The sequence below is a fragment of the Equus quagga genome, chromosome 5, assembly GCF_021613505.1.
Source record: "Equus quagga isolate Etosha38 chromosome 5, UCLA_HA_Equagga_1.0, whole genome shotgun sequence".
NCBI classification, from domain to species: domain Eukaryota; kingdom Metazoa; phylum Chordata; class Mammalia; order Perissodactyla; family Equidae; genus Equus; species Equus quagga.
Window position 1 is genome coordinate 125,220,760 of NC_060271.1, and position 144,179 is coordinate 125,364,938.

At 41.0% G+C, this 144,179-nt stretch overlaps 2 protein-coding genes across 2 annotated transcripts; one reads left to right on the forward strand and one right to left on the reverse strand.

Moving 5' to 3' along the window:
• Positions 1-245: 245 nt before the first annotated feature.
• VSNL1 (visinin like 1) lies at positions 246-108,586 on the reverse strand. Its single transcript, XM_046663452.1, has 4 exons — positions 108,364-108,586; positions 58,422-58,588; positions 2,965-3,180; positions 246-1,242 (listed from the first exon to the last, which is right to left on the reverse strand). Exons 2-4 carry the CDS (start codon positions 58,581-58,583, stop codon positions 1,045-1,047), a joined length of 576 nt encoding a protein of 191 aa, XP_046519408.1. The 5' UTR covers positions 58,584-58,588; positions 108,364-108,586; the 3' UTR covers positions 246-1,044.
• Positions 108,587-134,928: 26,342 nt separating this feature from the next.
• RAD51AP2 (RAD51 associated protein 2) lies at positions 134,929-142,770 on the forward strand. Its single transcript, XM_046660736.1, has 3 exons — positions 134,929-138,187; positions 138,772-138,855; positions 142,652-142,770. Exons 1-3 carry the CDS (start codon positions 134,929-134,931, stop codon positions 142,768-142,770), a joined length of 3,462 nt encoding a protein of 1,153 aa, XP_046516692.1.
• The last annotated feature ends 1,409 nt before the right edge of the window (positions 142,771-144,179 follow it).

Genomic DNA, 144,179 nt, shown 5'->3' on the forward strand with positions numbered 1-144,179 from the left:
AATGAGCGTTTTTTTTAGAATGAACAAGTTTTACGTTTTATTTAAACTTTACAGACCATATTAATTGTCCCTCTTTTGAGGGTCAGGATGAAGAGTTGGGAAGTTGCTTTTCCCCTTTTGTTTGTCATTAATTCTTCAAATTCCACAGTTCCATGTTTAAGGGTAGATTTGGTGAGCTGTTACTAGCTGACCCTTGATTATTATGAAGATCTGTTTCAAATTTAAAATTATGAAATAAGAATTGAGGGAAAAAGTCAAATGTTAGAAATTTATTTGGGACATCTGTTGCCAACTCTTTGGAAGCCTTTGAAAATTCAAGCAGAAATCAATACACTTCCATCTTTTTTTTTAATTTCAATAAATAATATCTTTGTGTATATGTATATATATAGATAGATATACTTAATGAGTCATTTAGCAAGATTTTTAAGTTTTATACTGCATTAATTCCAACACAGCTCTTTCCAGATTGATAGGATGCAAATGAGGTAAGAATTAAGGCAAACCTAAAAGGCATGCAAATGTAGCACATTTATGTTCACTGATGATACAAGCTCTTGTGTGTGGACCACACAGAGGAGCCAAGGGCCCCTTGGTGTGTCTGTCCAGTACTATTTTACGGGAGAATGGTGACACAGCTTATAATTGTTACATTACCGTGGGATCTCAGTGCTACTAACATTATGGAATCAAGGAGACACGAGCATCAGCAAAACATGAACAAGAAATCATAGAACTCTTTGCAGCACATTTCTGCCCAGGCTTTGGAGGAGGGGGGATTTTATGAAATGATATTACACATATCACATTGTGGCAGGTTGTTTGTTTTATAATAGATGCTTTTAAAATTCATTAGCAAATGACATTCTCATGCACACAAGTGTTTCAAACACAAGAAGCAAGTCCATTTATAGGTAGTCCAAGCAATATTTGTGTGTGTGTGTGTGTATGTGTTGTGTGTGTGTGTGTGTGTGAGAGAGAGAGAGAATAGCTGCAGACTGAATGGAACATTGAGACTTGTGCAGTCCATAGCGTTGACCTCACTCATTTCTGAATGTCGCACTGCAGAAGTAATACAATGGAAGGGTCGCTCTTTGCAGCTTCTTTGAATTCATCCAGTGTGATCTGGTCATCTTTGTTCTTATCCATCTTGCTGAAAATCTTGTCTACCCGCTGCTCGGGCGTGAGGCCATCCTCATTCATTTTCATCATGATCACAGTGCCCACCATTTTGTAGATAGCCTTGGGGAAACAAGAAACAGACCGTAAAGTTCTCCTGTGATATGACAAAGAATTTAAATTTACTTCAAAGGACTGCTTAAATGGCTTTAAATAAGAGAGTGAAATAATCAAATATGTGTGAGTCTCATGACCAATTGGATACAGAAGGATTTCGTATGACTCCCAGGTTTCTGGCTGGAGGAAGTGGGTAGAAAGAGTTGCTCAGCAGTGAGATCAAAAATAGTGGACTAGGAACAGGTTCAGGGAGGAAAGTGATGAGTTCGGTTTTAAACATTCTGAGTTGGAGGCACTGATGATAGTCAACAAGCACTAGCCTTTGGAGATTTAGGGCAGATGAAATGTCATCCTAACCGATAAGGAACTTACAACCTGTTAAGACAATCAAGCAAGGTGGGCCAGTAAAATCTAGCCCTGAAAGAAGTTAGTTTAGGTGGAGCTGTGGATCAGAGACTACGTTTATAAGTTAAAGAATAAAGTAGGAAGAGTCCAATTATCCAGTTCAATTAATTGTACACATTTAATTCTCAATATAGGAATTTCCTAAGTAGAAACAATTTTCTTTCTTAGGAAAGTGCCTTAAAAAATAAATACCCAGGGCCGACACAGTAGCATAGTGGTTAAGTTTGTGTGTTCCACTTTGGCAGCCCAGGGTTTGCAGGTTTGATCTTGAACGCAGACCTAGCACTGCTTGTCAAGCCACACTGTGGTGGCATCCCACATAAAATAGAGGAAGATTGTCACAGATGTTAGCTCAGTGACGATCTTCCTCACAAAAATAAATAAATAAATAAATGCCCATTTGCACAAAGACTTGCAGGTGAATATTCCTAGTAGCATTATTAATAATAGCCAAAAAGTGGAAACAACACAAATGCTGATCAGCTGACAAACAGATAAAATATGACATAGTTATACAAATGAATACTATTTTAGCAACAAAACAAATGAAATACTGATAAATCCTACTACACAGACTAAAAAAAAGAAGCCAGACACAAAGGCTATATATTCATATTGTGTGATTCCTTTTATATGAAATGTCCAGAAAGGCCAACCCACAGAAACAAAATAGAGTGGTGATTTCCCGAGTCTGGGGATGGGAATGGGCAGGTGGGCATGACGGATCTTATTGGGGGAATGAAAATGTTCTAAAATTGGATTATGGTGATGGTTGCATACTTTGGTAAGTTTACTAAAAGTCATTTAATTGTACAATTAAAATGGATGAGTTTATGGTCTGTAAATTATAACTCAATGAAAATTTTTTAAATGCCAGTTAGAAGACCCACGGGCAGCATCTTCTGCCCACCATGGGAAAGCTGATTTGAGGAAGAGGGCAACGTCCAGCCACGCAGAGCTAAGCCAAGGGCTGGAGAAACTGAGTCCTGATAATGTCCTTTGGGTCCAGTAGGCTTATATTTGTGGAAGATCTCACAGGGCGTGAGTGGCTGGTTAAAATGCTGACTGTCAGCTGGCAGTCAGGGCCCAGCAGCTTGGATCTGTGACATATCCCAGTGCTGCCCTGGAGCAGGGGGCCAGGGTGGGGAGAATTCAAGGCTTGGCAGGCAACTAGCAGGGCTCCTGGCAGGGAAGAAAAGAAGCTGCCATAAACCTATGCCCGAGGAAGCTTCTTGCTGGGGATCTGCCTTCTGTGTCCCGCAACCCAGATCCTGCTCCTACCCTGAGTGAACCCACCGCTCCCGAGAGGGCCGGCCACCTCACCTCAATGATCTCCAGCATCTCCACTCGGGTGATCTTGCCGTCGCCGTCCAGGTCGTACATGTTGAAGGCCCAGTTCAGCTTCTGCTCAAAGCTGCCCCTGGAGGTGATGGACAGGGCGCAGATGAACTCTCGGAAGTCGATGGTGCCGTCCCCATTCTTGTCAAAGGTTCGGAATGCGTGCTGGGCAAACTTGGAAGCGTCTCCATAAGGGAAGAACTACAAAGCAGAGCACACAAGTTCAGCTGTTGGGAGGGAAATGTCCCAGGCCCCGGTCTAGGCTGAGGTCTTAGCCAGGAAAGCCTGAAAGGCCACTGCACCGTGCCTGCTGTCAGCACCCAGGATGCTCTCCAAGGCTGCCGTATGAGGGCCTGGGACAGGCTCTCCCGCCTGGACAGGGGTTTGGCCCAGTGCTCAAGGCCAAGGGCAGGCACAGAGAGGCCATCTCTGGATGCGTCCTCATTAACAGGCACCTCACTGTTTCCTGTGGGTGAGGCTGGTGACATGTGGCTTTCATGTTGGCGGAGCTCAGAGGGGGCAGCTAGCATCCCTCATTTGTGGCTTCTCTGGTCACTCTCCCATAAGGACAAGGACTGAGGCAGGTAGCAGACTTCTCTCCACACACAGGGTGGTGCTCCATGAACTTCCAAATTCCTCTGGGTGTGAAAATCTAGGTTTACCACCCTGTGGGACCAGAACGAGCTTGCCCGGACCTGTGTTCTCCTGCCACCGGCTCCCCGTCCCCAGCCCACACTCATCTCCCTGGTGAGGTTCCAGTGTCCGACTTGTTTTCACAGGGACTTTTCTTCTGTAGAACAGACATTTAAAACCCATTAAAAATAGAACATGACTGGACTTATTTTTGTGAGATAAAAAGAGGTTTCTTCTCAGGGCCAACAGTTGGCAAGGGTGCCGAGGGAGACAGAGAATGGACCCACGAGGAAATGGAAGCGCAGACCCATGAGGAGGTAAGGCTGCGCGGAGAGTGAGGCCGTGGCCTCAGTCCCCTGGACACGAGCCTAGGCCAGTCACAAACACAGGTAGTTCTAATACTTGACCTCGTCTGCCTCAGCAAAGCCAAAGAACATTCTCCAAGTGGAACGTAGAAAACAAGCCAACCTCACAGCCCAAAACAAAAGCAAAATAAACCCTCTGCTGTTTTAAGGCAGAGAAGTATGTATGTGTTTCTGGATGAATAAATCCAGCGAATACAAAGTCCAAAGCAGATTTCTGAGGATGTCACTGGGATCCCTGTTCCTTTGTGACTTTGTTAGTGGGACCGGCTGGCCAGCCTCAGTACAGATGGTCTGCTCATGCGCACATGGGGCTGTCTCCCTTCATGAGCCCTCAGCTCATCGTTCTCACTGTGCATCCTGCCCTGGGACCTGCTGAGCCCTACAGCAAGAGAAGGCTAGCTGCCCACAACTCCTACACCTAGAAGCACATTGGAAGTGGAAGATTTCCCTCCAGAAACAAAATATGCATTTCCCTGTAAGAATCCAGGACATAAGGCCAGGAGAAGAGACCAGAGTTCCAGGGGGAGGAGGAGCTGCTTAGGCCTGTATTTCAGGAGCACCCACTTCCGATGCCAGGATCTGTTCCAGTTACTATGGCTAACAAATCACCCCAAAACTGAGTGGCTTAAAGCAACAATTGTTTTATTAATCTCAGAAAATAAAAATCTGAGAACCATTTCTTTTTTAATCAAACTAATCTTTCTGTGGCTGTGAAGGACAACTTTCTCCATTGTTCCCTCATTTCCTAAACCCATCGTTATTTCTGATATCCTTTGTTTTTTATTATTCATCAAAATCCACGGAGGCCTTTCTCTTGCCAGGCCCCATCTTAGGTGCTGGGAATACAGAGATCGACATCTCATGGTGCCCGAGCTCTCTGAAACCTTGCAACAAGAAATGTATGATGGTCATGTTGTCTGTGAAGAGCCAGAACAGAAGCGTGAGCCAAGAATTCCTAAGGCTCAGGACTGAGCGGCGGGTTCAAGAAGGGGAGTTATGGGGGTGAAAGGCTTCCTTCCTCTTTCCCCTACTCAGCGTGTTTCCCCTCCATCCCCAATGCCACCTAAGGGTTTGGGCACCTGAGGACAGACCGCTAGGTGCTGAGCTTTGAACTAGTAATTTTGAACTTGAAATTTTCTAAAGAGGTAAGTTTGATCCTTATGTGCTCTGAACTGTCTTTTCTCAGAATGCCTCTGACCCCAAATATGTGGGGTTTTTCTCCCCCTTACAACAACCCATTCTTTGACTCTCTGGACACCAACTGGGTGTCCTACGATTCAATTCAGTTCTGACACTAACTGCCTGGAGTTAGCGCAGACCCCATAGGTTAAGGGCTCAGTAGCACGAGACTGCCCCCTCTTCCGACGCCAGTTGCAAGTCTCAGGTTACCACCTGTACTTCTGTTAAACCTAATGTAAAGCAGGGGGTTCCCACCGCCCCCTCATTTGAAAATTTTCTAGAACAACTCATAGAATTCAGGAAGGCACTTTGTTTACTATTACCAGTTTATCATAAAAGATGCAACTGAGGAACAGCCCAGTGGACGCAATGTACTGGGCAAGGTATAGGGGCCAGGGTGCGGGGGGCTCCCAGGCCCTCCCTGTGCACGCCACCCTTCCAGCACCTCAATGTATTCGCCAACCTGGAAGCTCCCACGTAGTTTAAGGGTTTTTACGGAGGTTTCATTACGTAGGCATGATTGATTAAATCACTGGCCATTGGCCATTGAATTCAATGTCCAGTCTGTCTCCCCTCCCCAGAGGTCAGGCGGGTGGGGCTGAAAGTTCTGACCTTCTGATCAGGCCGTGGTCTTTCTGGTGACCAGTGCCCAATCCTGAAGCTATGGAGGGGCGCCCAGCCACCAGTCATCTCATTAGCATACAAAAGGCACTGTTATCACTCCTGAGATTCCACAGGTTATAAGCTCTCGTGTCAGGAACCAGGGACTAAGACCAAATAGATATTTCTTATTATATCACAGCATCACATGTGCCTTGTACATGACTGTCCTTTATCCCTTTCCGCTGTTTGCTGATGTGTTCATCTGCCTTGTGGTCAGGGGTCTTGGGCAGAGCTGGTACCTGTGACATGGCCTAGCAGCAGAGCAGAGGGAGCCCCTTGACAGATTCCTAAGTGTCCTTAGTGCAGTGTCTCCGCCAGCCTTCTAGATGCGGTGACCTGGGACTGCTGTGTATTTCCCGCCACCCGTATGGGTTTCTGGCAGTATAATGCTTTCACTGTCCTGTTTCTCACAGCATACTTTTAAGTTGAGGGATATCTGATAGTTTTATCTAAAAATAGCAGGGCACCTTAGGTCAGTATATTAAAAATTAATTTAGATCTGAAAACTCTTGAGGAAAAAAATCGATTGTAAATTTTGAGCAATAAAAGCTACATAGGCCTTGCAGAAGTTCTATTTACTGACTTTAATAGCCAACATGTTTACTTCAGAAGAGCTGAGTGTGTGCTCAAGAGCCCTCAAAGATCTGGAGGGGTTTTTCCCTTAGAAAATCCATCCTATCGTGTTCTGAGTGCTTCGGGTTTTTCTAATCAGGGGAATGCTCTTTCTTTTGATGAAATAATTCGACTCTGGCTGGATCATCACAGAAAAGAGAATCCACACTGCCTTCAATCTCTTCAGGAAGAAATCAGGGTCTTGAAATCATACTCAGTTCTCTTGGAGAACAATAGTGCCTGAAAAGTACAAGCATCTTTTGCACATTGTTGCTTGAAATGTGTATTGTTTTATTTTATTTATTTAGTTTTTTGAGGAAGATTAACCCTGAGCTAACATCTGCTGCCAATCCCCCTCCTGGCCCCTGTGCAAACGCACAGCCCTTTTGCTCCAGCATCTGAGGGCTCAAAGTTTAGTATCAGGAGGTTGGCAGAAGGTGAAAGGAGGGACGACCCTCCATTCCTGGTTACTTCTGGCCCCACTGATGAGACTCTGACCTGAGGGCCACATGGTGATCTGTCCCTGCACCCCAGTTATGCTCTGAGGAAATGGGCTCTGGAGGTTGCCGGCCTGGGGTGGGACCAGGACCCAACCACCAAGTGTAGCGTGACGTCCATAGAAAAATGTCATCCTCGTCCTGAAAGCCAATTGACAGCCGAATGGTAAGGGCCGGCCCTGTTTCTGACTCAGGCAGGATCGCCTGTTGGTGGAAGTCTGCTGGAGATACCCATGGATCCACAGTGCCCTGTGCTTTCCCGCCTCTGTCTTTGCTCACCCGGCTTCCTTTGTCTGTCAGACCCTCCCCTATGGCTCATTCTACCTCCTCCCCATCAGCTGAAGCTCTGCTCTGGTCACCCTCCTCCAGGGCCCCTTATCTGCAAACACAACCTGATGTCAACCACTCTCTCTTTGTATCTGAATTATCTTTGTACATGCGGCTCTCCACTGCAGGACCATGAATTCCTTGCTTCCCTCAGCTCTGAGTTCCCTGTACAGTCTTTGCTAACCAAGTGGGGGAGACTTTGCTTCAGGGAATGGGCGAGCCTGCGGTGGGAGAGTCCCCTGAGGATGAGAACCTCAGAAGTGAGGAGAAAAGGCAACCCCATGAGGCCTCTTGCTTCTGCCATGCTGAGGCCCGTACTTGCGCCAGGATAGTAGAGAACAAGGAACGCACAGGCCCCCTACCCCTTCTCAAGAGAGGAAAAGGGGCCAGGCTTTCTAGGCAGGCCCAAGAAACAGGGATTCCTGGCAGAATTTCCAGGGGAGGTACATGTGGTGAGAGCTGGTGCGGTTGCCTACTCTCTTCCTGCTCACTGACAAGCAGGAGAAGGCACATTTGTCCCATTGCATTCCCAGGACTGATTTCTAGAAGTTTCTGAGATAAGTTTTCTGGGTCACACATCTTTCCTTCCTGTTGACTCCCCTTCCCCAGGATGTCTAGAAATGAGGGCTATCAGTTGTACTGGCCATCAGACCATGGGGAGCTGCTGCAAAGCAGGGCTGCACCCACTGCCTCCTCTTCCTGGGTGGAGGGGGAGGCCTTCCTGGACCTTCGACTCAGACTCTCAGCAGAGCCCAGTCAGGTGGGCACAGCCTGAGGGCATGGCCATCTGTCCTCAGAGCTGGGTCACAGGAAAGCTCACGGAGCCCACCCTGCCACTGCAGAGGAGAGTGGGCTCAGATTTCCCAGAGAACTTCTCCATCTCCTCATTCAGTGACTCCCCTTTGGCAGAGGCCTAGTGGGTCAAGACTTGCCCAGACCCCACCACCACGTATCAGATTCTGGCCATAGTCTCCTAATTTGTCCCTGCCTCTGGTCTCCTCCAAGTCCGACCCCCAGAGCCACACTGATCTTCCTGCAATAGGGCTCAGATTGAGTGGTTTCTCTTCACAGAAGCCCTCGGTGGAATCAAATCCAAACTCCTTTGCTTGTCATTCAAATGCTTCCACATCCGACCCAACGTGTGCCTTAAATATTGTGTGTCCTGCTTCTCTCTGCTCTCTGCTCAGCCCTCCGGAGGCCCCCATTTGCACAGGTTGAATTCTGAACATCTAACCTGCTGTTTGTGGCCCTTCGTGATTGTCCCAACCTGCGTGCATGTCTCTCGTTCCTCTGCTTTATGCACCTGTGCCCTGACTGTGTCCCTACATGGCTTTCCCTTTCTCTTTCGTATGCCTTCCCTTTCTCACCCCATCTCATCCTGGCCGATCAGGAAATCCCATCTTTCTTTGTGTCCAGCTCATTGTTCTACTTCCATGAAACCTTCATGACTGAACTGATCTCTCTCTTTGCTCGGTTTGTACTTCACTTATTTCTAGATGAGTCTTTCCGAACTCCCTGCCTTAGATGACAGTAAGCTCTATTCTTGTCTCTGTCCCTCCTGGCCTGAGTTCTGTGAGGGCAACAGCAGATTGCTCATCTCCGTACCCCCCTAACTTTTGTCTCAGGGCCTCCCAAGGAGAAGCTCCATAAATTCCTGCTGAGCCAAGGGTCTATGTCTTGCTCAGCTTTGTATCTGTCATTGTGTCACTTCTTTTGGCAGCTTGCTTTCATCTGTCCAATGGGAACGCTGCATGAAGTGCATCCACGCTCCCAGGAGGGAAGAGAAAGGTTTTCACTACAGCTGAATGGCAATGAGAAGTATTAAAATATTACCCATTAAAATGTCAACTCTCCCATTCCCAGAATCCCCTAACCCCCTTCAATGCCCATCATACAATATATTTTAATATATATTCACTTTCTTTCTTCTTCCACGAGAAATGTAAACCCCATGAGGGAAGGGAGCCTTGGCTGCTCTGCTGTTTTGTTCCCCGCCTGATCGCCACACAGTGGGTGCTCAGTCATTATTTAGTGAATGAATGAGTGAACCAATTTCTGTTTGACGCTCTCCTTCGTAGTGACTGTACCGTATAGTTGCAATTGATTGCACATTCAGTGTCTCCTAGAATCCTCAGGACAACTCAAGGGGGTGGCTTGATTCTTTTTAACTTTCGCTTGATAACAGAGAAGCAGGTCTGAGGACAGAGGGTTAGCACCATCTGCCAATCATATTTATTTCGGAGGTCATTTACTATCTATCACTGAGCTGTAAACTCCCAGAGTGCAAAGCCTATTTGTTCCTCCTTGTATCTGTAACAGAGAGGACAGTTCCCTCAGAGGGTGGGTGCTGAACAAGATCCTGCTGAAGGACGAATGAAAGGAGCGTGCAGTGCCAACTGGAGGGGAACTGGGGACCAAATGCTGCTACTGGGACAGCTGCCACTTATTGAACGATCATTGTATCTGGCCAGCTCTGTCCATAGAACTTCTTGTAATGATGGAAATATTCTATAAACAGCACTGTACAAAATGATAGCCACTAGTTGTATGTGTCAACCTCTGTGTTAGGTGGTAGAAATAAAATAGCAAAAACACACAGAGCACTGAAGACAGTGGGGGAAGTAACCCTTGAAATGTTCTGGGGGATGACTGAAAAACTGAATGTTTTAATATTACTTAACTCACACATCAATTTAGATAACCACATGTGAGCTAGTGGCTTCTGTATTACTAGCATGATCTATGCTACGTCATTAGCTCTCACGATATTCCTGTCAAGCGGTTTTCCTCAGCTCCATTTCATAGACAAAGAAATGTGAACTCAGAAAGGTCCAGCAAACTCTTCAGTTAATTCTTCTCCCACTGTGTCAGTCTGCTGCAGGGAGCGCTAAGTACCATTGGTCCTTCGTGGGGAAGAAGATACACAAAAAAGAAGACTGCGGAAAGTTAGGGAGAGAGATTTTCATCTGCCTCATCATTTGTTGGAAGGCCTTCATGATTATCACATAGCATTGGAGTGGGCTCTGTTCTAATACTCCTAATGTATGTTATTTCATTTACTCCTTATAACAAAACCTGCCACTGTACACTCCCTATCGTAGACAACAAGCCGGAAAGGTCAAGGCATTTGCCAGAGGGTCCAGGCTGGCTGTGGCAGAGGCAGGATCTGAATGCGGATCTGTCCGATCATTTCTTCTACAGCTCGCTGTTTCTCTTCACCAGTTATTAGCCGAGCAAATAAACCTACATCCACATTTGATGAAGCAAAGGAATTTGTTGCGTTATGTAATTCTTAGCTTCCATCGCCTCTAACGCTGGAAGTGCTTGGCTGTGTGCATTTATCGCCACCTTCTGGTAGCCTGTGTATACTGCATGGAAATTACTAAAATGCTGCTGAGGGATATTTTTATGATACGTTCATTCTTTAATTCAACAAACATGTATTGAGCAGCTACCATGTGCCAAGCACTGTGTTAGGTGCTGGGAATAAAACAGAAAAAATACATACAGCGTTAATAATAGTTGGGGGCGAGGGGGGGTAAGGGGGGGAGCCTGCCCAGTGGCACAGCAGTTAAGTGCGCATGTTACGCTTCGGTGGCCCAGGGGTTTGCCGGTTCGGATCCCCTGTGCGGACATGGCACCACTTGGCATGCCATGCTGTGGTAGGCGTCCCACATATAAAGTAGAGGAAGACGGGCACTGACGTTAGCTCAGAGCCAGTCTTCCTCAGCGAAAAGAGGAGAATTGGCAGCAGTTAGCTCAGGGCTAATCTTCCTCAAAAAAGAAAATAAAAAAGAATAGTAGGGGGTGTAGATATTAACCAAAGAACTACATAAATAAGTGTAAAATTACACCATGATACACAAGCATATAGAACCGCGAACAAGAGTAATGGAGATGATCTTATGAGTATGAAACTTAAATGAAAATTTTGTGTGTGATTTCCTCTCCCCACTCTAAGATGCAGGCTGCTGACAATTCACTATTCTTCATCATAGCTGAGGAATGGTCTCAGAGTTTGACTCTTTCTGGGATGACACAAGCCTAGACTTTTCCTGACAGTACTGCATGCCTTTACTCTGAACCGACCAATGTGCAGGACAGGAAAACCCCAGGAAATATGTGAGATCTTTGTCTCTCCCCAGGCAAACAACAAGAGGCTTTGCACAAATTAACCAGCTCCCTCCAAAGCCACGGTAGAGGACTTTAACTGCAAAAGTGGGCCAAAACCCCTTTCTATCTTTTTCAATGATATCCAGGTGTGAATATTAAAAGGTTTGTTTTCTTTAAGAAGTGGTGAATGAGCCCCAGACACCTCATGCTAATAGATGTCGTGTCATTGGCTTCTGCACCCCCATGGGGCACAGAAGGCTGTTTGGTGGCTGCTTTAAGAAATGGTCTCAAAACACTGGCTTCCATCCGCTCGCGCAATCTTTCCTCCGCATCCTCTACTCCAGCCCTCTACACCATCTTGCTGCCTGGATATCTCATCCTTCCAGATGTTGCACTGAGTTCAGGGAAAACACTGCAACATTTCTCCTGACAATCTCCCCTCTCCCCGTGTCACTGGTGCCTGCCTCAATTTGATGGAGGATGCAGGTTCCCTTGAAGTTCCCTGGTCCAACCTTTGGCTGGGGTGAGGTTTACATAAGCAGTCTTAGCCCACTGTGACCTCTGCTGTGCTGTGTCAGGAGGGGGTGGCAGCAAGGCCACTGAGGAGGACAGTCTCTCTCCAGGGCTTTACCCAAGGCCCAGCTCCCGGCTGATGCTAGGCAGCCCTCAGACCTCAGAATAGATTTTTGCCCATTAGTCTGCCTAAAATAGAGCTCATGAGGGGATCAAAGAACAGAAGAGTATTCTTGGGCCGCTCTGCTGCTCAGTCTCAGAGAGGTCTACCATCCTATCCCTCATAGGACACAGTCCCTTTTAAAACGTCCTCACTCTGGTCGATTCTGTTTTCCTTTGTTCTCAAATGGCAGAAGCCTAAATTTTCTGGCTTATGAACCCACGACATGATTCCCTCCCCCATGGTGGAGTCGTCTTTATCGTGTCCCTGAAATATGGCTACTCTACCTCTGAGGTTATCTGCCGTCCCCTCTGCTGGAATTAGCCAGAGGCCATCTATGGATGAGCTGGCTGTGTCCCCACTTCTTCAGGCCCTGCCACTAATATGGTAGTTACTGTTTCATGAGTGACTCTCAGGGAGCAAGGCCCTAAGCAGGTCCTTTTCATATTCTACCTCAGCTGGTTCTTCAACAAGTTTGGGACTTTCGGGACATTATTCTGAGCTAAGTGACTGGCATAAGGTCACGCCACTAAGGGGGTTGGGGCGGGCTAGGATCAAACCCAGCTCCATCTGCGGAATGCTGCCTCCCTCCAGCACCTTCCCAGCCTGCCCCACCCTCCGTGCTGAGCTGTGATCCATTTCCTCTGCAAGGATCGGGGAGGGCTGCCTCTCTGCCCGTCCCTCTGCTTCTTCCTCCCCACACAGCGCTCCTCCTGCCGTGTACCGTGGTCACGTCCTGTCTTCGTCCTCATCAGCAGGGCCAGGCCAGGCCGCAGCAGCCCCAGGGGGAATGGGGCACCCACTAGGGACTAAAGGGGCAAGCATACTGCCCCTCACACAAGTCCACACTCACTCTCCCCTCCCCAGGCAGCAGGAAGCTCCTGGCAGAGTTTCTGAGGCCCAGACGGAGCTGTGCGCAGGGCAGGGGCGTGGGGGTCGTGGGTCCTAGCTCTGTGGTGGATGCTGCTGTGGAGGGAGGGGGAATGTGCCAAGACCAAGCCCGAGGATTCCAATCAGCCTCCTGGACCTTAGCTCTGGCCCAGCACGGTACTGACATTTCATCCTTTTCCTCCTGCGTTGCAGGAGTGTGGTGTCCTTAAAAGCAAGCAGGACCTACCCAAGGCTAATGAGAGGCAGAGGCGGAGTGTGAACCCACTTCTGCCTGACTCCGTGACGTTGGTTAAGTCAGTTAACCCATTGGAGCCTTCGTTCCCTCGTCCACAAAATGGGGCAATAATGATAGATATTACACAGAATTGTTGTGAGATTTACTGGAGATGACAGATGTGGAAGACCTCTGAGGCTGCAAGGCCTAGGGTGTTTGTTGGCCTCCCTCCCCTCCCCGTGTCCCCTCAAGGCTGCCATGCTGTGTGTCATACTCTGATGCTGACAAACAGTGCCTGGGTCAGCTGGTGGTCAGTGGTGGGGTCTCAGTGCACTCGCCCTGTGCTGCTGGCCAAGCTGGTGCCCTTGAGGATTAACTTGGTGTTTGGTTTTGGCTTTAGGCTCTTCATGCCCATGAGGCCTCACCCAGGAAGAGGAGCCCCATTTCCTGGGCTGTCTCACTGGCCCCACTCATGCTGCACATTCTTTGCCTCCTAACGGCTCCCCTACCCCACTGCCAGGCCTCTCCAATCTGTTCTCTGCACGACTCCACAGCGACCTTTTCATGCCAGTTCAGCCATGTCCACTTCCCATGCCTGCCGATAGCATCTAATTGTTCTCAGAAGAAGGAACGAAATTATCCCCAGGCCTCCAAGCCCTTCCAGGTTTGGTCCTTGCCTCCGAGTCCAGTTTCGTGTCCCTCCTCTCTCCCTGGCTTCTTTCTCTACTCGGGATCTTGCTGTGCTCTCCAGCCACGGTCATGGACCTTTGCCGTGCTGTTGCTTTTGTCTGGAGTGCTCCTTTTCTGCCCCCGCCCAGTTAACTCCTGTTCGTTCTTTATACCTTGATTCGGTGTTTGTTGTCTCAGGAAAGCCTTCTCTGAGCTTAGGTCAGAACCCCCTTAGGGTCATTACTTACGTGTACATCATCGAGCCCCATCTTTGGTAATACATCGTAATTGTGAAGAAACGTTCAGAAGGTGCTCAGTAAGTATGTGTTGAATGAACAAGTAACTCAGCACAGCAGATCTTTTTCAAGTCTGAGCAGACAGCGGCAAATCCCCCCAGTGACCAGTCGAAGGGCTGAAATATGTTCTGAAGGTTGTCTGAAGTCAGCTGTGCTAAAGAAGGCTCACCTTTTGGCCTTCAAACTTGTCATCCCCATTACTACTTTAGCTGATGATTCATGAGGGTATGAATCATCCCCGGGGCGGTACATGTACGTGGTCACGTGACGGGAAGAGGAGAGAGACATTTCCCCTTCATTAGAAACGGTGAGTCCAAAAACTGTTTCCTGCCGATGTGTTCATTCAACAGATACTCACAGAAGCCTGGCTGGTGCCAGGCTCTATGCTGAGCTCTGTGTGGGCAGGAGGGTGGGTGAGGAGAGCAACAAGGAAGAAGAGTCAAATATAAGACCTGGTTCCTGCCCTCAAGCAGAGGCAACAAATCACAGGAAGATGCAGCCCAAAACGTGAGCTGCCTTCCACGTGCTAGGTTAGAAAGATTGTTTTTTATCAATTTAAAAAGGAATTCATTTTTGACACTAGAGAAGGGGTGAGGATCGTTGAAGGCGCTTGGTGGAAGGCTGGTTGCTGTGGGGAAAACGGGAACAAACTCCTCACCCCGTATTCTCTTCAATTAGTCCAACTGACGTCGTAGAAAAGCGGATTTTGCAACTGGCTCTGAAACCGTTTCATCTTCCCAACTCCTCCTAGAATAAAGTGGTCTGTTCACGATCAATTCCCATTTCTCCCTACACTCAACTCATTTCACAATATCATGGTGACCGTGATGAGAATGCTCAGCCCGGCTGCCTCTCAATTAGAACACTGCTAGAATGCCACAGGCCACCAGGTCTGAAACCTTGGAAAGAGAGCGCTGTACAACACAGCTGGTGACAGTGACAGCAATGAAAGCCGGAGCTAGGGAAGTTCTGTCTGCAGAAGTTGAATATGTTTGTAAGAAATGAACATATTCAGGGCCACAGCCTAAGATGTGCCCTCTGTTTCCTGGAGAGAAAGAATTTCCTACCAACTCTAAGGTGCTCCCCCAAATTCATTACTGTCCACCATTACTGACATACCTAGAAATTCTACCCAAATTATTCCAGTCCCACGTAGTACCATCTCTGCCACCAGAGGTATAGAGAAAGGTCTGGCTACAGACCAAGAAGCAAAGGAAATACACCACGAAGAGAAGGAAGGGTGATGTGCATGGCGTGCTCAGCGGGTCTGGAATTGAATATCAGTTCTGCAATTTACTAGATGTCGAACCCTGGGCAAACAGTTTTTAATGTTTCTCAAAGCCTTAGTTTATTCATATGAAAAATAGGCTAGGGGTTGGGGTAGAATTGGCTGCTGGGCTGGGCTCTGTGGGATTCCATGGGGAGGACATTGGAGTCAGGTCAGGATGCCTGGAACTGGGTCCCAGTTCTTCCACTAGAGAGGAACTGTGTGACTAGGAGCAGTGGGCTTTCCTTCTCTGGATGGACCTGGTAATGATGCTGTGAGGATTAAGGTGATGTGTGCAATGACTCCCACACAGTGCTTGACTCATGGTAGGGGCTTGGTAAATGAAAGATACTATATTAGTATCATTATAATTTTGTGTTTCAGCAAGGCTGTATTCTATATGTGTCAAGAATATGAAAACTGAGGAATACTAAAAAATAGATATAAAGAAAACGATTTTCTTTCATTGTTTTATGTAAAAAATATATTGAGCAATCAGTCAATAATCACCTCCTCTGTGTACCCACTATGTGCCAGGTGCTGAGAGGGATGCAGAAAAGCAGAAACCGTGGCCCAGGATCTCAGCCTGGGGCGAGGAAGGCAGACACAGAGTCACACCCAAAGTTAACTAGCAATGCCAGGTGGCCAAGGAGCACACTGCCAGCCAGGGATGGGGGTGTTGGTCCCACCCTGTGGGATGTGTAGGATGCATCTTGGCGTATCTATAGCTTCCTTTTATTACTTTCAAGCCTGTGCAGAACCTGGGTCAACCAGAGTTCAAATTTGCACAAAACCAGTAATTCAGTTGAGGCAAGAAATTTTGCAACACGGGAATTCTGAGGGGCTAGGGCCTTCCCTTCCCCTCCAGGGCAGCAGTGGCCACCAGCTCCTGAGCGCAAGAACGGAAAGACCATACCAGACCTCATAGCAGATCCCTGCAGAAAACTCCCAGCTCTCTCTTTTCAGATCTTGCTGGGCTCCAGAGGCCTGATTCTGGGAGGGCATCCTGTTTACCACTCCTGGAGTCTAGGACCTGCTGAGGACAAAGGTTTATTTGGGAAGGACCAACAGGTGCACCAAGAGTGAGATCTCATGGGCACAAAGATTAGGAACATAAAACCCACACAAAAGGGCAGCCAAACCTGGACACCAGACCCCCCACCATTTCTTATCCTCTCCGCAAAGCCACAGAGAGAGAGGCAGGTGAGCCTTCGACAGTTCCCTGCGGAGGAGCCCCCTTCTGCTGTCTCTCCCCCCAAACTCAGACTCTTTCAGCTTTCCTCTTTCTGGGAAGTAACCCCAGCAAACATGACCTGATTGCATTGACCCAGTGGTCTAGAAGGACCAAGTTAGAGATTAAGTCTCAGGCCAGAGGGAAAACCTCTGGGCCACAGCTGGAATCCTCCCACCCCAAGGAGGACAAAGGACAAGAGCCTTAGTGGGGTGGATGACTTGGGCTCCGGTGCCACACCTGGAGCTGCTCTACTTTCTCACGCTGTCCTGCATGGCATGGTAATAGGAGCATCTCCGGCAGACAGGGTCTGAGACCCAGTTTGGGCCGTGACACTTATTGGAAGGCTGATGTCAGCAGAGGGACTTAGCAACCAGGCCTGTTTTCCTCTTGTGGAGAATGAGGGAGCTGGTTCTCTACGAGCCCTGGGGGTTCTATTAATTCCTATGATTCTAAATCTACACAACTGTCAACATGACACTTGATGAAAGATGCTGATTTAATTAAACTTTTACAGCACTGACTTTGTGCCAGGTGTGGTTTAAGCACATTGTCAATATTTCACCACATAACCCTCTAACAACCTTCTGAGGTAGGTCCCATTGCTAGCCACATCACACAGATTTGTAAACAGAGGCACAGGGATATTGTGATAATTTGTCCAGGATCACATAGCTAGTTAGTGGCAGAATCTGAACTGTTTGGCTCTAGAGGCTATACTCTTAGCTACCAAGCTGCACGTCTCTGATCTAGCTCATAGAGGGACACAGACACCAGGGAAGGCAAGATCTCAATTCTACCTCTACCTCCACAACAAGCAGTTGCCCGTCTGCATCCATCCTAGTCAGACAGAGGCAGCAAAGAGTTGCTCAGAGATTGCTCAGGGGCGTGGGCTGTGGCCAGCGCCAAGGGTGCTTGGCTTAACCGCTCAGCACTGTCCAGGGCAGTGGGGTGGAATGTGAAGGTGCCGCATTGACAGTAAGGACCCAACTTCTGTGTTAGTGTCCATCGCTAGCTCAGCACTGTGCCAGCACTGTAGCGGGTACAGCATTAACCTGACACACTGTCCTGCTCTCACTGGTGTCAGCCAAAGCTTGGCTTCTGTGCAAGTGAACCTCTTGGGGGTCTTGTGAAAATGCAGATTCTGATTCAGCAGCTTTGGGATGGGGCCGCTGCAGCTTTCGAATCTCTAACACACTCCCTCAGGAGGCAGAAGCTGCGGGTTCACAGACCACACTTCGAGAAGCCAGGCTGTAGACTCCAGGCTTTGGGGTTTGAAGCAGGAAGCCCAGACGGGCCTGGAGGGGTCAGGGGAGGCACGCTGAAGGAAGGGGGCTTGAGCGGGTGTGAAGGGAGCAGGAGGTAAGTTGGCAGGCATGCGTTTGCGGCTGTTGGGGTGCAGCCTAGGGAGGAGGTGTGGGAAATAGAAACCAAGGGCCAGCGTGGGGAGAGGCCCAGTGGGTCTACTGAGCCTGCCTTGGGTGACCTGCCAATGGCGAGTGGGGACAGGAAGCTGGAAGTTGGAGGTTGGGGCTGGGCTGGCGCTGAGGAGACAGCTGGTTTCAGCCCCAGGAGCCTCGTCCTCCGTCCGAGTTGTTTATGCCTTAGATGAGGCTGCAGGCAGGCCTGACTCCTGACAAGGAAGCTCTCCTCACATTTCCATATTTTTCTCTCAGCAGAGAAAGCACAGAGCAGCCTTCAGAGGGCTCCCCATTGCCAGGCTTATGAATAAAGATGATGAGCCTCCCCTAGGAGAGTCCTCCAGGCCTTCCCCAGGGCTGGAGGGGAGGTCACGCAGGTGGAGGTGCTGAAAAGAACAGGCGGGCCAGCAATAGGCTGGGGCGAGGCAACGGGAGCCGGGTCTACAGATGCTACCCGGAGCCCCAGCATCATTTCTCCTTTTAGGACCTCAGTTTCTCTGGCTGTAGATCCGAAGATTGAACAAAATGGCCTAATGCTCCTCATTTCAGGTCTGACTTTCTGTGATTCTACTATAAAGAAAGGCAGAGGGGTTGGCCTGGTGGTGCAGTGGTTAAGTTCTCACGTTCGGCTTCGGTGGCCTGGGGTTGGCCAGTTTGGATCCCGGGTGTGGACATGGCACTGCATGGCAAGCCATGCTGTGGTAGGCATCCCACATATGAAGTAGAGGAAGATGGGCCCCCATGTTAACTCAGGGCCAGTCTTCCTCAGCAAAAAGAGGAGGATTGACAGCAGTTAGCTCAGGGCTAATCTTCCTCAAAAAAAGAAAGGCAGATACTCTATGACTGCTGAAGCACTCTCCAAATGCCAGGCCTATTATGAATGTTTTCAAGAGGAGCCCTGGCCACTAAAAAGATACTGTGAGCCACAAACACGAGCCACGCACATCATTTGAAATTTCCTAATAATCGTACTAAAAAAGGTAAGGGAAAAACAACTGAAATTAATTCTAAATAACATATTTAACTAACCCATTATATTCAAAACACATCAAATTATATCATTTTAACATGTAATCAATATTAAAGTTATTAATGAAATATTTTACATTTTTTTTGACTGTCTTTGAAACTGGTCTGTCATACTTATGGCACATCCCAATTCCCAGATTTCAAGTGCTTGTGGCTCATGGCCACCATCTATAAACTTGCAGCTCTGGGCAGTGCGTACAATGCAAAAGAATGTGTTTTAATTAGCCCAATTCTAGAAATAGAGTCTATTGCCATTCAGTGAACTTCAGGAGTATGTACATGTCACAGCACAAGTGTCCACTGGTCAGGGAGGCAGGGGTTTGTGGATTAACCAGGAAAACTGTGGCCTCTGAGTAACGGCTGTGACCTCTCAGTCTGGACATGGATTTCTCTTCTTGTCCTTGGACACACCAGGCTTCTAGGCCAGCGAGTGGACAGACAGTCTGGGCCTCCTGCTTATGTGTGGACCTTAGAACGCCTACATCCATGAATTGCATAATTGCATGAATCTATGGCTCCATTCCAAATCCAGGTGTCTAAGGCCTTCAGACCTTGGTAACATCTTCCTGGTAACATCTTCCATTTCCCCAAAACCCTGGCTAATATTCCTCTGCTCCAGCTACCACACACCAGGGAGTGACACGGCTGTCATGATGGCTTTAAAGAATATTTCTGAAATGTTCCTCTGGGTGCAGAGCTCTCTCCAGCAAATCCTGATGCCACCCCCGCCTCCCCACCCCGCCCCTGGCCATCCCCTTCCCCCTGGTGAGAAATCTGTATTTTTTGTTTTCCTTCTCTGAAAAGCTATAGGGGAGATAGCTTGGCTTAGAGGAATGAGTAAGGGCTCTGCGTCAAACCCTGGCTCCACTTCTGAAGCAGCCATGTGACCCTGAGCAGGGCGCTTTGTTTCTGTGCCTCAGTAGCCTTGGGTATGAAAAGACTAGTCCCACGGGTGGTTAATAATAGCTTAGGCAAGCATTTCGTACAGTGCCAGGTACACAGAAGACACTAAAAAAAAAGGTAGCTTACATCTCTTGCTCCTGCCCTCAGGATTGTGGATGGCTATGTTTTGGAGTCCACATCCCAATTTGTGCCATCTCTGACAACAAAGTACCTTTATCCCAGAGACGTATAATTGATCACACATTGATTCACAAGCATGCACTAGACATTGTTTTAAGTCCTTTTACCTGTTTTAACTTAATTCTCACAACAGTCATATAAGGGAGGCCTCATAGGTGAAGAAACTGAGGCACAGAGAGGTTGAGAAACTTTCTCAAGGTCACATAATAGAGCTGAGAGGTGAACCTAGGAAGTGTACCTGCAGAGCCCTGGTGCTGGTCCATTTTGCCTCGCTGCTAGACCAGAGGCAGGACTCCTAGGGGAGGGCACTTTTGACCTTAAGCTCCAAAGGCAAGAACTGCAAATGAGGGCAGCAGCTTTTAGGGCGGCTATACTGATGACCTGAACCCAGGTCCTGCCAAGGCAAATCCCAGCAGCAGATACCTACGGATTTTTATATTTTGCCTGCCACCTGTTATCAGCCATCCTGGCAGCTTGCCCGCTGCCCACGCTTTCTGTTGGGGTTCTATTTTCTGAAGCATCATTCCCAGCAGGCCTCCGAGATTCCTGGCACAGCACCAGAGCCCCGACTGTACGTCTCCGGAGTGTCCTTCTGGCGGCCTCACAGCCCTGCCCTTTGGCTGGAGTCCCTCCTGTGGACCCTTGCCCTCCCACGGGGCACTTGCGGCTGCAGCATCCAGAGAGACATTTAATTCCCAGCTCTGCCCAACAGCATGTTGCTAAGCAGCTGGTGCATGCTGAGATGTGTGGAAGGAAACCCTCATGGTGACAAAAACAAACCCTCATGTGCCCAGAGCTGCGTGCACGTGTGTGTGTATGTGTAAGGGAGACGGGGGCTGAGCTTCCAGCCCACTCAGGCCAGCTGCCAGCCAGTGCTCCCTTCGGGGCAGAATAAGCTGAAGCAGTAACTCTTCCAGCAGGACCCCAGGAGGATGTGGGAGCAGACTGAAGCCCAGAAGGGGTGGGATGGAGCTAAACGATTGAAAGCAGAGAGGTAACCATTTTCTCCTCTTTGGTAGTTGTGCTCCCAGCAAAACATAAACAAATATACAAAAACACTTGTCTTCCTTCTCTCCCAGCTCCGACCTGAGAACCTCATTCTTGCTCGGCTGATCTCAGTTTCCATGCAGAGGTGAAATGAGTGTGTTGGGGGGGGGGGGGGGGGGGGGCCCCAGGAAGTGTTTGCCTTGGACGCATTGCAGGGCATCTTCCCTGGCCTGGGCAATGCCCTACATTGCCATTTTATTTGTTGCTCCTTCACTGGACAACGTATTGAGAAGAGCCGTAAATACAAAGGTTGGAAGAGAGAAGACCGAAGCCCAGGCTGCCCTCCCTCCTGGTCAATTGCAATACAAAGCTGGCCTCGAGTCTTGCCAGGACCCCTTACGTGACTTGCAGGGCCTGGTGCAAAATGAAACTGTGGGTCCCTTGTTAAAAATGACTAAGAATTTCAAGACAGCAACAGCAGAGCATTAAACCAAGGGTAGGGCCCTTCTGAGCGTGGGGCTCTGAGCAGCTGCACAGGTTGCAGGCCCGTGAAGCAGGCACTGAGTCTTGCCTCCACGCTGCTGTTAGAAGGAGCTGGTACCTATGCAAGTCTAGTCCTTTCACTTCTCTACTGAAAGCTCTTTGATGCCCTCCCCACCACACGCTCCCACAACTCTGGGATTAAAGCCATCCTCCTCAGCCCAGTCACTCCAGGCCCTGCTGGACCTGAGCCCCGCAAAGCTCTCTAGCTTCACTTCCCAACCCAGCCCTCGGGCACTCCGTGCCTGTACGGATCCGCTGGAAATCCTTCCAAGGTGCTCTTTCATGCCTTGCCCAAACTCTTCTCTCTGCCAGGAATATCTCTTTTCTCTTTCACTTCTTGCTGGCTCCCATTAGCCTTTTGTCACTCAGCTCAAGGGTCAGTCACCTCCTCTGAGCTGTCTTCTCAGACTGCTCTTTCCTTTCCACCCCAGAGCCCACACTCTCCCACACCTAAGCTTCCCCTCTGTACGATGACAGAGCCCTGCCAGCACTGATGTGTTCAGGACACTTACTATTTGTCATTTGCTAGTGATCTGTTTATACACCTGCCCCGAACTCTGCCAGGAGGTCCTTGAGAGAAGGATCGTGACTGACTCATTTATGTGTCCCTCTTGCCTGGAACACAGTGGGTAGTCAATCAATGGTTCTTGACTAACTTAACGGGTGAAGGTAGCCCCCATCAGATCTGTTATATACAGGTCTTTTCTCACTTTAATATTACATTAACAAGAGATATATTTACATGCTGATTTCCACATTTCTTTCATAATTCTTCTCCAAATGGTGATCTGTTAACTGGAGGAAATTCCTGGTTGATAGTTTTTTTTAAAATCACTTTTATTTTCATTGAATGAAAATATCAGGTTTTTTTTACTATAAAGGTAAAACACATTTATAAAGAAAAAATTTAAAAGATAGCAATTAAGGAATTATTATCCAAAAACCTACCACTCAGAGAGCCCTTATTAATAGTGAACATCGCCCAAGACATTCATTCATTGATTCAACAAGTATTTGTGGACAGTGACTATGTTTCATGCATTGGGGCTACAGCAGAGAACATACCCACAAAAGCCGTTCCTTCACGGGAGTCATTGTTTGTGTGTCCTATGTATGGTTCTGCACGCACATGCACGCACACACACACTCAAGCATGTACATGTGCGATTTCTGACTAGAGTTATTCATTTAGTGATATGCCACAAACATCTTTTCATGCCTTTAGCTTTAAATGTATGACCCTCTTTCTTAGGGCCCAGAGGTTTTGTAGTTTATTTAACCAAATCTCAACTCTTAGACAATTGCTGGAAACTTCACTGTGATCAATACCTTAGTGAAATTTTTTTATTCATAAAATTGTTCTGGTTACCTCCTAAAATTTTGATGCATATTACCAAATGACACTCCAGTTGTTAATCAGAGTGCTACTTTGTCCTGAATCCTTGACAATGTGAGGTGTGAGCGCTCCCTTTAATTTTCCCTCTTCTGATAGAAAAAAAACGATACTGTGTTATTATCTAAGAATTTCTGTGTGTCTGATTCCTAGTGAGGTTAAACGCCTTTTGTATTTCCTTTGCGGAAATCATAAGTAAGCTTGATTATAACTGGTTTTTTTTTTTCTGTACAGAAGTTTAAATTTTTAGGTAAAATCCATCAGTATTTTTCTAAATGGCTTCTCGTTTTGGTGTCATGCTTTGAAAAGCCTTTCCCATACTGAAATTCAAAATATCCCCCTATATTTTTTCTCTCTCTCATTTTCCTTTGCATATCCACATTTATTTTTTGAATATAATAGCTAGACAACTGTTATATGATTTAATGAAGAATCCATTTTTCTTTGCTGGTTTGAAATACCTCATTTCCACTGTCTCCTGGGGCCTATGTTTGAACTTGTCATTCCCTTTCTTAGTGTGTTGGTCATCTGTTCCTCTGTCAACAGCATAGTGCCCTAATTACTGCAAGCTTATATTTTAATACGTGGCAAGCATTCCCTTAATTCTTCTTTTGATTATTATTGAAAATATGTTCTCCCAAAGGAACTTCAAAATTAGGTCAAGTTGCAAAACAACCAAACAAAGCAAACCCCAATAAATTTTGATCGAGATTGCTTCGAGCTGCTACACCATTTAGGGGGAGCTGGCTTCTCTGCAATGCTGAATCTTCCCATCCAAGAACTCGGAGCGTCCGTTTGCTTATTTATGTCTGCCTGACTGAGCAGGCTTCTGGAGTGTGAACAGCCATTAGCCGTTCTCACAGAGCTGCAAGCCTTGAAGCTTTGGGGTGGAGGCACCGAGCTCTCAGAGTGACCCAAGAGGGACTGTGGGTTGGGATTGCCAGTGGTAGAGTAACTCACTGCCAGGTCACTCAAGTCTGCCGGACTCAGAGAGGCAGACACAGAGAAAGGATGTCAGAAAATCCTGCCCCAGGAATAAATATATCTTTCTCTGGAGAAATTGCCACGGCCTAGGTCTCAGTAGGGGCAGCCTGACAGTCTTTCTGTGAGTGAAGTGAAAGGTTGCTAATTTGGGCGCACTTCCTAGGGTAGGTGCTTCACGTAAGCTTCTTGTGGCATCTCCCACCAACCCCGGAGGTGGGTGGGGTTGCCCCATGTAACGGGGAACGAGCCGAGGGTTTGCTGACCTGCCCAAAGCCTGGGAGCAATGCTCTGGGATGGAATCCTAGATCTCTCTGTCTCTGGGCCTTTCACTAAACCACCCTGAGCATGAAGGGAACTCATCACAGCCTGAAGACCCAGCCTGGGGTGAGTGGAGACGGAGGGGAGGACACAGCTCTGGTGCCTGGGAGAGGGGCCAGGTGGGGCGGATACCCAAGGGGAATGCAGAGACAGGACAAGGGCTGGGGGGACAAAGCTTTGCCTGGCTCTGAGCCCTGTGTTGAAGGCAGAAATTCTCTTTGTCCCGCAGAAGCCAGGAGTTTTGAAGTACAGAAAAGAGCGAGCCAAGGCTCTGTGACTATGGGGCAGGCAGGGATCAAAGCAGATGGCGCAGGGGAGAGAATGAGGAAGCCAGGGAAGGCGTGTGTCCTCGAGCACCTGAAAGCAGCCTGCTCCTGAGCCCTGGCTCCTCAAAGATAAGGATGGGGCTGCAGACCAGGCTGGAGGCCGAGCTCCCGGCTCAGCTCGGGGACCAGCCTGCCAGGGAAGATCCGTAAGATCTGTTGTAAAATGTCCAAGTGCTGTACAGTATTAAACAAAAGCATCTTCACCCTTCCGAGCAGCTGGGACATTTCCTTAGACATCTGTTTGCCTGCCTAAGAGTCTACTGCCTTGGTGGGCCTTGGTCTTAGGCAATTTTGGTCATCGAGTTTTCATGAATTTCACTGCTCTGTGAACTGCATCCGCCAATAGGACTCCCTTCCAGGCAGACAGCTGTCATAAAAGCTACTTAAAAAAAAAAATATATATATATATATATATATATACACACACACATATTGTATATATGTTTTATTTACACTCCTCTCCATGTTCCCCGGTTGACTCTTCTAAACTCAAGGACCTTGGATGTAGGGGGTAAGGCCCCCCTCAAACCCCAGAAGTGGGCAGCTGGCATGAGGTGCTATGGGATTTTGACTTTCTCTTTTAACACCACTTAAAAGGAAGTGTCCCAGCAAACTGGAAGCCACATCTGAGCTCTCAGATTACTACAGTCCTCACAACTCTCTTCTCTCCCTGGAACAAAACTACTGCCCCCCTCTCCTGCCTTTAATCACCAGCCAGGGTGCTGATAGTGATTTTTCTAAACACAAATTTTACTTCAATTTTCTTTTCTTTTTCTTTTTTTTTTGGTGAGGAAAATTGGCCCTGAGCTAACATCTGTACATCTGCTCCCAATCTTCCTCTTTTAGCTTGAGGAAGATTGTCCCTGAGCTAACGTCTGTGCCAATCTTCCTCTATTTTGCATGTGGGATGCCACCACAACATGGCTTGATGAGCGGTGTGTAGGTCAGCGCCCAGGATCTGAACCTGCAAACCCTGGGCCGCTGAAGGCAAGTGCACGAACTTAACCACTACATCACCAGGCCAGCCCCAATTTTCTCTTTAACATCTTTCCTGCCCTTCTTGCCCCAAGGAAACAGTGTAGACTTTTGAGCATGGCATTCAAGGGCCTTCATAATGAGGTACCGATCTCTGATCATACCTCCCACCCACCTCCGCTAGACAGATGTACTGAGTTATTTGTTTTTATTCAAATTCTTCATATGCCCCCAATGCTAGGTTAGTTTAACAAATGTTAGATATCCAATATGTGTCAGACACAGTGCTAGACACAGATGAATTGAGAGAGATAGGATGCGGCTGCTGCCTTCAAGAGCTCACACTCTGTTACCTTTGGTTACTCAAGCTGGAACCTCTCTCCTGGATTTGTGCTTTCTTAACCTTTATTTGTACTTCTCTTAGAGTGCTGATGCTATTGTGTCTTATTTTACAGCTATGGGTCTGTGTCTGCCCTGCTAGATTGGGGTATGCTACCAAGGGGCAAAGGCTATCTCTTATCTGTCTTTGCGGCCCTCAAAGCTCAGAGCAGGGCACAAGAGAGGTGCCTCACTGAGAGAAGGAATAACTGGATAGTCCTAGAAGCCATCACAGGTCTGTCTGCCTGTCCATATGTCTAAGTGGTTAAGGCGCACTTGTGTGCAATCCTGGCACAGACACACAGCGGTTGCGTGGTGGAAGGGAGCCGAGTTTGGAGTCACACAAACCTGGGTTTGCATTCTGGCCATGAAGCTGTTTGGATGCAGTGTTGTTGAAATGAGGATAGATCTGCTGGGATGGGCCAGGAGCAGTAGGCCTTGGACAAAATAGTCCTTTATTTCTTTCACTCTTGCTGAAAACCCTTCTTGGGGCTTATCCCATCCTGAGCCTGTGGCAGACTTGTTGGACCCAGCAGGCCCTGGCAATGGTCAGACCCAGTTGGAAGTGGGGCTGGCTTAGGAGCGCTATAATTCTTCATTGTGTGAACAAATTAATGAATCCTCCCAGCACCTCTTCTGAGAATCCTAGTGAAGCTTCTAGCCAGAGTCAGATTTTTCCTGGTGTTCTGGAACTGTGACCAATGCCAAAAATTGAGACTCAAAGGTGCTAAGCACCCCTCATTCTAACTTCAGAGAGCTGCTGGCAGTGGGGGTCAGCCAAATGCTGACGAGGTTTATAAAAGTTGCTAATTCAAGAACCAGTCCTGCATCCAACCGTGGTCTCCCAGGTCAGCTGAGAAATTTCCCTCTCCTTCCAAACGGGAAGAGGGTCGGGGGAAGAGGGTGGGGTGCGTGGCGGCAGGTGAGGGCTTCCCCTCCTTGCAACCAAAGCAGGTCGTTCAAAGGGAATTACTATAAAAGAATGGTGGCTCCTGTATAAGGGCAAGACTGGCATTCTGTTCCCTGGATGGAGGTTGCGTAGGCAGTTGCTTAGTGGCCTCTGTGCTTCTGACTGTGGAAAAGAGAAATGGAGGATGTCCAGGCTGTACGCTCCCCATTCCAGTCACCCTTTCCACTTCCTAGCTCCTAAGAGGGTTGGAGATTGGGTCCTGCATGTGCCCACTGGCCTGAGGGTTGGCCTGTGGGGAAGCTGAGGGGAGCACAACCTGAGTCCTCACAGGAATGCAGCGTGAAATCCACACCTCCAAAGAGACAGCCAACGCTTGGGGGCGCTGCAGAGCCAGAAGCCTCACTCTCGGTGGAGCATATTGGAGTTGTGGCCAGGCCTCAAGGAGCCCTGAGACAATGAGCTAGATTAGATGATCGGCCAGGGACAGGACTGTAACCTGTCTAGTTCGGTAAGGGATGGCCCCCTTTTCTCTGCTTTCTTCCTGCCCCAATACACTGGAGGAGGGGAGGAGCTGGTTGGTAGCAGAGGAAGGAGGAGTGGTGTGCCAAAAGTGGTCACTGAAACTTCCTAGCGCTACGCCTGCCTCCGTCTCCAGAAGCTGCAGCCACAGACAAGTCAGCCTATGCCGGGTGAGGGAAGAGAGCTCTGACCTGAGTCGGAGGTGGAATTTTTTTAAATGAACGTGACTGAGTCTTAAATACCTGAAATGAGTCTGCTTTAATAACTGAAAGTGACTTCAAACTTAGGGTATCTTGCTAAGATGCTGTCAAAGCCACTGCTACACAGGACAGAGTAGTTCACTGTTGCACGGTTGCTGTGTGGAGTTATGAGCAAAAAAGTCACTTCACGTTTATAAGTCAAAGATTCAAGCCCCTTCAGGAAAGCTGGTTACCAGTATGGTCCCACTGCAGCTGCTACTATTGCGGTAACCAGGGTGCTTTTAATTGAGCACCTGCGTACCAACCACTACAGTAGGCGTTTCATGTAGGTGCTTTTATTTAATAATCTTAATTATACGCTTGAGTATTAGTCATAGTATTAATTTCCTACTGCTGCTGTGCTGAATTACCTCAAACTTATTGGCTTAAAGTAATACAAACTATCTTCCATTCCCAAGGTCAGAAGTCTGACACGGGTCTCCCTGGGTGAACATCAAGGTGTTGGCAGGGCTGTGTTCCCTTCTGGGGGCTCTAGGGGAGCATCTACTCCCTTGCCCTTTTTTTGTCTAGGGGCCGCTCACTGTCCTCAGCTTGTGGCCCCTTCCTCCATCTTCAAAGCCAGCCATGGCTGGTGGGATTCTTTTCACATCACATCTCTATGACTGCCTCTTTGGGCCCCCTCTTCCACTTCTGAGGACCCTGGTGATTACACTGGGCCCACCTGGATGATCCTGGCTCATCAGCTGATTAGTAACCTTAGTTTTATCTACTACCTTAACTCTCCTTTGCCACGTAACACAGCATACTCACAGGCTCTAGGTATTAGGATGTGGATATCTGGGGGGGGGCCTTATTTTGCCTACCACATTGTTATTTCCCACAGGAGGCAAAAGGCACAGAGAGGTGGTGACTAATCCAAGTTCGCCCAGTTGGTAGGCTGCAGACTGGTAGATAACCACACACTGGATGCATCTGTCCACATACAGCCTGTGCTCCGTCAAAGCACTGGGTCTGAAATTTAATAGCCAAAGTCAACCCTGGTCTCAACCCCGAAACAAATCTGGAAGACTTGAGCTCTTCCTTTCCCAGGAGTTGCCTTGCAGAAATCAGTGTTTCTCATCAGCAGCTTTAGTCCTTTGGGTAATTCACCACAAGGTGTATATACAGCAGAATTCCAGATGGTTCTGGGCCTTTAATTTGGCCTGTGACGTTTTTGGACCTACACTATCTTTAATTTGTATAGAGTCAAACTATGGATCTAATAGCTATTTCCCATTACTTTCACTCTTAGAAATCACCCACACGCAGATAATTAGTTAACAACACTTCTCTTCCCTTAGAGTTTCCTTATTATTTAACTTAAATAACCAACGTTTTAATTTATCAGAAATTTATTTATTATCTGGTGGAGGGAGAGGATCAGAATTTCTGTGCCAGCAGTCATTAGTCTGACGGCATCTGATCATAAACTACATTCCTATATATGCTGTGGGCTGTTTCTGACCTAATGGTTCATGCCATTTTTCTGTTGTGGCACCAGTACCATACTGTTTTAATTATTGAAGTTATAAAACATGTTTGCATATCTGACAGAACAAGTATCCCATTTACTTAAAAGTCAGCCGGTCTCAGCTATTTATACTTCCAAGTGCACCTCAGAATAATCTAAAATTGACATTTAATCACACCCAAAATTAGTTACAGAATAATTGCTATCTTTATAATATGTAATTTTATCCCAGAACATTGTATTTCTCTCCATTTCCTAAGGCTTCTTTTATGTCCCTCAATAAAGTTTTCTTCATACATGTCCCACACTTTTTTCTAAAGGTTGCTTCTAAGTATTTTATTTTATTGCTGTTAGAAGTGTTATCCTTTTTATGTTTCCTTATTAATTATTGATAGTAGAGGAAAGGCAATGACTATTAGATTTTTAACTTACATATAGCCGTTTAAAGTTAATCATTATTAATCTAATTTTTTCTGTTAGTTCTCATGGATTTTGGGGGATACACGGTCCCTCAATAATGATAAATATGTCCCTTAATTTCTGATTTTAGTGCTGATTTCCTATCTTACTGGATAGAGAAGAATTTCCATAACAAAATTAAACAACAGTGGTCAAAGATGAAGGGTGTCCCTTCTTCAGTCTTGATTTTAGTAGATGTTTATTGTTAAGAATGGTGATGCCAATGTAGGTTTAAGATAGCAAAACCTTCCTCAAATTAAAGAATTTCCCTCCATGATTAGATACCAAAGATTTTTTTTTTCTCTTTTAGAGGATGCTGTTTTTTTCAAATGCATCTATCCAAATGACTATATGTTTTGTTTTTTTTTTTAAGATTTTATTTTTTCCTTTTTCTCCCCAAAGCCCCCCAGTACCTAGTTGTATATTCTTCGTTGTGGGTCCTTCTAGTTGTGGCATGTGGGACGCTGCCTCAGCGTGGTCTGACGAGCAGTGCCATGTCCACGCCCAGGATTCAAACCAACGAAACACCGGGTCGCTTGCAGCGGAGCACGCGAACTTAACCACTCGGCCACGGGGCCAGCCCCCCCCAAATGACTATATGTTTTTAAAACAAATATTGGTATAATTATATTATAAAGTATTCATAGCTTTTCTAATGCTAAACTATCAAATTCCTGGGGGGAAAAAACCTTACTTGATTGTGGTGAATGACTGTTTTAACATGCTTTAAATATGAGTTACTAGGATTCATTGAAGCTTTTTCTGTCTATGTTTAAAGGTAAGGTTGGTGTTAGATTAAGAGATGAGCTGGAAGAGGGTTGACCGCTTTGGGATGCATCTGGGTTTGACTTCTGTGATGGTTAGGAGGATGGGAAGGCAAGAAAGGGACCTGGAAGAATTGAGGAGAATGAATGAGAACATGAGGCCAACTTCACCTAGTCAGATGGACCTCGCGTATTAGGATTCTTCACAGTCTTCCCAGCTATCCAGAATCCAAATAAAACCAGTAGCCTCCCCAGACATTGCTGATTTTTATAGGGCTGCCTGTTAAGTGGGATTCCCTGTTAAGTGAGATGCTGGGTATTGTTCTAAGACAGCTTTCCTTCATCAGCTTCATTCTTGTATATAAAAATGACCAGACTGCTCATGACTCACCATTACGTAACACAAGTCTATTATAATTTTCACATTAACTTGCCTTAGTCTACTCATTAGCATTTGATTACACAAATATTCTCTTATGGTTTTATTATGCTTAGATGTGAGAGGATTATAATCGTATTCTTTAGAAACAATGTAAAATTCAAATGAGCCTTCCCCAGACTCTAAATTAAGAGTTTTCACTCTACTTTTTTTCTGAATTTATCAGGGGTTACTCCCTGTGCTTTTTTTACACAAGCAAGTGAAGATTGTGTGAAGTTTGCTATTTTTTACTATACACCCTCTTTGATTTCTGAGGCTTGGAATCTGTAATGTCACTAGATAAAAGACAATGGTGGGTGTGAAATTCGTTTTCTCAAAAGATAATATCATGACTAGCATATTGCTCACCTACCCACCCACTTTCCCAGGTAAGCAGAGATGACTGCATTCTTCGGTGGCCCCTTGGTTTTAATTAGAGGCTTGATGTGTAGGCTGAAGCCACCGTGACAGTCCACCATCCTGAAAACCTTCCATGCAGGAAGATCCTCTGGGAGCTCAGCTGATCTCCCCAGAGGGAGGAAGCAGGGCCACTCCCACTCCCCACCTGGATCACCTGGCAGGTGCCTGATGCCCTTACTGCCTTTAGCCTGTCCCTCTCATATTGCCAATCCATTTTCCACACTGCTGCCAGAAACGAACTGCTTAAAAGGGGCCCTGTCCACCGCTCCAGGGTTTATCCCACTCATACAGTGGTACTCTCCTGCTCTAGCAAGATGAAGTTTTGTACGTCCCAGTGAACCTTCCAATGTATGACAGGCAGTTTCTTGTCCCCATGCCTTTCCCATTACATAGAACGCTTCCACTTGATCACTTCCCTTCCCACTGGCATTTTCCTACACATCCTCTAGGACTCAGCTCATATAAGAAGCTTGAACTCAAAGCTAGGTTGAGCGCCCTTCCTCCATGCCTCTTAACGCCCTGAACAGGACTCCAACATGGCACTAACTCATGCTATTGTCAACACTTAGAACAGCCCCTAACATTCCTGAGTCCCTGAAAGCAGGGTCTGCATCTAATTTTCAATTTTTATTTCAAGACTAATACTAACTTATCTTTGAATCCCAGATGTCTAGTACAGTTCCTGATTATAGTAGGTGCCCAAGAAACCTAATTCAGTGAATGAATGAGTTTTTTTCATTTTTCAGCTGGGGAAATGCACAATCAGGGAGGCAGCTGATGCGGTCAGAGGAGCAGTGTCTGGGAGTCAGGGCAGGGCGTTCTAGTTAGAGGAGCAGTGGTTGGGAGTCAGGGCAGGGCATTGTAATATTGCTTGTGACCTGGTTACTCCACTTCCCAGCTTAGAAGAGGCCTTTTCAAAAAGGGCAAATAGGAGAAAATCTACCTGACTGAGCACATAGAGGTTCAATGCCCAAATTTTTCCACCAATATTCTCAACCCTAAGAGTTGAGAATACCTGGGCTTCAGCAGGCTCGGGGGCTGCTGAGTTTGAAGTTTCACATTTTATTTAACACGTATGTGAAATTTGCATTATACTCTCTAAAATGTTCTCTTACAAAAATTGGAACATGCAGCACAAATGTCCATTGACACACGAATGGGTAAAGAAAATGTAGTATACACATGCAATGGAATATTATTCAGCCTTAAAAAAGATGGAAATTCTACCATTTGTGACATGTGAATGGACCTGAAAGACATTATGCTATGTGAAATAAATTGGTCACAAAAAGACAAATACTATATTATCCTACTTGTATGAAGTATTGAAAATAGTCAAACTTACAGAAGCAGAAAATAAAATGGTGGTTGCCAGGGAATGGGGGAGGGGGCAATGGGGAGTTGTTGTTCAATGAATGTAAATTTACAGTTATACAAGATAAGTTCTAGAGATGTGCTTACAACATAGTGCCTATAAATAACAACGTGGTACTGTGCACTTAAGCATTTGTTAAGGTAGGTAGATGTCATGTTAAGTATTCTTACCACACACGCACACAAAATAGCAAAGGGACACGGAAAATTTTGGAGGTGATGGATATGTTTATTTCCTTGATTGTTGTGATGGTATTAGGGGTATATGTATATGTCCAAACTCATCAAATTGCATACATTATATACGTTTAATAGATGAAGGGTTTTGTATATAAATTATGCCTTAACAAAGTTGAAAAAAGAGACATCTTTACAATACCTATGGTTAGTTAACTTACACAACCACTCTTCAATCTCCAAGTAAAATGAGCATTCCAAGAAGATGGATTGTGGTCCCCTCTGCCTATGCCCGGCTCACTACCATGTGGGTCACTATTAGACACAATGAAAGAAGAGCAAAGAACACTGGATCCAATTACAATTCTGTGACTTATTTGCTGTGTTACTTCAAGCAAGTTGCTTACTCACTTTGGGCATCAGGGGTCAACTCAGTAAACTGGGGTATGTCAGTGCCCGGGCCTTGGGAGGATTCAGTGGAACTAGCTGGGAGAGCAGCTGGCACAGTGTGGTCACACAGTGGGTGTTCAGTGTCAGTTCCCTTCCTTCACCACTGACCGTCAGGTCCTCTTCACAAACCTCTCCCGTCCACTGGTTTAGTCGTGTGAGAATGATTACCAGCTGTAGTTGGTCTAAAGTGCTGGGAGAATTTTGCAGTGACATAATGGAAAGCATTCACAGACATCTGGGGCCATTCCTTCCTCTGCCTCCCTAGCCTAAACTCACTGGGCCAATTCATGGAACTTCTCATGTCCGCTTTCTTCATGTGTAAATTAGGATCATTATACTATCCCTGTAGAGCTTTAGTGAGGACTAAATGAGCTAATACGTGTAAAAATTTAGCAGATGCTTATCACATATTAGGTGAATATGTGGGAACTATTATCACTCTTACAATAACAGGTTATTGAGGACCCACAGTCACAGAACCCCGATGTAGTAGGCAGAAAGATGCTCCCCCTCCAAGGGTGTCTACACTCTAGTTCTTGACATCTGTGATTGTGTTACTTTACATGGCAAAAGGGACTTTGCAGATGTGATTAACTTAGGGAAATTATTTCTGGATTATCCAGATGGACCCAATGTAACTACAAGTGTCCTTAACAGAGTCAGAGGAGGAGATGTGACAACATAAACAAAAGCAAAGATTTGGAGATGCTACACTGCCAGATTTGAAGATGAAGGAGAGGCCACAAGCCAAGGAAAGCAAGCAGCTCCTGGAAGGTGGAAAAGGCAAGGGAATGGATCTCCCCTAGATCCTCTAGAAAGAACGCAGCTCTGATTTTAGCCCAATGAAACACATTTTAGACTCCTGACCTCCAGAACTCTAAGATTATAAATTTGTGTTGTTTTAAGCCACTCAGTAAGTAGTAATTTGTTACAGCAACAGTAGCAAACTGATACACCAGGTGACTATATCCTTGAATACAGACAGCACCAAAATAACCACCAAACTTCTCTGATCTCTAGGTACCATAACAATAGCTGGTCCCTCTCACATTTCCCTCATCCTCCGCTCCTCACATGCCTTCCGCAGGTTACTGATGCTGTCTGGGGCTGGGAAGGTACTGCCATGCCTGAAATGTGCCACTGGGAGCCACACCTCTTCTTCCCTGGGCAAAGGTAGAGGGAAAAGGTGCAAGGGTGTATGTGCACCTGCGTGTGTGTGTGTGTGTGTGTAGTGTGTGTAGACAAAGACCACAAAACTGAAAAAATACTACACGATGTCAGCTCCAGAGCACCCAACCTGGCAAGCTGACGATGAACGGCAGTTGCCATGGAAACAACATTCCTTGGCTTCTGCTAGCTGCCTCCTTAGCACAGCTTTGCCACTGTGTGATCCAGTCACCACCCAGCGCTACTTGGCAGAGCCGCATCCTGACAGGGTCTGCATACCATGAGGCCAGAGAACTTCTGCTATTTTCCCTCTTTCTAAATTAACTGCAGGGACTCCAGAAGCCAGGAAGTCGGTTTGAGCACAGGGATGGGAGGCTGCAAGCTACAGTGGGCAGAGTACTGAATTCAAGATCTCCTGGTTAAAGTCCTCTCCCACCTCCGAGCCCATTTCCTCTTTGGTGCGGTGAAGAGGGGCTTGGACAGATGGCCCCTGAGAGCCCCTTTAACAATTGAGATTAAGTTCATGGGAGATGATGAACTTAGACTGAGGAACAGGGTAGAGCTGAAGAATGGTCAGGTTAATGGCTATTTCTCCGTGTTCCTGAAAAGCAGCCTTCCCCACTGGAGGGAGAAGCCCCAAGGGGCAGCTGGGTGTCAAAGGATGCTGCTGTCTGTGTTATTCACAGTGCCCATCTTTCTCGGAGGAGCATACTATTCCACAGTGAATGAGGTAGGAGAATGGGTGATGAATCCACCCCTTGTGGCCCGTCCATCAGAGGATCCTCTGCTCCTGAGGAGGCTTACTTCCTTTTCTCTTCCTCAGCGACCATATCATAGATCCTAAGCCCTGCCACTGGCCAGGATGGACTCTGGGGCCCAGATAACACAGAGCAGGAGGGACTCCTCAAACCAATCTCCTTAACCAGTTAACTTTTCTAAGGATGCTCAACTAACTCCTGACTTCAAGGAGCTATAGTCAAGCAGGGAAGCTGAGACACACACACAAGTAACTGCAATCCAGGTTCTACACGGAGCTTGCCTTGGCCAAGCTGGCTTGTTTAGGAAGCAAATTCACTTCACTCCGTCAGCTCATGCTACCTGTCCCTGCACCACCAGTCAGCAACAGAGTGTTTGGAGAAGTCCACTCTGTCCTTCCCCATCTATGTGGGACTTGCCACAATGCTGCAGAGAGGGTCCAGGGAGCCAGCAATGTTGATGGGGCAAGGCCCTGCTACGCCATTTCATAACACTTCATGATAAATAATTTGGAGTTCATCAATTAAATACAACAGCTGGCTGCAGTGCCATCCAGAGTCAGGACGCAGTGTGTGGCTCGCCAGGCTTCACCCTGTGATGATGTTCACAGTATGTGACCGCCTTGTTTCCTTCATCACGACCTCCCAAGGGACCATGTCACGAGCCAAGAAAACAGCTTGAGCCCAGGGCTGGAGGTGCAACTGCGAAGAATGTTCAGTGACTGTCAGCTGCCTGTGTTAGCTGGCGCACGGACTAGTATAGTGAGAAAGGACAGTTATGGGACCCTTTGGCAGATAGTCTAAGTCAACTACCTACTATCCCATCCCCAATTTTTCTTTACTGAAATCACTTGCTTCTGTTTAAGGCACCGTATTCCCAGCCCTAGGCAATAGAGGATGATTGCACTAAAACTATTCTTGACAGTCCCATTTCTTGCTTTTACAATTCTTTTTTTTTTGGTCATGTGATATAATTTAGGCCAAAGAGCTAGAAGAGGAAGTCTGCTAATGGTGGATGGGTAGGAGGCACTTCTTGTAAATCTTTTGAATTCCGGATAAAAAGGGACTGACACAGCTGGAGCCCTTTCCCTTCCTCTGGCAGAGTTGAATGGTGATGTGATGCCCGGAACTGCAGCAATCAGCTCATAACTGTGAAGATAAGGCCAAGACAATCCCAGAGATGTTTAGAAATTATGATTCAATACTAAACAAATGTCCATTTCCAAACTTTTTTCTCTGTGAGAAGGATAAGCTCCTGTCTGTTTAAGCCACTTTTTGTTGGATTTTCAGTTATTTGTAGCCAAGTAACCAACAGGTCCAGTGCAAGGAAATGGAATTTATACTTTTTCCAGCAGGCAAAGGGGCTGACAGGGCTTTTATTGCTGTTGTTTGATGTTAGTTTAAAATGAAAGCAATACATGTATGTCATGAAAACTTTCACTTTTCACTGAAAAGTAAGGAGAGAAGGGCCCTTCTCACCAAAACTTCTAGAAGACAAACACTATGAAGAAGGGGGCTGCGGGGAGAGATGTGTGTATATTTTGCAAAAATAGGATCATGCTATACACGTCTCTATAAAATGTTTTGCAATTGGCTTTTTTTGTTTAATGATGTAGCATGGATCCTGGAGGTTTTGGAGGAGAGGGAGGTCACCGTGGGAGCTGTATCAAGGAAGATGAAGTTGCTGTGTGTTCAGTAATCTATAAAGAAGGCATAATAAAATTAGACAAAACCTCCCCTCCCTCTGAGAAGAAAAGGAAATGGAGATGTATTGTAACTTCCTAAACTCAGGTGCTATGCTCGGCAGTTCCATTTAATCCCAAGTCCTCTGAGCTTATTCTCGTTTTACAGATGAGGAAATGGAGGCTCACTCAGAATTGGAACCCAGTTCTATGCGACCCCAAAGCCCCTGTTCCTCTGTTTCACCAACAGGCAGGTCTGCATTTTTCCACTGGTGGCCTGCCGTGACTGCCTCCATGTTCCATGCTGCCAAATGCAAACATCTGAATTGCCTTCATGGGGAGGCACAGTGCAAGGTGAACGCCCAGAGAACCTCTTTCTGGTGAGTCCTGCTCAGAAGGCAAAATGCGCTGGACCAGATCCTGAGGGATAAATGCCACCTTTGGTGCTGGCCAAAGCTGAGTAAGTGACGCAGGGACAAACTGGCATGGATTTGGAGGAAAAGGGGAACAGGATGAGAAAGCCAGAGGAGGTGTTGTGTGGAGCCCATCAGGCTGGCTTCCCTGCCAACTGTTAAGCAAAATTCCTGGGAAAATGACAACTGGCAAAACTCATAGTGAGGGGTAATTATGCTGTCAGGGCTCAGGGCTGGAAGATCTGCCAACGGGATTCATTGTGAATGTGTAATTTGCTGAACATTGTTAAGCCAATATTTCCCCCAACTGGGAAGTCTGACAACAGGAAGCTCAGTTTCAATGTCCCCTTCTCCGCTGCCACAAAAGCAAAGGTGGTGACAGGGGCCACCAAGACTTCTCATGCCGTCAGCTGTACCCCAGGGAGCTTTGCCCAGATAGAAGGACCGCCTGGTGTAGTGCCCTCCCCACCACAGCCCTGGGCTGACTTCCCTTTTGAAGGGAACTGAGCACATTTTACCTTATAGAATTAACTGTTTATCTCTCGCCCCCTGCACTGGAAGATCTTTTGGGGCAGGATGTGGTCTGATTGATTTCTAGTTCTTGATCACCTTACAAAGAGCCATTTAAATGCCAGAAGCTACTTATGTTTCTGTGGAATGAATGAATGAATGACTAGTTGGGGAGAGATGTATCCTTTGCTTCTGGGCAACAGGATGGAAAGTGAGAAGGTGAGCAAATGAGTTCTGGACCAGTAGCTGTGTCCAGCTCAGGGGAAAACTGAGCATCCTCCTGCAGAGGGCCCTGCCTGGGCATTACGATGAGTGAAGAGTGTTCACACGAAGGAAACATTGGAGTGACTGTCCCAAGAAGAGTCCTTAGAGGTTATTTAGTCCTGATGCCTTTCACGATGAGGGAACAGGCCGAGACAAAAAGTGTCTGGTCTGAGGTCTCATGGGTCTCAGGGTGGGGCTGGAACTAGAACCCTCAACTGCTAATGTCCAGCCCAGAGCTCAATCAGCTGCCCAGGATGCTTCTATTTACCATCCTGTGGCCATCACCTGAATTCGGACAAATGATCTCAGGAATATAGACACATATATAATTCATCAAATGTTTTCCAAGGATTTCACTATACTTTTCAACAGGTTTCTTTGTTTTCTACAATTCCTATTTTCTACCTCATTTAATATTTTCTGTACAATCAGTAAATAACCCCCTCTTGAATATCTGAGAGGTCACTCCTGTGGCTGGTACCTTCACACAGCCATGTTCTTTCTTGTTTCACTTAAATTGGCCTTCCTCGCCACTGGTGGGCCATGATGGATCATGGGAAAAGGATGCTGCAGTGCGTAGCCTGAGCTCCCAAAAACAAGAGAAGAGAGGGAAAGATGGAAACAGCAAGGGTGGTGGGCTTGGTGGTGAAGACTAAGAAGGAGGGGGTGGCCCAGAGAGGAAAGGTAAGGAAGGTGGGGGGAGGCAGGATACAAAGAAGTAGGGATAGGACATGGTATGACTGGACTGTGGTCACTTGAGGAAGAGTTGGGTGTCTTACTCATCTTTGTGCCCCCAGCACTAGACTGAGCCCTCAGGTTTCGAGAGGGGCTTTGGGAACCCTTTGTTGAGTGAATGAATGAACTATAGAATGGGCAAATCTATCTTCTGGAAAATGAAACAACTGCTGTCACCCAGAGTCTTCTATCTCGATTTAGCATCATATTAAAGCCCAGTGGTAACTTGGGATGCATTTCTGAGTCATCTTGGAGTGTTTTCAAAGTATAGATGTTGATCTTACCCCCTTCACACTGAATCAGAAGAGGGAGGGGTGGGCCCCATCAGGCATGTGGAAATCAAGAATGCATACCCCTGAGTTAGGAACCACTCTTAGATTCTTCCAACTTCCCTGGCCTCTTCTAGAGATGGCCTTGCAATCTCTGTAGATTCATCTCTTTAACATGTCTGGATGGTCCATTCAGTAAGGTTTGGTGGGGCTGAATGTCTATTTGGATTTTCCCAACCACAGGAACTCTTACTCAGTGTCCCACATTCACCCTCACCCCCCAGTGACCTCTGATGAAGGAGGCCTTGATACTGGGGAGCACTTTGAAAAGGGAGCTCCTTGCTTTTCAGTCCCCCATACAAACCCCAGGGATCACACAGATGTCAAAGACCCTCTGGGACCACCCTCCGCTTCCCTCCTCAGGGTTGAGAGCTTCAGCTCCAGTAGAGGACCAAGTGAAAAGAGATTCTTTTGCTGAAGGAGCCAAAGTCAAGAAAGGCAGAAACTTTCAAACATACATATCCCTCCCTCACCCCCAATATGCATTCACACATACTTCCCTGGAGCGAAGGACGTGTCTTGTCAAATCCCCCCCCCTCATGATTGAAAGTCTTGCCTTGCATTGCCCATCCTTATGATACGATGTGAATTTTAGCACATAAAGGAGGTCCCCTCCATAGGCCCTGAAATCTCACCATTATGACTTTGGCTTTCCTGATAAACTGTAAATCCCTTAGCAGGATGTTACACATTAAGTGTAATCAGTCGTCATATGTTAGTATAAATAAATTGATTAGAAACATTTGGGGGAGCAGGTTTAGTGAGGGGAGGGCAAGAGTGGAGTAGGTAGGCAGGAGTAGGAGAACTATGGAGCAGAGAACAAGGCACACAAAAATGGAAGTGGGGATGCTGGAGACAGAGTTGGCTCATTTCACACTTGGAACCACCATTGTTCTCTTCAGAATAATGTTCCAAAACTATTTCTAGCCTGGAAAAAGTCTACCTTTTGGCCCAGTTCAAGCTCTACTTCCTAGGTGAAGTCTGTCCCAAATCAGCTGTACATAAGCCTACCACTGCATATTTAGTTATATGGCATGATCACCCTTTATTTTATCTCTGTGCAAGCTTGGTCTCTGCATAATTGAAATCCTCACAACAGAGCTGTGTGTGAGGCATTGCCATCTCCATCACTGAGATGAAGAAACTGAGGCTCAGAGAGTTTATGTAATTTGTCCAAGGTCACACAGTAGAGGTCAGAGCTGGGAGGATCAAAGTTAAAGCCTATACACAGCTCAGTCATTCATTGGTTGTGTGATCTTAGACATGCTACTTTTTTCTCTTTGTGCTCAGTTGCCTCACCTGTAAAATGGAGACAGTACGGGTATCTAATGTAAAAGGCTGCTGTATGAATGAAAAGAATTAATACACAGAACATACCTAGAATAGTGTCTGGCATATAGTAAATGCTTCATAAGGGTTCGCTATTATTCTTATTCTTGTTATTGTTACTATTCAATGTTGCTTCTAAGGGATCCTATCTCCTCTGTTTCTCTCATAGCATCTGTGGGACACATAGGAGGCACTCAGTAAATAGTAGCTCCCTTCCCTCTCTCTTTCCTTTGTCTTTCTGAAAACTGCCAGTGGGACCAGAAAAACGTCACCACTGCTTGTTTTATGGAACAAAAATTTTCGTGTTCCCCAGGAAAAGGAGCCAACACTGGCCCCACTGGATCAAAGTGAGCAGAGTTCAGGGCCTCGAGATGCGGCCCTCTCCTGGCTGGAGTTCAGAGGAAGATTCCTTGGAAACACATAGTGGAGACGAGAGCCAAGGCCCTGTCATCCGGATGCTTCCAGTCCCATATCACTGACACGTTGTGATCCAGCGTCATGTTCTCGGTCCTCGACAGGGCAGTGCTGATAAAGGCCTGACTAATGGGCAGGAAGGGGAACATTTTGCCAACGTGCTTGTTTCCATTAGATTATAGATGTATTTTTAGTGTGGCTGAGAAATATCTAGGATCTTGCCTGGCAAAATGATTTTGTGGACTAGGACTAGGAAGAAATAAATCTCAGCAAAAAATAATAATAATAATAATAAAGATTGCAAATGCTTGCTGCTGTCAGCAGCTCCTTCTTTTCATTGCCACCTGGTTCACTATGTTAACATGTGGCTCAAGTGTTATTTCTTCTGGGAAGCCCCGCTACAGCCTCTTCCCAGCATGACCCATTTTTCATGGCATTTAGTACAACGTTTACCTCATTGTATCATCATGTTTACTTGATGGTCTCCTCCACTGACTGAGCTACTTGAGGGCAGAGGCCATGGCTGTGGGTTGATTTCAGTATCCCCAGCTCTTAATTTGGGGCTTTTGTAGAATAGATACTCAACAATGTTTAATTAATAAATGGACGGATAAATGGATGGATAGATGGATGGATGGATGAATGGATGCATGGATGGAATACAAAGACCAAACAGTCATTCTGCATCTGTAAATCTTACTATGAGTGTGATTACAGGTCTTGTGTCCCAGCATCTCTCACCTGTTGTGAGATGTTTGTCCCTCAGGTGATGTTGCATTTCCATAACACCACCACAGGCCTGTTCTTCATGTGATATTCAAGTCACGTGGGCAAATAAATGATTCTGCTGCCAAACTGACACAAGGAGAGAAATACAGGCACCAATCATGGTCCGTCAGTCTGGTTGTGCACCCTGCAGAGGCACCTCAGTGGGGATAAAGATTCAGGGAGCAGGCACAGGAAGAGGGTAGAGGCGACAGCGACAGGTGGTTCTTATGTTACTAAATTATGGACAACATTTTCTTGTGTTTAAAAAATTAACCCCACTTCCTGCAGTGTATGAAGTGGCCAACCATTGGGACCCTTATGGCTACAGTTTAACTCTCTATTTGGAGGGCACTTCAATCAGGCCCTCGTGTGTCGGACAGAGCGAAGCCCTAGGGTGGTTGCAGAGCGAAGCCCTAGGGTGGTTGTCAGGCCCAGCCCAGGCAGCAGAACGAGGTATCTGGGCACCACCCACTCTTGGTAAAGCAGAAGCGCACACAGAGGGAGTCCATTTCTGCTTACTGTGGCCTCAAGTCTCATTCACAGAGAAGCACAAATAGCTTCACATCTTGCACCTGACCTTTAGAAGAGAGGCTGATGACAGAAAGCAGCCTCTGAAAACGCACTCTCTGAGTGGGGACTGCTAGCTATCCCCCATTACCTAGTCTTCTCTTCTTCTATGGTAATTGACTTTTGACCTAGGCATACGGCCACCCAAAATTAAGGCTATTTTCCCAGGGTCCCTTGCAGCTAAGTTTCGCTAGGAGACTAAGTTCTGGATTTGGGCTAAGGTGATACATACACTTTCTGGGTCTTGTCCTTGAATGGAAGAGCACATTCTCCCATCCCTTCTGTCTTCTCCTTCCCACTAGCTAGAAAGTGATGCTACGAGGAATCACTTGGGGTCACGTGAATCAGAGTAACACCCCAGGAAGGGGCACCAGGAGAGAAGGGGGTGAGTCCCTGAAGTCTTGCAGAGCAGAGCTGCCAGGCCAGCTTGGACTTTCCATGAGAGAAAAATAATCTTTAGTCATGTTGAAACCATGTGCATCTCTGTCACACTCAGTTGAAGTTTTATACACACACACACACCTTGGAGGATCTTCATGTCTCCTCCATTGACAGTTATGAATTCAGTAGAGTTTTGGTCCCTCAAGGAAGTCATTCATCCATTTGTATAATAAACACATACTAACAGATGTCCCTAACACAAAAAAACAGGGCATCTCGGTGGTGTAGTGGTTAAGTCCGTGCACTCCGCTTCAGTGGCCTGGGGTTCGTGGGTTCTGATCCTAGGTACAGACCTACACACGGCTCATCAAGCGATGCTGTGGTGGCATCCCACATACAAAACAGAGGAAGACTGGCACAGACGTTAGCTCAGCCACAATTTTTCTCAAGCAAAAAGAGGAAGATTGGCAACAGATGTTAAGTCAGGGCCAATATTCCTCATCAAAAATAAATAAATAAATAAAATAACAGGGCATCTTCAATATATTTGAAATCTTAAAAGGAGATGGTGAAACTGATTCTTAGGAAAATGGTCATCCTTTCTTGATATATATTATATTAATTCTTTAGCAACTGGAATTCTTATTTATCTAGAGCTTTCTTCACCAGTCTAGCCACTAAGATTTTTCTATTAAGGTCACTGATCCAGGTGTTTAATGCTACCCATTTCCAAATGTTCCTGAAAGTTGAAAGGGCAATGGCCCCAACTCCTTTCATCCCTTGACTCCAGGACTCCTTTGACTCTTCTCAGTTGGTCTTGTCTTATGTAATCTCTTGCAAAGCCAGCTAGATCCTCATCCAGTGAGTTACCCTGGCAACCCAGCTGTGGCATCTTGAAAGATGTCTACAGGCACCAGCTTCTGAGTCTGCAAGAGATTTGACTGGGGCTGAGCTGTAAAGCCACAACATATTAGCTCTAACACAATGTCATCATTTATCGTGCTCCTGGTAGACATGTCACATTCTTTAAAAGAACACGGATAAAAATAAGTCCTACCCTGACTATGCAGTGAGATTTACTTAGAAAGCAGACACAGCTATCCATTTTCAGAGACCATCTACGCCTCTTATGGTCTCTCTCATATTTCTTCTAAAAGAAAATCCTTTTGCTTTTCACATTTCTCTCTGACAATCTCATTACAAACTCAAATATAAGTGGCCTAGTTTTCAAGTTATCCGATAGCTTTTTCGTATTCAACATCTCAAGTTTTACGTTTTAGGCTTTCATTTCCTCTTTGAGAAAATGGTATTTAAGGAAGCTCACTGACTACTCTCTTTGCTGGCAAGTACCTCACATATTTATAAGAAAATTAGCTAGCCACTTGACTCGGAGAATGGGGATGCTATGCTATCCTGTTATGTTATGTTGCATCTGCTTATTTAAACATTCTATATCAAAATGTTTCATTATGAACCTCTGTATGTTTATTATTCTCGATAACACACTATAGCATGTTTCATTCATTGCATTTATTCTTCAAATTGAATTTCAGTTAAGCTATAAGACAGAGCCTTTCATTTATTTATTAATTTGTTTTATCAACCAACTAATTCTTATTTGTTGCCATGTACAGAGATGAATAAAACACAGCTCTCACCCCTGTGGGTAGTTGGACAGGAAAACTGCCATGATGTCAAGTGACTTGCAGTACAGGGACATACATGTCTAGCGGAGGTCTAGTGACAGCTCCACTTGGTTTCTAGAATCTTGGCATTGGAAGAGAACTTAAGAAGTCATATGGTTCTCTGCCTCATTTTGCAGAGGACGAAACTAAGGCCATGCCGACCTCTCCTGCTGCTAACATTCTACCTCTTGTCCCGTTACCTCCTCTGCTCAGCCACACTGAAGTCTTCCTGTCCATGGAACACAGAATTCACTCTTATCTCTGCCTTTGTACTGTATTTTATTCATTTCTATATCTCCAGAACAAAGAAGGAGGTGGAGTTCAAAAAATGTTTTATGTGGTCTCACAAATGTTCTGAGCGGGAAGTAGGACAGGAATTACTAGCCTCTTCAATACATTGAGACCCTATGGCTCAGAGAGGTTGGTAACTGGCCCAAAATCACACAACTAGTTAGCAACAGAGTCCTGACCAGGACCAGGTCTCCTGACTGTCAGCCCTATTATCCTTTTATTAAGTAGGATGCTTTCTCCTGCGAGGAACAGAAGACAAAGTAAAGGTGGTCTAAACCACAAAGGGTTAATTACCCCACACAACATATGATGCAGATACTGTTTCAGGACTAGTTCAGCAGATCTGGGATATCACCAAGGGCCCAGGTTCTTTTCGTCTTTCCACTTTTCCATGTTCACCTTGGAAGCAATAGCTCCCCTCACCATTGAAAGTCAGCTACCTTTAGTTCCTGGAATTACATGCAGACATCACAAACACCAGCATGCTAGGCTTTCTATGAATGAAGAAAACCTTTTCCAGAACCCTCCTCAGACTCAAGGAGATCTTTTCTCGGATCCCTTTTGATGTGGGTTAATATGCCCACATCCTAAATGCAAGATAGATGAGGAAAGAGTGTCCCTGGATTCTTAGCCTCTATAGTGGGAGGTAGGCCATGGCCAGAGATGAAGGGGTGAGGAGAAGGAGATGGCCATTGGGTAGGTATCCAAGTGTCTGACAACTCATTTAATCAAACCACCCCTCTGTGTCTCCTCGGGCCAGTACCAGGCATTAGGTGGCATGACCTCATAATCTGTGCTCATTCAGTCTGCGTGAGAAGGAAGCTGCACTTCCTTGTGATGGGTGGGCTTCTCCAAACTCATATACATAGTCAACCCATCCTGGTTTCCCACTGATCCAACTCCAGCACTGCCAACAAGGAGCTCTCAGATGTAGACTCTGTCTCATTGGCCCTCATGAGTACTGTGGGAGGCAGGGAAGGCAGATCTTTGTATTTTCTGACGAGGAAATTCAGACTCGGAGAGCGAGGACTTGCCCACAGCAGAGCAGTAGCAGAGCCAGGACTGGGACTCTGCTCTGTCTGACTCCAGGCCCCTCGCTCCTTCTACCTCTCTACATTGATTGCATCTAGAAGTCATCAGGACCCACATGAGTCATTTATTTGAATGTTTTTAATTAAAGACTATAGGAAGGTAAACCACACAAATCATCCTTATTATTAGGGGTCAGGATCCCCTGAGATTCCCATCAAGGACCTATCTACATAGTAAAGAGACTGGCAATGGAGCCCAACTAGCTGGGTTTGAATGTTGTGTGACCTTGGGAAAGTTATTAACCACTTTGTGCCTCCGTTTCCTCATTTCTAGAATGGAGGAAATAATAAGACCTGCCTCATATACCCTTGTGAGGATCAATTGAATTAGTATATGCAGAGTACTCTGCTTGGAACAGAACCTGACACTCGATAAGCATTCAGTTAATGCTGCTGTTATCATCTATCCATTATTCATCTATGCATCTAGTCATCCTTTGATTTATTCTAGAAAGGACCGAAGATACCTGGTTTCTATAGAGTTTTATGTTGTAAAGACAATAAGCTTCCTCCCCCACCCCCAGGGTATGACAGTCCCTTGGAGCAGACAGGAAACTTGATGATTTCACAGGGATAATAGACACCCTCTCTGCCACCCACCTCAATGTCTAGTCTTAGGATGCTTTGTCTCAGATGGGGTCTTGTCCCACCGGGTAGCCCTCAGTGCGGGCGGTACAAATGACCCAAATACTCCTCTGGGTGACTTGTCGAGGGGAAGTTGTGTTCTCCCAAAGCCTCTCTCTGGAGTCAGTGTAACACCTTTGAGACTGTGACCATCTACTGCAGAGGAGCGCAGGGAGGGGAAGACTTCCTCTCTGCTGGCTCACCTCCCCAACCTCTGGGACAGGCTCTTCTCTTCCTCCTTTCCCCCTGCTTCCACACAGGAGCAGTGGTGGTGGGGCTGGCGAGGAAGAGGTACAAGGGGAGCCTGGTACACATGACTGAAAGCCAAGACAGCCCTCTCTCTGGGGAGGGACAGTTACCCCGGGAAACAAATGGTAACTTGAGGCTGCACACAGACCTACAGACCCAGAAGGATCTCTGCTGCAGGAGCACTGGGTAAGGCCAGCTTCCTCAGCCCTGTGCTCCTGTCACCAGTCCCCAACGCCTCAGTAACCATGAGAGTGACCTTGAGCATTGATTGAGCACCTGTAGTCGCAAGCAAGTATAAGGTAGCTAAGAAGAATCATTTAACAGCTGTGCAAGCTAAGGCAAGGGAAGTGGAGGACCCTGCCCAAGAACTTACAGCTCTCCAGGGGCAGATCCTGGGTTCAGGTGAGGTGTCTGGCTCTGGGCTGCTCTTTCCACAAAAGCAGCTGCCTTTCCAGCTATTACTCAACACAAATTCTAAGCTGCTCCCTACGTCCCTGATAGAAGGATCCAAGCCCAACATGATAATATTCACAACAACCTTACCTCACATCTTTGTGCCGTTCAGCAATAAAAAATATATATACAAAAACACAGGACAACAACCATTTTGCATTTGTTCCCTGAAAACGCTGTGAACTGCAACAAAACAACCCATTTGTCTTTGATTTCAAGCCAAAACACGTTGAGTTTGCTTCTTTACTTCCGAGAGAAGAGAATTCACCTCCAGAAGAGATGCGTATGGAGGTCTGCCTGCATCAATGCTGCCTGGGGCAGCCAGGCCCAGCTGGTCTTCCTGGACAGCTGGTGCCACTGTTTTAATGCTGAGAGGTTGAATGAATCCACCTCTTTCTCAGCAAGTCACCACCAGCTCCTCTCCATAGAAAGTGGCAGAAACAAAGGTCCAGGAAAGGCCTGCTTCCTGAGCAAGTGGAGGGCTCCGAGCAGGCAGCTCTGCTGGGAACAAGACCAGGAGAATAGGACTGGACTAGCCTTGGGGGCTGGGATCAGTCTTTGCCACTAAAGGGAGGAAGTGGAGAGGCTACCTGGGCAGATAGACTACATGAAGGAAAATTCCAAAATGCCCTGAGCAGGGTCCCAACCATTCCAAGGTCAGTGCTTTGCCACCTCCTGTTCACCATCAGCTCTGTGGAGCAAGTGTCTTCACCCTCTCTGTCTGTCTAAGTCCCTCCTGGGACATCAGCCTTCATTTCCTTTACCATCCCCTCCCCCTGTGCCCAGGAAATCTTGCTGGTTCTTCCCCCCACCCCCCAACATTGCCCTACCCCAAGCTTTTCACTCCCTTCCCCTCCCCTGAGCTCCCAGAGCTGCAACTGACCCATGACCTCATTTAGCTCTTGGGTTGTCCCTGCACTTATCTGCTTGGAGAGCTTTATCCTCCTGGAAGGTCTGGGACTTCCATGGGTGTCCTACCTGCTGATGCCCTCAGCGTTTAGTCTAATGCAGCACACTCAAGGTACAGAAGATAAGTACTTGATGAATAACTCAGTCGACTTTGGCTCTAAGTAACTTGCTCGAGGGCCACTGCCAGCTCCTGCAGCATCACTCACTGAATCACTGGGTACTTTTACGGGGACATGAAAATGTACTGGTACCATCACTTATGTTGTTTTAAGAAGAATACAACACCAGGCCACCAGAATTGCCATGGTCATCTAACACATCCTGGCAGGAAACCATCTGTTTGCCTTGTCCACAACATTCAGAACTTCAGGGCATTTCTGGCATTCAATGCCCTCTGTGATTGGTTCCCATGCACATCTCCAATCTCCCTTTTCCCCTGATACCTCCTTGGTCATCTAGACATTGCAGCCAATGCAGCCACTTTCTATTCCCCACACCACCCCCTGTCTCCCTGAACTTGTGCTCTTGTGTAGGCTGTCCCTCCTCTTAGGAATGCCATCCTTGTAGCTGCAAATCCTACCTACATTTCAAGGTATCTTGAAATCTTCAGTGAAGATATTTATGTAGAAATTCTCTGGCTAGAATATCCGCACCAGTCTTGGTACAGATACCACTTTTTCTATTATCTTTAGCTATCTACATAGATTGTTCTACTAGGCTGCAAGCCTTTTAAAAGAGTGAGGGAATCTGACTCAAACCCTGCATCCCCCATAGCTCTTGGCTATAGACTAGGTATAGATACCACTCGGTGGTGTTTGTTGAAAGTGGATGACTGCTAACAACTTCTCTGGATTGCTATATACAAATGGATTCCCCTAAGATACAACTAATGAGGCCCTTGGACATTTTGTAGAAGGATTTAGGCCTGTTTTGGATGGCTGACTTCCCCCATTTCTCCCCGTTACAGCAGGCCTGCATTTCATCCGTGAGGGAAGAAGCTGACTTAAGAGCTGAGCACAGAACACGATTCACAACATCAGGGGAGTCACAAGGATGGCACCCCAAGCTTTATAACAACCCTCAGAGAGAAACAGTCAACCGTCTGAGAACCATTCCAAGTGGAGACACAGAATGAATAATCAACAAGACAGGGAGCTTGCTTCTGGCGGGCACTCGGTGGCCACGAGAGGGGAGGGAGGAAATGATTCTCACCAAGGTAGTCCAATGGTACAAGATCCAAGTCCATATCACCCTTTCACAGGGTCGGAAAAATCTAATAATGTAAAATAGCTTTACATTGAGAGATCCAGACGTGGTTTTGTATCTTTAAGTCCAATCCTGTAATAGAAATGGGCTGTTTCTTCCTCTTTGGCTCTGTTTCCAATTAGAAATGGATTGTCCTTTAATAGCTGCAGGAAATAGGTAAGAGGAGAGTTGGTCCTCTGGCTTAAAACCTCCATAATCAGGCTGGAGTTGAGACACGTCCTTTTGGATGTTAACTGGAGCAACTTAAAAAGAGCTCAATCTTGGACCGCCCCTCCCTCTCCCAAGGGCTTTAGTTCCCTCCTTTGTAAAACGGGAGCAGGGGCGGACTGAGACTTCTAAAGGGCTCTTTCCAACCTTATCCCTAGGACAGAGAAGTTGAGGTATCGTCTAAGAGCATTCCTTTAGATATCATGGCTAAAAGGACCATCGATATCTCTTTAACTGACACCTGCCCTATCACAGGAAAGCAAAATCCCAAGGTGTGGAAGCCATCCAAAATAATTTCACAGCCTTTGAGACAGGAGGAGGTTATCACTTCCACCCCTCTGGATAAATGCTCTCTCTAATGCAAGACATGCTGGTAGCTAGCTGTTCCCTGAGACAGTCTCATGGTAATAAAATGCCTTTGGAGTCTCCCATGGGACCTTGTTTTCCCAGAACTATAACCTTATTGTCATCTCTTCCTCGAGATTTCAGACTGCAGCTCCTGTTTTCCACATTAATTCAAGTTGAAGTGTAGCCTCAATCATGTTGGCAAACATTCCAAATGGAAATGAATTCTCAGGTTCTCACCAAAAATTGCAACATCCTCGCCAGTCCAAGCTGGATGACATTTTGTGTCTTATGTAATGTCTGTTTCCCAAAGGAATTAAAATGCTTCTGTGTATAGCTCTGCCCAACAAATTTATAATAAGGTCTACTCCTAATTACCTCTTGTGAACAAGCAGAATCTGAATCCCTGAAAACCAATCCAAAAATCTTTTTTGCGCCAAGAGTTTTATTTTCAAAATTGACTTGAATCAGATGTTGAGAAGCCCTAATAGTCATCTCTGTCACATTTTCTTTTGATAAAATATTTGATAGAGGAGCCAACTCTTGATGCCACAGCCCAAGAGACTGGGTTGTTTGGCATCTGAAAGCCCTCCCATGCCCACGTGCCTAAGATCAAGCCACTTCTTGGCCTCACCTGGCCAATATGATTTACAAAGCATTTTGGCTGGCTTTCACATAAAGTAAGCAGGGCTCAGAGTATTCTCCCCATTTGACAGATGAGGAAACTGAGGACCAGAGTGGTTTGTTGATTTAGTTAACAACCTTTTAAGCATAAGACTTTCCCAAATTCACATGGCTAGTGTATGGTAGAGCCAGTACACATTCTGCCTTCTTTTTTTTTTTTTTTTTTGAGGAAGATTAGCCCTGAGCTAACTGCTGCCAATCCTCCTCTTTTTGCTGAGGAAGACTGGCCCTGAGCTAACATCCAAGGCCTTCTTCCTCTGCTTTATATGTGGGATGTCAATCACAGCATGGCTTGCCAAGCAGTGCCACGTCCACACCTGGGATCTGAACTGGTGAACCCCAGGCCGCAGAATCGGAATGTGTGAACTTAACCACTATGTCACTGGCCCGGCCCCTACATTCTGCCTTCTGATTAAATCACACCACATTTACATGTATTCAGGCAAAATGCCAGTGACAGCTCCAGGGAATGGGGAAGGGGTCTAACTAGTGAGAAGGTGAGAAGAGCCTGCAGAATTGTGTTGTAAAAACATAATGTCCCTGTGAAAGAAGGTGAGAGGACCAAAGTCATAGGAACACAGAGGAGGAAGAGATGCTTCTAGCTTCAAGAATGGGGAGATCAAGGAAGGCTCTCCCAAGGAGCTTTTGAGCTGGTCCTGCAACAGTGGCTAGGATGGAGCAATGAGAGACCATGTGATGCATTCTGCTTTACAACAAAATAGACCAGAGAAACTCCCAGATGCTTGCTTCTGAACGTGGCCCAGAGGACACAGGAAGCACAGAAAGGTGGAGAGAATGCTGCTTACAAGGTGGCCCAGGTGTTCGTCTCTGCTGGCCCCTCTGCAGCCTTGGTCAAACCTCCTGACTTTCCAAGGAGCAGAGGCAAATGCTGCCTCCAAAGTCTAGTTCACAGGCCATGGTGGGAATCAAGTGAGCTAATGGCCAGATTGAAGCACTTTAAAATAACAAAGGAAGGGAACAAAGACAAGGAGAGGGAAGAGAGCAATAGAGGAAGGGAGAAATAAGAGAGTGGTAGGAGACCCCATATGTACAAGCTTTTTCTTCAGCAGGTGGTTTTCCAGATTCTCTCAGCAGGACTGCCAAGAGGTTTTTGTTTGTTTGTTTGTTTGTTTCATTTTATTTTGTTGTATTTTTGCTTCAACCTAATATACTCAATCTGGTGGGCCTCCCGCCAACACCATGCAAAGGGACTCTCAAACAAAATAGCTGTTTTTTATTCCAGCTTTTTTGATTCTGGTCAGTGAGATTTTTGAGTTTCCAGACAGATCGACAGCTCTCCATGTCCAAATCACCCTTCCTTGAAGGATCAGCTTCAATGGTGCCATTGCCGCCAGCCCTGGGCCCCCATGTCCTTCCTTGACTTCCGTGGTTTTGATCACAATTATCCCTGTATCACAGATGTATACATACATATATATATATAAACCCTACACTTGACTACAGGCTTCTAGATGGCACCAGACCATAGCTGTGTGAGGCGGGGAACTGTGACGTTCTCCTCGGGAGACTCAGGGCCTATGCAGCATCTGGCGCACAGGTGTGTTTAGGAGAATGACTGGCAAGCAGGGATTGCATCTTTCCCCACTGGGGCCTTCCCATTGTCATTTTCATGGGGCTGTCAACAAAATATAGCTTAATTAATGGGCCCTGAATGGATCAGGAAAACATCTCCTACAAACCAAAAACAAATTTAACAAAGAGCAGATTAGAAATTTTATTTGTATTTTCTGTCAATGAAGTTTATTTGAAAGTGTGGTTTAGAAGGAGATTTTTCTCCATTTGTCTTAGTGTCAGTTAAGACCCAACAGCCCTGCTGTCATGGAAATTAGAATGTTAGGTCTGCCAATGATTAAAAGTATCTTCAATGATTCTTAACCTTTCTTTGGCTTACAGAACCCTTTATAAATCTGATGAAAGCTATCCCAAAAGAGCACAGACACAAATTTTACATACAATTTCAGTGTGTACAGAACTCCAGAAGCCTATCCAAGCCTACTCTCAGATTAAGCTCTGGCCCAGTGCTTTTCAAAATGTCATTCATGGATTTTCTCCATTGAGCTATCTGTGAGGTCTTACTAAGAACTCGATATTGGGGCTCTGTCTTAGGCCCAGTAAAACAGCAGCCCTAAGGAGGGGGCCCAGCAATCTGCCAACTGAGCTGTCAGCCCGAGTGATTCTGATCCACACTCAAGTCTGAGGGCCATTGATGTACACCGATTTTTTCATTTGCACAGATGATGAAGCTGAGAGTCAGAGAGACAAACTCACTCGTCCAAAGTCACACAGTAAATAGGGCAAAACTAGATGCACATGTTTTATCTCATATTCCACAAAACAAAGATTAAATGTTTAAAATTCTATATTATATTATATGTTTGTATAACTTTCAGGAAACATACTTTTTACTCCTGATAGTAGGTTTTAAGCGTAAGGACACAATTTGAAAGTAGAATTCTAAAACTATTCAGAGGATTGTAGAATATTTTCATAATACTTTATTAACTAGGAAATCTTCTTATTCTACTAAAATGTCTTTCTCATCAAATGTTTAGGTGCTCCTGATTCTATGATATCAATTGTTTTTATTTTGTTTTAATGCATGTCTCTGGGTAGTTGTGTCAATAGAATTTTTGTGAGTAGACTTATATTTCCAATGCTTTAGGCCTAGAAAATGTCTTACTAAATGGAACCTCACCAATATATTTTGTTGTAAAGTAAACATGGTTTTGTGAGGTGAAAAGCATTATACAAAAATAAGATGATATTCCAGCTCTTCCAGGCTCTGAGCTTACTGAAGGCAATGCCCAGAATACTGTCTGTCCTACGGAAAGCACAAAGGAAATGAGTCTGGGATTGATGAACGATTGAATAGACCTACTCTTCAATGGATAAGCAGGAAGTGCATTTCCTAATGACCAAATTACAGAAGCTCTTTAGGAAACGATCACTTGGATGGATGTGGGATGACTTGGCAGGAACTCTTTGTTATATGCAAATAAATCTTACCCAAATTCAAACTGTTGAATCAGGGGCAATCAAATTGGACTCTCGGGCCCTCCCAACTGTCTCAGGTACACCTCCCAGTTGCCTAACCAACACCTAACACTCTTGAGAAGAAAATTTGGTGCAATGGTTTTTGCTTGATGGAAGAGCAAAGGCTCAGGGGAATGGGACTAAAGGCCAAAAGGGCAACCTTTGGCTCTTTAGTCACCTCTGTGAATTTATGTCTTTCTTCATCTGCAAAATGATAAGCAGTGGAGATTGAGCAGGTGGAGGTATGGGAGGGACAGGACACCAAGTGACTGGTGGGACTGAATAAAGGTCTTGAATGGCACACTTCATCCTGGATGGCAGCAGGGAGCTGGAGAAGGACACAGAGCTCAGCATCTAAGCCTCTATGATGGGAATGGGCCCAGCAGAGCCTCGTGGTGGGTCCCGCCATGGTTGCTGCCGCACCCTGGAAGGCATGGTAGACATCACTATTTGATTAAGGCTCATTTTCCTATTGAACCTCAAGAGAGCCTCACTTCCTCTTCTGTAGACCATGTTATGCTGCCATTGGCTTTAGCATGTGAAATAAAACTTATTTTGCATTTTGGCTCTCTGAGACTAAATGAGTAGATCATCAATTATGATGGCAAGAAGATCTTGTTATAGGTTGCAAATCATTTTCACTTCCCTTCTTTCCTTTGGGACTCCACCACGGAGGTGACAGGACAGGGCCTATTATTTCCAACTTATAGATAAGGAAACAAAGATTCAGACAGGCAGAGATCTGGCAAACGTAGCACAGCTGGGATTGAGTGTCAAGTCTGTCAGATTCCAAATCTCATGATCTTTTTAAACTAACTCCCTGACTGCCTTTTCAACTCAACCCAAACCCACCCAAACGGTCCTGAAAGTCAAACTCTAAACAAATATCAAAACCCATTTACATGTTCACAGGACTCTGGCAGGTTTGTTACTTGGTTTCTTTGGCCTTGATGTCATGGTGACTAAACAAAATAGGAATGGCGTCAGCCTTCCGAGGAAGAGGACCTGGGATAGGGACACTGTCTCCCTCACGCAGTTACTTACTCTTTCCTAGTGTCAGTTTTCTCTTGAATCTGTGGCTGCTTCTGGGCAAATACAGTTAAAATTGCACACACTCAATCTTAATTTGTGATCTTGATTTGGCAATTACCGTGATTGTTGGAAACAGGAAATTCTCAGGGGGTAAAAAATCAGGTATTTGGTTCTTGGTGACAAAATGCAAAAACTCCCTTCCCAGCCTCTCACAGCAGTGCTGTGACGGGGAGGATGAAACATCTGCTCCAACATCTGTGACCAGAGACCCAGACATCACTATGTGTGCCGAGTGCCAGAGCATTCCTGACGGAACGCATCCTTCTATCACATATGGAAGGCTCTGGGTTTGCACATGACAAAGAATGAATGGAGGCTGTCTTAGCTTGCTAGGGCTGCCATAACAAAGTACCACAGACCAGGTGGCTTAAGCAAGAAAAATGTATTTCCTCACAGTTCTGGAGGGCAGAAATCTGAGATCAAGATGTTAGCAGGGTTGGTCTCTTCTGAGACCTCTCTCCTTAATTGTAGATGGCCGTCTTGCCCCATGTCTGCACCTGGGCTTCCCTTTGTGCCTGTCTATGTCCTAATCACCTCTTCTCCTAAGGACCCAGTCATAATGGATGAGAGCTCACTCTAAAGACCTCATTTTAACTTAATTATCTCTTTAAAGACCCTATCTTCAAATAAAATCACATTCTGAGATACTGGAGGGTAAGATTTTAAATATGAATTTTTGGGGGACGCAGTTCCACATATCATAGGTACCAAACTGGAAAAAGGGAAAAACTATCTACTTAGAGACATTTTATTTTCTACAAGGCCAAGAGAAAAGTCCTCCTTCCATCACTGCATTAGTTAACTTCTTATTTTAATACCCCATTTTGAAATTAACGTCTCTTCATTTCACTCTTGCCCCAGTGCCAAGCATGTATGTCATTCTGCCTTGTATTGTGGTTAACTGCATCTTTCTGATTAGCCAGTGAGATCCTGGAGGGCAGACAGGACTATCCTGTAGTTACTTCTCTATGCTTCCACCACAAGACTTCCTGCGAAGTGGATACATAACCAGCATTTAATAGAATTCACTCAAGAAACACCTGCTGAAGCTTGTTCTGTGGCAGGCTCTGCGCTAGCCACTGGGTGTTATGTTGATCGAAATGAGGTGACTGTGGCCTACATGATTGAAGAATGAAACCTGTATCAAACTAGGAAGAACCATGCCCAGATCTGTTTTTCCAAGCTCACTCTAGCAGCTGTATGGCAGAGGGGCAGGGGTGGAAGGGTGCGTTGAGGGGCTGCCATGGAATCCAGTCGAGAGGCAGGGCTGTGTGCTGCAGTGCAAGTCAGCATACCCAACTTTCATTTTGCCTTCACTCATTTTGTGACACTGGGCAAATTGCCTCAATTTTTCTGAACCTCAGTTTCAAATATTTTCTAATGTAAACCTAGTTGAGTTTCTCTATATTTTGAATACAAAGGCTTCTAAAGTTGAGGGTTGTGGCTGCTAGCCCTGCAGAGGGGCCTCTCTCATTACCCTGCCCCTCCCTACACCTTCATCAGAATTGGTTCTACAGCAGCATTAAAGGAAGTTTTTTCTTCTCAGCCCTTCTCCTGAGCCTTATTACATAATCCACATCTTTTTCCGTGCTTTTCCCTTCTAGACTATCAGAACCGTCTTTCTTTTTTCCGTGTATGTGGCACATTTCCTCTGTGATTATGCTCTGTATTATGTCCTTGGACAACTCTGGGAGAGGAGGAAGACTTCGCCTGCTTTCTGATTATTTGATACAAGAGTACAGGCTGAGTTTGACTGTGGCTATTAAGAGGCTGCCAAGAATCTAAACTCCATCCAGAAAGTCATATATTCTCTTCCTAGAACAAAAAAATCCACTCTGGGGTGGAGTAGGGGAGGAGGAAGTGGAGGATGATGTTGGGACATATACATCAGTTGTACCACAAATGCTAAGCTGTGTTTAATGTTTATGTGGCCCCCCCGCATCTGGAAGCTGGTACATTTTCGGTGTTGAGCCCTTCTAGTATATAAATGACATACCTCATTTCCTGCCTTTCAACTATTTCTCCAAAGGCTAAACTTCTCTCATTTTAAAAAAATAGTGAGGAACATGGCAGACAGAGCTCTCTTAAACACAGAGTGACAGCTTATATGACCTTTAGTGATATGGAAGTGGCTTTGACAAATCTCATTTGTCTGTACTTTCCTTGGGGCTGAGAGTGAAGACAGTTCTGAGGCTCAGGCTAACTCCTCGGTGATAAAATGGGAGAAGATGTGACTTTGAAAATTATGGAGAGTGGTATAATAGTCTAGAAAAATGCGTACCATCCCACTTCTCTGCAAAAGCAATTTATGTTAATTGAATAATAAACGCACTTCTCAGCACTTCCATATAAAAGATCTCTACATGCTAAAAAAGAATTACTCAGATCTCCTTAGAAATGTCACAGTGATCTTATAACATGCATATATGCTACTATATGTGTAGCTTTCTACACACATCTGAGGAGATCGTTTCGTAGATACGTGGGGCCCACAGGTGCTCGGCTTTGGATTACTGATAATCCTGGGTCCCTGACACTCATCAGTGGTCCACACAGGGTCAGTGAGCTTTTAATAATGCAAGGAGCACCTGCAATTCACCACCCAAAACCATAGCTATGAGTTGACACAATCTATGTCTAACCACATGACCGTACCCCCATCCCATCCCCTGCATCTTCCCCACTGGATCTAACCATCAGTCTGAATCCTGTGTTCATCACTCTCTTGCTTTCCTTTTTATATGATTTTATTGCATTTATTTGTAGTCCTATAAAATATATTTTTATTTTATTTGTGTTTAATTTAGAATATTTTGAGAATACTTTTTGCACTAAATGTTTTAGTGTCACTATGGTTCAACTGTTTTGACTGCTGTGTGAATATACCACAGGTTATTTTCCAGTCTCCCTTTGATGGGCATTTGGGTTGTTTCCCAGTTTTGCTATTGTGAACAGTGTGGCCATGAGCATTCTTATACAAGTCCCTTCTTGTACATGTGCAAGAATGGAATTGCTGGAGCACAGGTTATGTGAAATGTTTAACTTCAGGAGATAATGACAATGTTTAACAGTTTATACCATCATCCTACACGCACATGTATGTATGTGGATGGTTCATATTGCTCAAATTGACACTTGCTACACTTAAATGATAAAAGCAATATTTTCCACTTGATATTTTACTCAGAAAAAGTTAAAAGAAAAAATGCATTTCTTCCACAAGCCTAATGTTATATGAGTATACACAAAATGGAATGTCTTAGATCATGCCAAAGCTTGAACCAATACAACTGATAAACTCATACAAACCAAAACAATACCACTGAAATAGAAATTACACCTTCCAAGGAACGGTTCTATCTAATGTCCAGAGAAACATCAGCTTGTAAACAGTACAAAATGCTGAGTTCAGAGTCTGGGTTGTAGATATTGATGCCTGGATGTAAATGAGACCTCCCCACCCCCTTCTAAATGCCCTGTTGTAGAAATCTGGGCTCTTTTCTTATCTGAAAATATGAGGACCTTTCTTGGTGAAAAAGCCTCCATGTGCTTTCTCTTTAACTGAGAGAGGTGCAGATACCTTTAACAAGCCAGACAATGTTGTAATTAGCAGCTTGTCAATAATCATCAGCAAACACTATTATCTGAGATTTTTACCGTTCTTTCACCAGCTGCTGTCATCCTCTGAACTCTATTCAGTGTTTTGATTGAACAATTACTCTTCTTGTTCAGAAATTGCTTGACTTATCTCTGGGACAAAACACATCCCTTTGCATTTTCAAAATTGTCCATTTTTCTTTCTGAGTGAAACAAACGAGCTACTTTGAGTTATAATTCCATGTGACAGTCCATTTCACGAAGACAATATTTTCTGGCCTGAAGAAAAAAAGGAGGTTGAAAAACAACTCACCTTCACGTAGAGCTGCTGAAATTCCTCCAGATTCAGCCTCCCGCTCGGACAGTCCTTGAGAAACCCTTTGTACCACTGCTTCAGCTCATGCTCATTAAACTCTGTGCTCTTCACCAAGTCCTCCATCACTTCGGGGGCCAGTTTGCTATTCTGTTTCCCCATTTTGCCTGAAGACAAGCAAATTAACGCAATTAGCGCCATGACTGATTATTTCAAACTTGATTAGAAGCCTAGCTAGAATTCTGATCAGTCCCTTGGTGGGACCTCGCTCCACTGTGTCTGATATCAAAGTCCGCCCAAATCTGCTTCCTTCTATTTGATATTCTAGAAGAGATGAACACAAAAGACTCTTTTCACGGTTCAAAAGGCTATAGAGCTCATCCTCTTCCATGATGTGTCATCTTTCACATACACTGACTCCCAGTTAGGAAGGCAACTGTCCTTTTAATGTTATTCATAAAAAGGACATGGAAACTGTTTATATTCCCTATGAGTTACAATTCATTAGCACTTGCTGCTCAGGGGCCTAGTTCCAGAACAACAAGAAGGCTTTATTGCCCAATGATCAAAAAGTGACTTGGAAAATCCTGAGCAGCAGTAGCAGAGAATCTCAGTTGTTTTAGTTCTAAAGTTGCAACTTTTTTTTACATGTGGAAACAGCTCACTTTTATTAGTCACACCAATTCTCTATTTCTCTTCTCATCTTCAGAGACTTCCTACGACATTGCCTTCAGAGTTGACAAACTCTTGGTGGCTTTCTCAAAAGAGAATTTCAAGAATTTCTCTTGAAATTGGTGAATTTCATTTAACATAATTCCATGCTGTTATTCTTGCTGCTAGTAAGTAAAAATAATAGCGTAGAAAATAATACCTATATCAATTATGTGTCAGGTTGTGTGGCCAACATCACAGTAGAGTGTAGGCAGACAGGGCATAGGTTTATAGTCATTGCTGATTTTTACTCCTGATTCAGACATTTACTATGTGTTTTATTTAGGGCAGTATTAATTAACTGCTTTATCTTTAATTTCTTCCTTAATAAAGTGTACATAGAAACAAAACTCTTTCAGATTTTCCATGATGGCTAATCAAGAAATAAGTAGATAAACAAAGATAAAAAAATACTCCAAAATTAAAATAGTTTTTGTACTAATACAGGAAAATTAAGGATGATTTTTTAAAAAATTTCCCTTTAATGTTGCTGTTTCATTATAAAAAAAAGAATCAAAACAAAACAAATTAACACAGAGTGATTAAAAAAGTCAAGTTAGACTTGAAAATCTGAGGGACCACCAGAATAAAGAAAGTGTCAGAAGATCTTTAAAATCCTGTTAGAGGAGACTGAGTTAGGTTTTGAAGAATTTGACCTGGTGGACCTGGTCCTTCAATGTGCTTGAGACACATTCTCTCCCAGGCACTAGGCAGGTCTACACTTGCAAGCCTAGAAGGGTAATCTCGTCACATACTTTGTTGTTCTTATTTCTTCACCTTCTTCTAAGGCAGATTCCACACCCATTGTCAGTAACCTGCCCTAACACTGAACAATTCTTTCACTGTAATGAAACCAAACCACTCCTGCTACTTCCAGGGAATGTTTCCTTCTTGACATCATCCCAACAGCACACAGCACGGTGAGAAGATACCATGAAGACGGCCACTTGTCTTCCAAGCTCTTCTGTTTGAGAAAAGGAGCTGAGGATCAGCAACTACACCCTTTATTACAGAATTTCTCTACTTATTTTTGCTCTTAATTTCAAGTTCCAAGTCTCTTATTAGCAACTGTCTCTTAATTATAAGTTACTGTGGGATTCCACAGCTGGATATAGAAATCAAGTGGGCACTCAGGTGTCAGGTTTAATTAATCTGGGTAAGAAAACTGTAATTCATGATTATCCTGAGAATCAAAAGATGTATTACCAAACCTTTCAGAATTTCACTTTTTCTTTTCAGCAGAGAATTATAAATTTTCCTTATTGAACTGGAATCTCACCTAACAATAACAGCTACTGAATATTGAGTGTTGGCTGTGGGGTAGGTACTACACTGAACACTTCACAAACTTTACCTCTAACCCTATGACAACTCAGCAAAAAGGACGAGGGCAGCTCTTGTACAAGATCATACAACAAGTGCTTGGCAGAGCTAGAATTTGAACCTGGATCTGTAAGACTCCAATGCACAATCACAGACAGACAGGTGGATGGAAGGCATTTCAGGAGAAGGAAGAGGAGGAGCAAAGCCGGTAAGGTTTGAGAGGGTGAATCAGTGCCTCTCAGCACTGAAAGAAGGGATGAGAGAAGCATCAGTCACTTTGCCAAGGCCTTGTTTGGAAAAGACTGTTAGATCTACCAAAACCATAAGATCAGAAATGAGTTTGTAGTGATGATGGGAAAACGGATTAAGGTGTATTAAAAATTGCCTCCCCCAAATGCCTTTAGAAGGTCAACAATGTGTCAGTGTCTCTCTTAGGCAAGGAAGCTTGGATTCTCCATAGATCATCTATGATCACTTAAACTGTTCCAGAGAATGGGGAGAGGGTGGTCTCTTATCCACATGGGGAACATTGTCAGGACCATGAATCACAGTTTGGGAGATTCAAATGCATAAATTCATGCTTCTGGGTTACGGGTCATGGTCAGCATCATCATTCAGGTGTGCCTAACAATGGATGAATCATTTAAAATCAAGTTCTGGCCTGCCTCAGAGTGGCGTAGCCACTGCCCTCATCAGGTCTTGCCTGGGTTAATGATCAGCCTCTTCACTGAGCTCTCTGACTCCAACCACCCTTCTGCATGGCTGACTGAATGAATTTCTGAAATACAAACCTCATCATCCGATCTTGTCCCTATAACCCTCAACAGTTCTCCGTTGTCTACAGGATCTAACCCAATCTCCCTAGCATGGCACAGGACCTGCCTACTCATATCCTCATTTTCTGCCAGTTTGTCTTTTCACTTCATATACTGGCAATAATCAACGATTACATATGTTTCCACATGTCCATGCTTTGCACACGCTGTTCTCTTTTTCTAGAATGACAGCTCCCTTTGTCTTCTCAGAAGACTTCTCCTTCTTTAAGTGGCCTCAGCTTACATGCCACCTTCTCTGGGAATCTTCAAGGACTTTCCAAGGTTGACTAGCATCTTTTCTCCTAGGCATCTCCCTTTCCTTGTAAAAGCTTCCATGATCATTATTTATTTCTCTACTGGATTATTAGTTTCTTGAGAGAGAGGACTGTCTTTTATTTATCTTTGCATCACTGGTACCTTATTCTCGATGCTCAACAAATATTTTTTGAGGGAATGAATGAATGAATGAGGGGGACTGAGCCACTATGGAGTAGGTACTCAAGGACCTTGTTACTGGTCTTCATCAAGTTATGGTATTTGGTATGTTTCTTTCTGGGAAAATCAATCTCATAAAAATCTATCTGCGAGGAGAGTCAATGCAATCATAAGTATAAATACAAAGTACGGGCAGCAGATGGGAGGAATGTTTCATTTAAGTCTATGGAAAATAGCCTGCCCTCCTGGATTGTTTCCCTTTCTGTCTTCATCATTAAAGTTTGAACACCTTGAAGGCGAGACCCATGTCTTTTATCTTAGTATTCTCAGTACTTGGCATAGGTAGTACTCAGTCATGTTTGATAATAAAAGCATTGATGGGTTAACCCTCCCCACCTATCCTCCTTTTGTTCTGAGGCTACAGTGGTATGAGTCAAGTAGTATCTTTCATTATGGGACCAGAAAAACAGAAAGGGTAAAAATGACAGCAAAGCTTATCACATTCTCAATAAAAAGATTCCACGTCACAATGTGTGTGGGATTTATCCCAGCTCTGTTTCTAGTTGATTCTGTGATCTTGGGCAAGATCTTTTCCTTACTCAGTTTCTCCATTTGAAAAATAAATGAGTTGGACCAGATGATTTTTAAGGGTCTTCCAACCCCATCATTCACTGCTTTGCAACGTGCGCTTTTTAAATAAGAGAATATGAGTCAGAGACTTCAAACTGGCTTGCCTCAGAAGAGTCAGCACATGTTGGTTCTGTGGATTCTTTACCTGAGAACTCGTCAGTACTTGAGTGTTTGTTACCTAAGAAGGGAGGGGATAGACACTGGAGTGTATTATTTTTAAGCAAGGGTTCCAGGTTATAAGATAAAAATGAGCCCAGCCCCAAACCAAATAATGTCTCATTGTTTGAGCTGCAATTGAGAGAGACTGAGTGCTAAGCACAAAATGGGAGAGGTGGAGCGGTTCTGATGGGCAAGAGAACACCACCAGTGATGGCCCATGGACGAGGAAAGCCCAACACCACTTAATTGCAAATGATACCCAGAAAAGACCATATTTTTCTACATTGCAATTTACAAAAGGCTTTTGTACAATAACATTTACCTGAATAACAATGCTTTAAGAGATAATTATCATCCCCTTTTTACTGATCAGGAGTTTGAAGCTCAGAGAGATAAAGTAATTTACCCTAGCTTGACCAGGTAGTAAAAAGCTTAGTGCAGAATGAACGAGTTCTCTGGAGCCCATTGGTTTCCTCCTACAGGCCATCATCGCCTCTTGCCTGGATTCTGTAACTACCTTCTACCTGGTCTTCTGGCCTTGAGTTTTGCCCACCTCTCATCCATTTCCTACCCTGTCTTGATAGCAGGATTCCGGAGCAGAAGAGGCAGAGTATGTAAGAGTGCCCTTAGGAGAGAACTGGGAGACTTCCTGGAGGAAGGAAAGGCCCACCAGTGGAGCTGAGAAGCACCCATGAGCATCTTTCCTCCGCAAACCCTTTCGGCACCAAGGGTTTGGTGCCGGGCTGAAAGGAGTCTTGAATGGAGTTGCGCTGGTTCTAGGGTCGAGTTACCTGGACCAGCCTTGAATACATCAGGTCTTCTCTCTGGGCCCTGGGCTCCTCAACTGTACACGGAAATAACTGAAAGAGACTGGCCTTGCTCATGCTTAGATTCCTGCCTAGATTGCTCTTTCTTTTCCTTACCACCTGTCTAAATCTTACTCCTTCTGCAGGGCTCGGTTTCAATGCTGTCTTCTCCATGACATTTCTCTACAAGCTCTCACAACTCTCCTCTCCTTGTCTTTGCTAGCAGGGTTTTGTATCAATAATGACCCATGGCTGGTTGACTGAAGCAGGAAGAAAACTCTCTGGCCAACTCAGTTTGGCAAACATTTATAAGATCAGATATGAGATCTACTGGGCATGGTAGGAAATAAAGAGAAGACATGGTTTCAATCTTTAAAGGCTCAGAACTGAATGAGGAGACAGTCACACCTCTAGAAATACAGGGCATGGTGAGATGAAAGCTCGTAGTGGAGAGCTATGGAGCACAGGGGACAGAGAGACAAATTCCCACCAGATCAGGCAACTTCGCCTATGACTGGTCCTCAGGTGAAAACTCTTAAGCAGTGTTTCCCAAATTGGCCTGAATACAAGAATCACCCCGTTGGTTATCTTGTTAAAAATACAGCTTCATGAGCCCCTCCCTTAGAGGGAAATCTGTACTTTTAATAAGCAACTCAGGTGAATATAATCCTCAGTCAATTTGGGAAGCATTGATGAAAAAACATGAATAAAAATCAAAGTAGATGGTCTACGGAGAAAACACTCAGAGCACAGACATAACCTAACTTGCCTCTGATTCTTCACTTCCTCCATCTGGCATCCCTGATATGTTTTAAGAACCTTGTACTGGGGGCTAGTGTAAAGAATTCAAAAATCTCACAATTACGGAAGACAAAAATTTGAAAAGGTTTGCATCTGGGCTCTTCTGTTTTAGGTTGGAGAGTTTGAGGCTCCCCAAGACCACATGGGTAGCCTATGGCAAAGCCGTGATGAGAACTCCAGTCTCCTGACCTGGCTGGGTGTTCCCACCCTCCCAACCCCGCAGCATGCTGTCCCCATGCCAAACACTTAAAGCCTATAAGCCAGGAGGCATGTTTATCTCTGTGCCAGGATGTTGAAACAATCCTCATCACCACCCATCTATCCTATAAACAAATGACATTTGGTTGCTAGTTTCCAGAGACTGTTAAAACAATCCTGAAAACCAAGCCTCAAAGTTGCCCAGCACATTGTGTCAGGTTTTCTTTGCTAATAAAGGCAAATATCTGACACTCTGGCTCTTTCTGCTCTTCTATTCTTCATCCTCCTGAAGCCAAGTACTCATGAGCCCCCAGCAGCATTTCCAAGGGGCAGGGAGAGTGCTAATCACAGGCTGGCCTTTCGTGCTGTCTCTGGGGCCCAGAGCAGCTTCAGAAAAGGGGAGAAATCCTTTCTCATGGAGTTCCCTGATGACATTCCTTCAAACCCTGAACCTCGTGGGATTAGCTGAGGTCCTGGCCCACACACATGAAACAGGAAGGGAGCACAGATTGCATCCTTGGTGACTAAAGGTAAGGCAAGAGTAATTATTTGATCTGCGCTAAATGAGGGAAAACCATTCTGATGGCAGTGGCAGTGGCTCTGTTAAGGCAAGTGACAAGAGTTCCATCCCAGAAAGTACAATAAACACACAAAGGTAAAAGTAAAAGTGGGCCTCAGGAATCAACCATCTGGTCCAAGCTTTTTGTTTTCTAGAGGAGGCCCAGGGGGTAAGGGGCCTTATGCCAGGGAACATAGAAAGTCAGCACAGGGACAAGCAGTGTCCCGGCTGCTGAGCCTCAGCAAGGAGACTCAGAGGCTGCTGCCTTGCCCAGGCCTGTGACCCTTGGGCACTGAGATGGGCCGAAGGTCCTAGGCTTTGTGGGACTGGGCAGAGCCAATCCATGTCCCTGTGACTAGGCTGTGAAGAATGGCCTCCCTCCCTAGGCCTGTTTCCAGCCAAGTTCCCACCTGAGCTGTCCTGCTACAGCTCAGGCACTGGAAGCCTGAAGGGGCCCTGGTGTCATGTCTGTTTGGGACAGTCCTGACACCGGGACAGGAGCTGCCAATGAACATTAGCCCTTGAATATAACGAGGTGATTCCAAACTAAAATTCACCTGGTAATTTGGTGGCCTTGTGTTCAGGGACTCTGATCTGCAAGGGATCAAGTGGCCAGATCAGCCCTTGGGGGTCAGACTCAACTGCCGTCTTCTTCTTCCTCTCCCAGGCACAAGGAACATATCGGGAGCACCTGGGAAGGGCAACTGAGACCAAACCACGCTTGGTGCCCAGGTGCTAGGCTATGACTTTGGAAAAGTTTCTATTCAAACTCAATTTCCCTTTCACTGCATCTTGTGGGCTCCCTTCTCTCTCTATCTGGACACAATGTCTCTTTTACTTTTTACTTGGGCTTAGCTTAGCGGGAGAAAAAAAGTGTGCTGGAGTCAGATCTGGGATCAAATGATGCTCCTGCTGCATATAAGGTATATGACTTGTGATAAATTAATTAGTCCATCGGACCCTCAGTTTCCTCATTTGTCAAATAGAAATGATCACATTGGCTCACTGGGTTGCACACTGAATTCCTTCCAACAGGGCCTTTCACATAACAGGTGTTCAACAAACAGTACTATTATTATTCTCATCACGGGACCCAGCAAACTGGGCTGCTCCAGAAGATGGAGAGGAGGACATGCCAAGATTTAAGCCCAGACATCTAGAAGTCATTCTACCCTCCACAGAAATTGTGAGACATGGGGAATTTGGCTATGGCCCTGTTTACTGTCCTCCTCTTAAGTAAAAGTTCTTCGTATTTGACCTGACAGAGGAAAGTCATCTGAGGACCCCGCAGCCCTGACTAAGCATCAGCTGTTGAGTGAAGTTTCCATGCAATTCCTCGCTCCCCCACTGAACAGAAGTGTGAGCTGATTAATAGCTGGTAACCTTTCATCTGGAAGTGTTTCAAGGAGCCACCCACTTTTCTGCATCTTATTTTTACTTCTCTGTGTGTCTTGTCTGCGACCACTCTATGTGTTTCTGAGAATCAATTTCTATGAAAGGAAATGAGCCGTCTCTGGCAGTGTCAGAACCTCACTTAGTTCTGTGAGGTAACAGAGGAAATGCTTTCATTAATAATCACAGCCTTCTGTCCAACAGATTGTGTTCTCCGTTGTGCTGCCAAGTCCCAGTGGGGAAGGACTGTGGTCCTTATCTCAAAGCAGCAGGGAGCTGTGAAAGAGAAGAGCAGACCGGGGGCACCAACGTCACCTGCACATCCCCAGTCACAGGGCTGGGAGGAGACTAGAGCATCAGTAGTACCAGCCCTCACCTTGCTCTCAGAGTGAGGGCTTGGATATCCCAAGGGGTGAGTGACATGTCCAAGGGTCTACTGATAGTGGCAAAGTCACTCAAGTCTTCCAACTCTTAGGCCAGTGGTCTTCCCCCTCTGAGAGCCATTTGCATTCACCATGTTCTAAATCATTATCTCTACGATAATTAAAAAAAAATGCTTTAACTCAGATGGGGTCTCAACAGGGAGAACTTTGAAATTCTCATATAAAGGTGGCTTTATAGAAGTAAAACATTCTATTTGAAGGAAGCATGATACTAAAAATTAATTAATTCACTTATGCAACAAACTTTTACTCAGTATTATCATCTAATTACAAAGATAAATATGCCTGCAAAATTTATCTCCAGGGCAAGTCCTTCTTGAATACCAGATCATATATCCTTCTGTCTGCTAGACATTTCCACCTTTGAATCCTACAGTCATATCAAACCCAAGTATCTTCTTGTGCTGCTCTCGGGGTAAATGGCCCCACCATCTGCCCAGGGTCCCACTCGGAGCCCAGGGGTCATCCTGGACTCTTCTACCTCTTTCACTTTCCTGTATCTAATCAATCATCAAGTTAAGTAGTTAGTAGATTCTACTTCCTAACTCTCTCAAATTCCATCTACTTCTTTCGGTTGCCACTACCTTATTTCAGGCCATCATCATCTCTCACTTTGATTATGACAGTAGCCTCCTAACTCGCTTCCCCATCTGTGGTTTTGCACTCCTGAAATCCATCTTTCACACTACAACAGAATGACCTTTCTAAAGCACCAAATCCAATCACATCGCTGCTCTGCTTAACCCCTTCAGTAGCCTCCCATTACCCTCACTCTGAATCCAGTCCTCAGCATGGCTTTTCAAGACTCACGTGGGCCTTACTGCCCCAGGACCTCTTTAGTCTTATCTGCACATGCTCCCATCCTATGCTCCAACCTGTTATATTGTCTCAGACCTCTCTGGTTGTGTGCTTGCTGCTCCTTTTGCTTTGAGGGCAGTTCCTATTAGCTCCACTTTGGTCTTCTAGTGAACTCCAACCCATATTCCAGACATAGATGAGGAACCTCATCTTCAGTGACTTCATTGTCTGGCTTCCTCTGTCTCGCACCCTGACTCTTATTATACACAATGCTGTCTTGTAAACACTGCTCTCACCACACCACCAGCTCTGGCTGTCACCATAAAGCACATCTGCCGTCTCACCAGACCCAGGCTTCCTCAAGGGCAGAGTGATTGTCAGGTTCGCCTCAGCACTGGTTCAGAGTCTACTACTGAACAGACGCCCAGGAAATGTTGTTGTATCAATTAATTATGATGTGATCCCTGTCAACAATGAACTAGAGTTTATCAGCTGAGTGATAAGAGAGAATCTATGAATAGAGATTAAAGATGACTGCTAAATGCCATTAGGGAGAGATCCGCAGAGTCAAGAGAGACAGAGAGAAAGAGAGAAAGAGGAGAGTGGAGGGAACTTCAGGGAATCTGTAACAAAACTACTTTCGGAGCTGAAAAATTGGGTGATGAAGTTTTTACAAAGTGTTCCTTCAAAATTATCTCAAGCAAATAATCACACAAATCTGCAAAGACACATATACAAAGATGTTTCCTCCAGCATTGTTTAAAACAGTAAAAAAAAACTTTTTTGAAAACAACCTAAGGAGCGGGCCCCAGGCCCAAGTGGTTAAGTTTGTGCACTCCACTTTGGCGGCACAGCTTTGGCGGCCCAGAGTTTGATCAGTTCCGATCCTGGGCACAGACGTACATACTGCTCATCAAGCCATGCTGAGGCAGCATCCCACATAGCAGAACCAGAAGGACCTACAGCTAGAGTATACAACTACATACTGGGAAGGCTTTGGGGAGAAGAAGGAAAAATAAAATAAAAAAAAGATTGGCAATAGATGTTAGCTCTGGTGCCAATCCTTAACAAAACCCAAAAAACCCAACCTACATGTCCAACATAGGAAACTGGTTAAACAGATTTTGTTGGAACTACACAATGTAAATTATGAAGCCGTTAAAAGTGGTAATGTAGATCTGCGTTGATTGACATGGATTGGTATTGACTCAATGCCAATTATTTTAACATATAAATTATAAAACAACCATATATTTTCAAGGATAAATACTTACCTGAGGACATGTATTAAATGCAATAGAAAGGAAGAGGAGAATGGAAGTGAGTACAGAAGAGAGAAAATACGTAATAAAACACAAGAGGGGCTTTATATAGACAACAGTGATAGTGTGCCATGAATGGAGGAGTATGATTAACCTAAGTGTGCACTTGAGATCCAAAAAGAGAAAGAAAAGGGGGGTGGGGGAAATGGGTGAAGGAGGTCAAAAGGCACAAACTTCCAGTTATAAAATTAGTGTACCCTGGGGATGCAATGTACAGCATGGCAACTACAGTCAATGATACAGTAGTTCATACTTGTGAGTTGCTAACAGTATATCTTAAAAGTCCTTATCACAAGAAAAAAAACTTTTGCAACTACATATGGCGACAGATGTGAACTAGACTTATCGTGGCGATCATTTCACAATACGCACAAATATTGAATCACTATGTTGCATATCTCAAACTAATATAACATTACATGTCAATTATACCTCAATAAAAAAAAGAAAGAAAAAAGGAGAAAAGACATTGCAATAAACTGCTAAGTAAAAAAAGCAACTCACAAAACACTATGTGTACGATCATCTTGTTTTTACCTTATATATACACACACCGAAGCTTGTGCACACAGAAATTCAGGCAGTACAGAATTTACATCAAAATCTTAAGAGTGGGTATAACTGCTGGTGGTGTGACAGTGATATCTTTCTGAACTTTTTAAAATTAGCACATATAACATTTATAATCACAAAAAATGTACATAAATAATTTCAACAAACAAGTAAACGAAACGTCTTCTGTTCACAAAACAGCCTCAAGAATCCTGGAAAAATCCTGCCCTTTTCAAACAATTAATTCACAGCAATATTTCGGGGTTCACTTGTAGGCCAAAGACCTTTAGTTCCGAGGTCCATCCTTGTTAGCTTTGGGTGAAGTAATGAATATGGGAGAGAACTTCAAGAGAACGCCAAGTCTGTCGCCTCCTTGCCTGTCCCAGCACCCTGGAGAAATAGTGATGGGGGGATGCAGTGTTGCGGGAGATCCCTGGGTCAGAGTCCTTGAACCCTCAGGGAAACCTTTCTGAGGCTCAGTTCTGCCATCTGTGAGACTGCTGATAACAATGCCAATCTTGGTGTATTAAATGTAACATAGAGAAGAGCTTGTGAATGCTAAAGCACTATCCAATGTTCATTATGATGACTGAAATTCAAATTCTAAGATAGAAAATTCAAAGATAGAAAAAGATGATTATTTCATAGATTATCACTTCTGGGTACCTAAGGCCAGATCTAGGATTGTCCAACGAAGTCCAGAGAGGGATCTACTAGGAAGTCAAAGGGAAGATCCAAGACAGCTTTCGAAGCAGTAGCATCTCTGGCTGTGTGTGTGGATGGATCAACCTTCCCTGTCCACTTTCCAGAAATAAGGAAGTTGTGTTTTACCTGAAGGTAAAGCCCACCATTCTGAGACCTCACTGTGAAAAGTTTTCTAGGGCCCTCCTAAATGGCCTGTGTGAGTTTTCTGTGCCTTCACAGGCTCATGGGACGACGCCTCTCCCTAAAGCACCAGAGCTGGTTTCAGTCCCAACTCTGCCAATGTTTCCCGTGTGACTTTAGCAAAAGTCAGCTTCCTCTTTGAGCTTCAGTTTTCTCATCTCCAGAAGTTCTGTGAAAGTTTCTGCCTCACCCCATTCACTGAGTCATTGTAAGGAACAAACCAAACAGGCAGCTCTAGCTCTTAATTTTGTGCACTTTCCAGGACATCTCAGGAAAGAAAACAAGGCTCAGCTATAGGAAAAAAAGTGGGCTTTGTTGGGCAGGGATGAAGCAAGGGAGTAAATTGCAAATCCTGGGCATGAAAGAGCAAAGACACCTGTTGATGACCAGCCAACAGAAGGTTCACAAAGAAGAAGTTGGAGGAAGAGGAGGTAACCATGTGCTCCTTCTGGGAGCTTTGGGAGGTGGATGGAAAGGGCCTGTTTACCAAAGGTTGCCAAAGGAGTGCTGACCCTTTCCAGTGAGGTTCCTGTCTTTGATGAATTTCCAGCTCTGAATTACGGTCACCCCAACCTTGCTGGGCCTTTGTGAAGTATCCAGCAAGGCTGGAACAAAGCACTTTATTGTGGTGCATGAAAAATATCTTGGCTAAAAGGGACAATGCCAAGGTTGAGAGGGCTAAAATTAGACCTTCCATACTGTTTGACTTGGCAGTGGTACGCACAAGCACAGGCTGCTAACGTGGCAGCCTCCACTCATCCACCTCCCGGCCGTGAGCCTCCTGAGAGCACAGGTTACATGTGCTGAAGGAGCGGAAATGCTGCTTCCTCTGGCACCCTGTGGGGATGACAAATGCTTCGGGGCCTGTGTCACTGCCACTTGAAGCAGCATGCTGAGTAATACTTAGTTTTAAGGGATATGTTCCCACATCTGCTAATTTGCAGATTCAGATAAAATCATCTCTCTCCTTCCCATTAATCTAATGCCCTTCTATTTTGAAACCAAAAGGAAATCTCAAGACAATCACATATTTGAACCTTATATTTACCTTTACCTGGGAATTTACAGCTTCACCCGTGTAACCATTACATAACCCAAAGAACCAGTGATAAGTTCCTTACATCGGTGCAGTAGCGTCATCTACAGGAAAGAGCACAGGCCTTGAAGTTAGACAGATGAGATGAGATAGCCAGCTCTAGCACTGCCATCAGCTTGTGCCTTCCAGAAAGTTATGGAAACTTTCTTATCTTGTTCATTCAACTTTAAATTGTGTATGTTAATAACTACTTCAAAATGTTAATGCAGTAATAGATCCATATGACTGATATTTTAGCAGTAATAATCATAACTTATATTATTAAGTACTCACTACATGTTCATGGATTATGCACTTCATCTCTGCAATAATGTTACGAAATAGATACCACTGTCTTTATTTTACAGTCAAGGAAAATAGGCTTAGAGAATTTAAGAAACTTGCCCAAGGTCACACAGCAGGAAAATGGTACAGTTGGGATTTGAACCCTGAAAAGCTCTGGCCCACTATTAGCTATTCTGCCTTATTAAAGGAGATGAGAAACAAGAAATTACTTTCCAGGACAAAAACTGTTATTTCAATATAAAGATTCTTTCTCCTTCCTTGTCTGGGTGCTGCCTTGATCTGTGCAGTTCTTCCCCCAAGTGAGGCAACTTACAGGTGCTCTGAGGCTCAGTCCGTTATCTCACAATTGCCTTCTTCTGGCCCCCTGAGGCTTGGGGAGGGCTTGGATGCTAAACACAAGGGCAGCAATGGAAAGCATGGGGAATGTTTAGCCTGGAGAAGCAAAGACTCAAGAGAGGAAATTTGAACTCTCCTCAAATACGTGAAGGCTTTACTGGCACAGAAATAGACTTAAAGATCAGCATAACAGAATGGAGAGTCTAGAAATAGATCTGGCTATACATAATTACTTAATGTATGATGAAGGAAGCTTTTCAGAACAAGGGGGAAGAGAAATACAATTTCGTAAGTGATGCCATCAACGTCACTTGATAGCAACTTGGTGAAAAACACAAGTCAGAACCACACCATACACCATCTTTTAAAAAATCATTAACATTTGGAATAAACAATTTAATATAAAAATTAACCCAAAGAAAACTATTAGAAACAAAATATGCTAGACAAAATGTTAACAGCTATGTGGATGTATACACATAGCTTTATATATAAAGCAAATTCCAATTATTAAGGAAACCATTAGAATCAGAAGAAATCAATGATCTGAGTATGACTAGACCATTCACACCAGAGTAAACACAAATAGTAAACAAACCCAGAGAAACATGTTTAACCTATTTATTAAGGTTCAGTTAGACTTTCTAAACATAAAAGCAGCCACAACTAGAAGGACCCACAACAAAGAATATACAACTATGTACCAGGGGGCTTTGGGGAGAAAAAGGAAAAAAATAAAATCTTTAAACATAAAAGCAATGGCAAAAGCTATAAAAGATAAGATTGATAGATATAACTACATAAAAATTCAAAGTTTAGGGAGTCTAGAAATACGAGACAAAAAGGCAAATCAAAATGGGAAAAAATATCAAAAATTAAAAAATTCTTTTAATTAAATGGGAAGAGGGCATGATAGAAAGCTGGGCAATGAACATGGACAGAATATGAACCAAAGATGGAATATCAATGGTCAAGTTCAATCCAACTGATGAATAAAAGACAAGCAATAGGATATACTGGAGTATATGAGGAAGACATTTGGTTTAAAACTAATTCAGCCTAACCTTGTTTTTCCAAAAAGGCCTGATGTGGCCTGTTGAGCATGCATTATACATCTGCTTTAAACATTTACAATGTCCCGAAGATAAGAACGATGCCCTTAAGGATAGGGATGTATCTTCCCCCCTATATAGGCATTTCTTTAAGGATAAGCATCTCTTCCTAGAAACTAAGGATTAATTGCTGACCTGCTGTGCTCACCTTGTAAACCACTGAACCTGCTGTGCCAGCAAGTGTCCCATGACTGTTGTAAAAGGGGCTTTCCTGTCATTCGTGATGTATGCTCTTTGTTCCAAGATGGTATATAACCACTTTATACACTGCACTTCTTTGGTGTGCTTCCGTCCTTGGGGAAGGAAGCCCCTGGGCTATAGTCAGACCTGGCTCATATAATAAACTCACCCCAATTTTGATTTATAAATTCATTATGGATTATTTGCATCAAAACTACAAATAACCAAACACAGTAAAATTGTCTGTTGGTACAACCCGCTAGAAAATACTAGAAATCAAGAAGTGTTAAATAAGAACACTCTGATTCCAGGAGAAGCTATCTTAAAGAAATAATTCAAGAGACGAAAGTTATACACTGGGATATATTTATTGCAGCTTTATTTAATAATGGCAAAAACTCTAGAACTATAACCAGTCCCCATTAGGGAAATGGATAGTAAATTATGGCATGTTAACTCAATAGAATATAAAATGTGAGTACAACATTGAAACATGGCAAATTACTTATGATATGCTAAGTGGAAAAAGCAGACATACAATATTAAATACACGTTATAATTACAACTGTTTACTGCAAGAAATGAAGTAAGTTGGGGCTGGCCCTGTGGTGTAGTGGTTAAGTTTGCACACTCCACTTCGGCAGCCTGGGTTTCCCAGGTTCGGATCCTGGGCACAGACCTAGCACCACTCATCAGGCCACACTATGGCAGCATCTCACATAAAATAGAGAAAGACTGGCACAGATGTTAGCTCAATGACAATTTTCCTCAAGCAAAAAGAGGAAGACTGACAACAGATGTTAGCTCAGGGCCAATCTTCCTTACCAAAAGAAAAAAACGTCAGTTGTTTTCCTTACAAATCAATAAAAAGTGCAGACTATGTGCAGAAACCATGCTATGTATCAGGATATAGAGATGAGTAAGGAACTGCTTATTTCCTGTAGAAAACAATGACCCAGTGGGAGAGACAAACATGATGTAGAAATTTTAATTACATTGTATAATATGGAGTGATAAGCACATTCCTATAATGTACAAGATTCTATGACAACACATTAATGTTAAATGGTGAGAGATCTCTCATAGGTTACCATGTTTACCTATATTAAAATATGAGAACTTGAAAAGATCTTTGTAAAATCTAATTAATCTTCCCTGTTATGAAGTTGAGAAGACTGAGGGCTAAAGAGAGTAAGTAAATAGATCCTAGTTTAGATCAATGCTTTTCTTTCTCCAGATGAGAAACTGAGGCCTATCGAAGACACAAGCTCTTTCTAAGAGTGTAGAGAACATCTATGGAAGGTCTAGCTCGAGAGCCTCAGCTCCTGATTACAAGTCCTATGTTCTCTTCAAATGCAGCTCTCACCCAGAGTCCGTCAACAAAAATACCAGTAGGTGACAGAAGAAATGGCCTTACTTATCTTAAGTGTAAGGCAATGAAGGATATGGTGGGCAGGACGTCATCCCTGTCTCAATAATTCAGAGAAGAGTCATGCGTTTGCAAGCCCAAGTCAGAAATTTAGGAGTCAGCATATGCTTCTCCATTCCTTGTTCCCTGGTTCCAGTCAGTCAGAAATTCTGTCATGACTAACCATGGATTCGTCTTCTGTGCTCCATCCCATTGACTTTACCTTACTTTAGACACTCTTTTTTTTTTTTTTGCAACAGCTAATTAATTTTCCTGTCTGCAGTCTCTACCCTTCACATTTATTCTTGACTTTATTGCCATATTGATTTTACTAGAATAAATATCTGACCACTTGAGGCCTTCAATACCTCCTTGTTGCCTGAAGAGAAAGCCGAAGTTCCTTCATAAGACCCACAGGGGCCACCATGATCTTGCCCATGCCTTTCTCTTTAGTTTTATCTCTTACTACTCTTACATCATACTCCCAGACTCAGGCTCACACTGAATTTGCATTTGCAAAAATGTCTCAATGTTTTATCAGGCCTCTGTTAGCACAGTAGGCACTTGTTGAATGGACAAATGAATGAGATAATATTTCTTTATTATGTCTTTATGAAATATCCAGTGTTTCACATTGATATCTTGGCTAATTAATACTTGCTAGCCACAAGCTCTACGAGGCTGGGTATTATGTCTGTCCTGATTACTGCTGTATGTCCAATATTTAACAGTTGGATAAATGAATGAATAGATGGGATGAATGAATAAAATTTTGTAAGAAATATTTGTTTGGCTGTTATGGAAGAGCACACATTTGTGGGAATTAAGGAAAGCTTCACATGAGAAGCAGTCTTCGCGATGGGTGAATAGGGATTGTCAGGTAGAAATGACAATTTCTACACTTACAATACAGAGTGAGGTGCAAAAGAGCAAGGCATGTTCAAGCATCAAGGAATAATAGATCACAGCTGGAAGGCTTGAGGTGGGCAGGATAACCGAATGGAAAGGGTTAGATAGAGTTAGATTCAAATCCCAGAGTTAATTCTCACTATCTGTATGACCTCGGTCAAGCTATTAAACCTTTCTGAGCTTTCATTTCCTGATCTTAAAATAAATCGTGAAGATTAAAGATGAGATAATATAAAACGATAATGAATATTGCATGGCACAGAATAGGAGCTCTCCCCTCCTCCTCTTGCTTCTTTTTCCTCCTCTTCTTCTTAGTGTTAATTCTTTGGTTTGGCACAAGTACCTTGGGCTGCTCCAGTCGCTATGTAAAACTAGAAACCTCTTTCACATCTAAATCTAAAAACCTCTCCACAGGATGTTCTCCAAAGGCAGCCAGCTCTTATCTACATATCTCACTTACGGGACTGCCTGCATCAGACTAATGCAAAATAAAAATATTTCAGCTCCAACTTAGATTAAAATAGGAAGGGCCAATGGAACAAGAAGGAATTCATTTGCGAGCTAGTTTTATAAAGTTTTATTCATTTGCTATCTATATCCAAATAATCTGGCCCGTACTTAACTCTCAATAGGGAGATTATATAATCTATCATCCAGAAAGCACACACAGAGAGAGTGAAAGAAGGTGCTGGTATTTCCTCCAGGACAACAAGCATTATTCAGGACTATCCTAAGCAAATTGGGGTGTATGGTCACCCTGCTTCTCCAACTTCATCTCCTATCACTCTCCCTTCTTTAGTATGCTGTTGCCATACACACTTTGTGGTTTTCTCTCTAACACACCAAGTTTATTCTCACATTAAGACCTTTCCATTAGTTTTTCTCTCTCCTTAGAATTCTCTTCTCCCAAGATCTTTTATGACTGACTTCTCACCATTCAAGTCATTGCTCAAATGTCACCTTTTGCGTCTTTCTGTTTAAATGATTAAAACTAGCCTCTTGGGGATACACACTTCCAGTGACTATCTCATTACCTTGTTTTATATTGTTTGTTGCCCTCAAGACTATCTGAACCTAGCTGATGTATTTATTAATTATAGGATTATTTGATTGTCTTTGTTCACCTGAATGTCAGCTCCAAGAGGGCAGGAATCTGGCCTGTTTTGTTACTACTGTTCGTATTTAAAACTGCCCCTGGTACTGAGCACGTATTCAATAAATATTTATAAAATGAACATCTTAATTTTCTATAATTTTTAAACACAAGCTCCTCTTCCTGAAAGTGACAGCTGTTGATAGTTACTATATGAATGTGCTCATTTCACATATCAATGCAAAGTGGTTGCCTCTGCCAAATCATTTAAAAGAAAAATCAACTTTAAGTTCCCCCATCTATGTGTTCATCAGCTCAAAAGGGGTATGCAACAGTCAGTAGAGTTCTGAATTATTGCCAGCTGCAGGGAAGAACTGAAATCAACGGTCTTAAGTCAGATTAGAGGCTACAGTATCATTTAAAAATCATTATTAATTGTGTTAGGTTTGAGCCACACAGCATCCTAGGACCTAGAAGAAAGTGTGGTTTGGGTTACAAAACAGGGATGTTACCCGACCTAAACTGTAGCCGAAACATAGGCTCTTGATATTCTGGATATTTTTAGATTACAAACTAATTTCTTTCTCTGCTAGCCTAGAGTGACTTTGTAGGCTTTTATCAAGCAAGGTTGAACAATAGAAAGATCACTGGTTTATTTTGGGTAAATTAGTTTAGCTATTTTGGGTAATTAACTAACCTTTCTAAGACTCAGCTTCCTCATCTGCAAGATTGTGATAATATCACGTGAATCAAAAAGGCTTTCGTAAAACTAGAGGTAACATACGTAAAAAATCTAATGCAGTGCCTTATATAGTACATGCTTAATAAAGAGTATCTACTTAGATGGCCAGTCTTAACAGACTGTATTAATCTGTACATTCCATTTGCACTTGGAAAAAAGTTTTATAATAATACCAATTTGTAGATACTTACACTCATTAAAAAAATCCTGATGCCAGATACAGTAAACCCTTGGTGTTAAGAGATTTAACATTGGAAATTTGGACTCTTCCATGGTGGGCCCATTAAGTGAAGCAATTTATAAGTTTCCTGGGACACGAATGTGAGACACGCTTGGTGTAAGGCTGGTGTGTAGGAGTAAGGCTCTCAGCTAAGGAGTGATTCTCCCAAGGATCTACATCTCAGTGCAGTTTTGTTGATATTCACTCTTCCTCATGCATGGTGGGTCTCTCATAAGTGATTGGAAAACAAAGCAAAAACTAAAAAGCTGTGTTCCTTTATGCAGAGTGTCTTCTTAAGAAACACACCTACTCCTGCTGGTGATGGGGATGAGAGAAAGTGAGGAGGCCAGTGGCTTCACTGTATTTTGTGAGGGAAATCATATGTCAAAGAGACACTCACTTTAGAGATTTGCCAAGATTTTAAGATGCATCCCTTGCATTATGCCAGGTATCGGAAACTGAGCAGAAAAGATCTCACATCAAACATTTCCAAAAGAAAGGCTATTTATGAGAATTCTCAAAAATCCACCTCAATGTCATCATACTGATATAACCTTATCTTTGATTATAAGTAAGGAGGCAAAAAGAAACAAAAGTTTCAAGGTAGTTTAATTTTATACCCAATATTTCAAGTTCTGGAATATTAGTTATTAATGACTTGCAAAAGAAAAATAGTATCTTTGGTAATAGATATCAAGAGCTTTTAAATGTTAATATCTTTCAACCTAGGAATTTAACTTAAGGAAATTATCAGTTATGTGATCAAAAATTTGGGCACAAGGATGTTCATGTTATGTTCTTTATGATAGCGAAAAATTATGAAGAAAGTATGGGATAATTAATAGAAAATGTAATTGTAGTATCTCCATAAACTGGAAAACTACATACTTATTCAAAATAATGTATTCAAAGAATATTAATTGACATGGGCAAATCTATAATGTGAAATGAAAAAGAAAATTTTTAAAGGTAAATACTGCAACAACAATAAAGAAAACCCATTACGTCAGATTCTACTAACTTGGAATTTGTGATAATTCCAATCACTGGGCTGAAGTTTACCTTTGTTTTTCAAGCAAATAAAAGTGAAACACTTCCAAGGGTCAACACGATACATGTGGATGAAAAGAGAATATATTTATATATTTTAAAAATCTTTTCAAAGCATTTTGAAGAATACTATACAAATAAGAAATATAATGTTAATTACAAACCATTATTATAGCCATTAAAGTACATCCACAAGCAACTCTACTTTCCTAAGATAATTCAAACAACTCTTCTACAGACGTCTGGTTAATACAGCAGACTGAGCAGATGCTGCAAGCTTCCCACTGACCCCATGTTCTTTCTTTCTCCATTCCAACTCCAAACATGTAGAAATGAGGTTTAAAATAGAACTATAATAAGACAAATTTTAATATATAACTAGTTAGCAAGTAAGAAAGGAAAAGGAAATATTTAGGTATCAGAAATAAATACAAAATTGAAAAACTAGTTTCAGCTATTAAAGCCCACAGGACATTAGACCCTGAAACACACTTTGAAAGGAGAAAGTTTCAACACATCTGTTTGGAGAATGAATACTCATGCCCTTTGTGAACAAGGAGCTGAAAATGAGCTTCTTTTGCAATGCTGGGTGTCTGGAAATGTTGGTCCATCTGATTGATAACAGGGACTAAAATAATTTGGCCCAGTTCCCTGAGAAAACTGCACAGAAGCAGGTCCACAGCCTTGGATAGTACATGGAAAAAGGAGTCAAAAAACAATAAATCAAAATCCTAAATTAGAACACCTACCTGGGTACAGTCTGAATTCACACTACCCACTCAATGTAAGAATCCTAAGCCAAGAAATATCGCCAAACTATTACGGAGCTCTGGCAGATAGAAATACTAAAACAGTCTTAAAGAGATGTTTTGAAACCTATGTCTGTAATTTCTTGTTAACGAGATTAAGAAGAAATAGAAACCTGAAGACCAGAACAGACAATTAAGGGGGAAATTCTAGAAATATAAAATCAATAAATTTTTAAAGATAGACAGTTTAAATAATAGTTGAGACACAGGTAAAGAGAGAAATAGCAAATTGGAAGATAGTTCTAATAAAATTATCTAGAATGGAGCATAGTAAAACGAGAGATGGAAAATCTGGAAGAGAAATTTAGAGACAATGAGGCTAGAATGAGAAGCTCCAATATATATCTATTAAGAGATCCAAAAGGAGAGGAAAGAGAGAATAGGAGAGAAATTAAATCATAGACATCTTTCAGATTTTAAAAATTTAGAATAAAAAGTTTCATAAATTCCAGAGTTGAAGAAATCAAAAGAACTTAAACCCACACCTGGAGACATGGTGATAAAATTGAAGAACATCAAAGTTTAAGAAAATTATCTTAAAACCTACCAGAAAGAAAATTCTGGTTATCTCAAAAGATATATTAAAATTCAGGTTATCTCTAAATTAGTAAGACCAACTCAGAAATTAGTCTAAAGGCAGCCTTCTCATCAGTTACAATGGATGCTAAAAAACAAGGGAAAATAACTATCAACTTAGAATTTTATAGCCAAAGTTTTTTAAAATGAGAGTGAGATAAAGACATTTTCAGACACACAAGACTTAGAGAAAATACTAGTCATAGACTCTACCTGAAAGAAATATTAAAGGATGTACATCAGGAAGAAGGAAATTGGAACCAGAATGAAGACGTGAACGTAAGAAGCAACGAGTGAGAAAACTGACAAAACAACTTGGCAAATCTAAATATACATTCACTGTAAAACAACAACAACAACAGATGTTTTGGGGTTAAAAAAACAAGGTGCAACAAACTTACTATAAAACATACTAGACGATATGGAGGATAGGAGGTGACATTTTGGAATTAAAGCATGCAAGCTTCTTCACTTGTTTACCAGACAACTAAAGATATTGATTAACCTTAGAATTTGTTAAACATGCCTATTAAAAAGATAACAAAATCACTACAAGAGTAGATATAAAATTTATAACTTCCAGATAAGTAGAGGAAAAGAAAGGGAATAAATAAACTTTAATCCAATAGAAAACAGAAAAGGAGGGAAAAAATAAAAAACCTCTAGTAAAGATAAAATAAGAAGATAGATACAACTCTAAATATATGAGTTATTACAATACAATCCAGGCATATACCATTTATAAGGAATTATCCAAAGAAAAGTAAAGGCTAATTTAACTTTTGAAAAGAGAGGCAAAACGTTCCAAAATTTATCAAATACAATTCAGCAATGTATTAAAATATCACACTATCAAGTAGGAGTTATCCCTGGAATTCAAAGATGATACATATTAGAAAATTTATTACTGGTATTGATCTCATTAATAAATAAAAGAAAAAAGTACGCTCATTAGTAAAGCATTCAATAAAATCAACACACATTAATGATTTAAAAAAAAACCTCACACTAAATTGACTCAAAGGAATGTTCTTAACCTAATAAAGGATTTATAACAAAAAACCCCTAGCAAACTGACATTAAAAAGTAAGACCCTGTTTATATTAGGAACAAAACATGAAAGATACTTAGGAATAAACCTCATAAAAGTGTGCCAAGACTTTATGGAGAAAATTATAGAACTTCATTGAAAGAGCAATAAAATCTGAATTGGAAATCAAATCATCTGGCTGCTTCACTTGCCTCCTTAGTGATGTAAACACTCAGTTCAATTCTAATACAAATCCCAAGTGCATTTTTCATAAAGCTTGATACAACTATTTTAAAATTCAAATGGAGGCCTGTCCCACTGGAGGAGTGGTTGAGTTCATGTCCTCTGCTTCAGCGACCCAGGGTTCGCGCAGATTTGGATCCCTGGCGTGGACCTAGCACCGCTCCTAAAGCCATGCTGTGGTGGCAGCCCAGATAAAACAGAGGACGATGGGCACAAATGTTAGTTCAGTGACAGTCTTCCTCAAGCAAAAAGAGGAAGAATGGCAACAGATGTTAGCGCAGGGCCAATCTTCCTCACACACACAAAAATTCAAATGGAAAGGCAAAAGGTCAGGAATATTTAAGACAAGTTTGAAGAAGAGCAAGGAGAATGTTCTGCTCCACCATATATCTAAGCTTGTTACAAAGCCATACTATTTAAGACAGTGTGGTACGGTGCAAGAAGAGAAAAATAAAACAACGCAATAGCGCAGAGCGCTAATAATATTGGGATTTTATATGTGAGAGTGGGTGCACAATAAAATGCCAGGAAAAGGAAATGCATTCAATAAAATTGTATTATGATAACATTGTCTATAGGGCAAAAATGAAGTTAGATCCCAACCTCACACCAATCACAAAAATATTTTAAATGGATTCAAACGCAAACTAAATACACTATGCACGAATCATGGTAAAAGATTGATAAATATGACTACCTCAAAATTAAAAACTGTTTTTAAGACAAAAGCAATCATGAATAAAATTAAACACGAGACAGGCAAGGAGAAGATACCTGCAATGTATATAACAGAGGATTTGTATTTAGAATATATAAAGAATTCCAAATAATGAATGATAAAAAGATCATCTTGTTGAAAAATAGATTAAGCATATGTACAGATAATTTACAGAGAAGAAAATGTAAACGGCCAATAAAGAGTAAGGAAATGGAAAATTACAAAGGATTATTTTTTACAACGTTTGGTAAAAATGTTTTTTAAAAATATGCTGATACCAAGTGTTTGCAAAGATGTAAAGAAATATGAACTCTTTCTAATATATTGCTGGTGGGAATATGAACTAGTACACCTTCTTTGGAGAATAATTTGGCACTATCTAATACAGCAGAAGATGCATGTAGAACATGCTGCAGCAATTCTATTTCAACACATATACCCTAGAGAAACACACAGATACGCAAGGGGACATGTGAAAAAGTGTACACTGCAAGCATGTGATAGCAAACATAAAAAAAAAGTGACAACAACCTAACTGATCATCAAATAGGGAGTGAAAAATTAATTTGAGGTGTAGTCACATGATGAAGTACTATATATAGTTAAAATGAATGGATATTATGTGAATAGAAATAGTGATCTAAAAACTTTTTTTTTTTTTTTGAGGAAGATTGGCCCTGAGCTAACATCTGTTTCCAATCTTCCTCTTTTTGCTTGAGGAAGATTGCTGCTGTGCTATCATCTGTGCCAATCTTCCTCCATTTTATGTGGGATGCTGCCACAGCGTGGCTGGTGGAGCAGTCCTAGGTCTGCGCCTGTGATCTGAGCCGGTGAACCCTGGGCTGCTGAAGTGGAGTGCACAAACTTAGCCATTATGCCGCTCGGCCAGGTCCTCTAAAAATATTTTGGAGAGGAGCAAGTAGGCGAATGACATATAAAGTATGATGTCATCTACTTTAATATCAAAGAGCGAAAATGATACTATAGAGATACACATCTTTAGTAAAAATAAACGTATTCATGAAGAAAATTCATACCAAATTTAACAGAATGATTGTTTCTGAGTAAGAAGGGAGGTGAGCGGGACCGAGAAGAAAAATGAAGATAATTTCAAAATATGAGAAGGCATTAATATTTGTGAATTCTAGGTAGATCAATGGATTTTCATTATATTATTCTCCGAACTTTTCCATATGTTTGAAATTTTTCAAAATAAAAAGGTTAATATTTTAACCTTTAAAATTTCATTTTAAAGCATTTTGTAACTCAGATTTCTCTCTAATTCTAATTGACTTTTTCTTAGGTACTTTATTTTATTTTATTTTAAAGATTTTTTTTTTCCTTTTTCTCCCCAAAGCTCCCTGGTACATAGTTGTATGTCCTTCGTTGTGGGTCCTTCTAGTTGTGGCATGTGGGATGCTGCCTCAGCGTGGCTTGATGAGCAGTGCCATGTCTGCACCCAGGATTCGAACCAGTGAAACACTGGGCCGCCTGCAGCGGAACGTGCGAACTTAACCACTCGGCCACGCGGCCAGCCCCTCTTAGGTACTTTATTTAAGATTGACTAATCAAATGGCTTGGGTGCCATCTATGATTTTGGATAATGATGTTTTCCTCCAGCTCTTATCATAGAGAATAATCACGTTCGTTTCAAAGGAAATATGTGCATAATACTGAAGAGAAAATTGTGCCATAACTAAGAATTTTACTGACTAATTTAAAGCATGTCCTTTTAAGTTGAGGAAAAAAATTCATTTTTCTGATCCTCCACTGGTAATTCTCAACCGATTTCATTTTTGTGATACGCAAATTTTGTATCACAAAGCAAAATGGAAATTCAAGTTAGTTTTCTTAGTCTTATGACTGCTTTGCTGGTGCTACAATGGCATCTGGAGTTAATACTTTCAAGGTAGTTTCTGTGCATTGCATTTACGTATTCACTTGCCTGACTCCACTAGACTCTTGGAACACTTTGAAGATGGGGACCCTGTCTTGCTCATCAAAGCCTATACCACATGGGCATTCAGTAAGTGTTTTTAAAGATGATTTTATTAAATTTCAGTTTTCACCGGTGAATGGGGATATTAGACACAATAATTTAACAAAACATTTGCAACACATCTTGAAAGATTCTGATCTCCTGAGGTTCTGAGAGAGTCAATACAGTTGGAACAAGAGTAAAGCTTTAAGTCATCTGGTTTCCTGCCATGGTTCTAAACATAGAAAATGAGGCTGTAATTGCTTGTAGTTGCTGTTGTTGGTTTTCCAGAATCCTAAGCATGAGTACCGGAATAATTTCTTAAAGGCCACTCTAGAACAGTCGTATGAGATGGTGTAATGAAGTCCACTTGATGAATATGTTTCATTGCCAAAATGGAACACAATCTTTGCCAACTATCTACTCTTAATTTCTTTCAGCTTATAGGCTCTGAAAGCATATTTGGTGTCAGAAGGACTCAAGGAAGGTACAGAGGAGGTTGCCAGGCCACATAGGAAAACTATTTAAGAACTAGAAGTGTGGGATAAAACAAATCAAAAAAAAGTCCTTGATTTCCTTTCTTGAAATCTCCCTTTTCTAATTCATTTTCTTCTGTTTTATTTTACTGCACTTGATACATTTTCTAAACTGAAATCCTTTCTGAAGCAAGGAAGAAGACTAGATTTAAAAAAAACAAAACAGAGAAGAGTATGACTCTGGAAAAACACTTGATATAATTAAAGGAAATGGTTTGTTTGTTTGCTTGGTGTTTGGTGAGGCGGATTTGCCCTGAGCTAACATCCTCTGCCAATCTTCCTCGTTTTTTTTCTTTCCTTGAGGAAGACTAGCCCTGAGCTAACATCTGTCCCAATCTTCCTCGATCTTTTCTTTTTGGTATGTGATGCCTCCACAGCATGGCTGGTGAGTGGAGTATGTCCGTGCCTGGGATCCGAACCCAGGAACCCAGGCCACTGAAGCAGAGTGTGGAATTTTAACCACTTGGCCCCGGGGCCAGCCCCAGGAATTGGTTTTTAAAAGGAATATTTAGAAGTAAAAGGGTAAATTTTATCTGTATCACAACTGTGCAAAAAAAGCAGGCATATAAAAAAAAGACCAGAAAGAAATACGCCACAAAATAAAAATAATTAACTTTGAATATTAGAATGATGACTTTTATTTCTTTCTACTTTAATATTTTCCAGATTCTTTATCATTGCCAAATATTACCTTTATAACAAAACTGTACTTTATTTTTAAAGGACTTACAAATTTAGATAGCACACAGAGAATTCTCAAATGTTTAGCAGCTACCTATTTACTTAACATCTTAAGAGCTGTCTTGACTGACCTCAACTTAACCAAGTTGGGTAATTAACCAACGTTCTTCATTCTCACTATCAAGCATACAGTACTAACTGAGGACAGGCACAGATAAACACTCTTGGCTAGAATGAGCTGGCAAACAGCTCAAGCTCTGGAGTCAAACAGGCCTGGATCTGCTGGGTGATCAAGCACATTGCTCACTCCCTCCAAGCCCCGCTATCCCCTTCTGTTAATGGAGATAATATTATAAATCTGCCAGTTTTGCTCTGAAGATAATGTATTGTGTAATACATGTATATGAGGTGCCTGAATTATTTTTGGCATAAAATAGTTAGTTCCCTTCTCCCTTCATTGCATCTTCTTGGTTGTTTTTTGCCCAACATGCTGGACACACCAGTTATCGATATATCCCATTATTCTTTTAGCTGAAATGGCCTTATCTATACTTCATATTCAAGGAAGTATTGTTAAGCTTCAGAGGTGGGCAGAGATGGCCTAAAAATGCAATCAAAGTTGGCATGGTACAGACTAGCTGATGAGGCTGGATGGTGGGAAGGGCTCTGCAAATAGAGATAAAAATAATCAGACTTGCTCCTTCGGGAATCTGGAATGGAAGACAGATGGTACTAGATCCTTCATCAATAGTGAATGCAAAGCTAAACTGCAGAGAGAGAAGCTGCGATGCTATGTATAGAGAGAGGAACATCTTGGATCCCACAAGACCAAGAAAAGGAGATGGCAGCAAATCTCTAGAGTTCTGCTGGTTCCCAATGGCTCTGTAGGTCGAGTTCTGATGTTTACCCTTAAAATAAGTCCTCTTTGTATAATAAGGTGCAGAAGCAGGTAAAATTGCTTAAATGTAACATATGCCCTCACTGGAGACAGAGTCTAGGTTTCTAAACCTAGGGCCCAACTTACACCAGAGCAGCAAGAATACATGCTTATATAATCCCATTGTCCCATCTAAATGCCATGGTTAGGGAGCAAAAGTTTATTCTTTGATTTCTAAAGAATGCGTAATTCTTAAAGAGATCATGTTAACATTAGCTTTGTTTCTTTTTTCCAACAAAAGAGTTTATGACCTTCTGAAAGATAAAATATGGGCTGTGGATTGGTGGGGTGAAGTCTGGAGGTGGGAGAATCGACTAAATTGTTCAAAGGATCTGTGAATACATATGAACAATAAGCTTTGGAAACTGAATAGTATATCTTTCACATATCATTGTATTATTTTTAGAATATATGTCAATGCTATTACTATTAATAAAATATGAATTTTAAACTGCTGAATTTATGGTAGCTATTTGTCACTATGTATTCTTTCAATCAACTAATGGTAAAATTACAACTACTAACCTTGCGAGTTTGCAAAGCTTGTTGGCATTACAAAGAAGTCCTAAAAGTATAAAATAGTGCTGGAAAAGATTGGAAACACCTAACACAAACTATAGACCTGAGGAAACCTCAATAGGTTTGAATTGAACCTCAATAGAATCGAATAGTAAATCTGTAGGCTGGGAGTGTTACAGACCCTGCTGGCTGGGTGACAGTGTTTGGTGCAAGCTGAATTTTTTATTTTGATAAGTGCACTTATTTAGAACAATGTAAAGGGAGAGTCATTTTCTTGATTAACTTCTGAGCTTTATTGTTAAGAGTCACAAAAAAGAATAGATACTTGGCATAGGTTCTCTATCTAAAGAATTGTACCACCATCAACCCAGCTGCCTATGAGCACACTCTCTCTCTCCCTCTTCACAAGTATAGTCACATTCCTGTATGATCTACCTTTTAAATATCTCTCAAATTTGTACAAGTCTCTGAATCCGTGCTGCACCACTAACATCAAGACAAGCCAATATCACCTCTCACCTGGACCTGTATCCAAACTGGTCTGTTTCCAACTATCGCCTCCGGAATTCATTCTCCAGAAAGATCTTTTGAAAACCCAAGTCTGATCAGCACACTTCCTCTTTAAAACCTTCAATAGCTTCTCATTGCTCTTAGGATGCAGTAAAATATCTTTAACACTCCTTAGAAGATTCATCACAATCCGAAATCTGGCTGCTTGCGACCTAACTCTTCAGCCTCATCTAACGCCACTCTCCCGAGTCCCTTTTTAAGCTTCTGTTTCTCACCAGGCTCGCTATCAAATCCAGCTTTTTGCACATGCAAATACCTATGTTGGGAGCACTCTTTGTGTGCTTCTCTTCACATGGCTAACTCCCACTCCTATTGAGGATCTTAGCGTAAATCTCAGTTTGTCTCTGTCCTGAATTCCTTACACTAAATCTCTATGTTATGCATGCCCACAGGGGCATAATCTCCCCCTTTTTTTTCAGGCTGATCAATTTTTAATTACCTGTTTGTAATACCTTCCCACATAAGATCCATGAGACAGTCTATCTGTTTTTCTTCTAAATTTTCCAGTAGGGGCCTGCACATAATAAGCACTCAATTAGTATGTTAAACTGGATTAATACATTAATGCCTGTGGAGCTGGATTAACTGTCATACTCTCACAGAAGAAACTTCTGAGGCCCAAAGAGGCAACTTAAGAAATCTATTGAAAAAAGATTTGTTCTTTTACATCCAAACTTTCTTGGTACATAGCTCTATCCTTGTAGTGGCTCATAAGCTGTTCTACCTCGTATGTTGGAATCTGAATCTCAATTATGAACCAGACGTTATGGTCCAGAGGACACAGAAGCTTGTCTTCTAAAGTTTACTAAAATATACTGAAGGTCTCTAAGTTAATGACATCTTTTAAACTAATGAGAGTCTACAATTTTTATGTAATCAAATATGCCTATTCTTTTATGGTTTCTGGATTGCTTATTTCCCACTACATCTAGGTTATAAATATATCTTCTAGATTTTCTTGTAAGCCTTTAAAAAATTGAAATCTTTAATACATTTATTTAGTGTGAGGTACAGATCTAAATTTGTTTATTTCTAAATGGATAATCAGCTGTGGTAGTGCCCTTTATTAAATGAACTGCGCTCTTCTCACTAAATTAAAATGCTACCTTTGCTGATAATGCATAAGATCTACTCATAAAAAGTAGGCTATCTTTATGGATTCTCTATTTTGTTGCACTGGTCTATTTGTCTATCACTATGCCAAAGGCATATTAACTTGATGTCAATGCTAGTATATTCTAACATCTGGTAATGCAAGCCTACTCTTGTTAGTCTTTTTAATACCTTTCTTGGTTACTTACTCTGAGAATCCAGTCTTCCAGTTAACTTTAATACCAGATTAAACAACTTAATACCTAAAATAAAAAATCCTTTGACATTATGATTGTTATAATAATATTTATAATATAAACAATGTAATATAAAATATATAAACATGAATCTTTTATATTGTCTTTTCATTTGTTGTTATTATATTTCGTGTTCTTCAATAAGATTTTATAGTTATCATCCACCAGGCATTTTGCCTTTCTTACAGTTCTTAATCTTAAATATTTTATCATCTTGGTTGCTATTGTGCATAGATTTTTCCCATTTTTTTCCAATTTTCATTTCTCAATGCTTTTCTGATAGACTAAAAGAAAAGGCTATTTGTTTTTATAATTTATCTTGTATCCAGCCTCCTTATCAAATATTAATTTTTGCATTTACTTGAATTTTTGGATTTTCTCTAAAAATACTCAGCAAAAAATGATAGTTCAATGTCTTTTCCAATGTTTATTCTGCTTATTTGATTTTCTAGTCATATTGCTTTTGTACAAATAAAGAACAATAGAAGTCTTTAATCCTTTCTGAGACAAGGTGAGGTATAAAGACACAGAGACAAATCTGTGTCTATTGCTGAGAAAACTGGCTCATTGCTAGATTTTTGCCCTATAACACTTGTATTACTTTAAAATTCTAGTATGAAAATGCATGAGATTTACCTATAACATTCAGTAATTCCTAGTCTTGGCATCCCCGAAATTATCCCACCTTCAGCCCTCATCTTAAGGAAGTTTGGGTTTTGTATGTCCAGAATTGCTCCCACAGCACTCGACCTAGTAGGTGGAGTTGGGAAGATATTGGAGTCATCCTACTTTAACTCTACTTATTTTGCATATGATGAAACAAAGGTCCAGCAAGAGAAAGTGATTTAACCAAGATGAAAAGCTAGAAGCAAAGCCCAGGCAAGAATACCAAGATTTTATGACCTCTGGGATAATGTTCTTTGTAAAAGACATAGTCGGTTAGAACCTTAGACATGAATTTCAAACACCATTGTTTTTTGTCATTTAAAAAGCAATTTGACAAACTAAATTAAAACACTTACTCAAACTTTAAAATTTTATTATTACTAGTACGGTAGAAGCTTTTAGTTTCCTCCAAGATCCATTTCCTTCTTCTTCCTTAGCAATAAAACCTCTAATTTGTAGCAGGAGTTTTGCTAAATTTGACTAAATTTTGGCCAATGGCTTATACGCCAATTTTCAGGTCTGACTTAATGAAGTGTATTTAAAAGGGTAGGGGTGCACCCTTCATCTCCCCTTCCTCCTTCTTACTGGTAGGAAGCAGATGTGATGGCTGCAACCATGTTGGATCATGAGGTGGAAGCCACATGCTAAGGATGGCAGAGGCAAAAGGCAGAAGGAGTCTGGGTCCCTGAAAACTCCGTGAAGCCCACCTACCAGCCCAGGACTGCCTACCTCTAGATCTATTTATATGAGCGAGAAATAAACTCTCTTATTTAAGCCATTGTTATTAGGGTTTTCTATCATCTTAAGCTGAATCTAATTCTAACTAGTCTGCCAAGTATATTGTAAGGTGTAACAATGAAAGTTTAAATACACTATTTTAAAGATAATCTGTAAGCTCTTGCTCCCCCCAAAAGAAAGCATAATAAATGTTTAATATAAGAATTCTGGTTATGGTCTCAAGAGCTTTCAATTGAAAAAATCATCATCATAATGATAATAATAGTAGCTGTGTATTGACCACTGCAGGGAAGCAGTGGAGAGCAGTTAAGAAAAAGTCAGACTATCTGTTGTTGCCACTTATTGGCTATGTGACTGTGGGTATTTCACTTACTGGTTCTGAGTCTCCATTTCCCCATCTTTATAATGGGGACAATAAAAATTCTCGGCATGAGTTGTTGCAAGCATTAGATAGATAAATGCTTGCAATGAAGTCAAAATAAATTAACTACATGTAGAATTATTGATCTTATCTTAAGACCACCATTACTACTACCTCAAAGTCCAGCCATCAAATGATACCTAAGTGGCAATATTTATAATTCAATTGCCATGATAATAGTGTTACATGGATATCATTATGTAAATTTCATAGATAAAATGATTCATACAACTCAGAATATTTTGTGACAGAGCCTGAGTACAAAAATCCACACTTCTTTTCATGATACCATGCTATCATATTTGATCAAGATTTCATAAATCCTTCAAACCATTATGTCAGACACATGCATTTGGAAGTATTTTCCAGCCATTATCACATATTTTGGTTCCTGCTCCCTCTGTCAATACTAGTACCCTTGCTCCCATTTGCCCACTGTCTACCTAATTCCTAGTCTTGGCATCCCCGAAATTATCCCACCTCCACCCCTCATCTTAGGTGCTCCCACAGCACTCTACTTCTCTCAGGACTGTTCTTATCAGATTATCAATTAACTATCTGTCTCCACCACTAGAATGTGAGCTCTGCTAGGGCAGGTGCAATGTCTTATATCCTCAGAGCACACAGTTTGGGCACGTCTATACCACATGAAAGCAACCAGGGGTTTTGGAAGAGCACTGGACACACAGGTGCTTGCAGATTGCTTTATCTGGAAACTGTGAACTATGCATCAGAGTGTAGTTCTCTTGGAGACATACTGACATCAAAGCTCTGCTGTTGTCCTTATTATTGGCGGCCTTGTGAGTGATGGATAAAGTGGGAGATGCTAAAACCTGGGATCAAGGCCCACTCTCCTCTTCTGAAAGAGAATTGCAGCAACCATCTCCTTCCCAAGGCCCAGCAACTGTAAACACATCTTAGTAGCAATCCCAGGAGGGGAGTTGGAAAACTAGACCTCAGTGGATTTCTCCAGAATCTATTACTGCAAACAACTCAAAATAGGTCTCACTCTTATATTTTCTTACAGTATTTTGTATTTTTCTTCCATGGTCCTTAATCTTACCTGTAATATTATGCTATTATGTGATTGTTTGTTTAATATCTGTTTTTCCAACTCGACTCTGATCTTCATAAGAGCAGGAATTATGACTGTTTTAGTTCACTTTGTTTACCTAATGCTAGGCAAATAGATGTTCAATAAATATTTGTTGAAAGAATGAATGAATTGATGAAACAGAGAGATAGTACCTCATATGAAAGCAACGTAATGAATATAAAAGCAACAAGGTGAAGTGAGTAGAAAGAGCACAGATCTGTTTTGGATCTTAGAGCTATCACTTACAAACTCTGGGGCTTTAGGCAATTTAATTTATCCCTGTAAGTATCAATTTCTTCATCTAAAGTAGAGATAATATTATCTCATTGAATTGTCATGAAGATGAGTGAGGTATTATGTGTGTAAAGCAGAGCACCTGGCAGAGGCCTTAGCACAGAAAGAGGGTATGAGCCATGAGTATTTACACACGTTGCACACCTCAAAAAGCATCTCTTTCTCTTTTCCTCTTCTTTGCTGAATTAACTATGGGGAGTTTTGGAATAACTGAAAGTCATAAGATGTAAGAATCTTGGAAAAGTGAAAGAACTCAGGTGAGTAAATCCAGGCAGATGTGAGGTTGTTTTGCCCCTGAAATATCTTCCCCACCTGGCCAAAAATTCCCACTTTCTTATTCCATCTCTTCAGTAAGCATTTGGGACCTTTTGGTGTCCCCTGGTTCATTCAATGCAAATTTATTGAGCATCTATGATATGCTATGCACTGGACTTGGCTCTGAGAATACACTGGTGAATTAGATAGATGTTCAATCTAAGAGCTTTGTTTCTATGTAAATAAGTCCTGGAAGGACATGGGGGCGGGGGAGCTTTAGTTATTCACATATCACTGTAAACAATAATGATGATAACTTTCCGGCATTGCACATTCACACTATTCCCAGCTCTGTCTCAGGTATGTCTCACGCATAATCTTATTTAATCTTTATAAGGTCTATGCAAGATAGACTTAAAAGTTTCCATTTTTAGGCAAAGAAATAGCAGCCATGCAATTAGTGAGTGGAAATGCTGGGGTCTGAATTCAGGTCTGTGTGACACTACGGCTATGATTGTCCTTCTACCACAATGTCTGCCAGTCAATCACTTTTAATGGACTAATTTATTTAAGAGGTGATGAACTGGCACTAGAGTTTGCTTCCTTTTATTAGGCTGTACTCGGATATGACCGTTCAATTTAATAAATATGGTTCTTATAATAACTGATGTAAATACGGGTTCATGAATGCTGGGTTTTCACTGGCACATGGACACTGTCTCCATTTGGTACAGAAATCTTTTAAAAACTAACTTTAAAATGGAAGCAAAAGTCAGGATCCAAGAGTTTTTCTTTTACACCAGGATTGTCAAATTCATGGGCTTTTAACCACATAAAGACCATAGATGTTTTTGTGTTGGCCAGTTTTGTATTTTAAACAGATGCTGTGTTTTAAAGGCAAAGATACTAGGCAGGTATTCTGCTTGGTCAAAATTCCACCATTTTAACACTCATTTAACAACTGACCCACCTCATTTAGCTCCTGATTTAGACCATGAGCTTCTTAAAGGCAGAGATTTGTCTTATGAATCTTCATATCCCTGGGGCCAGACTGAATTCCTGGCATATGGTAGAAGCACAAGAGATGTTTGCTGTATGAGAGAGAGAAAATTCTATCTGCTCAGAGCCTCCTGGGAGTATCAAAGCGGGGCTCAGGGCTGGCATGGGACAGAACAAATTCTGAACGCATGAAATTTGTTGTTCACTACCTCCCGGGAGCCCAATTGTCTCTATTTAGTTTCTTCTAACAAAACTTACTTTCAAGAAAAAAAATCAGAAATTTATTTAAGCTAAAACATAAATGAGTGAATTCTGTTTTAAAGCATCTAACAATGTTCCCTGAGGACCCCTTAGGTGTACAAGCCTATGAAAGATTCAAAAATTAATGAGGCCTTGGGTCTGCTTTCTAGAATTCACAGCCTGATTAGGAAGAATACTACCAGAAATGATGATGAAGTGGATGATGATGGTAATGGTAGTAGTAATAATAATGATAATAAAGGCAAAGCATGTCAAAAAAAAAAACTGTATAAACGAGTGTTCAGGGATCTTAGCCTGGATTTGGCTGTCTTTTCTACTTCCTGCACTAAAACAAAGTGACAGAAGTGATGGAATTTCAGGCAACTGCAGGTGGGTTTTGATCAGAAGAGATTTTTCAAAGCTTCTGAAAGGAAGGCAGCCATCTGCACATAAGCCCTGAAAATTGCTAACTAGTTTAGATGAGTTTTCTGCAAAGTACTAAATGTTATGACTCCTCAGCCTACCATGCTCTGGAATCCCGCCCTCTGCCACTAAGCAGCAGGCCTAGGTTCAAAGAAATTACTCACTCTGCTAAAGATGGCCAGAAATCTATGCCAAGGCTACCTTTAAAATGGTAGTGAGATATGTGCACAAAGACGTTCCTTTCAGTGGTATTTAAAAGTTAAAATGTATAAATAAGGGAATAGTGAGGTAAAATTGTCCATATGTATAATAGAGTGTAATGCCTTAAAATTACATTTGTGAAGTTTTAATTGCAAGGGTGATATTAAGGGGAGAAAAGTAGAATACACACTTAAAGAAATAACTAGCCTCAATGGGAAAACAATATTTATAAAAGAAGAAAATATAATCTATAAATACCAGATAGTAGGTGATTTTTATTCTCTTTTCTATGTTTTGCTTTCTAAATTTTCTACAGGGAGTAAGTATTGTTCTTTTTACTTAGAAAAGGTATTACTAAGAACTTAAAAAGAGCAAATCCCCAGCTCTCAATGAAGCTCCTTTAAGAGCTGTTGTATAGAGTTGAGACTTGAAGGACCAAGTACTTGTTCAATGAATTACCTGGAATGCCAACAGCAGCCCTCTTTAGTTCCAATTCTTAAGAGTTTTGTCAAATAAGTTTATAAAACTAGATTTTAAAAAATCTTCTGAAAGACAAAAGTAATCTGTCTCCTTTGCTTAATTAACAAAGAAAAATTCTGCACCTATATCTGATCCTAGACAACCACAAAACTGGAATATTCTCACTGTTACAATGAGGCAAACTCAATCACCATAATAACCATTGGTGGTGTCCAAGCTAGACCCAAATGCAGAGAAATGAAGTGACTCTTGGTTATCTACCCTAGGAAACAATACAACTGAGAGAAGCTAGCTGGAATAGTGTATGGATTTTTAGCCTTCCATCTATTATATCATCTCCCAGCGAGTTTCCGTTCACAGACATATAACCTTACAGACCTATTACAAAAATCTAAGTACTCCTTACCAGCAACATCTGATTAACATTTTAGGAAGTGGTTCCCACATAACACAGAAGAAGCTGCTCAACTTTACATTTCCTAAATAATCACAAATAGCAGTATAAGAACATTATGTTGCTATCACTGTACTATGAACCCTTAAGTACAGTGTTCTGAATTCAAACATCCACGTTCTAGATAAAGTACCCTTTAACTTCACAAATGGTTTTTGATGTACCTGATGCAGGAGATGGCCAGTCAGCTATGTTCAGTTCCGTGCTTCTTGCTTATGAATCCATTTAGCTTCTCAGTTTAAATTAAAAGCTCTTTGAGGACAGCAAATACTACTTCGTTATTAAATATAGTGTCAATTAAATGCTAGGGTTCTGCTAGGCATTTTCTATAGATTATATCTAGTTTTCACAGCAATTTTGTAAGATAGGTTATAATTTACATTCAACAAATGAGAAGACTGAGGCACAGAAGGATTAAATAATTTACCTAAAGCCACACAGCCATTAAGTGGTGGAGTCAGAATTCAAATTTGATATAAATTCTGATGTATAGTCTAATATTCTTTCCATTTTCCCATGTTGCTTATGTCTGATCTTTAGATTATTTTAATTATCTTATTCAGAACGTCTATTTTATACTCTAACAAACTGAGACCCTGAAGAAGGAAGTGACCTGTCCCAATTTGAACAAAAAGCAAACTCAAATCTGAATCAGATTAATTACCTCTATTTGTTTTTCAATTGTTAACTCTGCATATTATATTAACCTCTGCTACCATGATATGATATTTTAATTTTTCTATTATTTTTAATCAGCATGAAGTTAAAAATATTTTACAATATTGTCATTTTTCTGAACTTGAGATCACTTTAAAGTCACAAACGTTCTTCCTTTTCATGTGGTTTTGAAACCATACAGAACTACAAACACGTCAGTGGGGAGGATTCGGGCTATTAGTCATTAGCACAACTGTGGTCAAATTTCCATCCAGAAACAAAATGGGAGTGCTCTCAGGGGATCAGGAGCCAAAGCACTCCAAGAAGTTTCCTCAAGCTTTTTGGCCTATTATTCTATTTTCTCCTTTTAAATTTATTTTAGGAAAGGAAACTAATATTCATTGAAGACTTTGTACATGTCAGAGATCGTTCTAAGCACTTTCATAGACGTTATGTTAGTAATCCTCACAATTAATCTTAGGGATATTAATTTCATTTTCCAAAAGTTAGGTAACTTGTTCAGAGGGATTTGGCTCATCTTTAAAGCCACGTCTCTTTTATCAACACCATAGTTTTCTCTGGTGAAAAGCAATTGTGTCTTAGCTAAAACAGGCTGCTATTAGCCAACTGGGATGTGTAGATCTTATTTGGATCCTGATTCAAATAAACTATAACAATACTTATGAGATTTGAATATTGACTAGATATTTGATGATATTAAGTAATTTTTTTTGGTGTGTAACAGTATTATGAACATGTTTTAAAGAGTCCTTATAGACACATATTTAAATATTTATAGATTAAATTATATAATGTCTTAATTTGTTCAGACTAATCCATTAGAGGGGGAAGAATGGGGACAGAATTGGAGCAAAGTGGCCTTAATAATAGTTAAAGCTGGGTGATGGGTACATGGGAGTTCATTACATAATTCCCTTCAAATGTATATGTTTTCCAGCATAAAAAGTTTAAACAAACAAACAAAAGCCTGTGTAGATTGGTAGAGAGAGTCCTGGGTTTAAATGTGCCTTTATCACTTAGTACCTGTGTGACCTTGGGAAAATTACTTCTGAGACACAATTTCTTAGTCATAAAATGAAATTTACCTTGCAGAGCTGTAATGTGGGCTCAGTGAAGTAAAATGTATAAATATCTAACACAGTGCACTACACATTCTAAGTTCTTTACAACACTGATAGTTAATATTATTACAAAGTATAAATGATCTCTGCTTTCACTTCCCCACTCTCGTTACTTAGCCTAGAGCTATCTTCCGGTATTCAGATGAATCTGATTTTTGCTAAAAGCCTAAGATAAATGATATAAGCCCTCTGTGTACATGGCCTTCTACAGATTACCTCCTTGGAAGAATGTCATCTTTTTCCAGTTTCTCCTGTGCCATTGGTGTCCTGGATCCAGACCACTCTCCTCTGCCACTCCAGTTCACATGGATTTCTTCTTTCTAATACTCATACCAGCAATTCTGGCTTAGATCTCTTTAGGAATGAATCATATGCTATTTTGTATTGTTCCTTTTATCATCAGTTTATTGAATGGATTGGCTATATGGCTTTATTTTCTCTTCTCTGACTCCAATATGCTCTACTGTGTCTCCCTTTCTCATCCTGGGATGATATACTGGGCTGATCTACATCTTTTCAGGTCACTTTCAGGTATCACAAAAATGATTATTTCTAGGTATTAAAAAATTCAGTCTGGGGTCGGCCCAGTGGCGCAGCGGTTAAGTTCGCACATTCCGCTTCTTGGGGGCCCGGAGTTTGCCGGTTCGGATCCCGGGTGCGGACATGGCACCGCTTGGCACGCCATGCTGTGGTAGGCGTCCCACATGTAAAGTAGAGGAAGATGGGCATGGATGTTAGCTCAGGGCCAGGCTTCCTCAGCAAAAAAGAGGAGGACTGGCAGTAGTTAGCTCAAGGCTAATCTTCCTCAAAAAAAAAAAATTCAGTCTAACTTAAATATAAATTTCTACTATATATCCAGTCCAATCTCTTCTCAGCTCAATTTTGAAGTAAGATTTCACAGTTTAGCAGTGGGAAAGAGATTTCTTTCATCTGGCTTGCTTTTCTCCTCTGTTATTTGCTCTGCTGCGTCTAGTGAGGAGGCAAGAAAAGGGGGTTATATAGGAAATGGACAAAGTTTTACTTGACGGGTGAGGGTATAACTGGCCATCGACACTCTGTGAGTCAGATGCCCAAATGATGTTTCTCATTATCCTGGGGTGTTTGTGGACTCTTTAACAACTCCTGACTGGAGATTTCCAAGCTTCACAATTGATTGACAGGCAATGTACAGTTGACTTGCTGCTACTCCCATTCAGCTGCCCTCCAGTGGTGCACCTCTCTCAAGGGGACCTAAAATTTTATCAAAACATGGTATCTTCTCACAAGGAACTTCCAGTTTTGTAGGAGAGCTGGCATGTATACAAGTGACTAGCAATCTAGATATGATAAGAAGACTGAAAGATAACTCTTGGTTAGGATGACTAGGGAGAGATTCCTAGGGAAGAATCAGATTTTGATAATCAGGGCTAGGAGCTCACGAGAAACGATTTCCATTGTCCCTGAGGAGAAACCATTGTCCCTGTTGGCCTGCACTGAGCAGGCACAGGGCTTGTCTGAAACAAATTCCCTTTGGACACAGGAACACATGGGTCTCTTTTGTCTCTCCCACCAGTTTCACTGCCCTTACATGGTTCAGATCTATATAAATACGCTGATTCCGGGAATGGAATGCCCAGTTACCCTCACAGGCCTCTCTTAACCCCAATAGGATGAAAGTCTTATTTCCAAAGCTTCCCTGATAGAACAAACACATGGCCATTCTCATAGCTGCCTTTCTTTCCACAAGACTCTCTGGAAACTGAGACATGCTCACTCCACTGAGAAATGTCTGTGGGCTCAAGGTGTACAACCGCAACATGAGAAATCCTAAGAAAAATCTAGAAGATATAGGAGTATCTCAAACCTCAAATAATTTAGGTTTTCCCTCTGGAATTATTTTACTTCAAACTAATTTTTTCAATTTAACTGTGAAGACCTGGTTACAGTTATCACAGATTTGTCATTCTATCTTAGGAGCTGAGGTAGGGGATGGTAGGGGGCTGGAGACATATTTTAGTAGATATAACCTTGGTGTAATAATTTGCACAAGATCAGTACTTTGATTCTTTTTTTTTCTTAAAGATTGGCACCTGAGCTAACATCTGTTGCCAATCTTTTTTTTCTCTTCTTCTTCTCCCCAAAGCTCCCCAGTACATAGTTGTATATTCTAGTTGTAGGTCCTTCTGGTTGTGCTATGTGGGATGCTGCCTCAGCATGGCTTGATGAGCAGTGCTAGGTCCGTGCACCAGATCCAAATCAGTGAAACCCTGGGCCTCCGAAGTGGAGTGGGCGAACTTAACCACTAGGCAACAGGGCCAGCCCCAGTACTTTGAATCTTAACTTATCTTTTTAAATCAAAGATGAGCTAAAATTCTGAAGTTGAATGACAATAAATTTCCTACCATCACACGGCACTATACAATCTACAGAGTATATTCAAAGTCCTCTCAATCTCACAATAACTCTTAACTAGAGAGGGTAGGTAATATCATACTTATCATATCATACATACTATCATACATACTTCCTCCACAAGAGGAAACTAAAAGTTAAATAACTTTTCCAGGACTCATACTTGTGATGACTACAACACAGTTGCGATGCCTAAAACATCCATCTAATGACTCCTAGTTTTACAGACTTTCCATTCTGTAGTTCAGATTTTGCCCTTCTAAAGCCGCTTTTCCAACTGGGTTCTTCAGAACTACAATGAGATAGTAATAAGCATATTTTAACATAAGTTCCCTGAGCAAACAGGTTTGGAAACATAAGGTTAAGCAAAGCTAAACAGATCCTGGGGTCTTTACAACAGGACCACTCAGAATTAGCATTAATATGAAAATGTACACTGAGAATATCTAAGAGTGGGATGTAATAAACACTTTTCCCCTCAAAAAATGTTTTCACAAAACTTTGAGGGGATGTAACCATCAGAGTTTCAGAAATATTTCTTTAAAGAAACAAAGTCCGAGATGCCCTTACCACCAAGTTTAAACCACTCTCAACTCTGCCAATTCATCTAGAATGAGAAAACTTAGGTCTTTCTTTAAATGCCATCTCATAAGCGCTAATTTGTTATTAAGCTATTTGCACTTAAATATTTTGCTTAAAAAGTATAAAACAATCTATGGCAGTATATTGAACTTGTGTATATATCATGTATGTACATATATATGTATGTATGTATCTGTACATATGTGCATCTCTCCCTCACCCCTGCTTTGAGAGCCATTCTCTGCTCTTAGCCAGTGCTCTTAGCCACACTTCTACAAACACTCAGCAAATGAAGGCTCTGATATGCTAATCCTGACTCAAGCATGGTCTGCAACATATATTGTGTGCACCACTATGGCCTCCCTCCATGCCATTTACCTGGTATTATTTGATGGACATTTATTTGATGGACAAAACATATGTAAGTGATAGTGCTAGATCTGACACAAAAGAAGTGAAGTAAGGGTGTCATTGGAATATTTCAAAGGTGCTCAAGCCACCCTGGAGGTAAAGGTATGAAAGAGAAGATAAAGGTCAGAAGACAATTAAAAGTAGGTAGATGTCCCCTGGCATTATTCACGAGGAACACCACAAATCACTGGAGTGGGGGAGGATTGTGTATGTATGTATAGGTTACTATCTTAGGTCTTCAACATCCCTGCAAGGTAAATACATTATTCCCATTTCATACGTGAGAAAATAAGCTCAAAAATTAATTAGAATCTAATGTCCTGACTCATCCAAGACTCCTACTATACAGAAAGGCCTCAGAATTTAGGTGCACCTTTTGTAGACTTTTAAGGGAGAAAAGGATGCTTCTTTTTAACCACAGATTAGAAATATACTTGAAATTCCCTAGTAAATGGGGCAAGAAATAGTGGGAGAAGGGAGAAAAAGCTGAGGGGAAGTGAGAAGGCTCTTACAAGAGCTAAAGACAGTAAAGCCATTTTGGATTTCATCTGTGTATGTGTGCGTGTGCATGTGTGTGTGTATGGGGGCTGGAAGCCAGTTTTCAGTTCAGTAGGAAAGAGGGGTTGGGAGGTGTATTTTCCTTACTGTAAAAGCCCTGGGAGAAAAAATGAAAGAGTAGATCATGTAAGAGTTCTCCCACAGATACGCATTCAAAGATTCGTCATGAAATGAGTCGGAATGATCAGGAAGATGAGGGGAGAGTATCAGATAGAAATCCCTTTTTTGGAAGGTATTAAAGGATAGAAGTATGATATTCAATATTTAAACCAAAAGGCAGGGCTCTGGAAATGTTTTTATTGAAGTTCAGTGAGTCCCTGGAGGCCGACGTGGGTGACAAGGGCCACACTGTTTAGCTCTTGAAAAATAATTAGTAGATGACGTTAAAATATATTCAATGAGGATACAAGTTGAAAAATGTCATCTTAGTTCCATATTCTGTTGTGCCCAATCTACATTGGTATTATAGTAGGGTGGTGATGGTAAAGAAAATGTAGAATGGAAAGAAAATGCATTTAAAGAAAGAATGAGAGAAATAGGTGGTTTGAAGTCTCAGTGTAGGTACTCCAAAAATTCTCTCCTCTCTGCATGTATACTACCTTTTGATTTCACTTGACTTACTGAATTGCATTTATCTGTCTTCCCCATTAGGCATAAATTTCTTGAAGGCTGGGGTCTCATTTAATGTTGATTCCACAATGACTACACAGTGCTTGGCACATTTACTCAGTGGATCTTTGTTTTATAAGGTAGGTAAAGCACTGTTCACTGTCCACTGCTCTTCAACAGCTCCTCTCCTTTCCTTATTCAGAGGTTCCACTATGAATGGGATAACTACAACTCAGAGACCAAAGTAGTTCGTGAACTATTGATTTCTGATGAAAGGGATGATAATGACAATAATAACTACCATTTATTGCACATTTTTAATAATGAGGCATTATGTTATATTTTTTACACATATAATCTCCTATTTTCTGTTCAAGAATCCCGTTAATTAATATTTTAAATGAAAACTGAGGTTGAGAGATTAAATGACTTATTCAAGGTGACAGAACTAATAAATTGTGGAACTGGGGTTTTTATCTAAGTCTATCTAGCTTGAAAATTCTTAGTTAGATTTCTTCTTATAATTTTTTTGAGCCAGTTGAAATCTTGGTGAGAGCTAAGGAATTTTCCCAATTACAAACTAAAAATGAGTAAAATTAAGTGGATAGTTTTCATCTCACCCTGAGGAAAGAATACCTTTATAAATATTTAAAAGAAAAACTAACAAATTTGTAGTTTTGTAGATTGTAAATTTGTAGAATTAAACTTATTTCACAATTCCTTTTTTATTTTTCACAGAACTTCCCATATAAGCAAGAAAGTGAACACTAAACACCTTATGTATAAATTTCCAAAACACTTGAACATCTGGAATAAACAAAATTGATAATCTTCCATTAACTCATAACATCAAATGCCAAAGAATTCCAACAAACAGAAGTTGCTAATTGAAAGTTAGACTTGTGCAGTACTATATGATATATTAAAAATAAAATATCGTATTAATAATCATGTCAACTTTATTGATAATGCTTAAGGGGCCCCCAATATTATATTGCACTCCTAATTTAAGATTAGCTGTCAGGAAATCAGAAGTAAACACACTAATCACAAATTAATGAAACTAACGCAAAATATAAAACACCAGAGACTTCTGTAGCACCAGAGTCTACTATTTTAAGAAATCTTCAACTGCAACAAACATTCTAAAACATGAAATAGCAGAAATATTAGGGTCTAGCCATTTGCATTAGAAAGAAAATTCACCCAGGCTCCAAAACACATTTAACATGTTAATGATTTACAAAAAATCTATTTACATTCAGCTCTTCAAAAGTTCATAGTCTTTCAGAGCCTAAGAGATAATAAACAAGATCCGACCTAAGGAGAAAAAAATACATTTAAAGTGACATATTTCTATTTTCAGAAAAGTCCCTCTATGAGCAAGAATAAAGGAAAATAGGATTCCTTCTATAGATCTATAATAATTGCAAGTAAATTTAACTGATTTGTTAACACTTTGCCTTTTATGAGCAATACTTTATAAAAATGAAATCTTTTTAATTAAGAGAGCCCTACTTTCTATAAAAAGTTCAGCCATTATTGTATTAGATATATTAAGCTTGAAGGCCACTTGGTGAATGAGAGTACTCCAAGTCTTAATTGTAATTTAGAACAAAAGGAAATAGGTTGCTCACCTGGAAATAATACAACAAATTGTTAGAAATGCAGTGCATTATCTTTTAAAAAAATAAACAATTGGTGGTTACACAGCAGGTCATCTGTGTTAGAAATGCATGAAGCAAGGCAGAGGAGAAATCCAGAGCATAAGAATCATGACAAATCACCCGACTTGCATACTTTAAGTTAGCTGATAAGGGTATAGAACATCTCTTTAATGTATTCACAGGCAACTTATTATTAAAGTGTCAAACCTCTTTCAGGATTCTTCAGTAATTTGCTATTCCATTTCTGTTTCATTCACTAAATAGTCTCTAAAGCACCCCCAAGATCCCCATTTGTGAAGTTCTCAATGAATCAGTCTGAGAGCAACTCAACCTATTTTGATTCACTTAAGAGAGCATAAGTTATCTTTAGAAACAAACTGTAAATGAGAAATGCAGTGCTGTGGTCCCTTCACAGTGTGAACATGTTAAAACAATAACAAAGCTTAAGAGATCCATGATCTAAATAAGTGATCCACCTAGCTGCCATAGTCTAGGCTTAGATTTCCTCTTTGACTTAAATATCAATTCTTGTAAAGATGTAAAAATAACTTATACTTTTACTTATTGCGAGATAAAAGGGAGGATGCTCATGCAAGTGAATTAAAAAGCACTCTTAAAGGTATTAATATAGTATGTTTATACCTTTACTGAAAATAAATTAGAAAATAATCTTCAGCGTTTCCTTTTAGTAATATAAAGATATTTAAAGTAATATTAACTGTGCACATGCTTTTAGTGGAATGATTTAATCTTGATATAATTAACAAGGCACATACAGCTAATTCTCTTTTTTTTTGTAACACTGGCACCTGAGCTAACAACCGTTGCCAATCTTCTTTTTTTCCCTGCTTTTTTCTCCCCAAATCCCCCCGAGTACCTAGTTGTATATTTTTTAGTTGTGGGTCCTTCTAATTGTGGCATGTGGGATACCACCTCAACATAGCCTAATGAGCCATGTGCCATGTCCGTGCCCAGGATGCGAACCCTGGGCCGCCAAAGTGAGCGTGCGAACTTAACCACTCGGCCACGGGCCTGGCCCCTCAACTGATTCTTATTAGAGCAAATATTTAATTGACAAATGTTATAGAGTATCAACTTTAAAATACATTGTACAGATACTGTGGAAATACAAAAAAAGTCATTAGAATCTCTGCCTTTGTGGACCATGATTCATATTGCAGATATGTCTTTAAGATAAAAATGTTCCTTAATATACTATGTGTTTAATGTATTGGAGGAATGGATTAGGTAATTTATATAGATCTCATCCATCTCATATACTCTATTAATTATGTGAATTAACCACTGGGATAGTAGAAATATCAATCACTCATTAATTTGTCCCTGTATCATTTGATGATTTAAGAAAATGAATATATTTATATCTACTTAACTAACTGAGATGTACATTGTCAATTTCAACCTTAGAGCAACTGAATGTGATTCCTTCTATAAGAAGAACCTTCCTATCTTCCTAAATAATCACTAGCATTAGGAGCATAGAAATCACTCGATACAAAGAAAAAGACCTTTGGAACAACATTAAAATATATTGTTCTCGTGTGGGGCCAGCCTGGTGGTGTGTAGTTAAGTTTGCAAGCTCTGCTTTAGCAGCCTGTGTTTTGCTGGTTGGGATCCTGGACATGGACCTAGGCACTGCTTATCAAGCCATGCTGTGCAGGCGTCCCACATATAAAATAGAGGAAGATGGGCACAGCTGTTAGCTCAGGGCCAATCTTCCTCAGCAAAAAGAGGAGGATTGGCCGTGGATGTTAGCTCAGGGCTAATCTTCCTCAAAAAAAAAAAAAAAATATATATATATATATATATATATATATTACTCTTGCTCTTGTGAATTAGGAAACCACAAGTTTGACATTGATGTTATAACTGTCATTCTATGAAACTCCCCAGGGAGCTCTTCAGTAATGTTTGGAATCCATACCTATATCCAATCCAAATAGAAAACCTACAGCTTGCCCAAGACAACATTTCTAGCCATGTGATCCTATTACAGAATGAGATTGACAGCATAGCAAATCAAAGCTGGGTGCTCAGCAGCTACAAGTCTCTGCTGTCTGCAGAGGATACCTGGTGTTCGGGAGAGCCTGGACACACCTGTTTTCAGAATAGAATAGCAACACCAGGTGACGTCTGACCCAGGAGCATTTGTTAGAGAGGAACTCTATGCAAGACAGAGCTCATCCCAATTCAGTAAAGGTTTGCCACGAGGGGAGGGGTTAAATTACATCATTTGTTAGTGAACGTGTTAAGAAACTCATCACTTTGCTTCCTCAGCTTCCTCAACAAATTCCAGGGGTATTTAGCTTATCTTTCAAATGAGGAAGAAACTCAGACTCTGTCTTCCTCAAGCCTGCCCTAGTGCCTCAGCTTTTTCAGGTAAGAATTCCTGGTATTTTCCCAAAAGGGACATTTGAGGTGGTTTTGGTTATCCTTCTGAGTGCCTGAGAGATAACACTTTTGGTGAAGGAAGAGGAGGGCCTGGATTATCTTAAAAAGGCCTAGAGCTTTATTGTATAGGTACTCAGGAAATTTTTATGGGAGGGAGAAAATGAGGGAGAAATGAGGAAAGCAAGTGAGCGGAAAAGAGAAAAAAAGGAGGAAAGAGAAGGGCCAATTAGACAGGTGTTATTGTCTGCTTTGCAGTTCCTGTCCAGCAATACAGAGAGGAAAGGTGTGCAAGAGCTGTGCATGTGCTTTAAACGCTCTAAAGGTTTTTAAAAGCTGAACCGCTCTCCTCTATAGCGCCTGCTTCAGGCTGAACCAGTCGAGCATTCTTCCTTCAGTCTCCCGTCCTCCCCTCTCCCCTTCTCTGCAGGTGGCTTCATCTGGAGGGCTTCCATGAAGGCTGCAGACAGTTAGGCATCTTGGATTTGGATTCTGCCTTCTAGGAGCCAGAGGAAAGCTGGCAGAGCCCACTGTGTGTTTACACTGCAGCTTCCCCACTCCACTGGGTCCCAATCCTTGCAGCTGCAGCAGTTTTGGAGGAGGCAAGACCAGCAGAAGAGTGAGGAAGGCGCCTGCAGTGCCTCCGAAGGCTAGAGTCCCCAAAAGACTCTGGGGAATAGAACAGAGAGGGTATGGAGATGGGCCTGGGCAGTCCTCAAATAGGAGCTGAAGATTCTGACTGATGTGCCTGTTCTCTCAAAAACTCCAAAGATCCAAAAGAAATTGACTGAAGTGCAGATGAGGCCAGGAAGGCCAGACTAAACATCTAATGAGTTGGGTATATTAGAGGTGATAGAAAGAAACCTTACAAGAAAGGAGAGGCAGGGAAGCACCATGGTGTGAAAAGGAACCCTTGGACCCTCTTGAAAGAAAGATGTGCTGGGGAGCAGGCAATTATTTATTTGAAGATTTCAGCAATGTCAATGAGGATGCTAAAAGTGCAGAGAGAAGGGAACATTTCCATTCAAGAGTACTTTTTAACTGTTTATTCCATAGACTAGAAGTTAATTGACTTTTCGCTAGCTCCATGACTCGGGCTCAATTTCCTCATCTGTAAAACAAGGGGTTTGGATTAGATGCTTTTGAAGGTCTCTGCCGGATGGACGTGACCCTCTATAACTGTCAGCTTATGAACCAGGGTATCTGAGAGCAAATTTCTATGATATGAGCTTTAATACCAGCTTTCCTCTTCTTCCTCCACTACCCAATTATCAATGCAGAGCAACACCTGCACCATTCAGGGAGCTGACTCCAACTCTCGGTGATGACAAGGAGTATGGCTCAATTATGACAAATGATTGGTCCTTCTGTCCTGGAGTAAGGAAGGGAGGAACAGAGAGGGCAGTATGATTTACACTTTGAGTTTCCAAGGAAAGGATATTCTCGAATTTTCTATTTCAAATTTCATCCATTTAAATAAATTGTAAATTCCTTTGAAAGTCTAAATAGTTGGACTGCCTGAGGGCCAAAGAATCCTATAATAATCAGCCCTGTTTGGGGGAAAATTTATTTCATTTCATCCCAGAAATTGGAGCTGCTTTTCCATGGAAACCTGGTACACACTGCCCATGCTCTTCTCTTGTCTGCCTGCCTCATGCCATTCTGCCAACCTGCTTCAGCGCAGCATTTTCTGGGGTTATTAAATACCTAAGCTTTATGAGTGCCCTCATGGGTGAGGTGTTCAATGATGCAGGACACCCCTCCCCCAACCACACACACAGGTAGGCAGTTTAAAAGGTAGTGGAGATAAAATGTGGCATAAGTGTTTCATTTTTAATTTGTCTCAACCTGAAATTCCTTTAAATTAAAAAAATTAATATGTAGAAATACAACTCCCTTGCTCATCTTGTCTTCAAGTGGGATGTGACACACAGACAGTATACACTTGTGTTTTCTACACCCACTAGCATTTCCATTTCATTTTAGTCTCCAGAATATGGACAGGAGGGCAACTCTAGAAAAATGGATTCCCACTCTTGCATCTCACAGGGCACTGATCCATGCAGTGCTGAGCACTCAGATGGAGCATCACCATTTCCTCTCACCCCCAATTCACCGGCACCCCTGAATTCCACAAGGGGTTTGACCTTGCAAAGACCCTTCTTCCGTTTCTCGGCAAGAAACAAGCCATTTTAATTCAAAACACAAAACGACCTTTTCTCCTTTAAAGAAACATTACCAAATGTAACACATCTGGGTTTACATTTCTCAACCCTGCATTCCGGAATGCGAATACCGGATGCAAAAGCAGGTAACTAGTTTGGGTCTGGCAGTCCTCATTCAGCGGCGCTGAGTCTCAGACTCTGTTCAACCTAGACGGCTGACTGTGCGGTTGAACATCTTTCCTTTTTTCTGCCCCTTCACCATCGTGATGAAAAATCAAAACAGCAAAATTATCTACTCATTTTTAAATACTAAGAGAGAAACGTGCTTATTTTGCGCCTAGCTCCGTGGTTCTGAACACTAACATCCCACTTCGAAACCAACCCCGATTTCCACACCATCTCGTCCACTCAGTTTTACTTTGCAAACACCTCCACTGCTCTTCCACGGTGAGAAAAATGGTGCACCAACCCCACGGATGACAGGTTATACTTGACTGCAAACGCTCAATAGTTTTATCAGCAACCGGAAAACTTCACAATCGGTCAATTAGCTACTTAAATCTGTGTGAGGAAATTCGCCTATTTATAAACTTAAACTAAAAAAGCACCTCTGTTTCACGTATCTTAAACCAGCCTAAGACAATCTTCCCAAACACGCTGCACATAAACACTCCCCCTTCCCCCACCCCCATTATTCCCAGAGGTCCCCCATGGACTAATAACACATTCAGATCACCAGCATTAACTACAGCAATTGTCACCATGCATTTAGACGCATCTGTGCAAAGCAAAGTATGTGACAATAGCCAAAGCATCTCGCAGACAATTGGCTGCACTACACATGCAGAAATGCAACGAAGATTGTATTTTCCACTTACAGTTATAGCGCTGCGCACGGTCACTTAACGAAAATGATAAAACTCAACAGTTCTTTATATATATGTATTTAATTCGGATAAACGGTTAAGCCGTCTCTGTGTGTGGTTCTCTCGCGCTCTTTTTTTCTCTGGGGCTCTAGGCTGCTCGAATCCCTCCTGGATCGCGCCTTGCAAGCCCAGCCGCCGCCGCAACACGCTCCGGTAAGTCTCTGCTGCAGATTGGGAATCCCATAGAAAACCTAGGGTCCCGGGAGCTGGATGCGCAGGCGCGCGAGCCGCCGCCTCTCCAGGCACCCCCCCCCCTCCTCCCCTTTCGTCTCCTCCCTCCGCCTCCAGCTCCGCAGCCCCAGCTTGGAGAGCTCGGGAGCCAGTGACCAAAAGCAGTCTGGCATTGGCGCATGCTCAGTTGGAGGGGCTCGGAGTTTCCGCGGGTGGATTCCATGTCTCCAGATTTTAGCAGAAACTCAAAAGGAAAGTAGATGGGAAAAGGGAGCCTGGCTACCGAGCAGGCTGCACCTAAACAGGCACGGCAGCGGGAGAGCTGGGCTCACCAAGCTCCGCGGTTACCTAGTCTGGTGATGAAGGCTGAGGCTAGAGATGGGACACATAGAACCTGCTTTTCCCGCCGCTGTCAGCCCTAGAGGGCTCCCGGCCCACCTTTTGTCTGGCTGTAGGGAGGAGAAAATGCAGAAATCCCTTCTTGGAAGGAAGGTTCCCAGCAAGCTGTGAGCACACTACCCCGCTCACTGTGAAGGAACCCTTATGGTGGGCATTTTGCCTTGGGCCATTTCATCTGAGGGTCTTATGTTAGGACCTGGGAGCCGGCCTCTCTGGTACCCCAGTGCCCAGGACGGTCGTTGTTCAGAATGGCGTTGGAGAAATGTGTGTTGAAGGAAACTGGGTCCTAAGCTTCTTGCCCTGTGTGACCTCGGACAAATCATGCTAACCATCAACAAACGTTTAATAAGCACCTTCTGTTTGCACTTAATCAGTGTTTATTGAATATGCTTTGGGGAGAGAATGAATCAACCTTAGAATTCAGGCAGTTGATGGCTTGGACCAAGCCCCCTTTTGTGTCCTTGAAGGACTGATAAGTGTGCCACCTCCCCCGCTCACCACTGGCCTGCCAAAGCCTAGAAGACTTGGCAAGGAGTAGTGCCCAGTAAAGCAAAGGAGAATTCCCAAATGTTCCCAACCGGATCAGTTTCCTCAAGTGTGTATGTTTGACAATTTATTCATGCAAAAAGTATTCACTGACTGACCACCTATCTACTGACCAGTAAACACTGTTCTGTGCTTTGGGGGTATTGCAATAAACAAAACCCCTCCTAAGATTTACATTCAGGTAAATCTTTTTTATTTTATTTTAATTTTACATTAAAACTCTTACAGGTAAGAATTTTATTTCAAGGGAGGGGAGTTTTGGAGGCACAGTTAAGAGTGACTTTCTCCTTAAGAAGAAAGCTTTACAGTTCGCAAAGCATCTTCGCACACCTTATTACGTTCAGGGAAACTGCAGTTAAAACCGTTCAGTTCTGAGGACACCAAGAGCATCTCCGGTGGCCAAAGCGCTCTAGATTGACAAATCTTCACTCCCAGAAGAGAGCTGCTCCTGGCTGCAAGTCGGGGAGTCCAGCATGGAAGAATTTGAGGCTACTTAAGGAAACACCAGGAGAAACTCTGCTCAATGAATCTCTGGCAATCCAAAGCTCCTGCTAGGTGAGGGCCTCGGGCGGTGACGCCTAAGCATTGGCCTTACGCTTAACGCCAGCCTGGCAGGCCCACAGCCCAGGAGTGAACTTCTCTGGGCCATACGCCTCGCAAAGCTTGCATAGACAGGGAGAGCGCTCTCGGGACTCCCGGGACCTTGCTCACAGAGGTCTCCTCGGGGTGGGGTTCTTCCATCCGCTGCTGGTGACCGCGGAAACCCGGAGCGCGGAGTCACGCGGAGCAGGGCGCGCGGCCCCGGCGCGCTGCGGCAGCGTGAGCAGGTTTTGAGTCTGGCGGGCGCCAGCCCTGCGCTCACGGCCGCAGTGCGCACTGCGCAGCGCGGCTCGCCAGGTGGATTCTTTCTGTTTTGGGGGACGGGGTGGGGGCAAAAGTCAGTTCTGCGTAAGTCACTTTGGTTGGCCATGGAGACAACCTCCAAAGCTTTCAAAGTAATTTCCCGTCTTTTGTCGATTTCCCCTGCTAACGCATTTTACGCTGGGCTGTCTGCTTTCTCTCTCTAGAACCGTCTTCGCACTGCAATCTACATCAACGGAAGGGGTCATGATGCCATTTCTCCGCTTGGAAGAGATGTACCTATTTATTGCGCCCTGGAGGTCTCTTTCATGGCAATGTTCGGTTTTAGATGACTTATTTCAACTTGTGCTTAGGAAAAAGTGAACACTGAAACTTTAAGTCGTGTTTTGTTGTAGGGGAGATTTGATTTAAATGTGTGCGCTTTGGTAAAGGAGCTTTGTCTAATTGGGCAGGCAGTTTTCTTGGTTTTTTTCTTGGTTCTATTTGCGCTGAAGCGTTGTTTAGCGTCCCTAATGCTATATCTTGATTTTTAATCTCCAGGTATTATATAGCTGTATCTTTTTCAGCTTTAATATTTTGTTGTAATTTAAAAAATTTTTTGAGATACCCTTTAGTCTAGTTTTATATGCAGCATGAAGTCGCAGCCGGGAAACCAATTCTAAAAGACACCGAAGAAATGTTATCCTTTAAATTATAAAAAGCAGTTTCCCTCTTTAGGATGGTAGAATGAAGTTTAAAAGAGGAATGTGGTAGGAACACTAAAAAATAGGGAGCCCTCTGTTTCTTTCCTCCATCAGTCATTTGCAGGTGTCATTGGTGAGCGAAGAAGAGCAGAGACGCGCTGCGCTGCACTCCTACGCTCCCTGGGGTAGAGGGACTGGAACCCTGCACGGTGTTGAGTGAAGAATGCCATCAGCTGTAGCAGTTGTCCCATTGCTTAAAGCCTCGTCCGCAGCACTGCGGACTGACCGCGGTGTCAGCTTTCACACCCTGGAGATTTTTTGGGGGGTGGGGGTAAGTCTGGACGTGGGGAAGAGAAGGGAGGAGAGTGCTATGTTTGTTTTTTCAGCAGTACCTGGTAGAGTCCTCGCTTGCCCAGAAACAATTGAGGAGCCATTTTCCTTTCCTCGGTTGCAAATTATGTTCTTTCTGACGTAGCCTTTCTTCCACCTCACTCCTTCTCAGATTCAAAAAAACAAAATAAAACCAAGAACGACTTTTAGGAGTACACAATTTCATTTAATATTTCCATTCACTTTAGTTGTGGCACGGACAAGTCGAAAACTGAGAATGACAGTAAAAGTGCAAAATGCCAGTACTATGACAGGTCTAAGCTTGTGGTCTTGTGAGCTTATGGTAATATTATTTATTAGACATGCTGTGTATAAACTATATGAGCTAAGAAGCGTGGAAATTAAGGCATGGGGGCATTGAGGAAATTGGAAGAAAAATTAAGTGTTTGAAAGTCAACATTTAAAAATGAAAAGAGAGAGGAACTGGAAAAATGGATTTATACTCATTTAAATTCATAAAGAATAATGATAGTAATTTTCTTGTATGGGTAAAGTGCCTTTCCTTCTAAAAGCTAAGGGTATTAATCCTTACAGAGGAGATGCATTACATCAAATAATGTTTATCCTGATTTTTTATCCTATTTTTAAAAATAGGTGGTGGACAAACAAAATAACTTCCCTAAAGTCAAACAGGAGGTTATCCCCTATAATAAAACCATACAATAGTTTTTTGACACATAAAGTATTTCATTGTGTGTGTTTGTACTCCTTCTACATATTTTTCTAAAATAAGTGGAAAAATGCAAGACCATGAAGGAGTGATCCCCATGCAATTACAGGGAGAGTTCCCTGCCTCTCCATATAGAGGAAGGATTCAAAGTCCTAGTTTTAATGTATTCAGTTAACCATTTCTCCCAGTCCACTTCCGATTTATCTCTGTAATCCATGACTGGATCAAAGTTCAGTTTGAAAGATCACTTTTACCGGAGTCACCAATTTCCCTTAAAATTTGAACAATCTGCAATAAAAGTTTCTGAAGTCCCTGCTCAGTGAATTATTGTCAGAGCTTTGAGTTTCCTGGAAGTCTTGGAGTCTCAGAAATGTTCATAGCCAATGCAAGTGGTCTACAGCTTTAAGAACAGAAAAGGCTTTATTCCATTCTTTTCTACATTTGGGCCTAACCTGTAGACTCATAACAGTGCTCTTAAGTTGGAATTTTCACTGCTATTGTTAGTGACAACACCAAAGAAATGATGATAGCAGAATTGGACTATATATGACCCCTATTTCTTTTCTTCAATGACTTTTAAAGTAGTTCTTTATGCTAGGCTGTACTCTTTTTTAGTTGTGTGAATAGCTACTGCAAATATAATCATGGATTCACAGTCTGGAACTTCTGTGCTACTCTAGAAACCAACTGATCCTGAAGGGTCTTCAAAAACCCCTCTTGCCTAAAGTAGATCTTACTGACTTGTTTCTCCCTTCAATCTTTCTTTGCTCTAATATAGTTCCTTTGATTTTTTAATGAAACTCTCAATCTCAAGAGAGAATCTTAGCATACAATTTAAGAGAAAATAAAAATAATGAATTCTACACCCCCTCTGAGACAATCGACAAAAACAAAACCCACACCCTTTACCAAAAGGTTTTCACCCACTGCCTGAAGGAAGAAAGAAACAATGGGCTCCCTTGTTTTTTAGTGTTCTTACCGTATTCTTTCTTTAAAGTTCGTTGTACCATCCTAAGGAGGTTAAAGAAGAGAAAGAGTGACCATTGATGATCTTTGATTTTTTTCAGAATGTAGGTTTAATACCTGTACAACAATCTCTAGGTTTAAAAAGAAAAAAAATGCTCAAGTAACAAGATGGTGTTTAGTAGCAGATGCAGGTTGAATTCCTTGTGCTCTCATTCATTGTTTGTTTACCAGACACCTATTGGGCACCTACTTTATGGCAGGCAGTGTACCGAGCACTTTATATGCAATTTTCCATTTCATAAGAACCCTATTTATATATGAGATAGGTACTATTATAACCCATTTTACAGATGAGGAGGAACCTGAGGCAATGCATGTATTAGTAATATCTACAGATGCCTTCTTCAGTCAGCCTCAATGTCTCTTTCTTCTTCACCACATTCCAATTAATATTATGATTCTCTCTATATAAATTGCTACTTTTTCATCCACCTAATATCCCCATGCAAGAGAAATGTTGTGAATACTGTGATCATTTTATTTCTCTTCGATAGTCTCTCATTTTCTCCTGGGGAAACTTCAAACCCTAAGTCTGTATTCAGAATTTTCCATCACATGGCAGACTGCTACTTCCCTGCCTTAACTACAGAGCATCTATTTTGGGGGAGGGAGGGAAACAGGCTTAGATAAAAATCTACCTTTCCCAGAATTCCTTCATTTTCATCTGTTGCCTGAAAGAGAAAAGAAACAGAAGATGTCTTCATTTTTTGGCTGTTTTTACTATATTTCTCCTTTAAGTTCATTTTACCATCCTAAAGAGGGAGTGTTCAAGAAGAGAAAGAATGACCATCAACAATCTTAAATCCAGACATTTCTCTTACTCTCCAACTTCCTTGTTTACAACTCCCTACAGAACATCTTCACATGAATTCCTTACAGATAACCTCAAACTCAACATCTACAAAATAATCATCTCCCTTGCCCCTCCCCCTCCCCCATCTGCCTGTGCTCCCTAGCTGCTTTTAAGGTGCCCCCTACCCTCTAAATTGGAATCTTGGGTATCACCTTCAGCTCCTCCATCTCTCTCAATCCCCATCCAATCGTTACTTAAATCCTATGCATTCCATGTTCTGAATGTCTCTCAAATCCATCCCTCACTGCCACTGTGTTAGTTCAGGCTTTCATTTTATTCCTAGACCTTTTTTTGTTGCTGTTCTCAGGACTATTGCAAAACTCAAAATCACATCGCTCTCTTGAATACAGTCATTAAGTGGTTTCTCACTTTAAACAATAAAAATAAGAATTCCTTAACACAACATATAAGACCCTTTATTTTCTGGCTCTTGCATACCTCTCCAGGACCATCTCTTGTGACATATTTTTACTGTTCTATGTTCCATCACGCTATGGAGCTATACTTTTACTTCTCTGTACTTTTGTGTATACTCCTTCTTTCAGGAAACTCTTCTTTCCCTTGTCTGGAAGATTTCTGTTAATCCTTCAAGTTCAGCTGAAGGATCTCTTAGCAGAAGAGTCTTTCTCTTCCTAGCATGTAGCAGACAGTTTACAGGGTTGTTGCGAAGATTAACTGACATAGTATATAAGAGAATACTTCACACACTATGAAGCTCTATTTAATTATAAGATACTATGTAATGGCAATTCATCTATTAATTATTAAGTAAAGGCCTTATGTTATCTGCTTTTCATTTCAAAAGGCAAAATGAGTTTATTGCATTAGTGTAAGAAGAAAATTCTTGAACTGTTTTGGCTAATGTATGGCCTTTGATTGAATTTAGATTCTGTAATTCTGATGTAAAGAAATTTTGTAACATTTATGCGTGAGTGTCTTCCACCTTGATTGAATTACTATCATGAAGGTGAATAATCCAAATTCAACATATTTAAAAGCACTTATAAGCTAATTGCTTTTCAATGTCTTTTATTCTATTGTTTTTTGTTTGTTTTTCTAAACCTTAAGCATAAATTGTAAGCATAGAACTATAATAAAATACCTTTTATTTTATAGATTTTAAATGATTTCACGATCCTTATATTGTTTGATCCTCAAACAGATATCATTATCCTCATTTTACAGATGAGATTATTAACTTCTTAGAAAGGCCAAATTATAATGCTTTCTAGGAGTTATATGGCTATAATGTGGTGGAACTAGGTGCAGCTCAGTAATCTAATCTTGATTTTTGAGTAACTACTCTGATACTGACAAAATGTTCCACTAGTTTCCATCTTTTTCAGTTTCAGGTTCTTGCTTGGCATGACAAGAAAATGCAGTAGTAGATCATAATCTAGGAAGAATGTGTTGACGAAAATAATCCATAACCAATCTATAAATGAAAATTTGGGTGAGTTTATTCTGAGCTAAAATCTGAGGACCGTGGCCTGAGGCCTTTCTTCCCGAAGGAAGAAAGGGCACCAAAGAAGTGGGGTGCACAGAGTGGTTATATACCCCCAAACAGGATGTTTCACATATGATTGAAATGTCCCTTTTACAATAGTCACGAGACTGCTTTGTCTGCACAGCAATTGATGAAAACAGCAGGTAGGTCTGCTGTCTCGGTGAACACAGCAGGGTGGCAGATCTGCTGTCTCAGGCTGGGTGGTCACAGGTGAGCTGGGTGGTCAAAGGTGAGTGCAGCAATCAGTTCCTAGCCTAAGGAAACATGCCTATCCTTAAGGAAATGCCAATGTGGGGGGAAGTTGCACCTTTATCTTAAGGGCATTTGTTCTTGCCATAGGAAATGTTTTAAAGCAGATATACAATGCATGCTTGATGGCCGTGTCAGGCCCTTTTGGGAAAACAAAGTCAGGCCAAATTAGGTTTACAGCAAGTGTCTTCCTCATATACTCCAATATCTCCTATTGCTTGCCATTTCTATTTTGTCAAATGTGAGTTACTCTTACTTAGACTGCCAGAGTTAAAAAATAAAAGTGTTTGCTTCACTTTATTTTCCTTGATTAGGAAACCAGAGTACATTAAAAACACGAAAACAAAGGGTGTTGGCCATCCATTAGCAGTTCATAGTATAATCCCATGGAACTTTTTACAGTAAAACTGCAAATTATGTATCTGTTAAAGCGTTTTTTAGTTTTACATTTTGCCCCGAATCTCAGTGCCCTCAAGGAATCACTTTTATTCAAATTGCTTGAAATATAACAAAGACAGAAATATTTTGATTGGTTAATTCTCTATAGTAGAATTTCTGAGGCAATCCACCGATATTTGGTGATTGAGATGGAGCTTACTTTATTATTTTAGACTGATTTGCTATATTTTAGATTTTAATGAAGGAAACAACATTAAAATTAAACCAGTAAAAGATCACTTAAAATGAGGACAGCTTCAGTTTTGTATGTTTTACATAAATAGAATTTTCGTGCATGATTTTACTTGAAGATAAGTTTTCACTGCTAAAACAACTTTTTTTTCTGAAAAACCACCAGGGAAGTAAAAGAGACATAAACATAATCTTTAACTGGAGGTAAAGAGAATTGGGAGAAAAGTTTTTATAATCACATCACAAGTAATGAAGACTTGAACCAGAAAAGTAGCAGTGGAAAGAGAGAGAGTATGAATCTGATATTGTTGGGGTACATTCAACGGAATTTGGTACTTCATTATATATGCAAGAGAAGGTAAAGTCAAACACAATCTTAAGATTTGGAACTAGGTCTTTGGGATAAAAGTATTAATTTTACTAGAAACAGAAGTTAAAGTTTAGAGAAAAGGAGGGCAAGATGATGGTCTTAAATTCTGGACACACATCTTGCATTTGAAAGGCTATTGGCACATCTAGGTGGAGAAGCCCAGGAGACATCAAAACTTGCAGGTCTGGAACTTTGGTGCACTAGAAATGTAGAATTGGTAGTTATTCATATAGGTAGTAGATGAGGCCATGAGACTAGATATGATTGACAAGGTATGGGTATAGAGAGAAAGGAGAAGAACGATGGAACTTTAGGAATCTTCTAAGTTTGGAAAAAGGAATTTGAAATAGTTTATTGTGCACTTGTTATTCTCATCATATATTTGTTTGCAAACTCCTAGAAATAATAACTGTTTTACTCATTTTAGTATTTTTCAAGTAACACTTAGGATATTGTCTTTAAAGAAGTATTTGTGGGATTAAAATAATGATTGTCAAGGATTCTTATGTGTATCTAACCCAGCTAAAATAAAATAGTAATATATGTTTCAAATACAGCAGGTTGGTTAAATTGTTTTAGAAAATAATGTTTAATTGAATTGGTGATTATCAATCTATTTATATGCATGTACATACTTATGTCTATCTATCTATCTGTCTATCTATCTATCTATCTATCTATCTATCTGTCTGTCTATCCGTCCGTCCATCTGTTCATCCATCTATCTAATTTTTTGTTTTCATGTTTGGGGTCTGTAGTAGATACTTTTGAAGGAGTACGCCTACCCCACAAACGAGCAGTTCCCTCGCCTCTCCTCCGATCTAAAGAAATAGGTCCCTGGCTACTATTTATTGCTCGATCGGACACCAGAACCTAGAAAGGCCAATTGGATTTTTTCCTCTGGATATTTGGACTTGACATGGAGAGAGTTGTGTCAGTTTCTCCATGCACCAGTAAATTTAATGGGTAAATTTTTTCCGTCATGTTTACCTATGACCATTTCCTCTGTATTCTATGGAGGGTCTAAACTTTGTTTTCCTTGACACTGATCTGGTTTTCTAGAGTGTTAATTTTGTTCTTTTATGTTCAGTGCAGATTTTCATTCTGCTAATACATTTTGTGTGTTTTCTTTTTCAGCTTTAGCATTTCTCCCTTCATCTCAGTTTATTATCTCCCTGCTTTAATTCCATAAAGGCCATTTTTTCTTTTACCTTTTCTGAAGACACAAAATAGCTGTCTTCTAAAATTTTTTTCTGTTTCCTATAGAACATCATTTTTAGAAACATATTTTCCCCATGAGTTTCTAGAGCAATGCCCTTTTTCCTAGTTTTGCATTTTCACTCTTGTTTTGTTGTTTATCCCTACATGAAGAAAGCACTATTTGGTCTAGAATTTTCCAACAGAGTTGAGTTTGTATTTCCTTTACATCCTTTCACTGTTCACTTGGATACTGGTAACTTCTCTCAGACATAGCTTTAAAAGGAAGTGGATATGCATAGTCAGTATTTCAGTTTGTAATTCCTACTAAATATTTATCTAATGTGATTTGTTGAACTCAGTTTGGACCTTTTTTTTTTTTTTTTTTTAATCTCAGGCTCTCTGGCCTAAAGTGATGCAGTTTGCGTTTTTTCTTTCTCTTTTTTTTTCTTATATGAGGGGATGACAAGAGGAAGACTCTTGCGTAGATGTCTCCTATAGGGCTAACAGTGGGGATGAATAAAATTTGAGGCCATTTGCACTAGTCTGGTTTAAAAAGTAGGATGTATGGTATAGGTTCTAAGAACATATTTCTTAATCCATCCCCATATAACGCAGGTTGAAATTCCCCTCAAAAATCTATCAAATTCTCTTAGCTTTAGTTTATGATGTTGGTGACATTTTTTATCTTTTTCTATATTTTCATGAGTATTTTGATGAGAAATATACAAAGCATTGCTCTTCTGTCTATTGTGTGCTTTCAAAAAAAAACTAATAATAATTTTTCCTTCCAATGTAGCAAGCCATTATTACTGTCCTTATCCAGCAAATATTTATTGAACATCTAATGCTAGAGGATGAAGTTGCAAAGTTTAATAAGACATGGCCCCTGCCTATAAAAGGCTTTCAGTTACAAAACGATTTGATAAATTCTAAATTGTATTCTAAACACAAAGTTATGGGAGGATATTGGTGGGAGAAAGAACCTAGACTAGGAAAGGAATCCTAAAGGAGATGATGACTGAGCTAAATCTATAGCTTCAGTTCTGCAAATGTTTAATGAGTGGATAGCCTGTGCCAAGCACTGTGTTACTCTTATTTAGCACAACTAGAGCTGTTATAATTGATAATAATACTTTGTATTTTCATAGTGTATAATACTCTTCAAAATACTTTTACATACATTTTCCATCTAATCTTCACAGTATCTCTGTGAGATAGGTGGTTGAATTACTAGTAGCTTAATTTTGCTGTTGAGGAAATCCAGCACCAGAAAAATTAAATACCTTTTAATGGCCACGCAATACTCTCTTTTAGAAAGGCAAGTATAATTCAAATTTCTAAATCTTTAGTTAAATTTTTATAACTAGTACATCATATCTAACATGGTGAGCTCTGTCCACAGGAAAAGCATATCGTAATTTTGAAATTATTTAGATTTGATCCATCATTGAGAGGATAGTAATGACTTCAAATTCAAAATCCTTTTTTTTCATTTATTTTTTTTTCAAGGAAGATTAGCCCTGAGCTAACTACTGCCAGTCCTCCTCTTTTTGCTGAGGAAGCCTGACCCTGAGCTAACATCTGTGCCCATCTTCCTCTACTTTATATGTGGGATGCCTACCACAGCATGGTGTGCCAAGCTGTGCCATGTCCGCACCCAGGATCCGAACCTGCGAACACCGGGCCACCCAAGTGGAACATTCACACTTAACCGCTGCGCCACTGGGCCAGCCCCTCAAAATCCTTTTTCTTTTGAAAACAGCTAACAACTGTTGCCAATCTTCTTCTTCTTTTTTTTTTTTTTTTTTTTGCTTTTTCTCTCAAAATCCCCCCAGTACATAGTTGTATGCTTTAGTTGTGGGTCCTAGTTGTGGCATGTGGCATGTGGGATGCCACCTGAACATGGCCTGATGAGTGGTGCCATGTCCGGGCCCAGGATCCCAACCAGTGAAACCCTGGGCCACCGAAGCAGAGCGCGCAAACTTTACTACTCGGCCATAGGGCTGGCCCCTCAAAATCCTTTTATTTTGAGGAAGATTAGCCCTGAGCTAACATCTGCTGCCAATCCTCCTCTTTTTGCTGAGGAAGACTGGCCCTGAGCTAACATCCGTGCCCATCTTCCTCCACGTTATATGTGAGACGCCTACCACAGCATGGCGTGCCAAGCAGTGACATGTCTGCACCCTGGATCGGAACCAGCTAACCCTGGGCCACCCAAGTGGAACGTGTGAACTTAACAGCTGTGCCACTGGGCCGGCCACCTCAAAATCCTTTCTAATGATCCTTAAAATGTTGAAATATTTTTTAAAAATCTGTAAGCCAAAAAACAGTAAGTTAATTCAGGACAGAAAAATTGTTTCTTAACTGCCGTCTGTCACCATTTAGGTAAGAAGATGCCCTGGGTTAAATAGAATCCCCTTGAAATTCATGTTCATCCAACCTCAGAATGTGCCCTTATTTAGAAATAGGTTCTTTGCAGGTTAAGATGAGGTCATAATGGATTCGAATGAGCCCTAAATCCAAAATAACTGGCGTTCTTATAAGAAGGAAAGACACAGAGACAGGGAGAGGCACACACAGGCAGAACATCAGGTGACTATGGAGGCAGAGATTGGAGTTATGCACAAACCAGAGTGTCAGGGATTCCCTGCAACCACCAGAAGCTAGAAGAGAGGCATGGAGCAGTTTCTTTCTCAGAGTGCCCAGAAGTAACCAACGCTAGTGACACCTTGGTTTCAGACTTTTGGCCTTCAGAACTGTCAAAAGAATAAATTTTTGTTGTTTTAAGCCACCCATTCTGGGTATCTTGTTACAGCAGCCCTAGGAAGTTAATACAGAGGGTAATTGTATTTAAATACAGCAGTAGACAGTTAGGTTTACAATAAAGAATATTCTGGCAGTGAGATAATAGCAAGATAAAGTTTTCTTTTCTACAAATAGACATCCCTCCCCCCCCCCCCCCCCGCTTTTTTTTTCTGTGAAGATCACTGGACTTTGACTTAAGAGTCATGGACTCAGGAAGAAACTCTGCTACTTATTAGATGTGGTTTGGGACAAATCACTTAGGTTCCCTTCGTGACTTGATTTCCTCATTTATAAATTGAGAAAGATTAAAACTCTACCTAGAAGTAGGGCTCTATAGTTCAAAAGTTCAAGATGTTGGGCATACACAAAATTCTGGATAGTAAGTTAATAGTGCTGATTTGTGTCTAAGATGATATTGAGGCAGTTTCTTCCCATTGGAAACTAAATTAAATTCATGGGTTTGGTTTTGAGTTCACTTAAAATAATTTCTTTAAAGACTTTTCATATTGTTGCTCATGAAAATCAGATTAGGTACCTTGATCACGGTACCACTGCTACAGGTAACACAAATTCTGTTTAACATTTCCCGGGCTAGTTTATCAATGTTCTAATAAAATTGAGTATTAATAACACTGTAATGATAAACAATATTTTGAAATTAAACTTACATAAAATTTTACCAATATAATGTTTTTTTAAATAGACTTTACTTTGTAGAGCCATTTTAGGTTCAGAGTACATATGTTTTTAAAAACATGCATTGACCATAGACCTTATTGATTTGGGTTATACACATTGTAGAATAGTATTAGAAGTTCAAGCGTATTGATTTTGGATTGGATGAAAAATAAGACTAAATAACAGATTAATTGTATTGCTTTTTAAATATATTATAAACTCTTGATATTCATGATGGATATGTCCTAAGACCTTTCCGGATCCCAAGTATATGATTATCACTCTAGGATAAAATTGCATTGTGGGAAAAGTGGCCATAATATTGTCTACTTATAGAATATTAAATGAGACAATAAGTTAAATAAGAACAACAAAGTTACACTGAACTGCAAACACTGGGTGATCAGTTGACTAGACTTATGAATTTAATTATCACTTACAAGCACTAACTTCATAGTTGCACAAGATTCACCCTTGTGCTTTGGCAAAATGACATATTACTGTCATTATAACCTTCAGGGTCATTCCCAAGCAGGTACAGCCCAAAGATTAAATCTATAAAGGCCACTTTCTATTAAAATCCTACTACCTTGAAACATTAAAATGTTCATGCCTCATTGTACTACTTGAAAAATAAGTAATTGAAATTTGGGATCACGGACATTTTGAAAGCAATTTGAATCTAGTGGATCAAGATCAGTTTTGACAAAGCTACAAATCACTCTTTGGTCTTTATGAATTCAATATGCATTTTTAAAAACGTATGTTTCTAAATACTTCCAAATAAATTGAAGCTCTTTCCCTTTAGGAGCTAATAAATTTATTAATCTGAGAGAATAGACCATTAATGATATGATTTATGCTTGTGCTCTTTCTATCCTAAAAGCTGTGTGAATGATTTGCCACTTTGGTCTAAAGGAAAGAATATAGTTACTCTACTCTATTTACTTCTTCAGAAACCACCAGTATTCCTCTAAAGAGTCTGTATCTCTCCAGCAACTGTTAAAATAACTTGTTGGGCCACTTTAAAACTAATTAACAAAGCCTCATCCAGGAATATTAAGGCAGTTAAGACACAATATGCCAGAGGCTGTCAGGTGAGTGTCCTTTTAATTCCTTCTCCGAGTATTTCTTTCCTGTCCCTCCTATAGGAAGGATCACACTATTTCTTTCGTGGCACACTTTATTCAAATAGTGTAAATGAGTGGATAGATGCCAAAGAGGAATCTCAGATTTATGACAAAATCTTTTTCCTTAAGAGAGAGGAAAATTGTACTCTTTGGTGGTTACCATGATTTTCTTTTTCTGTGGGGTGAACTGGGGCTGGGGCAACTAACAGGTTGTGGAAGTGATTTCTGACCTATGCTATGTCTAAAGTTAGAGTAGAACAGAATTCTTTAAATGAGTCTGAGCAGGGCAAGATCTTCTCAAAGAAAGATCTCCTAACTCACTAATTTGTTCTCCTAAATGAGGAATTTTACAATGGATTGGCAGATTTCCACCAAAGAGTCAGATTACAGTGCTTTGCTGAATTTGGATAGTTGAAATGTTTCCTACTTATTCTTCAAGGTCTTGTTCAAATACTATGAAGACTTCCTTGATTATCCATCCCAGAGTGCTATTTCCTTCTTTTCAATTTCTAGTAGACTTAAGATAAAGTGTATAATCAATTAAATATCACCATGACAGGGGGGCTGGCCCCGTGGCCGAGTGGGTAAGTTCGCGCGCTCTGCTGCAGGCGGCCCAGTGTTTCGTTGGTTCGAATCCTGGGCGCGGACATGGCACTGCTCATCAGACCACGCTGAGGCAGTGTCCCACATGCCACAACTAGAAGAACCCACAATGAAGAATACACAACTATGTACCGGGGGGTTTTGGGGAGAAAAAGGAAAAAATAAAATCTTTAAAAAAAAAAAATATCACCATGACATATAGTTCTCCTTTTGGATTTTAATATCCAAACTATGTTGTAAAGCTACTTAGTGCAGAAGCTGTGTCTTGACTTCTATTTTGTATCATTGAAAACACCAAGTTCCTGATTCATAGGAGAGCTCAGCAATTATTTGGTTGATTAGTTTCCTCTTTCTCTTTAGTTTTTATTCTTAGTGGATTATTTTTCTATGATTTTATTTTCTAGAAGGATTAAAATTCATTTTGGAATTCTGATAATTGGGAAGATTATTTTTATAACTTAATAATGATTCTGTTCATAATTGGTATAGTAGGTGTGGCACACAATTCTGTTTATAGACCCCAAACAATGAAAAACAGTCGTTCTTATAACGATTTTAAAAAGAAAATTTGACATCTCCCAAATGTTATTCTATTTATTATTCAATATAGGTTTGTACCAGATATGGTGAAATATATTATAAAAGTATTTAAACAAGAAGCTACTTAGTGTTTGAGTTAAATTTCCACAAACCCCGTGTGATTAGATTTATAAAAGAAAGAGGAAATTAGACTTGACAGAAGGGAGTTTCTAGGTTTATTTGACTGGGCAACAGTTTTTACGATTGGCATTAGACAGACACTGAAACCAACCTATCTTTTGGCAACCAGTACAATCATGTGCAAGCCAAGAAGCGTATTTATATTTTTCCGTATGTAGTTGTCCTCTTCCTTTTTTCTTTGCTATTGATAAATGAAGGTTGTGCTAGACTTCACTTTTTCTCTAACTGTTCATTTGATAGCTTCTGTGGACCTTGTCATAGCCTTTCAAGGTTTTTGTAAATGTTTAAATAGTTTTCCCTTTTATACTTTCTAAGGACAATGTCATATAGTTTTATATTTTGAGAGCGATTGTCTATATGCAGGTAACACTGAAATCCACATGCTATTGATTTAAAGATTCTTTGCCACTCACTCAAACTAATTTTTGTGAAATTAATTCCAAAATTAGAACATTAAAACTTACCATATTAAACAGTAAATAAAATATCTTCAAGAAGTTACTGCTTAAAAGCATTTTGATGATGACATACCCCAGTAAAAATTCTGCCAACTTACCATATGGTTAAAAATCAGACTATATTAAAGCAGGGATCGTGCTTTGAAAGCATGTTTTAAAACCAAGCCAACCATGCTAGTAAAAAGAGATGAGGTTTAATTTCCATTGAGAGATAAGAGGTTTCTATGCCTACACAGAATTTATAGGTGTCATGTGATAGTATATATGAGTAGCACAGAGTATAGATTGTATCGGTTTGCTCATTACCATGTATAATTAGAACATAACAGCAACAAAAAGTGACTGGGAGTATGCACTAATGATATTTCTGCCTTTCATAAACATGCTGTTGCATTTTAATACACATACACAAAATCTTCTGCATTTATAGCCTTTCCCAGTAGTTGAGCTCCATTTCTGCTTTTCCCACAAAAGCCTAGTGCAATAAAAGTCTAGAAATTTCTTAAATGCAATATACCTAAATCCAAACTCTTCACTTTATCCTCACGATATACTCTTAAACAAGCACAACCTCTCCACTCCCTCTTCTATTAATGGTATCTCTATTTTTCCTCTCATCTAGATTTGAAACCTTGGAATCATTGCTGATTCTTTACCCCCATAACAGTACAGCAGTCATCAAATTCTAATGATAATTTCTTAAAAATATCATTCTCATTTGTTTTTTCCTTTCCATTCCTGTGGTTGGTGCTCAAATACAGGTCCTTAACGTTTTTTCTTGTATGACAATGACCTACTAACTATTTTCTTCTAGGGGTGGCATTCTCTCCCACTTGTTTCCAATTCATCTTAAATGTGGCCACTAGGTGAATTTTTCTAAAATGCTTTTTAAAAAACATACATCTTTCTCTTGAAGCAAACACTAAATATAGTCTTTCCTGTAGCATGAAGTTCACATTTTTTTTAGCCTGGCATTCAAGGTTCTGAACACTCTGACCTCAGTCTCTTTCCTGCCTATTTTCTTTAACCCCTTAAAAGCATTCTCTCTCTAACACTCTTGTCTACTCACTGTTGCCCACATAGATCTTACACTTTTGTCTGTCTTTGTTCATGCTCTTGTTCTTATCTGGAACATATACTATTCTGCTTATATCCAAATCATAAATATTCTCTACGATGCCTCTAGGCCTAATCCAATCCTTAATTACTCAATTCTTTTGAACCACAAGCATACAGTATTTATATAATCTATTTAACATTACATACAAGGTTTTTCAAATGAATGCTATAAATTCTCATTTTACATTTGGGGGAATTGAGGCACAAAGGGTTAAGGAATGTACACAAAATCACACAGAGAATAAGTGTGGAACCAGGATTCAAATCCAGGGAGTTTAGTTCCAGAATCCACGCTTTTCTCTTTCTTTTTTTAAATGGAAATAAGACATGCATACAGAAAAAAATATCATTCATAAATGCACAACACGATGAGTTATCACAAAATGAACACAATGACCAGATGAAGAAGTAGAAGACTGAAGCATGAGGAGGATCTCTGGAGTACAGAGTCCATAATCTTACGTCCTTAACTACTCTCTGTATTGCCTTTCAATAGGCTTCTAGACATTTTCCACCTTAAAGTTCTTACTATGATTTCAGTTTAAATTGATTCAAATTTATAGCATTCATTCTTAAAAAACAGTAGGAAAAAACAAAAATAAGCAAAAAAGAAAAAAGAAAAAGCTGGAATTCTGAGGTTGTTTTCTTGCCAGAGTTTGAATACTATTCTTTTTTTTAATTTAAAAAGATGAAAATAGTTTTGTAATTCTGCTGAGCCTTTGGCAAATTCACTAAAGGCACATTTCTGAGCAGTGTAGTTAATGCAGATTTGACTATGTGCAAACACTTACGCTCTTGTTATAGGTCTGTTCTAGAGGACAAAGGCTGCAGAAAGGGTTAATGGTGAAGGACACCACAATTCTATTTGTCACTTCCCAGTGCCAAACTATCCTGCAGACAAATGAGCTATTCCTTTTGGAGTTTAAACTGGCATGTTTTGTTTTATATTGAAGTTCCTGACAAAGCTTGACCTTGAGTAGTACTTCAAGGATGGGTAATTATGGTTTGAGGCAATTAGCTTATAAATCAACCCAGTGGAAGAGATCTTTTACTCAATGGCATGCAGAAATTGAAATATTTGTCTTTTTAAAAAAAATCTTATTCTACCAGAAAAGAGTTTGGAGAGTAAAAGTGGTGAAGATGGTGTTGCTATTACACTACTATGCAAGCAGAAGGCTATTCAACAGGAAGACGCATACATATTCATGTGTACACAACTACAAGCCTATACTTTTCAGAAGAGCTTGGCACCCAGTACAGTGTTGAGCACATATTCTATACTAAATATTGTTTGAATTGAAATGAGTTTTTTTGTGTTTGTTTCCATGCATCAGAGATTTTATAAGCAAAAAACAAAGAAGAAAACCTCTGTGCCTTTTTACACTTTATGTTTTTGATACGAAATTTGGATGGTCAGAGCATATTAAGCTAAAATTCTCCTTATAATCCTTTGAGTCATTATATTATTTTTGTTTTGAAGAAACACATGCTTATTTTTCCTTCATATTCTAATTAATACGGCTTGGAAGTGTATGGTCACAGTGCTTCTGCTGCTTCTTCTCCTCTCCTTTTCTTTTAGTTTCCACATGAGAAAGAGGATCTTCATCCCAACCATGATTACTGTGATTCTGTCCCTGGTTAGCTACACATTATATTCCAAGCCCAGGCCCTGCCTTTTTTCAATATTTTCTTAAATATAGCACCAACACTGTAACCAAGTAGCCCATATTCTCCATGTTTTCCCGAGTTATTGTCCAAGATCTAGACTAGATAACTGTTAAGAAAGTCACCTGTAGAGTCCCTCTGAGTGGTCTCCGGTTTAGCTTTAGGTTTAGAGATCTCAGGTTTAGCTTTTGGAAGCTGAAATGAAACTGCAGCAAGTAGGTGATTAGAATGACTGACCTCAGGTAAAGTTGCAAAGCAAGCGACATTCTGCAACTTTTCTTCCTTTCTATTCATGATTAAGTACCATGTAAAAACAACAAGTATTATGTATATAATGAATATACGTCCGATAACACTGCAAAACTAAACCTGTATGCTCATCCTACATTTTTTCTCATGGAGCATAGTTATCTTCGAGAAAGTTTTAAAAATTAGGAAAAAGATTGTTCTTTAATAGAATTGTTTGACAACACACTGCAATGGGCAACTAACTGCCTCTCCTCATGCCCCAACGTTACATTCCCTCCCCACTTGCTATATTCTTAGGTCTCTTTCTGCAAGACCCCTTCAAAAAACTGCTCAAGGGAGGCATGGCCTTAGTCACATTTTTCTATCATCAGCTCTCCTCTTATAAGATCCACTGATGTGCAGGATATGCTGAATTCATTATGAAGAATGTGCCAAACCCATTCATTACAATTAGAGAAATTTCGGGGCATATATTATATTCAGGCTAAATAAATCACTGTATTACAGCTTCTATTTAGATTTAGTTTTTAAAAATATTGCTCAATTTCTTCCAGACACTGGTTGATTATCATCCTGACTGGCTAGCTCTTCCTGTAACCAGATCCCTTGGGTCAATGAATTTCCTGATTAGTTTATCTTTACTTCTACCTCTCAGTTCAATGCTACAGCTATTTCTCCACTTCCTTTGTCTCTGAGAAAGCAGAGCTCTATTTTTATGGATTGTAGGTCAATGTTTATTTTTCAGCTGAATCCACTCTCCTGAGGCTGCCTAGATCCTTTTTTCAAGATCCAGTTCAATTCTCTCTGTGAAGCCTATCCCTGTCTAGAACTGATTTCATCCTTCTCTGAGTTACTCATAGCATTTATTTCTTAATAGTACTTATTTTATATATTACTCACTTGGTATATTTTCAACCCAACAATTAAAAAAATCATTGTCTATTGTAAGGAAGGTCTCATGCCACACATTGGAAATACAAAGGTAAACAAGGTTACTGTTCTGTCTCAAGGAGCTAATAATTTAGTAGAGGAGATAGTATATATATAACCAACCATTCTATAATTTTACAAGTATTACAATAGATGTCTGAGGTGCTGTGGGAACATGGATGAAAAATTGATTAGTATGGAGAGGAAAGGGAGTTTTACAGAAAATTATAAGCTCATAGGAATGGAATAAATGAACATATCCTTCAAGAATCAGTTTTTGGGTACCATTTCTTCCTGAGCATCTTCCCTCATCTTCCAGACTAGGTGTGGTCCTCACTTCAGTGCCTGGATATTCCTCTATTATAGCACTTATCCTATTTGTTGTAATAAACTCTGTATCTCTGTCTCCCTTACTATACAGTAAATTCCTTGAAAAAAAGACTGCCTGGTGCACAATAGTTACTCAATAAATGTTTTATGTACTGAACAACAGCAAAAAGAAAACCTGAGTGTTTGGGGAATCACAAGCAGTTTTGTGAGGCACAACATGGGAGGCATAGGAGAGGGGAATGAAGTGTTTGGAGATCAGACTAGAAAATAGTCTAGGACAAAGTTGTGAATGGCCAGATTAACTGGGCTATATAATGGACCATATTTTGTTAGTTATCCTTTTATATGCATATTTCTTGCTTGAATGCATTCTTTAGAGATGAGGATTGTATCTTACATGTCATAGTATTTACTTCAGTATCAGACATAGTTCCTTGCACATAATAGAAGTTTAGCAAATCAAAGGAAGTTAAATCAAATCATCAGATGAGAGCATCCACTTGAAGTACTTTGGAAACTATGTTATTATGCAGTTGCCAATGCTTATTGATTGATAGTAAGCAGTGACTACACTCTGCCCTAGATAATGATAAAAGAAGCACTCTTTTGATCCATTATTTTCCCCTGAACTGAACTGTTTTCATTCTGATATCACAGAACTACAAGCAAACTGAAAATATTGAAATAGTTACATTTTTGTACGTGGCAAATTTTGGATTCTCCACTCATAGAAAGTGTCAAGTGAGACTAAAACAAACTAACATAGTTTTGTGTTTTTAATAAATTTTTCACGATATATTCTCATACCAATATAGAATCTGTCAAATTGCCTGTCTGACTTTAGCCAGACAAGATATAAAAACTTCTTGCCTTCCTAGAGCTACAATTCTGTACTGAGATTTGATTTACTTAGTGCTGTATCTAAGGTATTGTAAGATAGAGTTTGATTCAGTACTATGTTGGTAACTGTTTAACAGCTGGCTTTCTAGAAAGAAAAAAAAAACACTCTAATTTGTAGAGTTTGCTGATTTCAATGATATAAATACTTCCATCATGGCCCACTCCAAGCTACACACAAGAAATTACTGAAACATATGGTTGGGAAGAGATGCTGGCAATCAGTTCATCTGAACCTTTAGGTGCCAGCCTAGCACATTGTTAGTTTGATGCTAATAATAGCTATTATAATTTTTAAAAATTTTAATCAACAGCTACTTACATGCCCAACACTCTTTAAATGCTTTGCATAGTGTATTTCATTTAATTCACACAACAGCCTATGAGGTAGTTCTACTTTATAATACCCACTTAAAGGAATCTGTATCTCAGAAAAGTTAAATAATTTGTTCATATTACACAGCTAGGAAGAATTAGACCATAGATTCAAACATAGGGAATTTGACTGCGGTGTCTACTCACCCAAATCCTATTCTATATTGCTTTCAGGATAAAAAAATCAAATTATGTTCAGCACAGTTTTCATGTTGAATGTATTTAGTATTTAATGTAAATTATGTAATTCCTTAAAATTTCGAAGTAAATGGTAGTTCTATGAATTTGCAATGTCCAGCTAAATATGTATTGTGCAACAACCAGAACAAAGTAACTAATTTCAGCAGAAAAATTGTACAAAAGGAGAAAGCAATCTAAGTAATTATAAGTTTGTCTGATGAAAAAGTGATAGATATTTTGCCATCTCAAAATCTTGTGAAAGGTTAAATGAAAAGAACTCACAATTATTTTTTTAAAAGAAGTGTTCAATTGCATGAATTCCAAAATAATACAGACTCTTGATTTTATTTCAGCAGCAAAGAGTCTTTTAGTTGATGCTAAAATTTATTAGAACATCAAATGTTTGGAGCCAATACTGAGGGCTCAGGGAAAAAGGTGATTTTTGACTCGCTAAACATGCAGAAAATCTAATAGCACGTTAATTAGGTAAGATTTAGAAGTGAAAGAGAATGAGGAGCAAAAACTGTGAATGTCTAAAGATACAAGATGGCTGTAAACTTTGGAATCACTTCGGAAGAGTTTAAGTAAGGCTTGCCACTGCTCTTTAGTCAAGGGAACAAGCGTATGCCCAAGACCAAAAGTGGGAAAGGGCCTTATCTATTTAAGGAATGGCAAGAAGTTTAGTGCTGCAGGAAAGCAAGTTGTGTGATGGAGGTAGACACAGAAGCTGAAAAAACTGTGAGATGAACTATGAGGAATTTTGTATGCCAAAATAAAGAGTTTATATTTTATTCTGTAAGTATCAAAGAGTCAAAAGAAGTTCTTAAGCAAGGAAGTAACAAAATGGTTAATATTTTAAGAAGAAAAGTCTTACAGTAGTGGGTAGAAGTTGAGGGGAGACTAGTAAAAGATCAGTTTATTACAATATTCTCAGCAAGAGATGATGAGGGCCTGAAATAAAGCTGAAACATTATGGGTAAAGAATACAGGACTAGGGGAGGGCCCAGTGGCGCAGTGGTTAAGTGCACATGTTCCACTTCGGTGGCCCAGGGTTCACCAGTTCAAATCCCGGGTGTGGACATGGCACCACTTGTGAAGTCATGCTGTGGCAGGCGTCCCACATATAAAGTAGAGGAAGATGGGCACGGATGTTAGCTCAGGGCCAGTCTTCCTCAGCAAAGAGAGGAGGATTGGCAGCAGATGTTAGCTCAGGGCTAATCCCCCCCCCCAAAAAAAAAGAGTATACAGGAGTAATTTCGGGGTCATATGTGATGTAGAATCAACAAGATTTGATGAATGTCTATATATGGGTTGGACATTGGGGTAAGACAGGAAAGAAAGAGAAAAAGTTAAGAATAACACTAAGAGTTTCTAGTTTAGGAGACTGGGTAGATGATAATGTCATTAAGGAAAATTGAGAATAAAGAGATGTTTTAAAGTTTAAAGTATTTGCACATACATTGTGTCATTTAAGATTATATTTATGTTATAAATTACCATTATTGCTCTGCTGAAAGTTTAATTGCATATGCAGATATACACAGCATCATGGTTTTCTGAAATATTTTTTCACCTAGTGCTTTTTAACCTTGATAAAAAGTGCTATTTGTGTTATTTATAACCATATTTATTTTACATATTTTTAGTAATTGATGATATTTTCCCCTCAAACCCCTGTATTTGGTTTAAATATTGTTGTTACTGGTTCCTATTAAGTATTTAAAATATATTCGGTTATCCTGTCAGCATGAAACAAAGTTTTAGGTTTTGTGTATTTATTTGCCATTTACATGATTGGTTAAAAGATGCACAAGAGAAAAACTGCTGTGTCAAATACCTGGTCCTACCATGAAACTTTAATGATGTTAAAACCAGTAACATCTAAAGTAAATTTTTGGCTTTTATGCCAGTGGAGTCTCAAGCAAGTCTCCATTTTAATATATAAAATAAAAACCAAGATAAGAAGCTTAAAATACTCTCAAGACACCACTAGATCCATTTGCATTGGTAGAGGTATAGTAATAGTGATATCATTCCATTCTTTCTCATTAACTGAGGTACTTAGTGTGAGGCACTGGGGAAGTGAAGATCAATAAATCTTTGCCCCAATTAATACATAGTCTAGTGGAGGGAATGTAGACAACTCAGTACAATAAAATGTTGTAAGTGTTATAATACAGTCGAAAATAAAATTCTATAGGAACATAGACGAGGATGTGAATAATTCTGCCTGGGGATTGGAGAGAGCAGGAAGGAGGTGGAGAAGCTTTCACAGTGGAGGTAACTTTTGGGTAGGACCCTTTAAAGTGAATAGGAATTTGTCAGTTGGTGAAAGAGAAGGACATTGAGAACACGTATGGAAAGGAAAGAAAATAACAGTCTGGCGTAGGCAGCATGGGGCAAATTGGAAAAAAAGATGAAGCTGAAAAAGTGAAGATAGGATCTAGTTGTGAAGATCTGCTGTACTATGCTAAGGACATTGGACTCGAGGCATCCTGAGGTACTTACTGAGTGACTATCTGACTTAACTCTAACAGGAGCTTGTGTGCTATTTTCGGTATGAGGTTTATCTCATGAACTCATTCATTCTTTCATTTGTTCAGATCTGAATTGTAATAAGACAGCAAGCTGGAAGGGATGACGGGTGCTGTCCTTTAGGCTCAGTTTGCTGTTATTAAAGGAGGCAGGAGCTTTCAAAGGAAGGGCCGGTAAAGTAATATAGAAAAATGTGACATTTGAAATAAGCTTTGAAGAGTAGGTTAAGATTTGAATGTCTCATTTTATATTTTGATTGCGATGACTTGAAGATACAACTCTTTTCATTTCTCACTGATAGCTAGTCTATTTTCAAACTAGTGGCATTTAAAAAACAAAGCAAAAGACACATAAATAGTAGTTTCAATAAACATTGAAATGATGGTGGTCATTAGTGTAATGTTTAAATAAGTAAGTGCAGGAAAAGACTTAATCTGTCTTCATTGCTATAAGTTTCTTCAGGATAGAAAAAAAAATACCCTATACATTTCTGTACACATAACACTGCCTTAGGCATAGTTATCAAACAATTGTTGAATTAAATTGAATACTTCTGAATTTTATTTGAATTCTGGTCCTTAAACAATGCACAGGTTTTAAATAACGGTGTAATAGAGATCTAACACATAGTGTGTTCTTGGACAAGCTAGCAAGATGAAGAAACAATCAAACACCAAGTTACAAATGAATCTAGAATCACAAAGCTACGACATTTCCTTTACAGATAGAAAGCTTGCTCCTAATATGTTAGTGCACCAATTACATCCACCTTAGCTAAGCAAGTCAGTCCTTAGGCTGATCACAAACCTAGAACAGATTGCACTGGAATGGAATGTAGAGTTGTGGAGAATGTGGGATGAAAAAGCAATGGAATTTAAGATATATAGAAGTAGCACTTTGAGAACTCACTGTTGTATAATCTGAACCACTGCCACATTCTTATTTATAGTGTTGATGAAGTGCTTACACTGCAAGGCTTTTTTCAAATTTAAGTAAACATTTCTCTGGAGGACTTTACCAGCTACAATAATAGCAAATGCCCAGAAGTGGAATTACAATATATCTAAGAGTATTTACAAGACAGGAGGTTGAGGAACATCTTATTATTTAAAGTGGTATGCCACTCATATCTTGCCATATATGCTCCCATGGGTTCTGAGATTAGGATTTCTGTCGCATATTATTGTAGTTCTTATAAATTTTTACCTGGGAACACAAAACTTAACTTTGAAACAATCACCAAGGGGATTGAGGTTTTTGATTTCTGAGCAATAATTACATGTTTCTTAATAAACATGTAATAATAAACATTTTGAAAATCACTTTCCTCTTTATGATTATGGAATTCCTAAAAATCAGAATGACTGGAAATTATAAATTATTTTCAAAGCAGAAGGAAAAGAAAACATTTACAAAATTTATTAGGTAGGAGTCAGAACTGTATTATTTATGCTTACAATAAATGGAATAGTTGAAACATTTAATTTTTATCTTTGAGTAATTTTATTCACAATTATGAGGAAGGAAGCCCCACAGCTCACATGAAAACTATTTTTCTATAGTCTTAAAAAGTGAAGATTAATAATTATCTGGATAGTAATTTCCACACAATTTTTCCTGAAATATTCAGATTGTGAAGAACCAGTGCTTTCCTCCCCGAAACAAACTTTATTAGTGAAATGGAAATCTGATTTTGAATGCCACTGGGATGATTAAGAGCATTAAAAAAAAAGTTTTTCCAGCCACAGAGATTTGGTCTGGTGCTTACAGAACTACACGAATTTACTGGTCAACACGCTTCGGAGCAACTGAGGAAGAGGAGAAGCCGCTTCTGAGGAAAACATAGAACTCTAGAATTTTAAAAGTAAAGCTGTTTCCGTTCACAAATGTTAAAAAAAAGAGAGAGAGGTTCTGACTTTTCTCCTTAATTCTACCAGAGGGAAGAAAATATTTACGTCAGATACAGTGGTGGCATTTGCGGGAGGCGCTAAAAATAGACAATGTAACGGCCCCAGGCGCTCTGTGCTGTGAGGGAGAAACTACCGCAGGCTCGAGGGGGCGGGGTGGGGGCGGGGCCGGGGCGGAGCTGACGAGGGCGGTGGAGGGGCGTGTCAGGGGCGGGGACAGGGCGGGGCTTGCTCCAGGCTGCGGCCGAGGCCAGGCCTCAAGGGGCGTGTCAGGGGCGTAACCCGGGCGTTCGGAGGGGGGGGTGGGGCAGAGCCGCCTGGCGCCTAATAAGAGACAGTTGCCTGGCTGGAACCTCGGACAGATCTCCTCCGTTCGCTGTCATGTCGCTCACGCACCCCACGCAGCGGGTTGCCGAGCTCAGGGAGCCTCCCGCCCTTTTACCGCCTCCTGAGGACTCTGATTCCCAGCCCCCAAGTAGTAAGCGGCTCCGTCTGGAGGAGCCTGGGGGTGTCTCTGAGGCGGGGTGGAGGCTGCCTTTGGTGCCTCGCTTGTCTGAGGTGGAAAAAGTCTGGGAGTTGTCGCCTAGACCCTTCAAAGGGCCGCTTATTTCAGCGAACTTCATTTTTGGTAACTCCGCAGACTCGTGTGTGGAGAAATCAGTCAGCGGGAAGCAGATATGTAACCCGGGATGCCAAAAGAGCCAATCTGAGATGAATAGTTGTTTGCAGTCTCTCCCCTCACAAAGTTTTGATTCTGGTTTGAGGGCTTCCAGAAGGTCTTCTGAATCAGGACTGAACGTCAGAGAGGTTTTCAGTGTGCGCTGCAGTGACACATCCGAAGCAGAGTTTGCTCAGCTTCTGCCTAACGCCTCTAAAAACGATATGAACGGAGTGAAAAACAGGGATGGAAAACAATATTTAGTCCAAGGGAGAGACGATAGTCAGAAAGACGATAGTTACATAGAACAGACAGAAAACCTATTTTTAGACGTTACCTTTTACAAGGAAATGAAACCAACATTTCGTGAAATTAAGAACAGATGTAAAGCTGTCAGTGTTATGCCATCAAATAAAAAAGAAAATAACATTTCAGCATCTACACTAAAAATATCAAAATCTCAAAACGAGCCCTGCATGGAAATTGCCAAACCCAGCTATTTTAGAGATAGCAGCACAATAAGTATCCCTGAGTTCCCAACCGATTTAAATAGCAAAATGTCCTCTGTCTATTTAAAGGAAATAGCGAAGAAAAGGAATGACAAAAACGAGGCATATGTTAGAAATTTCACAAACATTTACTGGTCCCAAAATAGACCTGATGTTAAGAAGCAAAAGTTGCAGGATGATAAAAAAATTGTGGATGCAGAAAATATTGTTTCTGAATGTTATGAAGGTAATCACCAGTCACTCAGCAACCAAAATATTTGCGTGAAAAAAAAGGACTTGATCAATTTAAACTACTGTAACCACAGTAGTATCAAGTCTGATGTGAGAGATTCTGAAAAGAATTACACTACAATACTAGAAAATGCAAATTGGGAAGAAGCAGAAACATGCCTGGACAGTTACATATCTAATGGATTGGAAAAATCTCAAAGCTCAGACTGTAATATTAGACATATTTTGAGAAATAGGGAAAATTATTGGATTGTGGATAATTACAAGACTAAATGTGAAAATGTGAAAAAAATTGGAGAAAGATTGAATTTGCTACAATTGCTGGAAATAGATATTTTAAGCAAAGATTATCACAATACAAAAGCCATGAATACACATGAAGAACAGTCAAAGCCTCTCCTGAGAGGAACACTGCGTAACCAAAAAGCTTCAATAAAATTTTTTTTGTTAAGTGGTAAAGAAGAAAACAATAATATGCTACAGTTGAGATATTATACTATGCAAGAAGATTTTCATTTCAGCAACATTTTTGAAAGTTTTGTTACAGAAATTTTTTATTTCCATAAAAGTATTTCAGGAAATCAAAAAGATAATAGTATTTTAACCTGGTATGAAATTTTGAAGCGTAAAAAGCAAATTGATGTTCAAAATCTGATAACTAGGAATATGAATGTCAATAGAAAGAATGTTTTAAGCATATATTTACAAACCAGTGTTTCAGAACTTTTGAATATCATATTGAAAGCCAATATAGCTTCTTTGCTCAATAACTTTGATTCTTTAACAAGAATTGAAAATGATTCTAAATTAGAAGACAGATGCATTTTCAAATGGATAGTGTATTTTAATTATTCAAAAAATATAGTGGAGAATCATACTGTATATCTAGTAAACATTTTAACTTTTTCAAGACTATTAGAAGATAAGAAAAAACCTATGTTAGAGGAAAGAAAGCTATTTAAAACCAAACAAGTTTTTGAAGAGCCTAAGATAACATCCATCAATTCCTTCAACATGACAACTAAATATATCCATTTTCCAATTTTTGAAAAAATTCATCTTTTAATGGACTTTGATGACATGAATGAAATTTCTTTGACAAAAGAAATTAGTTACAAGAATAAGAGTTGTCCTGAACAACTTATGAACCTGGAAAATTGGGCTCACTGTAGTCCTAATACTATTGAAACACATGTTAAGTCTGGTTCTCAATTTATACAGAAAAACAGTACATATGTTAATGAAACATTTTGTGAAACAAATGTGTACAACCAAGATTTAGATACTGAAAGAAAAAAGGAGCACGGTAAGATCAGCAGCTTTAATTTAAAGTGCGTATGTGAAGATTTCTTCAAGACTGGGCAATGGGCCATACTGACAAGTCACGATGCAAAACATAGTGAACGAACCAATCCTATGACTATATCTCTAGTGGTAAATTTTGGAAACTTGCTAAGTGAAATTGAAGGAAAAAACCATGACTTAATTTTGAAGGAGGAAGTAAAAGTCACAGCACAAAGTTTAACAAACAGTTGCCAAGTTCATAAAGATATTAAGAAAGAAAAGGAAGAGAAAAATAGTTTTTATTCAATGGATGGCATGTCTCCTATGCAACCAGTTTCATTAATAAGTAAGAAAGTAAATGTGGAAGAAAGTAAGTATATTAATCAAAATAATGTAGCTGATAGAAATGAACATGAGAGTATTTTGCAAGAAAGTGAGTTAGCTAATTCAAAGCATTTTCATCCAAAGAATGACTCTACAGAATGTGTTAATCAACAATTTGAAACTGACTTGAGGGTAGGGAACAATGAATGTTTTCAGGACTTAGCTGCCAAGTGTTTATCAACAGACGCTCTGGCAGTAGCAAAAGATTTTGAGATGAAGAGTAAATTTGATTTAGTACTTGAAGAACTTCGTATGTTTCATGAAATTAGTAGGGAAAATGAAATTCTGAGCCCTGTGGAAACAAACAATGGGCAAGAAAATTACTTTGGAGAAAATAATGATCTTGAGGAAGTAAAAATGGAGATAAAAACAGATTTGAAAATGGTTACAGTCAAGAAAATACGCGCATCTTCTTTGTTCTCGGATACTGTAGAAGATCCTAATATGCGTAAAAGACACCAAAGTTTATTTAAATGGAAAACAGTATCCAAAAATGGAGAACAGGAAGTTCCTAGTGAATATTGCTGTCCAAGAACATCAGAGGAAGAATTACTATATTCTACTTCTGAGGAAGGTAATGAGATTAGTTTTAAAATGTTCTTTCTCATGATAGATAAAAATTGTTCCTTTTTTTGTGTGTAGGCCAAGTATATAATTTTGGCAAAAAAGAAGATAGTGTAACACAATGTTTATTGATACACATTATTTTCCTATAAAGGCCTTTCAAATGTTGAACAATATACTGAAGTTGAAGGTAACAAGTGACGAAATTTTTAAAAGGAGTTTTTTTTTTTTTTTAAAGATTTTATTTTTTCCTTTTTCTCCCTAAAGCCCCCCGGTACATAGTTGTGTATTCTTCGTTGTGGTTTCCTCTAGCTGTGGCATGCGGGACGCTGCCTCAGCGTGGTCTGACGAGCAGTGCCATGTCCGCGCCCAGGATTCAAACCGACGAAACACTGGGCCGCCTGCAGCGGAGCGCGCGAACTTAACCACTCGGCCACGGGGCCAGCCCCTTTAAAAGGAGTTTTGCAGAGTCTTTCTTCATTTATTTAAATGTTAGGAGCCAATGGGAGGAAATGATTCTGAAAAAATAATTTGTTTGTAGTATTAACATTTTACATAGTTACTTTGCTATAACATATTGATCTTTAGTTTCAGATTGTGAAAAACCTTTACCTAAAAGACCTACTTTTTTCTCTGATGAATGTAAAGAAGAAAAAATTAATTATTTACTGAAGGGAGGTGAGATTTTTGGTTATTTTCTAGAACATCTTCTAAGATGATTATTGCATTCTTTATTTTTAGCATGAGGAAAATATATTTAGGTTGTTAGAAGATAAATACAAAGATTTAATACTTTTGTAAACATTAAAACTTTACTGATGCAAATTCTAATTATTAAAAATTGGTGAAAAATTAAAATGCCAGTTAGAATATTATTGGGAAATGTGTTCTACAAAACTGTCTTTAAATATTTACAGTTATTCATTGCAATAACTATGCGATAAGATAGGTGTTATATATGTCTAAGATATACATCTAATGTGCGTAACATTAACTGGCAAAACCAAAAAGGCATTTCTCTAAGTTGGATTTCCATTGATGAGATATTACTCCCAATTATGTATTTATTATCAATGTTCTCTATGCTTTAAGTACTATGGGGCTCTTTATATAGATGTTTTATTTAGTAATTACAAAATTTAGTTTCATTTAGATATATTAACATCATTTATCACTATGGCATTTAAACTTTTGATTACTATTAAAAATAAAAGTAGGGCTGGCCCAGTGGTGTAGTGGTTAAGTTGATGTGCTCTGCTTCAGTGGCCCAGGGTTCGTGGGTTTGGATCCCGGGCACAGACCTACACATCGCTCATAAAGCCATGCTGTGGCTGCATCCTACATACAAAATAGAGGAAGACTGGCACAGATGTTAGCTCAGGGCCAATCTTCCTCACCAAAATAATAATAATAATAATAAAACTAAAGAAAAGTTAAATAACTAACCTTATTCTTTGCCTAGGAGGTCTACAATATCAGAATAAAAAATACACTAAGCCTAACATCTATTCTAGCTTGTTGTACCAATGGGGATGAGGTAGGGGTAGGATTGATTTTAGGGAACAATTTTCTAAAGAACTAAATTTTCATATGGTCAGAAATTGCTGGAATTACACAACAAGACTAGATCTAGAGAGAACAATGATATAGGTAAAATATATTTACCAAAATGTCTTCAGTCATTCATCATTTCACAAAACCTTTTTCCTGGCTTCTCATCATTGGTAGAATGTTGTCCCTGATATCTTTATCCAGTCACTTCAAAACTGCATCTTTTCCTCTTTTCTTAGCTTACAATGAAATAATCTTAAAAATTAATCTATGTCTCTCAGAGGTCAAAAGCCCACAGGTAGTCTCTTCTCCCTTGAATAAAGGGAATAATTGAGGGAATAATCCTCTATGAGACTAAAAGCAGGGTGGTGAAATTAGCATGGAAAGGATAGGGTTGTTTCTTCTAGGACAGAAAGAAAAGAAGAAATTAGATGTAGGAGCATATTTTGAGATAGAATGGAGGAAGATTAGGGAACATATACCCATATTGTCATCATGATTATAATTGTGATAATAAAATGAATATATGAGGATGATTAAAGTATATGCACAAATTGGAAGAGAAATGTTACATTTGTTGGAAATATCTGAACCCATAATACTCTATTGTACTTTTACAAGGAAAAGTGCCTCACTGTCATGAAATATGAAAAATAATATAGTCAGCCAGAATTACTTAATACTGTGTCAGGATAGTTGTCTTGGATTCCCTTTCAAAGTTCATAAAAATGGAGTGATCTCCCTGAGGCTTGTTAAAGTCCATAATGTAAGAGAAAAGTTGGAAGATACTGGCAAGTGAGGATGATAAGAACAGGCTAACTGTCTAGGTGGAGTGGGTGCCTGCTTATGCATGTGGTTTAAAAGGCATTGGGAAACTCTCTACTGTGCTGACATGTACCTATCCACTTGCCATCATGATGCCTACAATTAAAACTGCTACTGCTAATGTCTCCAATGCCTCCCGTCTCTCTGTCTCTCTGTCCTCTGTCTGTGGTGTGGAGAAGGCAGGTAGTTTGAAATTATTTTGAACATGTGTTATATGTCAGCCAGCTAGTGAGTGCTTTATAAGTCATTTAGCACTGATACTTCCCTAACTTTAATATATATATGAATCACCTTGGTGTCTTGTTAAATGATTCTGATTCTCTTATAGAGCAGGCCCTAAGATTCTGCATTTGTTACAAGCTCCTAGCAAATGTAGATACTACTAGTCTGTGGACTAGACTTTGAGTTGCTAGGATTTAGAAAACAATTGAGTTAGTATTATTTCTAAAAGAGCACTAGTAAAATTTGTGACTTTTTTTGGATGAGGAAGATTGCTGCTGAGCTAACATCTGTACCAATCTTCCTCTATTTTGTATGTGGATGCTGCCGCAGCATGGCTTGATGAGTGATGTGTAGGTCTGCATCTGGCATCCAAACCCAAGAACCCTGAGCCACCAAAGTGAAGCATGTGAACTTAACCACTAGGCCACTGGGCTGGCCGTCACAGACTTTTTTAACACTGATTTTTAAAATGAACAATTTCTGGTAGTGTGCCTGAATGTTTAGAATTGTTAAACAATATAAGCAATACGTTAATCCAGTGTATAGCAATAATAAAATGAATCATAATTTAATAAAAAGATAAGCTATCCAAGGAGACCAAGAAGCACATCCTCATAACCATAATTTAATGGCTGTGTAAGGGCATATGCTTTGCAAAAGGGCTGCTGTTGATAGAATTTGGTTCAGTGATTTCCCACCTATTGCAAAATTACCAGAAGAATGGCATATTAGAATATGAAAGAGGAAGCTATGCTTTGAAAAAGTAATCAAATAGACTAATCATGGCTTTATTCTGAAATAATCTCATAATGAAGAAGTACACTTAGCATAAATTGCTGAAATTATCTAATTTATAACCAAGTTTAGTGTATCAGAAATGATCCAACAATTTTATTTTATTTGGACAATTCCTTTTTGTTTAAAAAATGAAAAAATCTCACAAATTTTTATCTCATTTTTTATAATTAACTTTATAATTTTGATATTGAATAAAGTATCATAAAATGATTTATAGCTATGTTTGTGTTAAGTTTTTTTCTCCTTATTTGTGAATAGTTAAATTTTGTATTTTATTTTATTATTGTTTACATAGATTCACACAGAAATTCTGTTTGGTTCAACTTATTAGAAATCATGCTGTTTACCTTTTGTCAGATTTAACATTAGATTGATTGCACTATTTTTAGTATAATGTGCTATTATATTAAGGTCATACTAATTCATTAGAATTTGATTAAAGCTTGATACATTTTTAGCTTTGCATATTTACCCCACTGTTTATTAAAAAAAGCACTCTGAAAGTTAGAGGTATTTTGTATTTTATTGTCAAGGATAGTTGATCCTATTTGTTTGGTTAACTAATTTAGTAACAGGTGTACCTCCATGAAACGTTTTGAACTTTTTTGAAAATGATAATGTGTTGTTAAATAAAAACTTCAAAATCAAGAGGTGAAATACATTTGTGCTTTATTATTGATAATAATCTCTATTAGGAGCCAAATGTAATCATTAACAGATAGCCTAGTTGTTTAGCTTCTAATAGAAAAATGACGTGGTCTTTAAAGCTACATCAAGTTAACTTTAAAACCCATATGGTTTTGTTGTTGTTGTTGTTAAGTCAGACTGCCTGACTGGAATGCTGATTTTATTAAGTTACTATTTTGTATTGGGCAATTTGCTTAAATTTTTTGCGCTAAGGTTTCCACATTTTAAAAATGGAGACAGAATTAAGTAAACTACTGTGTTTACAGCACTTAGCTCAGTGACTCAGTACGTGTTGCTAGTATCATGATTAGAAGTTGGTAAAAATTTTTAAGCTTAAAATCTGTAAGTAATTCTTACTCCCTTATGTACTTCTATTGTCTTATATTTTTAGGTAGTAATTTTTCACATGGAATTTCAAGAGTACTACCTCTTAAGACATGCAGTCGACCAATCAGAGTCGGTTTGTCAAGAAAAGCTAAGCTTAAACAACTTCATCCCTATTTGAAATAGATATGTTATGAGAACTTCAAAGAAGATATTGGACTTTAATATTTCAAAACATTTCACAACATCTATAAATCTTCTGTTTCTTTCTTTGGATAAATGCTTTCTTCTTGGGTAAATGTTTGGGGGTTTTGGGCTTTCTTTATCATAAGGTATGGAGAGAGTTTTTTGTGTGTGTGAAGTATCTAATTAATCTTTAAATGTCGTAAAACATTTCACTGGTGTTTTCATGTCATATTAACAATATACACATTAAAGGCTTTTCATGATCTTATAAAACGTCAACTTATTATTTTTCATGATATATGTATATGAAGCTTTTGTGAAGAAGATTGATAGCCTCTAAAGGTCTCTCAGAAGTCTCTGGAACTCATAAAAAGGTAATGAACCACTGTTCTAACCCACTCGCTCCATATTTCAAGTGAAAAAAATAGAGGTGCAAAGAAGATGGGTAAGTTTTTTAAGCTCACGTAGTTTGTATCAGGATTGGGATAGATGCACTCTCCTCTGTAGCATTCTTTCCCACTTTTCTCAGCTTTCACTTTCTGTTTTTTATTTCCCCCTCCAGAGTGTCTTTGGCCCCAGAACAGAATTATGATCATGTAATTAATACCCACTATTAATTTATTCACTCATAGAACAAGTATATTTTAATATTCCTACTATTGTGTTAGGCTCAGTGGTAGAATAGAGAAGACACATATAACACCTTGCCCTATGGAGCATGAGATTGGTAAAGATATGTAGGATATACATAATTCAAAGGTAACCATCAGTTAAGAATTATGCTTTTCAAAACAGCAGAATGAGAAATCACATTAAAATGAGCTACTTAGCAAAAAGTAAGGAATGAAGGAAGCATCAAAAAAACATAAAAACAGAAAGCATATAATGATAGAAGGAAGATTAAGTGTATCAATTCACAAAATAAATCTGACTGGGTTAAATTATCCTATTACAAGCCAAGGTTCTCAGACACACTAAATGCCATCTCAAATTCAGCTCTATTCATTAATTTCCATCCCCCACCATGTACTTTCCAACTTCAATATCCTGCTGTAGTTTCTCTTTTTCTCCTGCAGAACTCATCACCTCCTCACACACACTATATAATTTATACCGTGCTAGAATCCAAGCCCCTGGAGGCAGGATTCTTTACTCTCTCCCCATTAATATATCCCGAGTGCCTAGAATAGTACCTGCCACTTGTAAGTACCCATGAAATATTATTTGAGTGGATGAATAAATAAATTTCTACACCTACTCATAATAACTATGTCTTTTTAAATTCTTAATAACTTTATGACCTTGGGCAAGTCCTCATTTCTAAAAACGGGATAACTGCAGCATGTTGCTGTGATGCTGAAAGCTTTGCCACTAGTATTTCAGTTACTAGCAGGGTGATCCATGGTGGA

Coding starts and splice junctions, on each gene's coding strand:
- VSNL1 (XM_046663452.1), bottom strand. CDS start 58,583: ATGGGGAAACAGAATAGCAAACTGGCCCCCGAAGTGATGGAGGACTTG. Junction 3,181..58,421: donor TTCAGCAGCTCTACGTGAAG/GTGAGTTGTTTT, acceptor TCTGCTTTGTAG/TTCTTCCCTTATGGAGACGC. Junction 1,243..2,964: donor AGATGCTGGAGATCATTGAG/GTGAGGTGGCCG, acceptor TGTTTCCCCAAG/GCTATCTACAAAATGGTGGG.
- RAD51AP2 (XM_046660736.1), top strand. CDS start 134,929: ATGTCGCTCACGCACCCCACGCAGCGGGTTGCCGAGCTCAGGGAGCCT. Junction 138,188..138,771: donor ATATTCTACTTCTGAGGAAG/GTAATGAGATTA, acceptor CTTTAGTTTCAG/ATTGTGAAAAACCTTTACCT. Junction 138,856..142,651: donor TAATTATTTACTGAAGGGAG/GTGAGATTTTTG, acceptor TTATATTTTTAG/GTAGTAATTTTTCACATGGA.